This window comes from Echeneis naucrates, chromosome 7 (assembly GCF_900963305.1).
Source record: "Echeneis naucrates chromosome 7, fEcheNa1.1, whole genome shotgun sequence".
Lineage (NCBI taxonomy): Eukaryota > Metazoa > Chordata > Actinopteri > Carangiformes > Echeneidae > Echeneis > Echeneis naucrates.
In genome coordinates, this window is record NC_042517.1 from 10,555,544 (window position 1) to 10,699,722 (window position 144,179).

At 39.7% G+C, this 144,179-nt stretch overlaps 2 protein-coding genes across 3 annotated transcripts; one reads left to right on the top strand and one right to left on the bottom strand.

The window, feature by feature from the left end:
- The first annotated feature begins 4,663 nt into the window (after positions 1-4,663).
- Positions 4,664-29,736, top strand: LOC115045641 (band 4.1-like protein 1). Its single transcript, XM_029505415.1, has 23 exons — positions 4,664-4,693; positions 5,018-5,167; positions 11,900-12,004; positions 12,715-12,757; positions 12,844-12,919; positions 13,962-14,180; positions 14,279-14,366; positions 14,486-14,638; positions 15,755-15,852; positions 16,835-17,010; positions 19,562-19,797; positions 20,288-20,325; positions 21,451-21,490; positions 23,212-23,367; positions 23,626-24,747; positions 25,888-25,935; positions 26,443-26,844; positions 28,007-28,219; positions 28,321-28,401; positions 28,570-28,659; positions 29,092-29,172; positions 29,504-29,620; positions 29,728-29,736. The coding sequence occupies exons 1-23, from the start codon at positions 4,664-4,666 to the stop codon at positions 29,734-29,736; spliced, it is 3,771 nt and encodes a 1,256-aa protein (XP_029361275.1).
- A 4,627-nt stretch (positions 29,737-34,363) lies between these two features.
- On the bottom strand, positions 34,364-92,191 carry cntn3a.1 (contactin 3a, tandem duplicate 1). 2 transcript variants are annotated; one of them, XM_029506130.1, is made up of 22 exons: positions 92,056-92,191; positions 84,792-84,924; positions 81,810-81,985; positions 73,839-73,934; positions 64,959-65,162; positions 64,030-64,132; positions 63,551-63,735; positions 60,880-61,019; positions 55,525-55,654; positions 53,276-53,426; positions 47,413-47,540; positions 45,138-45,313; positions 42,569-42,686; positions 40,736-40,894; positions 40,407-40,556; positions 40,065-40,135; positions 39,443-39,677; positions 38,847-38,962; positions 38,475-38,661; positions 37,134-37,246; positions 36,128-36,296; positions 34,364-35,353 (listed from the first exon to the last, which is right to left on the bottom strand). In XM_029506130.1, exons 1-22 carry the CDS (start codon positions 92,108-92,110, stop codon positions 35,262-35,264), a joined length of 3,087 nt encoding a protein of 1,028 aa, XP_029361990.1. In that variant the 5' UTR covers positions 92,111-92,191; the 3' UTR covers positions 34,364-35,261. The 2 variants fall into 2 exon arrangements, with proteins under 2 accessions (XP_029361990.1, XP_029361989.1); XM_029506129.1 differs by having other exon boundaries at positions 55,525-55,657.
- Between the last annotated feature and the right edge of the window lie 51,988 nt (positions 92,192-144,179).

The window sequence follows — 144,179 nt, forward strand, 5'->3', positions numbered from 1 at the left end:
TTTTCCTTAAATTTTTTTGAGAGCCTTTGACAGTCGGTGTTCATTTAGCAGGTCTCTATTTGAAAACCTTGCTTCATACAACTTCATTTTGGGCGTGTCTATCACTCATGAGAAAATTGTTCTTCAAAAGGTATGTCTAAGCCTCTTAATTTTTTTGGGTAGTGTTTTTGGCTCAGTTTGCTTTAACAGACAGACTGCCATGGTGCATTGCCTTTAGCAGCCAGGCATGCTTGCACGTTGCTGTTATAGCGTTGCAGTGTTTCACACAGAATTTAATTGGATTTGTGGTGAGTTGATCACATATCAGGACTGACCGGTGAGTCCGATCCTAACACACATGCAGCAGCTGTGAGCTGCGCACAGCTCTTAAAAGAGTCAACACCAGAAATCTCAGCATTGGGCGGCTTCTTTGTTCTATGACGATAAGTGTGAAGAAATCATCAGTTCGCTATGAAAATTTGGAAAAAATTACAGGGTGCCCAAGACATGCATGGCAATGTGGCAAACCCAAAATGAGAGACCAAAAAAAAAAAAAAAAGCTCTGACCTTCTGAGGCTGTATTGTTGTGTCACACTTGACTTATCCAAATCAGCATGCATTGTCAGCACACTCCACTCATGTGTAGCAGCTGCTCTGTGTTCCTGCCTATGAAAGCACTCATTGCTCTCCTGAGTCCTTGGGTTAACAGTGAAACACTGCACTACTGACTTAAAAATTTCAATTTCACAATCACCTTCTAAGGTCTCAAGGTAAAGCATAAACAATCAACAGGACAACACCTAATCAAAACCTAATTTTAATGCCAGCACACCCTTAGGTGCTCAGACGGGAAGAAGTGTGTTTGAAAGGTGAACACCAAGGGGATGAAGAGGACAAATGTGATGGTCTGAAATGAGCACACTTGAGTCTAAAATATCACCCTGTGAGTGACCTTCAAAGCTCGATGTGTTTGTATGCTGTATATCAATGAAATCTAGCTACCTGCTAGATTTCATCGAGACATTAAATACTAATGGACGCACAAGCACCACACTTCCCAAAATGTTTGGTCCAGAGTGGAGGTGGGAGCTGTCTGGGACTACCTTTGTTGTTTATGACTCAACCAAATGTTAAAACCTGTTGTGCATTATTCGCAGTGCTCTCTGACAGTTATGGGATATAGTTAGATAACATCCTAAATCTAGAACAAGACTGTTTAAATTTGGTCCATAAACTTGTGACGTATAAAGGAAAAATATTTGTCCTTTTCAAACAAAGAAAAGTTGACTCACCTAATGCAACTATTTTTAGAGGCCTTGTGTGGGACACATTGTTTTCAGAGCTTCACCTGCTGCAGTTATTGCGTGATAGTTCAGACTTTCCTTGATTCTTGTTCTTTGAAATCCAAGGAAGAAAGCACGATCATCAATGAAAGTCTTTTTGAAGACTGATTGTCATCATAGGACTTTTGAGTCAGAACTGCTGTGTCACCACATTTTCCCCGACTTCCATCATCTCTCTCAGACAGATGATTAGGTGTGTGGAGGCCATGTGAAACTGGAGAATGAAATCTCAAATGACAGAGTTGATTGTCCTCATGATCAGGTCTGTGTGTTTTTAGCGCCCCGAATTAGACCATCATTTCTGAAATATTTTTTATATATTTTGGATCCACCAAAAACATTTAGCAAAACATTGCTGCCCCAACAGTTTCTTTGCAGCTCCTACACAAAACTAAACAGCAAGACATTTTAGGGATTATTAACGACATTTTTCCTCAGCATTGGAACTAAATTAGCCTTGAGAGTCAACACAAGCCATTTCGATTTCTAGCTCTGGTTTAATATGAACAAACCACCCCTGTGTGTACAAAGGCAGCTTTGGAAAACTGCGCTACTGCACCCTTGGATGCATTATTAGGGGAACACTGTACCACAGGAAGTAGCACCTCAAGCTGTCAGAATGGTGAGAAAAAAAAAAAACAAGAAGTAACTTAGGAAGAGAGAGTGGTTGGTCAGGATATCCTCCTACAGCAGGATAATGAGCTAAAACGTGAGAAGAAAAGAAGCCAACAGCGACTTTTGGGTAGAGCAGCACATTCTCCAAATTGAAACCCCACCGAGCTGGTAAAGCATGAACTGAGCCGAGGGTGAAAGCAAAGCAAGCTAAAAATGTTTTTGTGGGAATTTCTGCAACAGCGGATAAACTGTCTGAAGAACATTTCATTTTTGAAAGTTTGTTCAGCTGCAGTATTGAATTTAGATTAAATGCCACTAATAGATTCCATGACATCTTTCTTTTACGCTTCTCCAGCTGTTTCCCAATTAATCAGTCAGGCGCTGAAGTTTAGGTTCAACCTTCACAACTGTGACAACTTCTCATCGTGACTCATTCATTTGGAAATACTAACTGAAATTTTCTCATTAACAACATTGCATGATCATATTATAATTAGACCACTAGACAGTCAGTAACTGGTAATACTGGATGATCTCCTGACCCAAATCCATTGTGCGTTAATTGACTGTTGTTAATATTGAACTTGTGAACCTACGCAGTGTCTTGATACAGTGACACATTTTTGTTTGGCAGAAATTTGTGTGGAATAAATCAAATCATCAATCTAGAAATTTAAATCAGTTAGCTCAATGCAATAGTACAATTTTTTTTTCTTTTAAAACAGACATACGGCCTCTCCACACAGTACGGTGTGCATACATGCAGCAATATAAATTGGCTGCTTCCCCTTTCTGACTTTGACATAGTCTCATTGAATAAACATGAATAAGACAAATTTGCACATGGAAATGTTTTGGAAAACATGTTTTTGACTTTTTAACGAAAACCAGTGTCATTACTGTCTTTAACACAGCGTTATAATGAGATTATCTTCTGTAATAAATGTTTGTAATAGTTTTCGTTCATTAATTAGATTAATGAAACACCTCACAGCTTCTTCAGACTTGTGATGGAAGCGGCACAGTGTGAGAGTGTGACATCTGCAGCATGTCAGAGTCAGAGCACACTCCTCTTTGATCGGGTTTCATTATGCAGAGGCAGTCTGACCTATTCTGAAAAAACCAAAAGAGGCTCGTTCCAGCCTCTAAAGCTGTAAACACAGAGATGTCGTCCGACAACTGGTTGGGGTACAACAGTTAATTATGGCCTCTTTTTTAAAATGCTATTACTCATTTCCCAGTTTACAAACACTTTCATTGGTTTTTCTAAAAAGCTAATTAGCAAATGTTTGGCTCGTTCCTAATGACAGCTTTTCCCCAGAAGCTTTGTTGTTTTGTTTTGGTTTTTTTTTTAATCATAGCTTTCCATATCTCCTTGTTACAAATCCTTTCCTCTCATTAATATTGTGTCTTATTTTATATGTCTCACTTTCGTTCACATGCACTACTTATTGACACTACTTATAAGCACATCCTCTTTATAATAGTTTTGCACTTTACTGGTAATCATTTATGAAGTTCTCTTCAGTTCTTACGTAATATTACACACGCCACAGGCCAACACATTTTATGAAGAGGAGCGGGAATATTTTAAGATAAACAGTGTATTTCGAGGACGGGCGGCAGCTGATGATTTAGCATTTTTACCACACTGGAAGGAAGGAAGAACCCACATTAAATTTTAATACCACTCTGTGACAATCCAATATTAAGTAGCAGTAAAGAAAGTAGGAGAGGAGTACTGAAGGAATTTCAGCATTGCTTCATTCAGAAGAAAATTATCTATCTTCTTTTAATTTTAGCTGACATCAGGAGTGCTAAAACTGTGACCTCATGCTCCATTTTCAGAGTAAAGCTCCACATTGACTCAGGGCTTTATCTCGGGCAGTTCACTTCTCAACTAACCTCTCATATGAATATCAACTACTTCACTGTAGGTCACGATGCAAAGGTCTGGCTTGGTTAAGGAAATGGTCACCTTCAAATTATAAGCCTCATCTTTCTCCAGCTCACCTTAATGGTGTATTAAGAGAGCTGTGAATCTCACTCTCCACTCCATCCCTGTTTTCTCTCCCTGGTGTCTTTCTCCTCATAACCTCTGCTTTTTACTTTGTGCTACTTTTTCCATCCTCCTGTCTCATCCTGAGATGGTTGTCACGTTCCTGGTGCCCTCTCTCTCCTTGCCGCCTTTCTCCCTCCCTCTCTCATCTTCTATCTCGGTGTGTCTGCTGTCCTGTGCTATGCCGCAGGGCTCTCTGGCTGATGTAATTTATGCTATCTCCTTTGCTAGTGTGAGTTGCGAACGTCCTGAAGCCAACACTCTTCATGCAGAGTGCTCCTGTGGGAGGCTGCAAGCCAGCACCGCCTGAGCCACTCTCTTCCTCCTTTTCACCATCCGCCTATACACTGACCAGTCTGCATAGTGGTAGAGGATGATTAAACATACCATAGTTGCTATCAGCTGCAAAGGAAATTGGATGCAATGTCACCGTAGGTATCAGCGGTGCGGCAGGTCATTACAGCGCTGTGCCAGTTTAAGTGATGATGTGGTATGCTGAGTATAAATGGAGAGGCAGATTGGGCTCTTAGTCTCGTAAACACTTCACACTGGTTCTTGGAGCTAGAAAAGATTTGATGTTGACTAAATATGTTTATGTGCGGTTGCAGGACTGTGATCCATTTCTATGACAACAGAGAAGGCTTTGGCTGGGGAAATGAAGAGCGCAATGGAGGGTGACGCCAGGAGGACCAATCAGGTGGGAGCTCTGTGGAAGTCTCAGCAGCTGTAGATCATTTAACTTAGGCCTTTCAATCACTCTGATGCCTTCCAGTTTTCTGCTTGATATGCATGGCAAATAGCTGCCTCTGGCTCTGCCAGCAACTTAACGTCTTAGCGCGGCAGCTCGCACTACATCATGCATTTGATGATTGTTTTACGTGATCAAGGATTTTGGATTTAAATCACTTAGCAAGACAAGTGCATAAGGCCTCTTGTGACTAAGAATTCACTGTTTAAATGGAGGACAAAGCACAGTGATTTGATGCTCAGTCACTCACCAGAAGGATTTTCTCTTTCACAGGTCCCTGAGGACCACGGGGATATGGATGATAGCTCTGAGAAGACCCCCAGCAAAGCCTCCAAATCCCCCCAGAAAAGCTCCAAGCGGCCCAAGACTGTCCCTGTCAAAGTCACTCTGCTCGACGGCTCCGACTATGAGACTGCAGTTGAGGTAAACTGCTCACTGTTTGTTATGAAACGTACAAACAATACTAAATATTAACTGGCAAATCTTTTAGTAATCTCTGGGAGACTAACGAGAAACCCAACATAAATACTGCACATGGTCACATAGATTTAAAACAAAACAACAGTTTAGTCGAAGATTTTCATTGGCGAAGGTTTAAGGTAAATAATCTTTACCCCAACTGACCATCTCAGTTTCTCACCGTAGTTGCAGTTGGGCTCTTGTGGAAGTGACATGAAGATCAATAAAAAGCATACAAACCAATTTATTCCAGTCCCCAAAACAGAGAACAAAAAAGTGAACAAGAGTTAAATAAACATCACCTGTTAGTGTGCTTGGATACAGTGCAAACCAGAGAACATACATTGGCTGAACTGACTGTTTTCTCTCAGTTACCAAAACCTGTCGGGTGAATGCTTCTCACTCTGCCAGTCTGATGTGAAGATGACTGTGATCCCAGATATCAGCTGAGTGGTTACAAAGTTCTTACTGATAGGAATTATAGCCAGAAATGCAAAAGCCTGAGCTTCCAACTCCACAGCTAACACACACAGCACCCTAATCCCTGGGTAATTGTTTCACCATTTGTTTCTAAAATTTAGACATACATCATGGCTGTTTCTCCAATACAGCATTCCACCATGCTGAAAATGACAATTTCACTATACACGGGACAAAAAAATGCAGCATTTTGAGAATCTGGTGCATATTTCCCCAGTTTGAATTGAGCTCTTGACTCAGCACGGTCTACCTCAGTACACCTCAGTAGGATTTTGTCAACCTCAGTAATTCGTGAGTCAGGAGATGCAGCTGTGTTGCTGTTCTCATGGAGAGGGAGTTCGGGTGGAGACAAGCCCCGCATTGTGGGGGATGGAAGGCTCCCCATCTTTTTTGAGTCGTGATTGTACAATCTCCAGTTTTTTGTTTTTTTTTTTTAAACACACAGGTGTAGTTTGGTGAATTCCCCCTGCTCTTTATTTGAATATCTTAGTAGCCTAAATGTGCATGATGATTGAGTATGTCGACAAATTAATTTGCTCCTAGACATGAAACGACTTCTGAGAAAGAGTGAGGGGTATTGCTGTTGCTGTGTGTGTGGGGGAGGGGGGCGGGGGGCAGCAGCTCCATTGGGTGCTGGTGATGATGGAAAATGATCATAATGATCATGTTGGCTGCTCAACCACATTTCTGTCAGCACAAGTGTTTTATGACATACAGCCTCTTTCCACATGACTTCACATATCTCCCTGTGAAGAAGCAGCAGCAGGAATATGTCAGGGGTCACACATGCTCACCTTTAATACCATCCCCTGTCTTGGTCATGTGCATACCCACACGTGTGAACACATTTCTTCTTGTCACCTGGGTTATGACAGAAGAGATATTGGACTGTGACAGAAAATCCATACAACTGACAGCTGCTCTTATGTTTGACTGTGGAGAAAATAGAACGGGCGAAGGAAGGAGGAGGCAAGAAAGATTAAAAGAGCAGAGGAGGAGGTGAGGAGCTCTTGCATGCAGACCTGACTGCACACAAGGGTGTGCATATCACTGTGACTAAAAATGAGAAAAGCAAGTGGAGTCCAAAAGATGAATGCAGTGAAATTGTCTCTAATTACAGTCATGATGTCCACTGAACAAACAAGCTCTACTGATAAAAACACAGGGAGCTTAAGTGTCTTATTGATGTTTGGCTCAACGCATCATAGATATCGACTGAGCTCAGTGCATTTAAATTGCGTTGTTGCCACAATTGAGCAGTTAAACACTGGTATTGCTCTAAGGTTTTAAAGGGCATATGGCTAATATGCTTGCATGGGTTCTTCCTGTCATTATTTGTCCTATTGCATTCATGTCAATGTCCAGGTTAAAGATGCTGTTAAAAAGTCTGAAAGTTATTCGCTCCTCCATTGGAAACATTCATTTACCCCAAATGGATAAATTTGTTACACATCTGCTTTCAATATTAGCTGTTAATCAAGAGTTTTTCAGCATTTGGCTTTTCTTATTGGTAATTTGCATTTTGATGTCTGCCAATTTGCCGCTTGTTTTGCCCTTTATACAAAATATTTTTGTGTTTTTTTCTGCTATACGCCCCAAATAAACTTAGATACCACAGACAATCTTTTAGTTTTAAAAGTCTAGTCAGCACTAGGTGACTCAAACAGCAAAAGTACCTCTGACAATTTTTTTGCAACTTTTAGTTATTGTCACAATTACATCTGATGGTTGAGAGTCAGCTGGACAGCATCAGTCTCCTCTAAAAGCCCCACATTAAGCGCTGTAATTAAATGCTATCTTTTATCGGCTTGCCAGAGACACAGGCAGATAATCCAGCCTCCTCACAACTACCTGCAGAGAAGAGGTCTAATGACTCTGCCATGGGCATCAGATTTCATCACTGAGAAAGACCATCAGACCTATTTCATTCACCTATTTCACTAAGATCATCAGAATACATCAGCAGCAGTAGTATCTTATCTTATATTCTAGTTCTAGAGTCGTACTTCAACATTGCAGTCATTGCACTCTACAAGCCATACAACTGATTGGAGTTTTGACCACTTGCTAATATTTCTTCAAGCCTTCAAGCTGAGAGGGGAAAAAAATGGGGTTTTGAATGAAATATCAGGCTTTTTAAAGAGGTGAACATTGTAGCCATGTTGTAAACACCGCTAATGTTCACTTTCAGGGTTTTTCAGGGAGCACTGGAACCATGCATGTGATTATTTAACTATTATAAAAATGTTTACTGAAACTTCATTAAAAAAGGAGAAATACAAATTCATCAATACAATATCTTCACTGTATTATTAGCCCATTAGTGTTTCATCTAGAATGAGTAGTCAATGTAAAGTTGTCAGGTTGGTCAATGGACAAAAAGGCCATTGTCAGAGATTTCCCACCTATCCAGTTTCAGTGGTGAAGACTGTACAAGAAGCAGCATAAGCATGACTGGTGGAAGGAAAATAACATTTTTAGAAAATCCCTGCTACAATTCTGCATTGAGACATCAGGCGGTCTTACTTCATGTTGAAGCACAGACAGATTGAACAGCAAATGCAACTTCAAGTCCACCAAAAGGAAAATTGGGCCAAAGCATTCAAAGCCAGAGTGAAACTTAAACTGTTGTGACCCTGTGACCTCCTCGGGTTTAGGAACCAGGAGCTGAAGCAGGAGGTGTGGAGACAATTCATACATGCCACTGAGGATGGCAGCGATTCACTCCTGAGTTTTACAGTTAAATCTAATAAGGACAATCAATGAAAGAGGGACACCAGTCTGCTGTCATCAGCTTGGAAAAGGGACTCTGCTTCAATCTGAAGAAGACTTCAGAGACAGTTGTGATTCTTGATCCGAGCCTGAAAACTGAAAATAAAGGCAGAACAGAAGATTCGAAAAATAACTGAGTTGTCCTCTCATATGTCATATTTTAGGCCTAATTTAATAAGTCTGCAGCTGTGCCTGAAGGGGTCCCGTTTGTTTCCTTCCACAGGATTTAGTACAATAACTGGTCCACTGTGGCCCAGGACCTTATTCCGACCTTTCACCTGGTCTTACTTTCAGTGGAGAATAAAAACTCCTGGACAAAGTCCACAGTGCTCGACATTCTTCTATTCTAAGAGAAAACCTCCAGCATGTTAACACACTGTGACCAAGCCTTTTTTTTTTTTTTAAAAAAAAGCTTAAAGGATGATGAATTCAGCTTATCTTTATTCACTACTGTTCCCTCTCATCCTGAAAACACCAAACTGCATAGTCTGCTGCACAGTGTTCAAAATTTAGCTCTGAAGAACCTTAGATTACACATTTGCCAACAATAAACCAACCTATCTGATCCAAGGGCAGTTTTTTATAGTCTACACCGCTCAACATTTTCACATCCAGCTTCTCCACACTACCAGTGCATGTTTGTCCAGGGCATCTCCAAATGTCAAAAATGATTTTACCGGTACTAAATGTGTTGACAAAATGAAACAAATTGCAAATATATATTACAAAGCTGTGGTTCCGGAGGTAGAGCAGTTCATAAAGGGGCGAATCAGAGAGAAAATATGAACCGATTTGGATACAAACACCATATTTTGCGCAGCCATTTAGTATTCCCCCACCAAGTGTTCATGAATCAAGCCTGGCGAACTGAAGTTGTTACTAAAATGACTGAAACCAGAGGAGAGTGATGATTATCATATTTACATGTCTTCCCACCATATGGAGACCCTGAATACGATACTGCTTAATGCACCCAGTGTGAAATATAACACTCCATTTACATCAGCTGAACTGCGAGGAAAGAAAATGAGTCTTGATTGCTTCCTGATTCAAAGTATGAAGTCTTTTGTTGCTCTGAAAAGAACTCTTTGGTCACCCTAAAAAAATAAATGAATGAAAATAACATTGCTGATTTATCAATCATTTCAGTATGAAAGGCCACTTAGCGGTAGGCTGTCGACCAGAACCTAAACCAGATGCTGTTCTTTTTGGCCTTGAACCTAGCTAGCTATGAATTACTGGTGGAGGATGCAGACATCAAAATAAAACAGGAAATGGCAAGACAGCACAAAATCCTAATTAGATCTTGCCAACAGACATTAGTGACTGGTTCTGACACCTACTCTAAATTTTATGGAAATGCAATATTAAAAATTCCTTCAAATGCAAAAGATGTTCTGTGGTGGGATTGCTTGTAAAATTTTGTAAATAGACATAGTTCTGATATTAATTAGGTGTGGGTATCTGTTTTTGTCTTTCACACAAGAATGAAAAGGCCACTGAGCACAAATTCCCTCTTCATTCCCCCTGTGGCAATCCAAGCTTACTATTTTAGGGCACTATCTGGTGGAAACACCTGTAGCTTATACAGGATTTACTCTGACTTGCAAGCTGAAGGACAATATCAACACCTGTATATATATATTCTATCATACAGGATTTACACCACGTCACTGTAACAGTACTTTCCTGCACAGGCAGCAGCAATGTCAACACATTAAGCTACAGTGTAGATTCTTCCAACACACACACACACACACACACTGTATTCTCTCCTGACTGTCAGGCAGGTCACCATGTGTGGTGCAGTCAATCACATTAATGCATGACCTGCATTAATGTCTGTTTTCCTCTAAATGGGAACATGGCTTGGACAAAATTAAATTATTGAGCAGAAAAAAAAAAATAAATCAAGTCAGAAGTAAAACCGACTTCTGTAAAAATCAGATTTTTTTTTTTACAAGTGGAGTCGCCCCCTGATGGTCATTACCTTGAATGCAGGCTTCAGGATTTGCATCTATTTTTTTATGTACAGTGTACACACACACACACACAATTTTTAAATTGTATCACTGCAAACTCATGTCTGCACAGTGCAGCTGTTTCATTCCACAGTGCAATTTTTCCACATCAATTAGTTAAAGCAACTTAGTTCAGGAGATTCACTTCCCCCTCAGCCGGCCAGTAACCCGTTCACAAACACGCTGTCTCCCCCCACCTTGTTTGCTCGGGTGAGGCTATCAGCAGAATCCATTTCTCCGATTACACCAAATGGCTGCTGACACAATCAGACCACAGAACTAGTTATAGAAATGTGATTGGAGCCAGTTGGAGCGACAACAGCATCTCATCAGCAGCTCCTGAATTGGTTGCCATGCTTGGGGGACCACCTGTGATGTGTGTTGCAATTTCATTTTCTTGTAAAATTGAATAAATGTGCCGCTCCCTGAAAAATTTCAGCCTGGTTATTACTCAGCAATATTCTGTGACTCCTTTGCCCATAGCAGCCTCAGTGTACCAGGGTATAAATTTTTATTGATTGAGATGACTTTGTGATGGTTAATTCATCAGCCCATCCTTAATTTTTCAAAAGGTGTGCTGTCTTTACTGCCAGCTTTGCTTACGAGTGCTGAGCAAAGCCGTGCAATGGCCTTGTAGTAACCAGAGATAGAGAAGTGAGATGGGACATGCACGCACAGAAGGGACCTATTACTTCTGTTGCCATGGTAACTGTTGCTTGGTTGCTTTGTCGCTATAGGAGGAAGGTTTCCCTTGGAGATGGAGCTGGCATGTGTGTGCCTGAGCATGCGTGAGCATGCGTGTGTGTGTGTGTGTGTGTGTGTGTGTGTGTGTGTGTGTGTGTGCGCGCGTGGAAACAGGATTTTGCCAAGGCCGTCTGTGCAGCCCACAGAGACCCGTTTTCAGCCCCGAAGGGCAGGAGAGAAAATGGGTGTGGCCTGCTAAGCACCGCTGATGCGAAATGCAATTGATCCCCTTATATGGGCAAGCGGGGGGATGTTCCTCCTACTCACCAGGGGAGAGAACAGACATGAAGCATCTCTGCACTCACCCTTGGGTTGGATTTTTGTGTGTCACTGATATTTTTGTCTCCTTTGTCTTTTAGAAATACTAAGAAAAAAAGAAAAGATATTATTGTCCTATAAAACAATACTAAGCTGATTTTACTAGACAACCAATCAATCAATTAATTATACCATGGATGCAATATCTTTTCATTTTTACAAAATTAAGTTTTCTGGCTTTGCAGTCAAATGATTTGGCTCTTACCTATTAGGTCAGCATTTGCTGAACGCTATTGAACTTATCACTTTCGTTTGTCATTTACGGTACTTTTTACAACCTGATCCATCACTGTGTCACCTGCCCACTGGCTGTGTTCTTATGGTGCATATTTACATGTGCGGCTCTGTGTGTGTGCCACAGAAATTTGCCAAGGGCCAGACCCTGCTGGACATGGTGTGTGGCCATCTGAACCTGCTGGAGAGGGACTACTTTGGCCTGACTTTCCAGGACACGGACACCACCAAGGTCAGACACACAGAACATAAAACATTAAATTTACCTCAATAATTTCTTTGCCAAAATGCAGCTATAATTAAATGTAAGATAGGAAACCAATTAAAAACTGTCCAAGATGGTCATTCCTTTACATTTATATTTTTGATTAACAAGCTATTACCCAAAGAAAAGTATTCATGCCAAATAAATCTTGGCAATAAATTTATGCATGTATTTATTCATAACTGCTAATAAATAGATAATTTTGATTTCAGGTAGATCATATCAGTAATTTCAGAGCAAATGTCACGCCACAGTTTTTCTTGTTATAAAGCTGTGATTCCCTAGTCGCCCTTCAGACTGTCCTCCACCACTTACGGCTTGGGACTGGCATACATGGCCTTTACCCTTTTAAAATGTGATTAGACAGTTTGGCCTTTTAAAAATGGCGCACAGACTCCACGGTGCACCATGAAAGCTTTGGTGGCATTAGGCCGAGGGTGTTGGATCCATCTGGCATTTATAAGTTCAATGTTGATGGTTTCAGTATTTGTAAAAGCTTTCATGTTGTATGAATATATTTGGCTGTCCATTTGGGACTACTTTTATTTAAAAAAAAAAAAAGAAAAGGCAGGGGGCAGCCGGTGAGGTACAGCACTTAAAAAGAGGTTGTTGAAAAAATTGATGATTCGACTGAGTTTCAATTTCTCAAAAGGCTTGTCTCCTCCTTTCTTTATCAGAATTGGTTGGATCCCTCCAAAGAGATCAAGAAGCAAATTCGAGGTAAGTGCACACTTGCGTGCACACACATACACACAGTCTGCAATACTTTCCTTGACTAAACAACCTTGCTGGTGGTTTGTCCACAGTTGGCGCCTGGATTTTTGGATTCTCTGTCAAGTTTTACCCCCCAGACCCATCTGTGCTCATTGAGGACATCACAAGGTGAGTCCGATTGCAACAACCTGGTTAAAGAAGTCCAAATTATTTTAGTTGCTTGAAAACTAATATACAGAGTTCTTCATTTATAGTAATAAAGATTTATCATATAGATTTATACTAAGTATCTCGTGGTTTAGACCAGAACCAAGAAGAACACACTTGCAGTTGATTTTAGTAGGTTTTGGAGGCGACATTGCAACTCAGATCAGAACAGCAAAATAATAGTAGTAGTGTGTGATTACAGCCTCAAAGTGGTTAGTGCTCATTGAATCAAATGAAATGAAACTCTGAAACTGCAGAATGACATTAAAACATGTCCGTATTGCCATAAATTATGAAGTATCACTATGCCTGAATGCTAAGGTTACAAGATTTATGACATTAAAATCTGGGACATTTTCAGCATGATGCTCAAATATCAAATGTTATAATTATGAAATAAATAACAGTGAAAATTACATGATCATGTATTTTAACAATGCATATTAAAGCAAATGAGTAGCCAATAATAAGTTTGAAAACTGGTAGTCCCAGTTTAAATTACTTCCAACCTCTCACAATTAATTCTGTCTGGGGGGAAAAAAAAATCTACAACAGAGCAAAATAAAAAAATATGATTGTTATCTCCTGGTTAGCTAAATATCATCATCATTATCTTCACCGTCACCGACAACAGTGACCGTTTGGTGTTAGCATTGCGGCTTCAGCTCAGGTCTTCAATTCAGATAAACAGACGGACTGTGTTTGCAGTCACCTCTCTCACACACAAACAGCCAAGTCTGGGGCAAGCTGACAAACGAAAAAGGTTCATACACAACTCACCCTGAGGCGGTCCACATGGCGTCCGTGCCAGCAACTACGCTGCGCAATCTGTTTGCGGGTGAGCGCATGCGCTTTCTGAAAGTAACTGCGGCGCATTCGCTCAACAGTTACCGTAATAACTGAAGTTTGAGGTCTGCTCACTGTGCAGAACGCACTCTGGTGAAGCTGCTAGAATAGGTTCTGATCTGATGTGTTTTTTAGCAGCATTTCTGTTTGTCCTCAGGTATTACCTGTGCCTGCAGCTGAGGGACGACATCCTGTCCGGCCGCCTTCCCTGCTCCTTCGTCACACACGCCCTGTTGGGCTCCTACACCGTCCAGGCCGAGCTGGGGGACTATGAGCCGGAGGAACATGGCCCCGACTATGTTAGTGACTTCCGCTTTGCCCCCAATCAGACACGTGAGCTGGAGGAGAGAGTGATGGAGCTCCACAGGAACTACAGGTTGGAGGAAATGCAGCTCTGTTCATTTAAGTCAATTGTTTTATTTGTGGGATGAATATGAAAGAAGCGATGAATTATGTGTAACATTTGTGTCATAGGGGAATGAGTCCGGCGGAGGCCGAGGTGAACTTTCTAGAAAATGCAAAGAAGCTGTCAATGTATGGAGTGGACCTGCATCACGCTAAGGTACAGAGACAACAGAGCCGGACTTCATCTGTCCACACACTTTGGTATGAGGTTTGTTTTTTTTGTTTGTTTTGTTCATTTTTTGGTTTGTTTGATGCTCTTTGTTTTTCAATCACCAGGATTCAGAAGGAATTGACATAATGCTGGGAGTGAGTGCCAACGGTCTGCTCATCTACAGAGACCGACTCAGGATAAACCGGTTTGCCTGGCCAAAAATCCTCAAGATCTCATATAAAAGGAGCAACTTCTACATCAAGATCCGCCCAGGAGAGGTAAACAAAAGTTACACTGACCTTGTCTGTTGCATCTTGCTTGATTTAGCGGTGTTTCACTGCACACACACCCCCACTAAAACAACTCTTGGCTGTCATCTGCCTCAAAGCAGTGGAAACTGGAGTCATCATTTGGTAAAGCACCAACTGCACATTTCTATTTCATGGTTTCACACTTGTGAAAATTACATCATTGTCTCTCTTGACTTGTCCCAAGCAGCATAAATAGTAATTTCATGGGTTAATAAAAAAATGTATCTCCTGTGCCTCCATGTGACAACGTGATGGAGTATTTTTTTATTTATTTAGACATGAATTACATTCCCTAGGAGATACTGTTCATAAATATCATGCTGCTGATAGGTTATGTTTTTATTGTTCTCCTGCTTCTCTCAGCCTCTGTGGTGACTTTAAAGCCTGACTAGCCACTCTTGAGGATTTGTACTTTTCATCAGGAATTTTACATAAAGTGATTGGGTCACATTACCCTCAGTCTGGTTTTCATCCCCCCTAAAATTATTACATTTTGCTACCTTTTTCAGTCATTCTTTGGCCTTCAGGCTATGTGGAGATGGCTTTACTGCCACCGACATCTTAATTGCGAATGCCAAGGCCATGCAAACATTTGTTTCTGCCGCTCTATCCTCTTAAGTCAGCTGTCACTTCAAATTTGCCCTGAGCATCTTCACCGGTGTTAAAGCTGTTTTATTCTTAGCTAAATTTGAGCGGACCAAAAGTTGGCTCCTCCTTGTCATTGGACTCCCTCCACTCCCCTATTTTAAGACCTGTTATGTTGCTGATGAGCTATTGATCAGTATACTAATTCTTCTGTTCACACCACTGAACATCTGATGGGATGTGTGCAAGAACAGATAATTTGTAGGTTGGTTAGAGACAGAAAACGTGCCTGATATGGCAAATCCGGGGAATTTACTTCTAGTACAAGTAAACAGAAAAACAACATTGATTTTTTTCATTTCTGCCAAGTAAACACAATTCACACAGCCACCATCCCTCCGTCTTTCCCCACTGCTCACTCCCGACATCCTCCGCTTCTTCTCCACCTCCCTTCCCCCTACTGCTCCATCACTTCCACCTATTTCCCTCAACTCTCAGTATGAACAGTTTGAGAGCACCATAGGCTTCAAGCTGCCGAACCATCGGGCCTCAAAGCGATTGTGGAAGGTCTGCATTGAGCACCACACCTTCTTCAGGTAGGACTTTAACCTACAGGTGCAGAGAGACACACTTTTTTTGCACTATAGGTGTTAATAAACCCAGCATGAGTTGCAATGCTAGCCGTCATGAAAAACTCACTATACAGATGCGTTAATTACTTAACCCTGCCTCACCTTTCCTGTCACTTCTTTATTTTTACTAATCACGTCCGTCTTTGTTACTTCTTTGACAGAAACTGATATATAAATGCCAATTCATAGTGAGGTTGCTGAAGAGGACGAGGACATTTGCTTCTAATTATTTTAAAAATGGAGCAACTAATCAGACTAATTGATGTATTCCAATTAATTTCGGCTTGTGAAACTTGGCCAAGAGCAAACACACAATTAACTCCAAAAAATAAATATAAAAAAATATTTCTTTGGCTTTGAAGGACCTCTCAATTTTGTGATTCGAGTCAGTTTGCTAGAGCTTGGCCTTCACCATAGGTAACGAAATATGAATGTGCGTTCATATTTCATGAGTCGGTGTAAAAATCCAAGTGCACAAATGACATGGTTTTATGGACGGCCAGAGTATTTCTTGGCAAGGCACAGACACTTCCTGTTGTCTCTGCCAACTGCCTGGCACCGCCTCACAGTGACAAGACTTTAGGAGAAGATGGGGTTGTTAACATTGTACAGTCAGACAGGCTGTCTTTCCCTTCTTCCACTCCTTAGGGTGGACTGAAATATTGATAAAATCTTGTTCAAAAAAAAAAATCTGTTTTCTCTGGGAAAAAAAGAAATCTATGTTAGTTCATCTGGAAATCAACACCTGCTTAGAAGGTGAGGGGTGAAATATAGCATGTGCATTAGACTTTACTTTTTATTTTACCTGTAGTTGGGACCAAGAAATGCCACAAGGTTATTAGGAAACTAAACACTGGGAAAATTAGGCTTTTCTCTTCTCTACCAAAGCATAAACTGTGTAGTTCATATCAGATTCTGCGTACTCAACAAACAAATAAACCTGCAGGTTGGTTTCCCCTGAGCCTCCTCCCAAGGGCTTCCTGGTGATTGGCTCCAAGTTCCGATACAGTGGTCGAACCCAAGCCCAGACCAGACAGGCCAGCGCTCTGATTGACAGACCAGCCCCACAGTTCGATCGCTCTGTTAGCAAGAGATACATGCTGCCTCGAAGCATCGACGGAGGTGAGTAACCTCACTGTGTTTATTCTGAAGTTCATCCAGGTTTATAAAAAAGGTCGATGGACGGTGCGGATACAAATACAGTACAGAACATCATCTTCCACACTCAGATGGTGTAAATATTTCAGCAACAGGAGCTATTCATTTGTTGAACATGCACACTAAAAACTGTTGGGTTAAAAATAACCCAATTTGAGCTGTTTTATAACTCAACTGCTGGGCTATTGTAGCAGCAGCCCAGCAGTAGTTAATTTGATCCAGCAAGATGGGTTGGTCCATTTTAATCCAGCAGCTGAGTTAAATATACCCAAATGTTGGGTCAAATTAACCAATATACCAGATTATTTTTTATACATTACAGTACAATTTCTAAGAAAATAAATTGCAATAGATTACCCATATCTATAACACTGTTCAACTACAAATCTATAACAAAATACGTTACATTTAGTTATGCAAAGAATATATTATGCAATAAACACTTGAACAATACGGGAATCTTTGAAAAAAATGATTAATACAGCATATCCATAATATAAAATGTTCTATCCATCATGTAACGAACCAGAACAGTTCAAATCAGCGTAAGTAAAATTTTGTGCAAAACAACTGACAATATGGCCTTCATAGACTACGCTCTGTAGGAATTCCCACACATTTTCAGATTGCTTTGGGTATTTAAGACATGAAGCAGCGTGCAATGACAAAGGCCTGAGATGCATTCTGATGGTCATTTCCCAGTGTCAAGACATAGGGTATGGTCTCGATGCATTGGCCTGCTGGAGGTATTCCACCAGGCTTGTTCCAGGCTGAAAAACAAATAAGGAAAGAATGCAAGCGAGCAAGTGAGAAAGTATAAGTGAACAAGGACCAAATGTCTCCCAACTAGTATCATAGAATTAAAAAAAGTGGACAATGTGAGGACCATTTTCCTGTTCCTCACAAGAAAAATGTTTGTTTTAAAGGCTAGTTAGGTTTACAATTTGGAAAAGTTTAAGTGCATCTCTAATTCAAAAAGTTGAACTTAAATAGTCTTTCACTGCACCTAAAAAATTTTCCCAACCTTTTTTTGATAGTTACCTACCCTAACCCATATAAACTCAAATTACAGAAAACAATTTAAAAAATGATTCAGATCTGAACTGACCTAAGAAGCCACAAATCGATTGATGGTTTATCATCATTAGCATGCTCTGAAAATGTGTGGAGCCCACCGATCTGGCCGATAGGCAGCCAGGTTAGGTGGTCAGATAAGTGGGCCACACATGATTTGTAGATTTAGAAGATCTCTTTTGAGTCATCCTAATAGAGTCAAGTCAAAATGGGTTAACCCTAACCCTAACCCTAACCCCTAACCCCCCCCCCCCCAAAAAAAAAGTTTCAACCTTCATATAAATATGTCAATTTCTGCACTCAGTACTTTGTTGGGGCCCCTTTTAGAACAAAAGTGTGGTACGGAGGTGATCAACCTGTGGCACTGCTGAGGTGTTCTTTAAAAAAAAAAACAAAAAAAAAAAAACTTTGATGTATGTATATGTGTGTGTGTGTGTGTGTGTGTGTGTGCACATTAATGAGCCCAAGCATAACAGGTAACACAATGAATAAAGTTCCCCTTCAGATGTGCTGGACGACTTACAGACTTATGTTCATTTAAAGCCAAGATGCACTCTTCAATGGTGTGGCGAACCGTTTTGCACCGCGGCCGACTGTGTCAGCTGGCAGCTGCCTCAGGGCGAGGATGGCATTATCGGTATCAATACGATGTGGAGTGTCATAGATGTGATTTTCTCATTCAGTATCCAACTAAAATAAAACCCATGCTGTTGCATGCGGCTAATTCCCGCCCTGGCGGATTTCCTTGCTAAGTTAGCCAGTGAATTAGCCGGCTAACTAGCGAGCCAGCAGGAAATCTCAAAATAGTAAATATACAAAGTACATATAGTAAATATAATAGTAGTTTATTTACTACTAACGTTATTTTCACCAATTTATTCAGTAACGTTAAATGGCCGAGACCAAACAGAAAAGCTGTATCCGTGTGTGCTTCCATGATAACGGCTAAATGGCTAGCTACGTAGAGTAATGCTATCTTTGCTGTGTAAAGATACTACTTTAATAGGTAACGCAACACAGACAATGTGGATTAGATGCTAATATGCGTGAAAGAGTTCTTCTTCTTCTTCTTCGGCAGACTAGACGCATCAACGGCGGATTGCTGCTCTTTACTGTTCAGGCACAAACAACCAGCTGTCGACTCAGTACCTGGTTGATGTATTTTGACCCAGCGCATGACTTGCACAAGAGTAACCTAACATAACCCAAATCCCATATAAATAAACCATAATGGGTAAAACATTTCATCACCCCACGGTTGGGTAGATTAAATGACCCAGCAGTTTTTATTGTGTGTGTGTGTTATGTCTTTGAGGCAAAGCGTAAAGGCAGTTTTTAAGTTGACTCATAATATAACCTGAACTTACTGAGATACTGTCTAATGTTTTACAGCAAATCCTGTCATGGTTGATTTTTATCTTCCTCGATATCACTTTGCCAGCCTCCGCTCTCGGTGACAGCATGGACCAGCTCTCTCAGCGAAGCTCCAGTGAACGCACTCAGTTCATATCTAGGGAAGACCTGGACCAAGAGGGTAGTCTGGATCTGGATCATGATAATTACTATCAGGACCAAGACCAGGACCAGTACACAGATCAAGAGCTGGAGCAATATGAAGATCGGAAGCAGACACGGGGTGACCACTTCTTCACACCCACCAAGACTTTAGAGCTCAAGGTACAAGATAAGAGGACACAGTATAATAGCAGAACAATGCAAATGAAATCAACAAATAAAATGTGTGTGTGTGGGGGTGGAGCTGTGGCTGTGCACGTGTGTGTGTTAATATTGACAACAGTACAGAGGAACAAGCAAAATAAGTTTTCTTTCACTCGGCTGAATAAATCCACAGCACTTGCTGCACTCGAGACAGAAAAATCCCTCCTGAACTAACATTACTCATCATTCTCCCCCACTTTCCTTTTCATTTAAAACTGTGATCAGCATTCACACTCTTATCTACTTGGCTTAATTTCCCCTGTTATCTGCCCCTCTTCAGGCTTAAAAAAGTGTGTTAAAATCCATTTTGACCTCTGCTGCAGTTCTGTTTTGTTAACCCAGCATCCTGCCTCTAACGGCTCTTTTCTTCTTGCTGCTCTAGTGTTAACTCTCCTTGCTAATCTCTTTCATCTGGTCTCTCTGTCCTTCACTTCATCCTCTCCTACAGAGCGAAGAGGCAGGCTCGCCTGTAGACTCAAAGCCAGAGGTATTTTGGCCGTTGTCCTCAGATTTTGTCTGTGTGGTTTTGGTTGTGACAGGTCATGCACCCGTACTCTGTGTTTGTTAAGCACGGCATGTCCATCTTTTTGATTGGTTGTCTCCTGAGGGAATGTTACTTGGCTTTGTCTGATTTCCAGGATTCTGCTGAGTATAATCCATGGAAAGTGCATGCACTTATATTCAGATGAATGGAAACAAATGTTTAAATATACATTTATTAAGGTGCATCTTTTTTATTTATTGGTTTTTTTTCACATCTGTCCACTGGGAAATTATACTAGATCTTCATCGTAGGCTTTTGGCTATTATTTAGAGTGACTTAAACAGTTTAACTCTACTCTCTCAATGCTCGTTTTTTTAGCCTCCAACACATGTTCAAGAGTGTTCATCTTAATGGGTGTCCCTGTGTGAAATTAAAGGCTTGATTGCTATTAGCAGAATGAGCAGATGGCCTTTAAGCATTGGGATTGATTCAGTGATGTTAAAAATCTGTTTGTATTCCTGGCAATTATTCCATAATTGTTTGATTTAATTTGAAATATTTTTATTATTTGTTGGTTGCTATAAAGATGCACATATTGGTGTTGTTTTTTATTCATATGTTAAATATAATTCCAGCATACATTGTTGTGGAAATGCATGTATTATTAAATACTGTAGGAAATATTGCAGTTGCATTAGCCATGAAGGGATCTGTTCATTTGTGGTTTCATAATGTCCTCTCACCAAATCTCTGGATGAAGTAGTATTGGAATAATCTCCCTGCCCAAGCACTTAAGTTCAATCAATACATGACTGCATTAATTATGGCCGGCACTAAGATGGATCATCTCTGTGTGTGTTTGTGGCAGAGCATTAAATGGCTTATCAGTCTTAGTCCAAAGCTCCGATGGTGTCTACTGTTTCTATTTGTCTGTCTGTCCGTCCGTCTGGGGCCGCCTGCCTTTTTGACTCACCTGCAGCACTTTGCCTCTTTGTCTCTGCACGCATCTGTTCTCCAACCGCCCTTCCTCCTCTTGACCTCCCCCCCGTCCCCAATCCTTCAAACTTCTGCTTTGCTCAAAAACCCTGCACTTCATCTCACTTACCCCACCTTGGTCTTCTTCATCTGTTGGACAAGGATGTGGCCACCCCTCGGCCCAAACAGGAGGTACTGCTAGTCCTCTCTTTTTGCAACATGCTGTGTTTGACCTCCACCAGGCGTGCTGTGTTTTCTTATTCATACCTGTGCTCATGGAATAACTTCTAGAGCACAGTGACAGGGTTTGTGTTTAAACCTTCAGGTTATGATTTCTGCAGCACAAATAAGAGTTGGTGCATTGCTGTATTTGAATTTCTGTAGTTCCATATCTGTGCATGTGACTATTTTACTATTTGAGCATCATCGTCAGTTAAAAACACTTATGTGCAGTATTTCCATAAAAAAATATGGTTAGGGGTTAGTAAATGAGTAACAGGATTATAAAAGTAACTAGTTGACAGTTGGTAGTGATTGCATTACCTTTTTTATGTATAAATATAGAAATCAGATTTTTTTCCCCTCTTTTATGGAACTTTAAATGCAACAGTTTATTTATAGCATTAAATATTATATATTTTTAGATGAATGAAATGGACACCTAATACAATAAATTATTAACTGAAAACATTGTACTGTAATTGACGCATTCTGGGAGAATGTGAGGCATAACAATGTTCAAATGTCATGTCGTAGTTAGTATTACTATGTTGATACAGTAAGTAGTGGAACAATAAAACATAATACATGTTTTAGAGCTGTTGATAGTTATTTTAGCCTCAACAGGCCCCCATTGGCCATCAAATAACAAGGGTAAGATTCAATAATTACAGTAAGCTCCTTAAACAATGTACCATAAATAAAATACAAAACATACATTCTTTGTAGTGCAAATTAAATCAACTGTAGTACAATTTCACACAACTGTTGGACATCAAGTATTTTCTTACTTACAAAAGTAAATAGTTCAACAATTATTTGTCATATCAACCTTTGAATTGTCTTGACTTGCCATTATTGCATGTGCCCTGGTTATTTCTGTGTGTGTGTGTGTGCACGTGTACATCGGTTTGTGGTTTGTGTGTTCACTCACTTCCAGTTCTGGTTAGCTTACCATGAAATTTAACTTCACCTTAGCCAATGACCATCACCCATCGTGCAACATGAGGTTGTCCCCCCTTCAAAAAAACAAACAAACAAACAAACGAACAATAAAAAAAAAAACCAAGAAAAAAAAACCAAAAAACTTTTTATTTTCCCTCAGGCTGCGGGAGCCGATGGTGACACTCAACACACCCCATGCAATTGTCCGTAATGATAATGTCATTAGCGTTGTAATGATGGAAGCAGTAATTAGTTAGATTACCCATTACTGAAAATAGTAACACTGTCAATAACAGCATTTATTTTAACGTTGTTGTTCCACCTACTGGTTGTCTGTCTATTACTTCATTAGTGAACAAATACAAACCTAAATCAGTCTGCTTAATTGGCTATTTATAATAATGTTAAAGAGGATTTTAGGCGCAGCAACACTGAAGTGGAATAATTTCCTCCTGTCATTTTCAAACTTCATTTTAACCAGATCTCTTCTGGATTAAAATGCAAATCAAAAGAAAGTGTTGATCGCTGCAACCCCTACAGAAATGTGTCATCATGAACATCTCTAAAGTGCAACCATTTATAGCAGACAACAACGGATCATTCGCGAAACCCTAAACCTAGAACATCTGTGATGAAAATCTGAAAACTCTGTATTCATTATTTTCAGTTGTAGAATTAGAAATAGACTTAGAGATGGGCCTTTAATGTGTTAACATGTGTCTTTGGTCTGCCCTTCACTTTGTGAGCAGCAGTTCTTGGACAAACCAGAAGATGTTCTCCAAAAGCACCAGGCCAGCATCAATGAGCTGAAGAGGGCCCTGAGGCAGCCTAACAGCAAGATGGCCCAGAGGGAGAAACGCCTCTCCTCAGCGACTCCCCCTGGAGGAACCCCTGAACGCAAATCAGTAAGAACAACTTCTGTTCCCAAGTCATTGCACTTAATGACCTGTCATTAGTCAGCTGGGTTTTTTTTTTTTTTTTTATAATGTTGGATTGATCAACCCACTCCCATCCTGTCTTCTTTTAACTTTTCTCTAATCCCACTGAGCCAAAATACAGAAAAGTACCATTTTAGTTTTTATGTGGAGTCACTTTGATTCCACAAATGGTAGAGCAGTGTATCCGGCTAGGCTAATGCAACTGTCTACTCTATGTCAACTCAGGCGACCGGTGATGGCAAAATGATTGACAAGCAGGATGCTCTTGAAGGAGCACTGGATGCTTCCTCTAAAATGGAAAAGAGCAAGACCTCTTCTATGGGTACAAATGCATTTGCGATGACATCTTGGACTGAAGCTAATATGAAAAATTGTCAAACACCCTGGGAGTCTTTGAGAACTAGACCTGGAACACCTCCGAAAGAGGAGACAGATTTTACAGCAACAGCACCAACAGATGGGAACCTCAAGGATAATGCAGCAGCTAACAGGCATCATGATTCTCTATTAGCGAGGACTGCCATTCAAGAAAATGGATATGAATCTCCAGTGGACAAACAGAGCAATACAACGGACAACAGAGATGTGAGGCGTGGTCAGTATGAGCGCAGCAGCATTTATCGAGAGCGACCAAAAAACTTTGAAACTTCGGTGGCTGTGGATTTTCTCCTCAAGACCAACGGGGCTACAGCTGAAAATGACACAAGACATGGTGAGAGCCGGAAGATAAAAGACCCCAGTCCCATGGGAGAGAAAGTCTGCAACAAAACTAGGAGCTCAGAAGTCACTAAAATAGTTCCTCTCAAGCCACAGCGATCAAAGAAGTCTTTGAATAAAGAGAACAAAGGTGACGTAAACCCTCAAACTCAAAGCCAGTCTGAGCGGGGCGTCTTTGCCGCATATGAGGACGTACATACGACTAAATCCAAAGATGGATCCTGTGATGCAGCATATACTAACATACTAAATGACGTGCTTCAATCTGCCGCAGATGTTGTGAAGGAAAGCACAATAGCCACCAAATATCACAGTGAAAGTACATTTTCATATCAGCAGCAAGCTCAGCCACATCAACATATGTTGTCTGGACAGCAGGAGCTCAGGGACTGCAGACATGTGACAGGGCAAGGTCGGTGGACGAGAGGAGGGGGGCCGCTACACGAAGATCACTCACAGAACAGCTCAGAGTTTAAAGAGAATCTCTTTCCCAACGGCAAGTTTCAAACAGCTCCTCCTCGGACTCTACCTCTGAAAACGCAGTGGTCCCGAGAAAGGCCAGGCAACGCGGACAACAGCGGCATCCACTCCAGGACGCCGAGCCAAGAAGCAGCCAAGTGGAAGCAAGCGGTAAACTGTCTGACCCCTAACCTGTTTGTCAAACATCGGAAAGTAAAACATTGCATGAGCTTCAGGCGATGATGCTGCGCAAATCTTGTTTTTTACCCATCAACAGAGAAACAAACAAAAACAAAAATCATACACATACTTAAGACCTCATGTGGCTGTGTATGAGACAGCAAACGTCCACGTTCCTCCACATCGCATCATTGACCGACTCAGTTCACGTCCATGGCCCAGGGAGCTTGCTTTCCTTCGTTCCTCCCCACCGCAAAGCTTGACATCTGCTTGGCCATTTCAGAACCCTGTGGGCCTATAAGCAAAATTGCCATTGCTTAAGCTTCAGATGTCCTTTTTATCCCACCTCAACTTGTCACGTTAACACCTGGTCTCTCCTTCCAACATCCTCACAGAATAAAGGTGGCCGCTGTTGCAAGGAGTGCAAGACCTTTTCACCATTTTTCTCTTTTTTTTTTTTTTTCTTTTAAATCCTTTTCTATAAATGGCTGAGAAGGGCATTTGAGCCAAATGTTCTGCCCTGGCAACTCTGTAGCTCTCAGAAAAAGGAAAAAAAAAAAAAAAAAGGTGATTAGATGTAATCACAGGCTGCAGAGCTGCCAAACCTCTTCAGGGCTAAGGCATTCATATGCCACATTCCAAATATGAATACCTCTTCCCTGAAAGGCATTTTGAAGAAGCTAACCTTTCAGTGCATGGCATCACCATTGCACTTGCAGCCATTTTTAATGATACCAGCCTGTGAAGTATACCCTATGTGCATGGTTCTGACAGTTTCCCTAAGCCTTAGAGTTTCTGGGAATTCTCTGGTGTTTATTTCACAAGTTTAACGTAACCCCCAAAGCTGAGAGGTGAATGAAGTGTGAACATTTTAGAAATAACGATGCAGCGAAGGCTATTAGCTCCAAAACTGAGAGGGGTGCATGGGAAATGTGTTTTCTTTAAATATAACAATGCTTTGATAAAGAATAAAGAACGTCTCTGCTTGAGTATTCTGCTCCTTTTCTGAAGCAGTTACACGCCTTAGTCTTTGTACAAATAGGTGTTGCAATTTGTGGCTGTCATTTCTAGTAAATGATACTTGCTTGATTAGATTAGTGTATGAACCTTTTGTTTTTTTTCTTTCTATAGGAGACACCTCCCACACCTGCTATTCATGAAGAGCCTCTCAGTGAAGCTGTGAGTCATCATTCAGCTCCACCAACCTCTTGTTTGTTATTTTCTTTTTTTTTTTCTTTTTTTTTTTAGATGCTAGTTTGGAAGCCGGTGAAAAATACAATGTGCTCTGCTATGCAAAGTTGTTCAACACATTCTTCATCAAGTTTTTTTCTTTTGCGTGCTTTCTACTAAATCCTGAATATGTGAATGAGCTGTTTTCTTAAATGTGTATTTTGTAAATTCAGCACCAAACCCAAACTCCAAATGGAAGGTTTGAAACAGCTGACATAAGATGATGGCCAAATCAGATTTATAATCAGATTATGTCTAATGATTGGAAAACAGAGCTACAGTTTTAATTCAGGTCAGCAGAGAGACACAAAAATGCATTTTTTTTTTTTTTTTTAGTGGCTTCTGTCCCATGATCGTTATTATTATTATTGTGATGGCAGTAAATCTCCCTGATGTATTGACTCCTGAAAGGATATTGATGTTTTTACAATAATGCATTATTTTCCTTTTCTGCAGAGAGAACCATGGGAGAGACGTCTGGGCTCTGTGTCAGAGGATGACCAGGACCATGAGATCCTGTACCTGAAGGAGACCCACCTGGGTATTGAGCGCAAATGCTCCAGTATCACGGTCAGCTCCACATCCAGCCTGGAGGCTGAAGTAGACTTCACCGTCCTCACAGATCTGCAGACGGGCATGGAGGAGTTCTCCAGAGGCATGTCAGAGCTGGGGGAACGGGATCTGTCCCCTGATGGGGGCCTGTGTCTTGGTATTGACTTACTTCAGCAGCAGGGCCCTTCTGAACCGTCTCCTCCATTAGTACCTGTTCCTTTGCCCAGAGGAGCCAGCAGCAGCCCACCGACCAGACACACCCCGGCTGACGACGTCCGGCCAGAGGTCAAACGGCCCGACGTTCAGGTACCCAGAGTTAATAACAAGCTGCTTCTCTTCGATTTTTTCAGACAGTTAGAAAAACATCAACATTTTTAGGCACACGAGAAAGGCAGCTCCAAGTACGACTGTACCACACACTTTTGTTTCATACCCACCTCTCTGCATTTCTTGAAACAGAAGAGAAATAACACAAGAAAAAAAAAAAAAGAATAGTGCAGATAAGTGTTTAACAAAAACAAAACAAAGTGGAATTGGATTTCCATCTTCCTCAGACGTCCCTCTGTGACACCATCATATCACCCTTTTAGTGCTTACAGAGCTTCACGCAGTGTGATGACAGGCCACGGGAGCGAGATGATGATTTGAAGTTATATTTACAAGGCGAAGTTCGCCTGTGTTGCTTTTGGTAAAATTCAATGAAAACTGCAAAAATGGAGCAATGCCACCGTGACTGATGGGAAAAAAACAACCAAAAAAGAAAGAAACAAAAAACCAATCAACTTGTAATCTCACCTGAGGTGTTTGTTGTAGATTTCACAGAAAATGCAATTTTGTCTGTCTGTCTCAGCTTATGATTTGAATTGCCAAAAAGCTGCACAATGCAAAGGTTCAGAGCTAAAGAAATAAATGCAGAAACACAGAATATGATGTTTCTTGATGAACTGATTAAAAGACAGGACTGATGACAGAGTCACTGGCTCTAATGAAGCAAATTGACAGGCAGCATGTTTGAAGTTTAATAATCTTGATAAAGCAGCACTAAAGTGTAATGAACAAAGAGCCCTCAATCTTTTCTTTCCCTTTCATTTCCTCAGTCGACGCTCTCACTTGTGAAAAACTAAACTGACGTGCACCAAAGATTGTGGAGGGCCATGGAAAAACACTGCATTTAGGGCAGATGTGGATGATTTCCCGTGAATTTTTTCTTGTGTGTCTCGTCTGAGTAGTTTGACACTGGCCTTAGTAAAAGCACTGAAAGAATGCCCTTCAGCTTTATTCTTTTCTATACTGCTATGATAAAACAATTATGTTTCTCTGGTGCTTTGTTGTTTATTCTTATTCATCATTTACTTCACTGAACATTCTGCTTTTTACCAGCCTTTTCAAAGCCTTGCTTGATAGTAAATAACAGATGTGGCTTTTTTTTTTTTCTTCTTCTTCTTCTTCTTTTTTGCCTTCTCTTTAGCCTATCGTTCCCAAAAAACCAAAAAGGTCAGTTCCAGTGTCATCGTCAGTGGACAGAGAGCCTTCACACAGAGACATGTGTCGCCCTACACCTTTGAGCCGGGAAGCCAGTGATGTCACGCCCACGCCGGCAGTTAGGAAAACAGATGTCAGAACTGAGACTCAGCCCAATGGGTCGGAGGTCACCACAACCATCGTGGAGTTCGCAGATCAGGTTAATGACATAATTAGCACAAAGAAATGTCATCTTGCTGAGAAACTTCATGTGAGTTGCTCCGAATAAAAGAGATGACATCATGAATTTGTCTGTTTCAGGATCACGGCATCACCGGCCTCAGTGAGGTTTCTTACTCTACGAGACAGAGTGTCTCCCCTGTGAGTGCAAACAGAAGGACCGCTCTAATTTTATCTTGACCTGCAGCCCGCTCAGTCCTGCTCTCCAGGGTTTAAACCTAATTACAGGCCAAAGACATGCATTCATTAACACTTGTATAACAGAATGCTCTAAAATATAAAAGTATCGACAGCGTTTGTACTTATTGCTGCTTGTTGTTGCTTTCTCAGGTGCACATGGGCAGCCTTGGAAGAGAGACATCAGGGTCACCCATCCTGGTCACTGAAAATGTTACCTCAGCAACCACTCATGTCACCAAGGTAGAGCAGCACCTTGTATGGGTGGATACAGGCACATGGTGGCCTTCTGAAATAAGCTACGTGTGGGACTGTATTGTCTTGAGGTCTGAACTGGACTCACACAATGATGGTTTGATGGTCAGAGTGCTGCCACAGCTGCTGACACAGAATTGGTTCAGATATGTTGGGAGGGCTGTACAGGGTTTTCAGTACAAATGCTACCAGTTCAAGCCTCGTGGTCCAATAGAACTGGCTCTGCACCCTCAGCAGCTTTATAGCTTTTTGGCTCTACAATTTCAAATGCTGCTGTTCAAATGACAACAGGGTTGTGACGGTAATGAAAAGGACTGAAGAACAGTAGCCTGTTTATTTTGAGTTTAAAATATTAATTTGATGCGCAAAAACTGGGATGTCTTGTACCTGGTTAAAAGAGAAGCCACTTGTGTGTTGCAGACGGTGAAGGGAGGATATTCAGAGACCAGGATCGAGAAAAGGATCATAATCACTGGAGATGATGATGTAGACCAAGAACAGGTGCGCTAAAGTGGACAAATAAAATGTAGCTCAAGTAATGTGTAATTAGCAACTGTTGGATTTGTTGTTTTTTTTCCTGTAAATTTTTCTAATGAATTCTTAGAATATGAAATAACCAAAGTGACACTGAAATGTCCCATTTATTTGACCAACAGTGCAAAGCCCAAAGATATTAAGTTATCCTTGCAATTGCCTATATATATATATATATATAAAAAGCTCTCTAATTTTAACTGAAGTCTGGAGCTAGAAAACACAGAAATCAGGAGAATTTCTGAGAAAAGCTGTGTGAAGTACTCGAGGTTAAGCACAGGTGGCTCTTTCCTTACAGGCTCTGGCTATTGCAATACAAGAGGCCAAGCAGCAGCATCCAGACATGCAGGTGACCAAGGCAGTTGTTGTCAGGGAAACAGAATCGTCCACTGAGGACCGGCACGGCGTATCAGAGGTACGTGTGCCACTTTGACTCCACAGCATAATGTCTACCGAGGATTTAACGTCTTAACCTCCTTTGAAGTCCAGGGATTTAAGCTTGACTGTCCCTTTCCTTATCAGCAGTCCTGATTCACTGAGATGAGAGTGCCCCCCTTTGGACCACAAGTGTCAATGCCCACCCATCATCAGACTACTGCCAGCGGTGCTCAAATGGAGGCTCTTGTACATGTTCACACAGTCTCTCTCACACTCACACTCACTCAGAGAGACACACACACTCTCACTCACTCACACACACACACACACACACACACACACACACACACACACAGACACATATATATATAATTGTCAACCCAGACTCCTTTCAAATCATTTGTTTGTTTTTAAACATTCCCCTGTTGAAATCGTTACTGCATAGCAGAGTAGTTTGGTGGTGATGCTGCCAGGAAAAAACAGACAAAGGAAAAATCATCCATGTTCTTTGAAAGGTTGACATTTACGCCATTAGATCAATTAAAGAGTAAATCCAACTAAATTCCCAGCAACGCTCTCAGGGCCTCAATAGTTCAACCACTTGCTTCAGTACTCAAAGGTCAAAGGGAATTTTTGTAGAAGGGGCTTGTTTGGAAAATCTGTGCACTCAGTCATGCTGTGGAATAATTATTTGCCATGGGTAATGCCACTATCTGCTACAGGCAAAAAGCATCACTTGGAAAATAAGGAATATGTGAGAAAAATAGCCAGGAGAAGTGTCCTCTACATATCTGTCCTGCTCTGCTTAGTAATAAGACTCAGACCCCTGCTGTGTGTGTGGAAGATTAAAAGAAAAAAAAAAAAAAGGTGTCTTGTTAACAAGTCAAAGAATTCATTAAATGTAGCTCAGACGCTGGTGAAGCATCGCAGAGGGCAGAAAAAAATTCAGTGCTGGAATTTCCTTCCTGCAAGGGTGTCAAATGAGCTCCGCCCCACGCTCATTACACTGACTGATATTGAAGCACTGATTAGACGGATCACACTGTGACCAGACGGTCCGCAGAATAAAGTCGGAGCTGGTCCGATCAACACACTTCCCCCTCTGTGTCTCACTTGGAAGATGTGTAGGATGGGTGAGATGCAAGCTGCTGCATTGTGATGGATTTTGAGTGGACGTTTTTAGACGGTCTCCAGATTTTAGGAGCTGTTATGCACGCAGTGCTCCAGCTGTGCTGATGTTTCAGGGTGAGCCCAGTTTTTCTCCTCTTCCAGCCTTTAGAAGTGCTTTCAGAACTCAGCTGGATAGACCACCACTTTGGCTGTGTTGTTTAGCACTGTTAAGTACTAGAATAGGCTCATACCCTTGTTCAGGTCACAGAACAGGCTGCTGCAACAGTAAAAGTAGTATTTGAGATAATATTTGCATGATAATTTCTTGCGTTAATGAATTTTGATTGAGTAATATGGACATAAACTCATTGGAAGAATGAACGATGACATCCAAGATCATGAAGGAAACCCAGTGAAAACCAGTCACAAAGATAAAGACCAAATTATTCACAATCTGCAGTCAGAGCTGAGCTCTGGTGTGTAAAAAAAGGAAATTAAGCTCCCTGACAGGAAATGAAGCGAATTCATTGGCAGAAGTGGAAAATATCAAGCACAAAATGTGCTCCGTTGTTTGATAATCGCCACATCCAGCACCAGCAGCGTGGCATCCTTCATTTTCCAGTTTCACCTCATCTCCAGCCATGCACATTGTTTAATATGCATTTCATCATTACTTCAATTAAAAAAAAAATCCTTGTAGAGGAACATAAAATATATTCTTTGAGTTGGTGACTGATGGTTTTCACAGTTATTTATTCTCCAACAAATTGTCTTCTCTGCTGGAATGGCATCACTTATCAGAGCCCTTCCGATACTCCAGTGCAGTGTTAGAAGTAAATAAAATAAACAGTAGGGGCATCAACTTTGAACTTTAGTTGTGTGTGATTTGGTACATGAATGTTAGAGGGATGCCATAGACATGTAGTGTGCCAAGTGAGGTAGCAGTCATATTGTACAAGCTCTGATTTTATATAAAATAACTTTATATGAACAATCTACTTTTAATTACACAAGTGCCAGAAAGTCAAATGCATAAACTTGACATGACAAACTTTTCCTTTAATTACTGCGCCTTTACTATTACTTCCATACGAAAGGCTTTTTTTTTTTTTTTTTTTTTTAACACTTAAGTCTCATGTATGTTCAATAAATCAATACAAACAGCTGCAAAATAACCAACTAAGAAAAGACTTGTCAAAAACTGTCATGTCAGGTTTATGAAAGTATTACTGATGTGTAATTTTGGCTTTCAGACGCTGAACTTTGCAGTTAACATTTTACATGTGCGGTGTAACTCCTGTTGTGTTCCATATTTTGGTTCCAAATCCTTTAAAGTGATGGTGATCTCATGGATATGGATGTCAAACTGGAAGGTGAAAAAAGAAAAAGAGAGCGAGAGAGAAAACAAAAGAGGAAACAATGAAGCCATGCGTTATACCTTGTGGTGTATTTTTGGTGGCGTTTGGTGGATTGTGAAGATGTTAAGTAGTTAATGGCCATGGGTTCCTTGTACACTAGGGGGCACCAGTTACCTAAAAAGAACAGAGCTTTGCAATGAATAACATCAAGCGTACCCAACGGATCCCTCTCACTGTTCTTCACTAGAGGCAGAATTATTCAAGTCATCCTTGGATCAACCTGGCAGGTCACACGCACACACACACTTACCTGCTTAAGGACATCGGACAACTAATAAGCAGACTGTGATTAATGGCAGACACTTGGCTGTAGCTGAGACACTTTGTGCCAAAGTCTGATTGGACGACCTCTGGCTGACCTTTGAGCCTCGCCCTCTCCTCTCTCTGTACAGAGTCCTCCTCCTCTTCTTCCAGCTTCATCACCTCTGTCCCTCCTGCTAGCCTCCATTGCTTGGTGCTGTGTCTTTGCTGTACATTGTACTTGCATTCCTTCAAAATGAATAAAGAGGAGAGATTTAAAAAAAGAAAAAAGAAAAAGATGAGAGCAGAATCTCTCTGATCTCTACCACGTATTTGTGTCTCACTATAACGGGAATAAAACTGCTGTGTTTTTCAGTAAGGAAAGCTATGCAGTACAAATTTTGGTTTTAGGTTGCTTACATGTTAACAGTGCAGTTTATGTAAGATGACAGTGATTACTTAAATAAAAGGTTTCTTGTCAAATCAGAACTATACAAACTTAATCTCCGTTATCTATTTCCTAATCTATTTGGTGTGGTGATATTCAAATGTAGGTCATTGATGCCTTGCCCTTTCAAGCTTCTCCTCTTACTACAGATACTTGTTCACGAGATCGTTTTAGCTCACAGGCATGCAGACACATGGTAAGAAACAAATTGACGTTCTCCTCCCCGTGAACCCAGTGGATGGAAAAATTCACTGCGAAAGCACTAAACAAATCCCAAGAAGGTGACAAATCGGTATGGATCTGCAGATATTGATTGAACCTATGAGTATCTGTTTTCACAGTATTGATCAGAAGCATCCATGGGAGGATAACACTGTTTGCTCTCGAACCGACTCATATGATCTGAAACAGGAGAAAGGCCATACAATGCGACTGTGATGCCCAGCGCAGAAATAAAACTATAACAGAGGGGCTTAAAGAGATTAACATTCAAATAATTGAATTGGAAATTTGCATTCTGAAATTGCCAAGCTGAGCACTGATCTTTTAATTGAATGAAGCAGACTTCAAGCAAGAAAACCCAGAGTTAACAAGGAATTTCAAGTGTTCTTGTACAGAGAAATCGGCTGTAAGGCTTTAATCACAGCTACAGAAAATACTAAGCTCAGATCTAATGCAGAGTTCACTACAGTTTATCTTCCATAAAGGCATAAAGACAAATCTGCTTTTTCATCCTGCACTTATCTATCACAAAAGTTAAATGAAAAGTATACAATAACAGACCTTGATTTTAGACAGTGGGTCATGTTAGGTTTAGTCAATCATACAAACTCCAGCTGCTTATTTTTCAGTGTGATCTTGATGTAAAGTTAATGAAAAATCTAAGATTGAAATGTAGCATATCACGTTGGAAACAGTGCTTTTGCAAAGATTCAAAAAAAAAAAAAAAAGAGTCTTACCTCAAGCCCCTCATTTGAGCTTTTTCCACAACAAACTCCATCCTCTGACACGGCTCATACGCTCCTTGTGCTTGATTCTCTGGCCTGACGAGGAGGGAGCACTTACATTTAAAATACATGACCTTCTGGGTTTCTGACAGCAAAGAAGGAAATGAGGAAAATGGCATTATGTTTATTATAAGCAGCTTGATCCATTCAGACATCCTAAGCAACGTAGGTATGTACACTGACCAATCTCATGCCCATCAGCAGCTGACGGTAAAATACCAACCCTACTATACAAGCTGCCCCTTTTACTGTTTTACAGAGCACATCATGAAAGACAGAGGAGAAAGGCATGTTGTTTCTGAGCCCGAAGAGCCCAAAAATATGACCCACAAATTAACAAAAGTGAAAACATCTCAACATTCTCAACATACTCAGCATACGTTTAAGTCAGTTATTCATATATCATGGCATGAGCGAGTTGAAATACAGCGTGGAGGAACTGAAGGGGTAAAATAAATAAAAACATCTCCAATAACAACATGGATAATAACCATAAGACTTAAGGCTCATTTGGGACCTGAGGATTTCATATATACAGTGTACAACAATGCGGCTAACACAATGCTCAGCTTGCCTTTGTTAGACACTTATCATGGATGAGGGAGACATCGATTCATCAACACAAGTCTGCTTTTTATGATGGAAGCCATATTGGGAGGCGTACGCACAGTTTTTTCTCACAACAATACAGCAGGTGGAACTGATCCTTGTTGGCTCAATACCTTTGGTTCCAGTCAATTTCGTGGCAACTCTGAGGTTTCAATGTAATGTAGTATAATGTAAAAGCATGAATAAAATCCAGGCAAAGTTACAAAGGTCCAAAATTCTGGTTTCTCACAAAGTAATGAGGCCTTGGTCCCCTTTTTTTTTTGGAAGGGACGATTAACAGTTGGTTCAGAAGCACAGTCCGAAGAGCGGAGAGTGAAATTTTTTGCCTTAAGTCAAGCTGAAATATAACTTCACTCAGTTGAGAATGAGCTCTGCAGGTGGCTTGAATTTCTCCGTCCTCAGTTCAAGTTCAAGATATAATCCACACATCCAAGAAAAGTCCAGTGGTTCCTACATATCCATTTAACAAAAGCCCCACTGGTAATCATATACACATCGCATTGTTCATCACACATTGGGACTCAGAGGTCAAACCCACCCATTTGTTAGAAGAGAGCAGAGAGAAAAAACAAACATCTTCAAAGAAACCGAGGTCAAGCCCCAATGTCATTTTAGTTCCATAAACACACCTTCTCAAAGAGCCACTTCCATTCAAGAACTCCTTTAGAAAGGTAGAGAAAAAGAGGCTTCTTTCCAAAGAGATCTTTGTAGAAAGAAGAAGAAAGAAGACACAGTAGGGAAGAGTGGGGAGCAGGTGGAAATGCTGCTGTCAGTCTCTTCTTGTCTTAATTAAGAGGTGAAACAGCAGTTTAAACAGCTGTAGCACCTGGGTCCTGCAGATGTTTGTCATAACACAGTCCTGGCTGTGAGCATGAGCGCTGCATGGAGAACCAAGGGATACGCAGATGCCTCTGGAGCTGCTCCCGTGGCTGTGGAGCCTGAAAGGCACAAACAAACCTAACTCCAAAATCCAAAAGTTCTTGTATTCTTAATATCTGGTAGAATCTAAAAATGTATCAACCTCCTCAGTTGTGCTTGATTATGGTTGAAATATAAATCATCACAGCTCAAACAAAAGTGAAGTCTGCAGTGTGAGTGCATCGCTACAACAATAGATGGCACTAGTGCGCTAAGATCAATTCTGGGACAAGCTGACTTTCAAACAGCTACCTTCAACTGCGGACACAGCAACAGCCTTGATTAAAGCAAACAAAAAAAATCCTCTTTTAACCACCGACGTCTGGCATATTTCCAGTTTGTTGTTTTATGATATATACTTCTCAGTCTGTGGATAACAAACTGTGTTTTACTTCTGAAGATAAAAGGAAGAAATGGCTTACTTGAAGACTTGTATTTTGCACTTACATTTAATGGGGGAAAAAAAAAATACCTCATAAATATCAACAATAGCAACCTATTTGCAGACAGCAGCCTCAGAAGACCATAATACATGGCAACTATAGAATAGGCTGCGTTTAGAGCACTCAAGTATATTCTTACATTTGCACATTAGCTTTTCATAAATATCAACACTGTCTTATTCTTTCTTTGGGATTTAATGGAAATGATCTTTGATGAAAGAAAACAGATTAGGGTGACACGCAGTAATGCTTTGGTATCTAAGGACAGATTTTCTTGAAGTGTTTTCTTAGTGACATCTCTCAACTGCAGACTGACATCATTTCATGTTTCATGTGTCAGGACAGTCCCACCTGCTATCTTGGGGATGGTTATCTGGCGGCTGCTGATGCCTTCCCCACCCTCGCTGAAGGGTTTAATCTGGATGACATAGTCCTGGTTGACTGGCAGTGACAGCTCCAAGGAGGTGGTGTTGGTCTCCACCACATTGGGCCGGCTGTGCTTGTCCTGGCTGTACATCACCTACAGGAAGTGAGGGAAAGATGACAGCGAGGGGCGTGGGATGAAGGCCAAACACAACATATCCTGTGGGTGTTCTTGTGTTTCTCTCAGACTCCTTTACATGCCGATTTTGAAACTAACAAGAATAATTCAAATTGGTATCTGCATGTGCCTCTACTGAAGGGATAAGCCTAGAGTAAAGATGCATCTGTCCTGAGGTGTCAGCTGCAGCTTGACACTATGCTCTGGTCGCAGAGGAGCAAACATTCAGACAGCCTCCTTCCGTGCAGTAAAATTATCTGCACAGCTGCAGGTAGGACCCAGATCCAGAGTTTCACATGCTAAATGTAGGAAGCTATAGATCAACAGGACAATTATCTCTGCCAAAGGCACAAGCTGAAGTAGAAATGTTTATTAAAACATATTGTTTATATGAAACTCTTAGGAAAGGAAGTTATCTTTTGCAATGACCTTCAGCTACAATTTAAAAACTTATTTAGATATTGTGTATGGTTGAAATCATCCAGCTCAAAAGAAGGATGTTGACATTGTCATGGATTTGCGTTTTCTAAGGAAAGTAGACAATTTGAGGATGGTGATACATGCAGCTGTATATTTTACCAAAATAGCTTCAATATGAAATAGGACTCCCTGTAATTTCTGTAACAATGTGATGCTCAAATAAATGGAATCAGTGTATTCACAAGCCAATAATGGCACCAAAACCACTGTGCTCATGTGGAGTAAATGGACCAGGTGACAGTCTGTCATTAAATCATTCATTCATTCATCAGAGCTACAGTCGGTTCAGTTGAAGCTCTCTCTGCTGGAGAAGTGTAAAACTTTTCACTTTTTCACCTTATATCCTGTGACTTCTGACTCATTCTCCAGAGCATGTACTTGGTCCCATCTCAGGATGACCTTGGAGTTGGAGGTGTCCCACATTATTTTGACTGGGGCTTGACTGGGTGCTGGAGGTTGACGACAAGAAGAAGGATAAGGTGGAGAAAAATACAACAGTAAACATAAAGTCGACTTGTCCTTCTCTGTTTTTCATACTGTGTTTGGGAAAACAATCAAATTGTGTAACAATGAGACTGAGTTCACATTGAGTGTAATTATCCTACATACTGAAATATGGGCCTGAAAGTGAATGGTTCCCTGATCTGTGGCTTCATGGAGGACCGCAGATGGCAGACACAAAGAGGGTGGTAAAGTGTGTAGTCATAGGAAAAGATGGAGAAGCAACTGGTGAAACAACATGGAGGAGAGCTGGCTGGTGTTTTTAGGGAATCCTGCCTCAGCTGGAAACGTCTCATCATTTGCCAGCTCAGCCCGTATGTCAAATCACCCATTGTGACCCTGTTCACATTGGTGCTTTGCCAAGAAACAAAGCAATGTGCTCAAAGATGGAAAAGGAGAGAAGCAGACATCTGCTAGCTGATGTAAACCAAGGAAAATATATAAACAAGAGCAGATATGTGGACTGCTTCTTCAAATCCTGATTCCCCGAAGCATGACAAAATCAACAAATACATAAATTAAAGACAAAGACTGTGCTGTGATTGCAGCTAGGCCTATATTTACTTGTAATCATCACTCAGATGGAAAACTAGAAGAGTCAGAATATCTTCCTACTTTTGAGATACTTTTTCAGTCATTTGCCTTCATTACAGTCATATTGAAAGAGTGAGGATAACTTGCTGCAAAGGATTCAAACTTTTGCCACCCAAGTGAGGACAAAACCCAAAGGGCATGCTCTATGAACTACCAGGACGCTCTGTCACTGATAATCAGTCCCTCACTCAGAGCACAGCCTTTTGTCAAGGATCCACAGTAGTTTAGCCTTTATTTCTTTCCAACTGCAAAACCTAACTTTTATTAGAGGCAGAGGCAGGAAGTTTGATATGTAGAACTGGTCACAGCAGTGAGCTGTTACTGACGGCTTCTCAGCCAGTGTGCTGAATTAACAAGACACATCCTGATAATTGAAGTCTTTTTCACCAGAAACTCCAACTCAATGAGTGCACGAGGTCTTTGGCTGAATTATGTTGGAAATATCAGTCAGTCGGTCAGTCGGTCAGTGACAGAGATTATAGGTCGGTTTAGAGGGACTAAATACATGAAATGCATTTCAGGGGTTGAACAAACATACAAACAAACAACAGCCAGTTCTCACAACATGTTGTAAGTCCTTACGTGGTTTCTTGGTTGTGACATTGACTATGATGCTCTGAGGGCCCACTCCAGCGCTGTTATAAGCTCGAAGGGACATGTAATAGGTACTACTGCCCTCCAGATCCCTGATGAGTAGAGACGTTTTATTCCCTACTGTTCTGACCACGTTGGCTGTGTCCTGCTTTTCTCTCTCACCCCAGTACTGCAACTACAAACATAGAAAACAAGACCCAAGTTACTCTTTGTCAGATAGTACGCCATGAATCGGTACAGTATATATTGCTCGTGTTCTGGGTTTTGCCTGATGAATGAATAATAATAGTGACACTAGTATAAAATGCTTGGCACTATCCACTCTGCTCATCCTGCTGTGTGGGCATGTGCTGGATTGACCTCATAGCCTAGGATTCGTCTGCGGCTGTTGCTCCAGGCCAGGGGCTTCCAGGTGACTTCTACCTCAGACGCTGATACACTCCTCGCCCGTAGCCTCCCTGGAGCTCTGCTGGGCTCTAAAAAAACCCATGATAGTAAGAAGACATGGATTCAGAACACCCACGTCCACAATACGACTTATTGAACGTACTGTGGCTTTATCAAATATGTCGGTATTAATGTGTTAAGTTGGATTTTGCTGGAAATTTTATCACTAATAAGTTGTAGCCATATGGTATACCTCTTTCTTTTGTTTTTTTTTTTTCTAGAGACAACAATGTATCTGCTGAGCAGTTAGCACAAACACACAGCAGACTGTATATTTATTGGTAAAGTGATTATGTTGTGCATGATAATCTTTTTAGATGAACATATGCTGATGAATAATTTGTAAAGAAATTATTTTGTCGCTTAAACAACTGGGCGTTTAAACACTTCTAAATTTACTGCGACATTGTTACAGTGTATAATATCTGACAAAGTTGTTCTACAATCTGCGTTGTTCTACATTCTGAGAAATTTAGACACACTTTTCTTATTGTTGTGATGGTACCCACCTTCCTCCGCTGAGTGGATGGTGGTCACTGGACTGAAAGGACCTTCTCCCTTGTTGTTATAAACTCCTACTTTCACTTGGTATGGGGAAAAAGGAGGGATGCTCTCATTCTTGAAAACATATCTAGATGCATCTGGGGATGTGACGGCAGCCTGCATCCAGCCTTGTGCCCCAAGTGGTCGGAAAGCTACCACGTAGCCGAAGCCTGGACCGCTCTGCAGCTCCTCAGGAACAGGCTAAGGAGGTGGGAGATGACTCAGAGGGATGACTCAAGATGAATGATATTATAGATATTAATACCAAAAAGTACTGCAGCTATGTGTGGATTAGGGCACTTAGGAGAAAAGTGCTGAGGATGGTACTGTACTTGCCAGCCTTGCATGAATTTATCTTTGTCTGGTTAAGTGGTTTTATTCTGGTGAAATTAAATAAAAAGTCCAAGAGAGTTAATTTTTTGTATTTTCCCTTTTCATATTAAAATAAGTGAATGAGGAAACTGTGCAAGAATGTTTACCCAACTATTTACCCAGGTCAGTATTTCAGGGTGTAATTAAATCACCTTTATACATGTATTTAAATGTAATACATAATTAAAACACTTGTTACACGCAAAACATTTTTACCTCCCAAGTGATGACCAGCTCTGAACGCCCACCACCGCCACCATTCGCCCTTCCTGGAGTCACCCTGGGAACTAACAGATTAACACAGTGTTAAAAGTATTATGCAGTTCATGTAACTATCTGTTACTTGAAATGAAAATAGGCCCATTTGTCATTTATAAACCTCTCTCAAATTCTCATGGGTTAAATGTTTCTGAAATTCACACTTAAATGTGCAGCTTATTGGGAAAAAATCCCAAAATCTACCACTTTTCTGTCTCTCTACCTATAATGTGGATAATTTTCAAGCAATCTGAGTCATTGTTGCTAACGGAAACGATGTAAGGAGTTTGTGCTACATACGCATTTCCTTGGTGCGGGCCTTCTTGGAGGGTTTGCTGGGCTCTCCTGTTCCAATGTGGTTGGTTGCCAGGACTCTGAATTCATACTCTACCCAGGGACTCAAGTCAGTGACAGTGGCGGACAGCTGCTTCCCTCCGAGCAACTCAGGAACTGAGAGACATCACAAAAATAACCTTTCATCAAAGCCCTGCAAGACCTTCCGCTGAAACTAAGCTGCCAAGCTGAAGATGTGTTGTTTACTGTCATTCTATGTGTGGTGCTTGAAAAGGATACCAGTGAATTTCACAGTCACATAACCAACAGCAGTCTGTCAGATGAAACCGGCCTACCAGTGGTGACTGCTTGCCAACCCAGAGAAAAGGGAGTTCTGGCCTGGATAGTGTAGCTGAGGACAGGGCTGTAATTGTCCATGCCCGGGCCCCAGGACAGCGAGGCGGTGGTCTCTGTCATCTCAGTCACCTGACAGTCTACCGGGGGGCCTGGGGGACCTGCAGGCATAATTTGCCACACTTCACACATGAAGGCTGATACATACTATAGAAATGAAGACAAGACACAGTGGGTAGATTACAGGTGGCATCACTTGCTGAAGCTAGAATGTTTTTAGACCGAACTAAAGCGTTCCAATGTGGGAGGTGAATCTCTCCAATTGTTTGCTTAGTTAATGACAGGGGTTGTGAGATGATTATCAGACAAGGGAAAAGAAATAACGATAATTTTCTGAAATCATATACATCTTTTTCTATTCTTTGCTCCTGGCAAAGACCAGATGGTTTGACCTTTTTTAAAGCTATTACAAAGAAAAATTGTTTCTTCTTTCAACCAATGATTGTACTGTCCTGGATACAAACTGTGTTCACACAAATGAACCTTTTTTTAAAAATCTCCTACGACCCTGCATCCTCAGATGAGGATGTTACATTTTGGGCTCTTTTCTCCATTCTACTTTTTTGCCGAATTTTGACCTGGGAGCATCTTTCATGGATACTTTCGTCTTGTGGTCCCCAAAGCACATTATAATAATCAGCATACAATAAAAATGGCAAAGACGCCCCATCAACATGCATACCAAATGAATGCTCAGGTCCCAGGAGATTAAAGGTCAGGAACCCCTGGCAATCAGACAAGGATGACAAGGTTGGCAATACATGTGCCTGTAACAGTGCTCGTTGCTCCCACACTATGTGCCTCCTTAATACAACTACATGACATCAGGTGTTTTTAATTATATACCTCACAGTAAATTTGTTCATATGCTTTCATTCACGTGTTTTACAGTGGTGATGCAAATGTTTCTTTTTTGAATGGCAGATTGTGTATATACAGTCAGCTATAGTTCCTTTATAGCACTTCATTTACATGCTGTCATTCACTTGGACAGATAATGAGATTATTATCTAGTAGGGATTTTGTTTTAGAAACAGCATTACTAAATGTGTTACAGCAATCTCTGTAGCTGCCAAAGCCCTGATGTGACAGCTTAGGTGCATGTCATCCACTGTGTAGCAACTTCACCATAATGTTGAGTGTAATGTAAGGCACGGAAAGAATATGTATCAAAAATGTCTGTGTTACATTACAGACATATTACACTGTGGTGTAAATAGTAATTAGGTTTCTGCTACCGTTCACACTCCTCACATGTCCTGTTAGGCACCTGACAAAATAACAGTAATCATGGTCCCTAACCTATCACATAAAATACAATTTGTAGTTTAACCCCAAAGTGTAAACAGTCCAAACAAGAGTAGTTCAGATTATACAGCTGGATCACCTTGGGCCGAATTCTGGTTTTATAATAACTATGCAAAATCATCTGAGAAAAAGACAAATTAAGCTGTTTAGTTATACCTCGGTCTCCATTAGAAATAGCATCTCCACAGTTCCTGAGCCGCCAGGAAACCAGATCAGCTCAGCAGCGGTCCAGCCATGCAACAGGTGCATACCCAACCTTGGTATGAAAAAAACTCTAAATCTAGCAAATACTTAAGATGGATAGACTGCATGCAACGCCCCAATAGTTGGAAATGAACACACAATACTCCAATATGACAACAATGCTAGGAATATGATCACTCAGTCAGTCAGGGATGTTCCAGGTTGTAGGGCTGATCCCAGCGGTCTTGTGCAGTCTAACACAGAAGTGTGACAGACATCCTTACCTCTGACAACCACATCAGTGGCAATAGAGACACTGTCCACCTTGGTCTGAACAGCACACGTGTATTTCCCAGCATGCTTCAGTTGAATGTTTCGGATCATGATGTCACCAGCTGAGCGCTGTTAGGGCAGGAGTTGTGGAAAAAAGTCAGTGAAGAAAGGCAAGGAAAAGGTAAAATCTTAAAATTTACTTTTGATAAGGTAAAAGGGACTGCTGAAAAAAGTGCAGTCACAGTGATTTCTTTTTGCATTTAGTTTATTTCATTGTGGAAGGAAAAGGTATAAGACAAATCCAGGGACGCACCAAATAACTGAGTGCAGATTTTCAAGATCATTTATGAGTGCAGTTCTTTGTAGAGTATTAAAAAGCTTCTTTCAGCTCCCTTTTATTCCCTCTGATTCCATTTACTTTGCCGACATCCATTCAATGCCAAATACATTATTAGCTTTTGACTTTAAAGTTAGTGCTAATGTTAAGTTGATGTCTTATCTGCAAAAATAAGAAACTGTGAAAGAGGATGAAACGCCGTAATTACTTTGATGTATAATCAGGGCCATTTTATGAATAAAAATTCAGTTGGTTCAAATAATTCACTCTTTGAAACTCGTTACCATCATTAAAATAATATAACACGGGATGGAATGGGTCACAGATTTTTCACTTTTTACAAATTTTATATACAGCAGGGAAAATGAACCTTCTGCATGGCTTATTAAATTAAGTGAAATATTCAAAAGTCGGACAAAATACAGTAATCTTGTTTTATATGCCTTTTAGACACAAAATAAATGGTAGATGACATTCTGTGTATCTACTAGATAATGCCATTACTTTATGCAAAGGCTGTACTGCCATGACTTTCTGACGCGTTACATGAACTACCCAGCACTGACTGAGGTATCAGATAAGAAAACGTACAAACTTATTGTGATGTTTGAATTTTCTTCAACCTATCTCTAAAAATGCTGACAGCGCTGGCTGTGTCACTGGGGTCTGGTAGTGCAACCTTCAGTCAGCCTTTTCATTTGCTTTTCATTTTAGTCAATACAGAACAAGCACGCTACATATTAAACCTTTGATCGGCACCTTTTTTTCCACATGAAAAGTTAGTTTCCTTTTCATTTTTTCACGGACTGAACACACTGAATACAAATCTGACAGTAAGAATTAGCCCTTTAAAGCGCAAAGAACGCGTTTTTATTTAGAGCTAGGCAAGAGAGAAGCGAGATGTATATATTCTTCAACATTTGCAGGAAACAATCTGTTCTCTAACAGCAGACTTAAACGATACTGCTGAAGGAGTTTTAACCACTTCTACCCCATGTCATCATTTTGATATTAAAACTAAAAATGATCCAAGCCTTAAATGAAAAATTGTCTGTTACGTTCCCTTTCTGAGCTGTTATTTAGCACTCAGAACTTGCTGCTTCAAGTTTATCCAAAGTACTAAATTATAACTTTAAGATATTACAGGCCTTATAACACTGGAATTCATATACAGTATCAGGGAATGTGTTGCTACCCTGATGATGCACACAGTATAAACCAAAGACTAACTGCTATTGTTAATTACAAGTTTTAATCTCCTTGAATTCACAGAGACTGTTGGTAGTTACAAGCAGGCAACAGTCTGCTAAAAGAAATAAATATTAAGAGCTTCAACCATGATTGCATTTCAATAACAAATGGTTATGATATGGCTTTTAAGCTTCGCTACTTTGTCGGGTCAGATTGGAGGTTACAGGGAGTTGCTCGAGCTGGTCCTGGTCAGCATGCCATGAGAAACAAATGTTAGGATTGCTGTTGCTCTCCACCAGTGAAGACAGATCCTGGCAGGTAAAGTAATTAAGTCTAATGGTGAACATACACTTCCTCTAGGCTGAAAAGTAAACAGCTTTTAATGCAAACATTTGCTATGTAGCAAGCACACTTGTCCATGATCATGTTGAATGGGTAGAGATGAAAAAAACCTAGCTGAAAAAGAAGCCAAGACCTCATTATTGCATTTCCTAATTAACAGAAAAATATATTTGCTCTTAGATGACCAAAAGTAATGCATGGATGAACATTGCATAATGAATTTCTTAGCTGCTGCTTTTGTCAGTGGAGGAGGTGTTATTAACAAGCATAACAAGCATAGAGGTCTCTTGGTGAAAAGAAAAAAAAATCTCATCTGTGTGATTTATTATGGGCAAGCATTCAAAATTTTGCTGCTTAAAAGATGAAGGTAAAATTAAGCTGTTATTTCCTCAGAGAAATTAGACAAATGGAATTTAATTTTAAGTCACAGTGAACTACTGCATGTCTGTAAAATCTGTAATCTATAGACATCTTGCAGATTCAAGGACATTATAGCCTAAAACTATTTACATATAGCCCTTGTTTGGCAGCAGTTACAGGGTTTCTTGTTATTTACCTCAGGAAAGCCAAGAATCTGGTGCTTCATACAATATACCTATATAAATACATATGTATATGTACATATATGTTGCGCAGATTTCTGCAAAGCAACACATGCCATTTCCTTCATGTGGTACACTGAAAAGATCCAATAATCCAGCTGCACTTACCCCACCAACTTTTTCAAAGTAGGCCCCATGGCTTCCAAAGTGGATGAGCTGCTCATTGAAGAACCAGGTGAACTTGAGGTCAAGTGTGGGGTCATGAGATACCTGACAGGGCAGGACGATGCTCTCACCTACGGTTACATCCAGATGACCAGCTGGACTGGTGATCACAGTTGGTTCTAGAAACAGGTTAAAAAGGACAACCTGAACTTAGTCAAAGAAGATATCCCGTTTTTAGTCTGTCTGCAATATGAACGGTTTCAACTGACTTGTTTTGGTTTCTTAATGTTCCTCATGTTACCAGAAATAATTGCAAAATATGTCAGCCTCGCATAAAAAAACTGATCCTGCTCCAGACATTAACCAAACAAGAGGAATTGCTTTTCAGTCTGCGAGTGTTCATATTGCAGCTCTTTGTTTGAGTTTCATAAAAACTGAGCATAGTCTGCCACTATACAACAACAGAGTGTGCTGGAGAAAAAAAAAAACAACAAAAAACTGGAAATATTCTGCCATTACGGCAGGTCAGATGTGAGGCTATAATTTGGGTTTGTTTGTGTGACATAAAGCTGTCCTATTTCATCCACAGTGTGGTGTGCATCACCATAATCTTTGGTCTGTCTCAGCTGGGTGTCTCATTCAACAGCAGTGCAGTGCACAGACTGAGCGACCCCTACACCAATCCATTGTGAATTATGCATGCATGTCATAAGCATCTCGAGGACAGGCAAACCGATGCAGCATGTCAGGGGGAGTAAAGGTCTATATTCAGCACTGTCAAAACAGGCCAGCTTGTTTATCTCATTTATCTCTAAAGAGACCCGAGTGGTCACGGTGGTGCATTCCAGGTGAGTCTCAGGGATGTTTGGATGCAGAAAGTTTTGTTCTTCCCATCTTACATCTGCCAAAGTTTTCGTGCTAAATACTGGTTTTCTGTTCAAGGCTCAAAGAAGAAATTCACAGACTGGCTTCCTGAACCCCCACTGTTTGTTCTACGCATGGCAATCCTCATTTTGGAAGCCCATAGACTAATGACAGTACATTCCAAACAACCATAATGAGCAATTTCATTGTATAGACTGGAACAGAATAGGCTAGATTTTAACGATTTCAAACTAATTAGCATAGGAATTGGTGGAATGCGTTGTTCTCTCTCAATAGCCTCAGTATTCCTGAGGTTAGGTCGACAGGCTAGAAGTACATGGATGAATCTGCTGACACCAACTGCTGGTAAAATATACGAAAGGAACCCTTAGATTACAGTGACAGACACATGAAGTCTTTACAAGTCTTTTTTGTAGCTTTCATTAACAGCAAAAATATTAGATGTATTTACCTTATGCATATAAATTGTTCAGTGCTTGTGTAGCTGAATTTTCACTTGGATATGTACTTCAATAAACCGTTCCACCTCAGACCAGCCTTCGAAACACACTCATAAAAGTGCACTATACACTGAATAATAGCTGCATCTTTACATGTAAAAAGGTTGTGGGAGAGAGAGAAAAAAGGAAAGCAAATTGGGCTTCTAGGCAAGCAATTTGAAATTCAAAAAACTTGTGAAAAGGAATCACCAAAAGGCATTTTAATAGAGCACCGTTGTTGACGCTGCTCTTTAGAAAGACCGAGAAAATTCAATGCACTGCAGTAGTGTGATTTAAATGGATTGAAATTTTAAACAAACCGGGCATGGCTATGAGCCAGCGTGACAAAAAAAAGTATGAATTAAACATTGTGGCGCATGAATGCAATAAGCCTCTCGTCTCACTTCCCCCAGCCAACGGCACTCAACCAGCTGGACTGCATACTGTATGTGTCAGTTAAGAAGACATTAGTGCTTATACCAACTGTTTGTGGTCAGGGTCGGGGTGGGTTAGTTCCATTTTCTTTTTCTTTGTATTTATCCCAAAGAGTGTCAACCATAAATGATGGGTTCATTTACTACCAAAGCCGGATAACAAGAACATGCAGGAGGCTGATTTTCAAATGGCTTTTTACAAATAATTCATGGAGCAAACCCAGTCCTACCATACATGAAAAAAGCTGCATGTCACATGTTTGGTGTTAATGCAGCACTGTGGTTTGGCATTATGGCGATATTGCCTTGTTAAGAAGAGATTATTGTGGTTCTGTAATGTGTCCTGTATAGCATAAAACCACCAGTTGCCAAGGAAACAGCTAATGGATATCTAATAAATAACAGACAAGCCACATTCAGTTAGATTAGGACATGAACATCGGATGTTTCACTTGTCCAGTCGAAAAAATAATGTCTTACCTTTAACCAAAAGGCTGCCAGCACTGCTCGCTACTCCAAACTGGTTTCTGGCCACGCATGTGTAGAGCCCAGCGTCCATTTTACTGACATTGGAAATCCGAAGGCTCCCATTATCCAACACAGCAACTCTGTGGAGAGAAAATGTATGTACATATATTGCCATCATATTCTGCTGGTTGACAGTGCATCAGAATTCAGTTCATAAAGCTCCGAGCAGTCCTTTTCATGGTAGCCTCGTGAAAGTAAATTTATATTCAAAGCGCATTAAAATATTTTCTAATTGAGGAAGTCCAGTGTCCTGCAGCATTTAACTTTAGCCTGAAATTTATCTCAGTCAGTTTTAATTGGCTTCGTGCTCTTCAGAGTGACACAAAGAGAAGCCCAATGTACGGACTTACAGATGGTTTCTTTGCACTCAATTGATAACAGTACAAGATCACTCTATGGGAAGAAGGCCTAATTTTAATTTCATTGTTTCATTTTACATCAACAATTAAATTTATCCACAAGCCGCATTTTCTTTAATTTTATTCACCTGCATCAATTTAATCTGCATTATCCGTTTAAATTATTAATACTATTATACCTGTACTTTTAATAATGAACCATAATTCATGAACTGCCTTTCTTCAACATTGTCTCCTAAAAATTATGCTCATTCACAAGTATGTGATGGAGACCAGATTATGTAATGCAACAATATTTTGCTACTTCTATGTCCAATACAGTCCAATACTTTCCTATTCATTTGAATGAGAAGGTGTGTCCAAACTTTTGGCCTGTACTGTAGTTAATAATGAAAATATAAGAAAAATTATGACAGACAACCAAACTCTCCTTAAAAAATAATAATAATAAAAAAAAATTATAAATAAAATAATATGTTTCAGTTAAGAGTGACACAACGCAAGTTCTTTTATTGCCTCGACCTAAACACGGGTGGGACTGTGAAACCTCGCCTGTCGTGTGACTGGGAAAGTGTTTTATTCACCCACCACCAGCTCAGACCACTCCCTGGGGGATAAGGGGGCAACACTAATGGGGACAGATATATATATATATATATTTCTGACCCAGTATAATGCAGCCTTGGGCTGACATTTCTTGGTTTCTCAACTGAGCGATACATCTATATATAGTTGTAATTGGACTTGAAGAAATATTTGTTTATTGTGCAAGCATAAATAATAACACGAGGACACAGATTTCCAAGCTGATAAAGAAAAGCTTTAGAAATACTGATGACCTCTCCAACAGCATTGAAAAGATTTGTGGGGGTTGGTGCTTAAAAGCATGCCAGTGTCAATAAAGCCTTGAATACAGTTTTTCCAGAAAAACTGTACGACTTATAAGGAATTATACATAATGCCATCCATTTTGCTTCATTTGGAGCAAAGTCAAGGATGCAGGAGGAAAGCAAGAATGCACTTAAAGTTGGAAAATTGTTTGGTGAGAGTCGCACATGTCTGAGACACCAAAATACTTTATGAAATTGAAATGAACTATAGGGCCATAGGAGATCCAGGATCATTAAGAAACATTATTGGTTCAATTAATTCTATTTAGCATGGAAAAGCATTGCTTCACTTAAAAAAAAAAAAAAGCCAACAGAAAAAACTGGAGACAAGCTGCACAGAGCACTGATATTGAAAGCTGAAAGGGATAATATTCGTGTTTTCAGCATGCAGACAGTGTAACAGAACCATTAATTTCAGACCATTATTTCATCAAAACATTATCAGATATCTCTGGCACCAGCTTGGTAAAATTACTAAATTATTCATTTTTAATACCTACTGTTCATGTTTGATCCCTTTGTCTTTCCTGTTAACAAGGCATTCAAGCTGATTCAGACAAAATCTGTTTTGTTGCTCTCTCTGCCTTCAACTCTGTATTTACTGGAGGTGATATATATATATTCTTGCGTTCGTTCCCTTAAATTCGTTGTGAAAGTAAAAGGTTTGAGATAAATACAATTTACTTATCCTAGTACACTATCAGCAATAAGTCGAAATTTGGCTGACTAAATATATTTTATGTGTTAATTTCATGAAATATACCACATTTGGTAAAGGAAGTTTTATAGACAGAACATAACAGAACAGAAAAGCTATTAAAACATGATGAAATCACTCAGACACCTTTATGTTATGCACTTATTATTTTGCAGATAAAATTGATAAAATTGCCATATAGCGAATTAGTGTACACATTTAAAAGGTCACGAAGATAAAGTGAGAACATATTTTTAGAGATTTCACTTATTTATTGAACACCAAAAAATTAAATGTGTAATTTTAAACTGCCGAGCCTTTATAATGCTGAATATAATTTTTTATTTTGCCACAGAAAGTTACAATAGATACACTCCTGCCTCTTGTCTCTCTTTATGGTTGTCACATTGGAGTCAAGAACCTGCATTGGTGAGATGTCCTTCAGCTACACTCAGCTCTGATTTCCCCACAAGGGGCACGCATGAAGAAAAAATCCCTATAGAGATCAATATGATATCACACTGTTAAAAATAAGTTCCCTTGAGCTAACAAGACAGGCACTGCTTGTTGAACTAATAATTAATTTGCCCTGGTTATTACGGAGTTATTACAGATCATTAAGCCTCATGAGCACAGATTAATATTTCATGACGTGAAACAGTTGTCAGACTTAGTCTCCGTTGGTGGGGCTTGACTGTCGGCAGGGAGATATTTCTGATCATTCCCATGTGCCTGGATTTTTTTCTTCAAAGAATAATGTGTCAAATAAGCAACTACGCACGGGGGAAACCTTTCATGTGTATGAGAGAAATGTGTTATTGACATTTTTGATGAATGCAAAGCAGAAAATATTACAGCTTCCCTTGTTTCACAAATTTGAGTTTCAGGGGAAAATTCAACTACAGTTCATCCTTTCAGTTTGAAAGGTCACACCAATTTCAATTTACATCGCACAAATTTTTGATACTTCTTTCCAGCCACGGTTGTAGGAAACTTTCCTGACTACATTTGGAATTAATTACCCCACTTACAAATGCCAAGCCCTGCAAATCTTCTCTGGAAGCTCTTATCTTATCTTCTAAATGGTATAATGGGGTTTAGCCAGTGTCTCGGAGAAGAACTTGATGATTCCTTTCTGAGCAATTCCTTGAAGGCAGCATGGACCTCCCAAAACGATCAAAAGTGACCTGTATCGCCTCAAAGGCTGGAAGAATTAAAATACATTAGCCTCCTCAACAGAGTCCATTTCCCATGGATACGGGGGCATATGCTCCTAACTGAACTGAGGCCTTCCTTTGTAATGGACTATAACAAAGAGTTATGGATATGAGATGTCATAGGGATAAGACTTGCTATTAAACTGTGCAGTAGCCTATGTCAGGCTTCCTCCTCACCAATGCCACAAAGGTCTGGTTCACGATAAAGATGTAGCTGCATTATCTGTCTGAAAAGCTTTCACTTCTCTCTGTCTGTTCCCTCAAATGTTGCCCTGGAGCAATTAAGGTCTGGGAGAAATTTGTGAGATACATAAAACGTTGAGCAGTGTGATGTAGTAAACAGGCACTTTCCCTCAACCTTATGAGTTGGTGCTAAAGTGAGCGACTGGCTGTAATCGAAAAGCCTGCCTTGTATCTCTCTTATGCAAAAAATACCCAAAAAAACAAAAAACTAAGAGACTGGAAACGAAAAACATGATTTTAACCACTTAAGTAGGATTATATAATTAACTCAGTACATTACTTGGAACTTGCAGTCTTATCAAGTTGTGCTTAATTAATTCACTAGCGATGCATATTATGTTCTGGCAACACATCAGGGAAGAACATGCTGTTTTAGAAGCAGAGCTATAAATGGATTCACATTACTTGATTACGCAATATATGTCATTTAGCATAACAATCTTAAACATGGCAGTTCAATCTAAAGGCAGTATTCCTAATAGCTGTTTCCTATATCCATTTCACAGTTGCTGGCAATGGTCAGTAGTGAAATTAAATTAGGGTAAACCCTTTATCGTTCACTGCGTAGCTTCCTTTGTAAGTGCACTCCAACCCTGTTATAAGGATATCTTGTTATACAAGCCAGGGATATGAGCTGGTGTAGGTATCACCACTGCATGATTTCATTAACTAATCAGATTCTGCCTCTGTTCTTAGTTGATTTGTTCTCCCCTGCACCAGATTCTTGAAAATTTTATCCCTGGAAGATTAGAAGGAATTATGGGTATTTTAGTTGAGCCAGTGGGATGGATTAGTGATATGCCACTGCCGTAATAGAACTGGTTGCTGCCCCATTTCGATATGGAGGAAAGTAAATGCTAACGAGCCAGGACTGGGGGAATAGGTTTGTGAGAGATGCTGCAATAATGTCAAAGCCTAACATCTTGTATGCAGTTCACCCACTTCGGGGTGAGGCTGTAACGTTAAATCTCAAATCGGAAGTCTTGCTTTTATGGGAGCGACTGATATTGCACATTGCAGTATGGATACGTTTGCCTTTCAGTACTTAAGAGGATGATAAATCTGCAAGCTGGGTCCAACATTTAGCATCCCTTTGCAACACATAAAGCCGGTGCCGAATCTGCTGCTCCTGCTCAAATAAAACATTTCTCCTGTAACAGAGACACAGCAGCTGGGTAGTATCATCTGTATTAACAAACAAACTTCAGTTTCCCAAGCATACTGTCTGACAAAGGCAACGTGAGACAAAACTAGCCGTGCTGCACTCCCACTGGGGTGAGGATGGAAATCCCAGAGGTTGGATGTGGAAAAGCTGCTGAGGCAGTTGAACAATTAATCCCATATCATGTGAAAAATCTGGACCCCTACTACGTCATTTAATGTGTCAGCAGGTGTGCTTTTCCTCCTGCTGGCACATGTCTGCCAGAAAATAAAGATGCTATCAAACTGAGTGGAAATGCACCAGTAAATCATTTGCGTATCTCAAATAATATGAGGTTTTCCTCTAAGAGTGACAATGGAAAGTGCAACAACACATCAGGGTGTCTTGGTTCAAGATTTAAAGGTTGTGAGACCTACAAGTAGTGCAAATATCACCGAACGGTGCCATTTGATAAAATGTATATATTTCCTGGGACTGCCTGTTTGTGCAGATGATTGTGTACACTTCACGACCAATGGCTATTTATTTTAAAGTTTCCTTTGTTAGAAATGGCAGCATAAAATCCCGATTAGTCTCTATCCTATAGGGGTGTATTTTTTCTCATCTGATAAACATTTGTTTTCTGTCTCCTTCTCTTTTGTGGCATCCACAAACATATTGCATTGATCTCCACTTAAGTTTCCCTTGTTTTCTTATTTGCTAAGAAAACAAGGTGTCCAGCTGTAGTTCTCCTTCTGTCGCAACCATTATTATCAGAGAAGAATATATGTTGATCAGCAGCTAGCCACTGATCAGTCCTTTTGGATATTTCATCTGCTTCCTGTGCGTCTCAGCAGTAGTCTGGATCATCCTCTGTCTTGTGCTTTAATGACCCTCCAAACCCAACATGCTGCTAATGAGCTGATGGATCAGCACATCGATCTGAGTGCCACAGTCGAGGAATGACCAATTACCTTAAGTAAACAGTGCAGAGACCAGCTCGGAGCGCAGCTGGGGGAGCACACTGAAATGGGATTCAGTGGAGAAATGTAGGTAGCAGGGAGAATTGGTGGACTACAGAATGTGTTATGCAGTTCAGATTGTATTGTGTCACACTGTGTGTTCTTTGCAGTTTGTCACCATGAATATCAAGTAGGGAAAAATAAAATAAGTCAATGAAATACTATGCTGCAGGTGAAGCAGGGAGCCTGAAAAACTGCAGCCCCATACACAATGCACTTACTACTCTTCAGAAAGAAACCTGGTACCTGTGGCTTTCTCTTAGGGCTTCCTTCCCTTTCCTCCATGAAATCACGCCACGGGGAGACATCCTGGGCTTACATTCGATGAGAATGTCGCCACCCTGTCGGGCCAGAGTTTGGGCTTTCAACAAGTTCTGGGAAAAGTCTGGCGCAATGGCTGGTGGAGGAAAGAAGACAAGGTAGTTTAACGTACTGTCAGCAAAAGAGGGAGAGAGAAAGAAGAGGGCGGCCAGGAAGGGGGGTGTGTGAGAGAGGAATGGAGCAAAGGAGGCAAAATAGAGGAAATGACAGTGGAGAAGCATCCTAAACCTCGCAGGTCACTCCCTCCATTAGGTAGGTCAGCCGCCTCATCCTGTCCTTTTCTAAATAAAATAAAGTAAAAGCAGCAGAGCAGACGTAGTACGTGCTTTTTAAGAAGACGTTTGATTTGAAAGAAAGTGGCTTTTCCAATTCCATGAATTTTCCTTAGAAGGATATTATGCGTTAGGAATTAAGCCGTGGGGCTCTGAAGCAAAAACGAGAGAATGTAAAACGAGAGGGAGGCTTTGTTGCTGCTCCTTTAGGCCTTAATTACTAAGGCGCCGTCGTCTGGAGCTGTTTTGTATGCACACCGACTCAGCAGAAAGCTCTTCAAAGTGAAAGCACAGCCTGGCGCCAGTGACATGGCTGAGCACCTGCCAACGCATGCCAGTGTGAGAGTATACACAGTAATATGCATATATTTATACACACACAGACACTCAGAATTATTTCTTTACACAAAATGTGAAATGCCAGCATCTCCTTCCACAACTGGATTCGTCATGATTGTCTTCTCTTGACACATGGGTGGAATTTATATGAAATCTTACTTTAAAACAAGGCTTGGAGGAAAAAAACGGTTTCATTAAATTTGTGTTACAAGAATTTAGCCCAGTATGACAAAATTTTAACAGCTCATCTTGTCTGTCGGGGGACAACGTCAAAAGAGTAACTATTTTTTACTAGAACCAGACAGACCTGTCAAACCATTCCAAATACATTTTGCAGGTGCAGTCATGTTAAAGAGACATACTTAAGTAAATCATGAGGAGCTGTGGGGCAATTTTGCAGGCAAGGTGGAGAACTGATTGTCATGTGCAGGACTTTAGTTACTGCACTCATTTAAACACGCTCGGAGCCTCTGTGCACTCTGCAGCTTCAATCCTTCACACAGAGTTATTTATATTTTAAAAATATAAGCACCTAAATCTGCTGTTTACGGTTAAGAGGCTTTGACACAGCCATGTGCTTTGAATGGATGCTATGATATGAAACAGTTTCTTCCTTTTTTCAATACATGCTTATGTCAAATACCTGACCAGTTTGCACTTCACTTCTACAGCAAAAGAGACATACAAGTCCTGCACAGACAGTTTTAGTATCTTTGCCTTTACCTGCAGCAACTAGCTATCTGTTTTTGAGTATGAAGGACCTTGATTGTATAAAGATTTTACCTTTAGCCATTGACTAACATGCAGTATACGGGCACACAGTGTGAATGTACCTAATGTGTGAGTTATATAAATGGTGAGATGAGGCTCATGTCCTATTACCAGACTGCCTCTACAGTGAGAAACTTAATAAATTAAATGAATTTTAATTTCTAGCCGACAGAAATTCACTTCAGCTGCAGATTTTCTGGTGTCCTCTATTGTGACCAAAACATTATAGATGGTATGGGTGGTATTGTACTCATTTCCCTGCTGCACATAGCTGTTCTTCCTTAAACAAACCAGTCTTCAACTCGTCCACCTGAGGGCAGACCAGCATCCTGTGTGGTTTCTGAATAATGAGAAAACTTGTGTGTATTTTTGGCTGGAACTGGGACACACACACACACCAAAAATCTGTTTTTCTGTGCTAAGCTTCAATTCAAATGCATGAATTTTCCCCACTCGATCTGCTACAGTTTTTTTTTTTTTTTGGGGGGGGGGGAAACATAAAAAAATTACATAAAAAGAAAAAGAGTTCAAAAGCCCTGAAAAAAAACTGTAGAATTACTTTGACGATCCAATTGGCAAAAGAAATTTACTACTGAGACATATGTAGTGAATATTTTGCCAATATGTAAGCGTGGGAGAGTGTGGCTTCAAATGTACACCTTTAATTATAGAGCTCCCAACCAGCTGACTAGTATCGTAGTTATTTTGGCACATTCATCATCTTGCCAAAAACAGTGTCCACCATATAAAAGTGAAGTGATGTATTTGGCATCTGGTGTGTTTGGATCTTACCTATAACTCGGAGCTCAGCGTTGGTGAAAATTCGCCCATGCTTGTTCTCCGCCACACACTGGTACATGGCAATGTCAGCCAGATTCAAGCTACTGATCGTCAGCATTCCATTATTCACCTGAACTCTGTCCTGCTAGAGAGACACACACACACACACACACATTAATTTAACACAATGTGACTTGAAATGGATGCTGCTATGCTAACAAGACAACAAACACTAAATAGGCTTCGACAAGCTGAACAGTCAGCAGAAGGATTTTGTGGTGCTGCCTTTGGCATATAAATAGGGCCCAGTATGATCCAACAGCCAATTACGTCCTCTTCCGTGCTGGTACTATTGTTTAGACCTTAGTAGAAGTACACTCAGTACTTCTACTAAGTATACCATACTTTTGATCACACAGCTTTCATCACATGTGTCTTTACTTTGTCCTATTGTGCTTCATTATGGTATGGTTGTTATAGTTATTTTCTTTGGTCTCCACCAGCTGAAAAATATCTTTGACTTCACAACAGTGGGATTTTGCTGTTGCTCGGAAGGTACAATGGTATGCAGCGTGTTACCATTCTCTGTGGTTGCGCCACCACATAAAGTCATTTCACATTAAACATGCAGGCATTTGATCCACCTATAAAAATATTTCAAGGGAGACAAAATCTTCAGAGCTTACCATAAACGTACCATAAATGACCTCAGATTTATACCATTCTGGTGCTTCAAATGTCGTGTGATACAACACTGTGGTTGAGCCGTTAACAAATCTGACATTGATCCCTCAGAACTCCTGACAACTGTTTAGATAAAACTGCCATTGCATAATCAGAACAAAAGAGTAAAAGCATAATAGACTCTTTCTGCTGACATATAAGCAGGTTCAGCTTGATTGTATAGCAAAATACTAGTGCCGAAAGCAATTCAAAATGCCATAGTAAAATAAAATAATAGAGGATGGGCCATAACGCACAGAGTGGAAACTAAAATTCAGTAGGGTTTCCACACTGGTGGTGCATGAACTAAAATCTTTGTTGCTATATTTTGAATGCTCTATTGAATCTTAGAGAAAATGGCTGCCCTATGACCTGAGAGAGCTGGTGAGTAGATTAACAGAGCCAGACTTCTCAGTGCCTTCTGGATTACGAGCAGACCTTCTAGCATGGGCGTAGCTAGCATTACATGAGGGTGGGACAGGTCAAACAAACACATGAGTGATTCTTGTTGTGGAAACACAGAAACAATTACCGGTTAGTTGAATCTGTCAGGACAAAATGACACTTTTTACTTACTGAAAATCAAAATGGCCTCACAGAAGTCCCAGTGCCTCTGGTGTTAAAAAGCACTAAGGCTACTTTTTTATTTCACGTGATTGCTACGGCAGCTTTGACTGGTCTGTTTTTTGGTTGGCAGGGTCTTTGTTTGACATCCCAGCTCCCCAAACAATATGGACGTAAGGAGGTTTCTTTAAAAGAAGAGGACAGGAAGTCATGTCATCCCTTAAAGTCAGTTAATCTCGCCTAAGAAATTTATTTTGAGATGGTTCTGAATTTGTTCCCTTGGACCCAATGCTGTAATGAACAGATAGTCAGGTCGGGATGTCACTGGTCAATTTTTTGGTCCTCATTAGGATTCTGGTAGCGACATTCTAAAGAGTTGACTTTGTCATGTGGTTTTTATACTGGAAGCCCAATGAAATAAGTGTCACTGTAACTTATTCTGCTATGCTATTCAGTTTTCTGTGTTTCCTTAAAACTTGTGTCCATTTAATGTAAATACAATGACCAAGCCATCCAGTCTTTAGTCTTTTGTGATCACAGTTTTAGTTTTTCATTACATAGTAACGGCAGCAGTGACACACATAAGGACTTGCCTTATGCTGACCTCTTCTAAAAAAATACTTTGATATTGCTTTGAATAAAAGCAATATCATGACCATTACATTTTTTAATTTTTTGCACACTTCTTTATTTTTTTTATTTCTATATCTGGCACAGTAAAGTGTCTTTACAACGTTTGTGTGAGGTTTACTGTATTTTAATAGGTTCCACAGTTTTATTGTTCTGTTGTTTGTTGGGGGTCAATAAATAAGTAATGAAAGGACCATTAAAGAAGCTGCACTATTCCCGTAGTGGTTTATATATGCCTTGTTTAGAGCAACATTTGGAGTATTTACCTTAATTTAGACTAACTTGCCATCAGTGGCCAGTGTGATAATCAAAAGGCAACAACCAATTAACCTGGCGTAAGTTTTTGTTGACTTCAAACTCCATGGTCAATACTAATGCAATACACAGTTTCAAGACTGACTGTTCACTTCTTTTAAGAAATCTGTTTGATCTTTTTAAGGAAGATTATAAACAGTCCAATTAGTGTAACAACATTGTGACATACCAGGAGTTAATATGACAGCGCAGATCCAAGAGCCTTTTCAGGTGGTCAATTAGGACTATATATGGGCACTTATGTGATGTGATCATTCTGGAGAATGTCCCGGTCTAATTCAAGCTTTGGCCACACTTTCTAATCTCCTTGGGGGGGTTGATAATTGTAACACAGCTAATTTTCTGTGATCTTAATTGGCTCGCAATGACTATGTAACCCCTCATTGCTTAACAAAGCACTTAGACATTATCAAACGATGGCAGAAATCAGACCTCTGAGGAATTAGTCAGGAATATATAGCCAGATGCGGGTGGTCTTGTTCGCCACTAAGCATCACAGAGAGAGTGTTAGGTGTCAGAGAAAAAAAAATGTGCAGCAGGCAATGCTGTTTGTTCCTATACACGCTTTAGACTGTAATAAGACTAGCTGATTTAACTGCTCCTTTTGACCTTTACAGGGTTTTACACAGCTTTCAGTACCCTTTTTATAGTTGTGTCAATTTAAGTGTGGCAGCACTAGTTGTTCTTGCCCTTGATCTTTCCCATTGAGTGAGGCTGGACCTTTTAATGTCACTGACAAAGTAATCCAGAGGGTCCTGCTGCCAGTCTGTCTGTTGTCGAGAATCATTACAGCACTGCCACTTGAAAAGACAAGGACTTTCCCCTAACACTAGTCAGTGACACCGCTGACGATCTTCAAATGGTGCTGTTTCCGAGGGCCCTGCACACAGCGGGCAAGCGGCTGACCTGGCGTTAAAGCCCCTGCCAGCGAAGATCCAAGAGGATGGATGCCGCAGAGTCCAAGTGGAACGCAAGTCCCTAGATTTTCAGCCAGGACTGGATGCTGATATGTGTGTTCAATGGAAAAAGGATGAGGGAGACGGAGACAAAGCGAGCCTTAGCAACTTTGAATAGATAATAGATGGTTCCTTTTAGGTTACACAGTGCAAAGGGGGTGGGGGTGAAAGAGATGAAAGAGATCTGTGTGAGTGCAGGGATAGCTGCCACGCTACGCTCTACCCATTGCCCTGATAGGAAATCCTCAGTGACTTAGCAGTGTCTCTATCACAATCTCTTTAGCACTGGAGACAAATGGTGGCATTGGCCTGTTTTATGGCCATCATTAATTATGCTTGACTCTTCTCTGATACCAGCACTGTTTCAAGTTGTGCTATAAAAAGACAGATCATGGACAGAGTAACTCCTCGGAAGCCAGGTCTCTGACTTTTGAGGTCAAAGGTACAAAAGTCTGAGAAACGCACACCCTCACATATCTGAGTAAAAGGGGAGATGGTGCTGAAGTGGAAAAATGCAATGAGTATGAGTAGGTCCTTGTTTCGCCGGGGTGACATTTTGAAGTGACAGCCCTCCTCTGCGCCATTTAATTCCCTTGGAAGGGCCCCAAAATGAGATAGAGAGAGGAAAATCTGGGAGGAACAAAGCTTAAAGGAGAGGGAGAGAGAGCACAGAGAAGCTGAGATGAAGAGTGAGGGAGAGGGTGAGGAGGAATGATCCATTCTAATGAGGAATAACAAATGGCCCCTTTGGCCTTCCTCTCCTTCTACCTCTCTCTCTAGATTGCTGACCTTTGGGTTTGGAAATTGATTTACTGTTGCCGCTGTTGATGGTGGCATTTTGAAAATGGTAACACCCCACCTCATTAATATAGCTACATGTACAGAGAAGAAGTTACCTTGGCCCGACACCAAATAATTTTTTTTATCATTGTTATTTACAAAGCAAGAGCGGAGATGCACAGGTGGAGTGATAAGTGTTTCCTTTGCTCAAGAATGTGTGACAAATAGAGGAACTGACCTTTGTCTGTCTAAATTAACAAAATAACAGAGCCACCTACAACAAATTAGCCTATGCCTATTTATACAGATTTAATTTTTATTTACTCAACATGTAGAAATTGCAGGTAACTACTTCTGTGTCATAATGACAGTCCATTAGGTGCAACACTCTGTAATCTTCTTCAGTGTGCGTGCATTGATATGCAGCACTTAAAGTACCCTGCTCTCAGTCTTAGTAAGGGAAAACCAAACCACCTGCCCTGTAGACACGTTCAACAACAACAAAAAAAAAAACAACAAACAACTGGCCATACTTGGGCTCATTACCCAACACAAACACTGACTATCAATGAATACGATTCACTGGAGCTCTTCTTTATAGGCAGAAAACACATCTGAGTGGCACAATAACACAAAATAAGGCAAATTGCCTAAATGTAAAATGCATTTTGGATGATAAGGCATTTTTCACTCTCCTCAGAGAGAAGAGAATCAATGACAAAATTGAGACTATGAGATAGGAGAGATTGAGCGATAGATTGTAGAGTCCCGTCTTGATGACAGGCAGAAAACGGCCTCACTTTGGCTTCTTTGCAAAACACATACAAACAGCCTCCCCCGACACACACGCATTCACTTCTGATGCCAAATTTAGTCAAAAGCAAATACAGCCATATCAAAGTGGCATGTTCTTGCCAAGTACAAACCTATGAGTTGGAAACGATGCGCTTCTGAGCAAAATGAATTCAACAAACTGTGCAGCCTTGTGGGGTTTTGAATACTATGATATTTTCAGCCTTCATCTTAACATTAAATTACTCATCTTAATGCACTCAACCGCTTAAAGGCTGTTGTAACAGCAAAAAGTATTGACACAATACCATTTAAAAACATGGTGGCAGAAATGAGCCTTGCGGCTTTCAGCAGACATAATGAGACTGCTGACAGAGGAGTGCTATACACTTTCATGAGAGGGGGGTTGATTAAAGGTGGATAGCACAAATTAGCAGTGCTCATCTGATGTACCAACTCTTTCAACCGATTCTGTTATTACAATTTATTTATTATTATTATTATTATTTATTATTTTATTCCTTTTTTTTCCTAGCTCTCTATATTATAGGGAAATTCAATTTTAGTTTTTATTCATAAAAGTATTAAGAAAAGAGAGATCCCTGACCTCCATGGGGTCCAAAGGCTCTCCGTTCTTCAGCCAGCGGTACGTAGGTTTTGGCTTGGCACTGGCTTTGCATTCCCAGACCAGAGTATCATCAATGGTCTTCTGAACATCCTGAGGCTTCTCGGTCAAGTGAGGTGGAGCTGAAAGGTCACAAAGCACATACTGTAAATTAACACCTACACAAATGCCTTCACATTGCCAGTATGCAGCTTTAAATCAATGAACCAACCAATCGAGCAATTAGTTCAGTAAAGAAGCAACCATGCGCACAAATCATAAATTCATTTCTAATTAACCCAAAGCTGACCTCGACTTGAAAAATATATAAATAAAAAGAACTGCATGAGCTGCAGATTCAGACAATTGAAAAGTTGCAACTATTCCCACATAAGGTAAAGAGTAAACTTTTGTTTCAATCAGCTATATCAAAGCAAATCCTTAACAAGAAATTTAATGACCATGTTGTGATGTTTAAAATGAACTGGTAATAATTATCTTTAGCAATACAATTGATCACAGACTATATTTATTTACAATAGTGCTCCAACTGTCATATAAATGACAAGCACCTTATATCTGGCAACAGTATACGGAGATTTACAGGTCTTGTGAGGCACCCATATAAATACATGATGCCCTTCCAGGGTACAGGCAATTTGGCTGTGATACCGCAAAAATTTTAATCATGAGAGTGGAATTTATTTTTGTTGATTCAGTCTGATCCTTTATTTCACTTTTTTTTTCTGGGAAAATAGGAGCAGCATCTCAGTTGGAACAGTAGCTACAATATAAATAAAAATACTCAATTACAGGAAGCTAAATCAAGAGTTTTCCAAACAAAATAGAGTGGATACAAGAATGTGCATATTTAAATTGCTAATTATGTGCTCGGTGGACCCAAAAAGGTTTGTTTTGAGTGAGTTCGCCTGTCACATTCAGGTCAGAACAGTTGGTGTTTTGAAACAATGTGCCCGACAACGTAAAAGGCAAAATCATGAAGACAGCAGAAGACAGAAACATTCCTGCTAATGTAAAGATGACAACAGTTGTTGCAAATTAATGAATGTCCTTATTATTATTCTTTGTATTTCCTATCTTTGCCACCAGTGCTGCATGCATTTACCCATAAAGCATTTTACTTGGTAAGAATAAATTCTAATTTATGTAAGATTTAAAAAGCCTAGAGAAAAAAGACAACAGCTCCATATGCTAATTAAGATAATATTTTGTTATCAGAATGCTCTCCTTATGTTCTTTTCACAAAAAGTAATAGCATATATTTGGAGATGGGCAAACATTACTGAATTGAATATGCACTGTACAGACACAAAAGGTGTATGTCTCCCTGCACACAGTATTACAAATCGAATCGGATAGATACATAACTGAAGTGAAGGCGTGATGAAGGCAGTTTTTATACAAAACCAATCTGATCGTCTGTGAGCCCATTCAAATGCAGTCAACTGTGATACCATGATCTACATAAATCCCCAGGAACTACAGAAGGACAACTAAGTGGGAAATCAAAAGCAAAGTCACCCCTTATTGTTCCAGTGCACACTTTGGTTGGGTGTTGCAAACACGACATCCCAGTATTGATTCTTCTATTCTTCTGTAGAACTGATGGATGTCCCACAAGCACCTGTCTATGGCATCTTAAAATGAGATTACAGATTTTTATCACCTGGCGGCCAGCCAGGCCAGGAGGCTTTGAGATAAGACGAGACTTAAATCTTACAAGTCGAGACACAATTTCCCCACCGCTACAGTAGAGAAAAGGTATAGTGCCATGCAACAATGGACCAAGACAGGGATTGCACTAAGTTGTTGAAACATGGTGTTGTTTACAAAATGACCAAAATTAGATCATACTGTTGGCCCTGTGTTTGGGACCGTGACCTTGTCAAGATCCACTTCTCACTGTGCTCTATGAACAGGTAAAGTAAGGCATGTTTAATCCCCAGTCTACCCCCAAATACTGTAAGCATTTCATCTTACCCACAGGTGCTGAAAAAAAACCCTTTATTATCATTTCAAAGGCATCCTGCCTCACAGGAAAGAAAAATCTGGATTTGATGATTTCAGTTGAGTATATCCCTACAGGGCCTTGTAGGAAGACATCATCAGTGCATAAACTGCAAACTAATGGGGAGAAAAACTATAAAAATCCTTCATCAAGGGGCATTAAAAGCTTTCTCGGAATAAGGGCCATAAGTCCAGTGTTGGTGAGGAGAACAAAAATCACCTCTCCCTGAAAGGTGGTATAAATCTGTGCGCACTCCAGCCCATGTTAGCCGCTGACACAATAAAGATCGTGTCAGAAATGAACTACTGGTAATAGGTCAATTTACTGCCACATTCCAGTATATGATGCAGTTATATATGAGTTCTAATAAAAGCTACAGATGTATGACAACAAATAAAACTTTTTTTGTTGGACTCACACCAAAGCTACCCTGGATTCTGCAACACATTCAATCAGACTTGGTATTAGTGAACTTTTAAGGCTATGAATCAATGGGTAGAAGATTTGGTGAGAGGCTATAAATGTACATATGTTAGCGAAATGGCTGACAGACTGAAGGCAGAACATATTTTCTGGTTCCCTTGCAAGAAGGGTGAACTAAGTTAAGTTTTAGATCAAAGTCAGCAAAACCATCCTCCTACTTACCATAGAAAGACAGCTTTCCTTTCACCGAATTTCTTCCTCTGCTGTTTTCAGCTACACATTCATATATCCCGACATCTTCCTGCTGGAAGTATGGGATCTCTAAAACTCCAATGGCTTTATTTATGTCCACCTTCCTGCCAAAAGAAGCGCCATCCACTCGTCTCCAGCTGATGCTTGGCACTGGGCTAAAGGTATGAAAACAAAACACACACAGCAAGGCCATGAAAAGCAAAGTGCTCCTCAGGGTTGATTTATCCAGAGATTTAGTTCGACTGAAGACATCATATGATAAGAATTAATGTTCCAAAACACTCTCATGTCAACATCAAATCCAAGAAAAAAAATGTACATGCGGAATCTGTTGTTCTCTAAATCATTTCACAAGGGTTTCCATGCATTACCATGCACCTTAGATTGGAGCAGCAAACAACAAATGGCATAGTTATGACTGTGGCACAATAATACACAGTGGGACGTACTTTCCAAGCGCAAAACATTCCAGTTTGACAGTTGAGCTCTTAGCGACAGGAACAATTTCAGGGAACTGAACTTCGATTTTTGGCTCATATTCACCCATCACACCTGGATTTACAAAGAGAAACACAAAATTGATGCCACGTACATCTGAAAGGATTGCTTTCAGTTTAAAGCCTGAAAAGGTCACAAAGAAACAGAACCAAAACAAAGTTTAGGCTATGTTTGTGTGAACGAAAAAGAAATTGTGATTTATTTTGGATTTATTTTAGACTCTGGGGTTTGGGGGCAAGACCTATTTGTAGCATTTCTGACCACCGATGGGACTGTTATCGAAAATACAAACTCGTATTACACTCATTTGTCATTCATCTAAATTTTCACCAAACATCTACGAAGCACAGTTGCAAGCCTATTTGGCAAAAAAAGAAAAATGTGAAATGTGCAGTTGGTCATTGCCTCATGAGGTCACACCAGTCCTCTCAGGTTTTCCTTTTTCAAACCGGTCTGCCAGATAAAAGAAAAAACTTTGATGGTCTGATTGGACCAGACTGTTTTACCAAGAGACTCATCGCTCTATTGGGCATACTGGGCAGCAAACACACGCAGGCTGTTTACATTGGGGAAATTTTGCTAACTGTCTAGCTTATCTTGTACTTGCTATAACAGAAAACTTCTTGTTTTAAGCCAAATCACAGACACAAACGGGGAACAGATGATTCTCTTGGCTGGCAGCATCTAACAGCAGCTGGCTGAACACTGATTTTGCCAGCTAAAAGTTTCACTTCTTAAAAAGTTATCTTTAAAGGCTATGGATAATTAAAGTCACTTTGTTTGCAATGTATCAAATTTTAATTACTCAAGTAAAAACTAATCATCTATCTGCCTTTGCTCAGTGCTCCCCCTATGGTACTGTAAGGGTGTGTTCTCATACCATCAACCCGCAGCACCAGTGGTGTTGGTGGCCCTTGCACACTGCGTTTAGTGACTGTATTGGTGACTACGCAAGTGTAGTTCCCCACATCAGAGGGTTCCACTTTAGCAATGTAGAGGTTGCCAGTCTTCTGGGACACAAATCTCCGTGTGTCCTGAGTGACAAATGATGGGTACTCATTGAAGATCCACGTGAAGGTGAGCTCTGTGAACAAAGTCAGGAAGAAAGGCAGTGAGAGTCGCAGGAGCCAAGTCAAAGAAACAAACTGCATTTATGCATCATCTTCAACCATATAAGGATCTTGTGCACTCCATCAGCAGTCTCCTGTTTGAGTGCATGCCTTAGATATAAAAGAATTAGTGGATGTCCCAGGTTGCCTTCCATTATTGAAAAAACTATTCATAATTGAATAACAATAGCTTACTCACTGTTGGATAGATGCAGGGTTCACTATCTTATGTGCTCATGCTTAGGCCATGATTGACTAGCTTTTCAGGGATTTACAGGCAAATATTTACAAGCTTGACTTGAAGGTCTGATGAAGATATGAGAAGTTGGTGTTTAAATAACTAAATATGGAGCAGCAGTAAGAGACCCTTTGAGGTGTTGGAGAAGCCTGCATGTGTGGGGACTCAGGTACCTCTGAGACCACCAAAAAAAAAAAAAAAACCACAATCAAGAGTGTACTTTGAGTTATCTGTGAATGTGAAGGTTTATCAAAAACAGCAACACTGCATTGCTGTTTATAGGATGATTTGACAGGAAACAGGAAAAGACCTGAATGAATCTAACTGGCAACCACAGAACTTTGCCAGATTAGATTGTAAAAAAACAATATTTGCTTTTCTTGCCAGAATCTTTTAACTTCTGTGTTCCTACACATTTTTAATACTTGTTTCTGCATAAGACCGTATTTTAAACACTGAGACAGTGATTGTTAAAAACAAACAAACAAGCAACTCCCTTTGTGGCTGCCATGTAGCAGCTAAGGACTGTAAATAGGCCCTGAAGCTGCATTTTATGCATAAAAAACCTGGTGTAATACCCAATAAAAGCTATATTTCACTGCTCAGGTTATTCAGTATGATAACATCGAGTCTACTATTCATCATCGATGATAACAAGTTTCTGTGAAAGACTCCCAGTACTATCAACCAAATGGAGTGTAGTCAGAGAAGCTTTGCACTAACAATCAGCGACATTATAAAAAACGAATGATGGTGTTTTGACATATTGACACAAAGATAGATTGCTCTGGACCATATTGCATCCCTGTCCCAAAAGCAATCTTGGCCGTTCGTAAAAACTTGTCTAAGCGATGACTCTGCACTACAGTACAGGGAATAACTGAGACATGAATCGGACACTCATCTACTGACTCAGTATTCTTCATTTCTGCTCAACGATGTATGACATTTGACATATTACTGCAAGCCTTGTAAAGACGACACACACAAATCTTGTTGTGAAGTACTGTACATGTGAGGATGTTTTTTTTTTTGCACCAAGTAAACACTGAGGGGTTTTTTCTTTTAATTGCCAATGATGCCCGTGTTTCCTACTTCCTAGCCATGATTACATTTTAAAGGTAATTATGTTTGAAACTTGATGACAATTAAATTAGTCTAAACACACTTACGTTTTATTTCATATGGCTGCTTAAAATCTGCATTTATTAATAGGTACACTTTAAAGCAATGACATTTGAAAACAACTTAATATTTTGTATGGTGGGCTTTTTCACTTTGTAGCAAAGATGTAAGTTAGAAGATGATTACCACCTCTGTTCGGAATTAGAGATATGAAATATACACGTTAATTAATGAGCTCCAGATAAGATGATATGTTAAATATTTTATCAACTTTTGTCAAAACCACTCCAGGTATTTTAAGTCTTTTACACAGAGACTTACTTTAAATATCTGTTGCTTTTGACTAACATTAAAAGGCCTGAGGGGAGAAATACTCATCGAATTCCCAACAGGGCAGACAAAAGGTGTCAGCTACTCCCAAAGTGTTGAACAAGAATTTTCCAAAACCGAATTGCACGGTGGATATTTCTTGCCGTTTCCCCTGCCAAGATCTGAGTGTCTGCAACTTCGATCAGCTCTGATTTCTTAGCTTGATCCATCAGACCCACGAACAGGAAGAGCTGTAATATCCTGCTCTCCGCTAAATAATACATCCCAGCTCTCATCCTTGCAAGGTTATTCATATTTAATGTCTGTTTTTGAAACAATACCTTCTAAAGCTGCAGGGCATGATGAACTGAAACAACAGCAAATAAAAGGTTACTAATTGGTTAGTTAGAGATTAATGGTGAGAAACGGGAAGCAGGAAATAGGAAGTGGAAAGCATCAGTGTTTGTACTTGATGATTTGACTTGAGAGCCTTCTGTGGATGGACAGTAATGGAATAATGCAATCGTGAGTGACAGTGAGTGGCAGATTTTCATTGTGGTTCCATTTAGCCCTTGTATAATGAACAGGCAGCATTGATTCCCCCTTAATGATCTGAGAGGAGAGAGAAGTGGAACATGACAGACCAAGGGCATATTGTATCCAGAGAGGGTTTTTGCACGAGTGTGTATTGTATCACGGAAAAGTCGACGCAGGACTTGTGTCCAAGTTTGTACTAACATGTCCATTCCCAGGACAGCAACAGCCATTAACCTATCTGTATTCATAACACACAACAAGTTCGCTCTATAAAATGGCTTAGGTCACAGCCACGGAAAAAATGCCTGCAGGCTGTGTGTGCTGTTTCTAGCCAGCGAGCAGCGTCTGTTTTGGGGCAGATGCACTTGATAAAGAGAACAAGAGATTTCAGACTTGAGTAAATCTAAAAGGCTTGTTTCCATTAGCGAAAGGAGGTCAGGTGCATTAGTTCCCAAGCTATAGTCATTCAGACCGTCTTGGAGCAAAAGAAAACACGTAGACTGACACTAATGCAAAATAAAACGCAGATCCACATCTGATGCAAATACAGTGAGGGAACACTGCTGGAACTCTTTCTGGATACTTGACAATATTTTGGTCTTTCTCTGGGTGAAACTTTCAAAGGTTTTAGATCGTCCTGGGCCACAGCAAACTACTTCCTGCAGGTGTATAGGGACTTTTCAGGTATTGTGAAAATAAAATGATGGCTTCTTGAATCATGTATGGGATATTGAAAGACTTAAAAGGGGAGATGAGGCAGATTCTTGTCCAAGACGCATTGTGCTGTGCATAATTTGTGTCCTGTCACCATTTATGGGAGCATCTTATATTAATGTCCATCTCTGCTTGAGATATTGTTTTGACACTAAAAATCCTTTTATTTTACTTTAACACAATTTCTCTTATATATATATATATATATAAATATAAATACTGTATTTGTTGTTGGGGCCAAATAAGGACAAAAAAAAGAAAGGGACTGTAACGTGTATGTGGGGGTGTGTGTGTTTCCTGCTAAACGGCATTTAACCAAAATCTAGATGAATGCAGCCTTACCAAAGCAGACCAGATTTTCAGCAAAGATGTCAGAAAATTGCATATGATTCATCCCAAAGCACATCTCAACCTCTTTACCATCTCCATCAATAAGCATAATCTACTATGGCAGTTTCTGAAAATATTGTGAGAAAATGGATCATTTTCGGCGATGTGCTCAGTCGCCAGAGAACAGACATGATCCATCACAATAAGAAGCAATGAAGAGGCTGCAAATAAAAGGAGCCTGTACGTTACTCAGCTGGACAAAAGCAAACCCTGTGTGCTGTGCGTATTTGATATGAGAAAAACAGCAGGGGACCAAACTGACCCACTTTCAATAAATTTTAACAAGATTAGTAATTATTCATCCTTTACTTAAATATCATCAACAGTTCCTGTAGAAAGCACAGAATATTCAAAGGGCCTGTATTCACAAAGTCACACTAAAAATAACACCTCAATCTGGGAGAAGTTAGGAGCAGTTGGGAAGATTTACTTGGACAGTATCACAAATATGAAAAAGGAAACTTTAAAAAATACAGAAAAACCAAAGATACGACTAAATAATGAAGGAATAATGATGTCGTAGAGCTTTCTGCTACAACGTCTGACCCACAATTATATAAGTAGTAGTATTGTTCTCTTGTATGGTTTTATTTCTCAGTGTTATAAACGTTATTATTGTTATTATTATCATTATTATTATTATTGCTTTTGTTGTTATTATGCCACAGCAGAATTTTGCACATGCATTTCATCCATGCAAAACAACCTTTCCTCAACCAATCAATTTGGCTCTCGCATGTTGGAGCTTCATTTTTTATTTTCCCGAATAAAAGGTGGTCTTTGTGGATAGGACTGAAGAGAAAACCTTTAGAAACAAACTTCATAATTGCACTGAATGGTAAGATAAAATGCACAGTGAATGCAGACACTGATGCATTACATCTGACTGTGAATCATCATCAACAACATTCATTTCTGCCTCATTGTCTCTCAGTTTTACTTCTTAGTGTCACCAAGTCATTTCAACAGTATGTTGAACAGCCTGTTGCAACAGCTAAGCAGGAAAAATATTGAAAAAAAAAAACAAACAAAAACCTGCAGCTGTCAGTCAATGGCTCACTGTCACAGATTGTGACATGCTCATTACACAACTGCCGTTATGAAAAATCATCTGTGTAATATGTGATATTAATCATCCAGACAACGTACACAGTACATATATCGTTCGGATTGCTTCCGCTCCAGCAAGAATATGGAAAAGTTTTCGTTTATTTCAAAATTGGTGGGGAACGTTTCATTCTTATTTAACCCAATAATGTTTACTGGTATAAGTGACTGTGACATTTAGCTGCCTGGCTCAGATTGAGATGACTGTGAGGGACTCTATGGTTCTGCCTAAACACATTGTTCCAAAGGGAGAGGAATGTGCAGGCCCAGAGGTCATGATTTGAGTTGTCCTCAATTATCCAAGTTCATTATTTGGCTATTTGTTGTTATTTAGTGTCAGTTTATACTTTGTATAGTAAACATCTACTCTGGACATGTCTGGACATGATTTATTTACAAGGTATATTCATGTTCACCTTGTAGATAAATAAAAATATAATGAAATACAAGTTAAAATGCGACAGTTTCGTGTCACATCACTTGTCATTAGCCCATTCATTTAATGTACTATGAGGAGTACACTAACATTAATGGGCATATATTTCTATGATCTATAAGAAAGTCAGACCAGAACTGTGGCTAATCAACTAATGGAACAAATGGGAGACACAGGAAACATTTCCTATCTGCACTAATCAAATCTAAAATAAAAAAACTATCTTCTATTTGATTAGAGGGGGGATTTACTCGAATGACATTGTGAGACAATGTGGCAGTGGCAACTATTCGGCATGTATTTCCTCCACATTTTAGATAGTTAAACAATGATTTGCCTTCATTTTATATGTGAATGCAGCTATCATTCTCTCTGTAATATCAGGTAGAGGCCTTGCATCAGACTGACAGATATGGGCCAGGTGTAATGCAACAGTGTGGGTTACTGACAGCAACCCCTCCAGGACTCCAGTCCAAAATCATCAGTGTCATGCCAGATGGGGGTCCAAAGGGAGTTTGGGGCCCATAGAAAAAGAACCGAGTTTTTGCAGCAAACAACAGACAAGATAAACATGAATTATTAAACAGAATTATAGAATGAATTAATTTACATTCCTGTAAAGAGAAAAACATCAAGACCCAGATATCATATCTCTAATGATTTATTCAAATCTTTACCCAAACACACTGCGGCATCTTTGTAAACATTTGTAATTTTGTCGAATATGCAAGAGAACTGTTACAACAAAGGAGCTGAATTTCTTGAACACAGTCCAGCATCAGATCAGGGGAATCTTCTCAATGTTATGAAAATGAGTTTATGTAGAGAGATTTGATTTTTATCCTAATCTACACTAATAGTGTCCTAAAATCCCCACATTGCACTGGAGCGCAAAGGACTTCTGTTAAAAGGGGAAAAAACAAAATTCATCACAGATTTTTACAAAAAGAATTTCAGAGAGGATCCACATAATTAGGAGATGAGTTACAAAACTTTTTAAATGGCACACACAGTCAAGTTTCTCACAGTGGTGAAACTCCCACCTGCTGATCATGTAAATAAACAAATAAATAAATAAATTAAAAATCATTCAACACCTTCTGTCATCTCCTGATCCAAGAAGCAGCAATCCTGATCAAATTCCTCTGTCCTTATTCTCCTGTAAAACTAATTTTCACAAATCTAAGAGCAAAACCTTCTTAACCTAACCTAATATCTGTCAAGAAAACAAGCTACTCATTATATATTTATCTGTTTGCCATTCTGTACCTGGTACATCTTGTTCATTTCACATTTTCATTAAGATTAAATCACATTTTAAGTCAATGTCTCAGTTTGCAAAAGAAGTATAAAGGTTGTTCTTATACATTAGGAATACAAAATAAACGAATGGATTCTCATAATAATGGCTCCTACCAAAATCTACTGAAATTCATCAGAGGTAGCAAAAGTACTCATATTCTGTACTTAAGTAGAAGTACAAATACCTGTGTAAAAAAAATACTCTGGTAAAAGTAGAAATACTAATTCAACTCCTTTACTCAAGTAAAGGAAAGAAAGTAAAGGCTCTGAAATGTACTTTCAAAGTAAAAATAAAAAGCAAAAATGAATTTTTGCCGTTAATGAAACACAATACATCCTCCTGGTAATTTCTGCTCCAGTACAAGTTCTCGGTTCTGTCTCTACCGTCCCCTCACTCACTCGACTTCTTCCCACAGTTACCTGCCCCCCCCCCCCTTCTTCTCCCTCTTTCCCTCTCAACTTGGTCACGTCTTTTACGTACGCTTTTACGTCATGTCGTCATCTGTGGAGGTTTAAAAAATAAATAAATAAATAAAAAGAAATAGCGAGCCTTTTTTTACAGTGCAAGGAGAAGAAGGTACGTAACGTAGGGAGTAAAAGTAAGAAGTGGTCAGAGAAATAAATACAGATACCAGATACCTGAAAAATCTAATTGAGCACAATCACGAAATATTTGTACTTCATTATTTGTCACCTCTGAAATTCATTATTTGTACACCTGCACCTCCACTATGAAAAACTAACTTGCTGACTAATGTATAGATAGTATATAAATCCCTTACAGCATACAACACTAAGCCATACATGTATGATTTAATTAATTATGTATAATCAACTTTGGTGCTCATTAAACATTAACCGATCAAGACTATTTTCTGGACTCAAAGATGATTAAAATGTGGCTGTCAACACATTTATAAGCAAATAAATAAGGGCTGGCAAGCCTGAATCCTCCTGGTCTCTGACAGGTTTACAAAAACTGTAGCCTGTTTGTGTGCTGACTTCAAGTCACCCCAAAAAATTTGGCATATATAATCATATATAAAAAAAAAGTGACTTGGCAGTGCTGCATGCTTCATCAATGCTTTCACCAAAAGGAAGTAATTTTTCTTTAGCTTGGTGCACAAGGGAAGGCCTTCACAGACCGTATCACATTTTAATTCAGCGCATTGCGATTCTAGAAACCACACTGAACTTGAGCTGGGACATCATCCTGGTGCTCTTTTGGTGGGAATAATAAATCAACTCATGCATTTAACTGGATGTGCCCAGGTTTTTCAAAATATTTTTGGACATTGTCATGACACTGCTACTGCAGCCAAACACTACTGACAATCCTGCTATTTTGTTTTCAGCTGGATAGAATGTGTTTTGGCGTTTGGATACTTTTCATCAGGGATTTGTCTTTATTTATTTATTTTTTTTTTAAGGAATTGTATTACATAAGTGCCAGAAGTAAGCATATGGCTCATTGTTCAAGCTTTTGTTCTCAAAGCAAGGTGAGTTGTCCCATTATAACATACACAGAACAGAGCATTGTTAGATCTGCAAGTTTGCAAGTGTATGATAAAACATCTCATAATACTTAGCTAAAGGTAACATGCTTTCACATGGCAGTAACACAACATCATATAATATGTAACAAAAATTTTCTTTTAAGGAATTGAATAGCAAACGTTTCCATAACATGGATATGTTGCTATTTTGCCGTTATGTTAAAAACAGAATCATGCACAGAACTAACATAAATTTGGACGTCATACCAAAAGGTACAATACGATTGAATTGCAATGAAATGTTTCCAAGGAGTGTTGAGAGATTTGTCCTTCCAGTCAACCAGGAAACAAATTGGCAACTTGTCTGCTGACAACTCTTGTGCCTACTTCGTATGTGCCTGGTTATCAGATTAACTCACTTTCATTATAATCTTTGAAACAGATCTTTAAAAGAAAAATCATGTCAGTATGTCACACTGGAGGATTACCTTTGGCCTTGCTGGCTTGTGGAGCAAAAGCCAATCCTCAGACCCTTTGGTTGAGGTTAATGCTAACTCCCACTGATAATGTAATGTTAGTGAAGGGCTGATGTGAAGCAAACAAAGCAACCTCAGAGAGAAGCCCCCTTTACTCAGCCTGGCAGAGCTTGAACCACAGACAGCCTCTCCAGTCTGCATGCCAAAGTCATTCCTCGCCCCCATTGAAATCAGGATTACAGGCCATAATGTTGCAAAGTAAAAATGCCTCACTTTTCTGATCTCAACAACATAAAAACAGCCAGGAGTTCTGAAGGGGTGAGCACAAACATGACTACCATTTTGTCGAGATAAATAGATGAGGAGTCAGAGAGGTTACACCACACAATGTCCACGTTTCTGAATGAACCCGATAGTGGTCCTGTTTGTGAGTGTTTGTGAGTGCAGCATCACAAAGGAGCGATTGGTACAGATGAAATACACATCTTCACATGAGAAAAAACTAAAGAACAAAAACATACCTCCAGAGTGGGGTGGTGGGCCACATAGCAAGACCACTCCTTGACCTTCACGAACCCTCACTGGACTTCTTCTCTGTGTCTTGAAGTTCTCCATATCTATTTACCAAAACACAAAAGCAATAAAGCAAAGACCATCAAATCATTCTGGGGTCATAAGCCATAAGGAAGCGAAGAGGACCTGCCTCACTGTTTACAGAGATAAAATGCCATACAAGCCATATCACTGGGTACCCAATAATTCATATCTGGTAAGAACACAGCTACTCACCAGAACTTAACAATGAAATGTGATGCAGAACTGTTGCATAGTTTATTGAAACCCCCCGTGTCTGTATGCTATGTTTGCATAAACACAGTCATGGTAATGTAAAGTACTGAACACTTTTGGCTAGAACAGAAAGCAATTCCTCAAGTACAAGTCACACATGAGTGAATTTAATTGGAATGCCATATTGTTATCACTTTCTATGTTTCATCCACTGCACATGGACCAGCAACAATTAAATGACTAAGACTGAACAGAATTCGTAGGGAGACCGATTACTTGTTGACAAGCTGCTGAGAGAAAGCATGCAGACACTGCAATCCTTGAACACTTTGCCTTTGCATGCCTGCTGTGGCTCTTGCAGCATACTTAGCAGCGGAAAGTGTTGCCATATAATAAGACAGTAAAGACTGAATCCGACAACATAGAGAAAGAATTTGAAAATGGCACATCGGATTTACAAGCACAGTAGAGTGACCCTCTGCGTAGAAAATAAAGTACATGATCTTGCAGATTTTTGGAATAATGGAAATTACATCCAGCAGAAATGTTTTACATTATCGTGACTCAAAGCAAATTTTTCTCTTGTTTGCAAATGATTAACTCTAAAGTTCCTGTATGATTCCACTAATTAATTAGTAGCTCAACAACGTGGGTGGTTGAGTGGTCAGCACTTACACAATATTATGGCCTGTGGCCTGTGTTCGGTTATGGCCTGAGGTGTATGTTGCTGATCGTTCCCTTCTCCCAAGTGAGCAAGAGGTGAGGTCTCTCTGCTACTTACTTAGTAAAAATAAAGGCATAAAAGCCCCCAAAAATAATAATATAAAAATACAACAACTAATGAGTAATTAATCAAGTTCTTTTCATACTTGGGTGCATACAGATTGAGTGGATGCTTCAGTGGACAATTTTTAAGCTACAGTTCATATGAGTATTGCTAAATTACACACAGCTTGTCGGTGCATTAAAAGATTCAGTTAAGATCCCCGTGATGTAGCAAGTGATCCGTTGATCCCTGCAGATCAAATGAACCTAAGAGAGGAATGTTTTATATTTACTGTCATCTGTTTTTCATCATTACAAGCCCAACTTCAATTAACAGTAGATGTCGAGGCTGCTGAATACTGTATGCATAAATGCATTAAAAACTGATAACAGATGTTAGCAGTTTTGTTTGAATGTGCTTGTGTTTTACCTTACAAATTTAACTAAATTTGAGGCTTGGGCACTGTGCCAAGTTTGAACACGAAAAACTTTTCTCATAAAAACTCATAAAAACAGTAACCTTTGTTTCTTATGCTGGCTACATAGCAGAGGCAAAAGGAATAGCTCCTTTAAATAAATTGAGGTTTCCCAAAAGATCAGAAAATGTAGAAAATGTCCCAGTGAGCCGTGACAATGTGACAGTGAGGCAGCTGACAGTAAAGTTGCTTCATTTTCCACTTACCTCAACATACAGCAAAGGCTTAGTGAGGAGAATAACCAGCTCTTTGATAACATATTAGCCAAAGCTGCTCTGACAGGGCCACTAACTGCTGAGTCAGACAGTATATCCCTGTTACTGCAGTGGCAAGGATTTCCAGTGGTTGGATGCTGTGAAGTGTTTTGTCTCAGAAAGCATTCATCTGTTATCATCCAAAGGCTTCAATGTAATGAAGTGCTATATTCAGCGGGTTGTTCTTTGTTTCAGGGCTGGGGCAGAAAATATTTGCAGAAACTGTTGGACAACCAACATTTTGGTACTGTATTCAGTATGAATGAATGACAAAAAAATAGGTCTGCAGTGTTCTGAGTCCTTCAGCTTTTCCTTGACACCTTCAGAGTCTGACATTAACATGGCTTTAGTCTTTGGCTCACCGTTGCATTATCATTTCTGAACAAGTGAAAGAAAGATCACATTGAATTTCAAAATGCTGACTATACTATGTACCCAATTATGGATGAATTAAATTATCATCTGTGTTAGAAATCAATTTCCATTACATTTTCATTACAATCATAAACAAATATAAAATGAGTTTACCATTAACCTAGTGTTTGATTTGATTAGCTCCTTACTTGCTAAACAAGGATCTCCAGTTTAAATCACTGTAAAACAACTCATCCTCTCACATTACAAATAAGTGATGCAGTTTATATGAAACAATTGCCATAAATAAGCATTCATAGGTGGGCTGCACACAGCTGTCCCTCCAACAGAGAAGTCAAATCACATATTTTACTGTAATGAGAAAGAAATATAGGGTCAGACAGCCTTTCTTAATTGTTACCATTTCTGTCAAGAAGTACCATTAGCACTATAAAGGACCACAACTGACTCTTTTCAACCGAACCAGGCTCATAAAGTACATTAGAGAATACCAAAGTTACTCAACTCAAACCAAAAGTGAAGCCCTCCTGATCAATATTCCTTTGCAGTATGGTGGGGTGTAAATGAGCTAGACACACTAAAAGCCAACAATGCCTGACAAGCCAAGCTGTTCTGCACGCTGTGGATCATCTTATCAAGCCTATCATGGCTCTGCACCCCCATGTGCTTTTCCATGGCTGGGTTCAGGCTATTCTCAGTGTTTTCAGATCCATGAAATTGGATGTGAATTTGCATTTTTGGGCTTGCTCCTCCAATGTGACCCATTGTAATGAGAAAACGAAGAAGTGAAGCCATAGCATTGGAAGTGTGAGCTCAAGGACGATGCTATTACATTTGGCACCTGACCATTGTACAAGAGGATAAAAAAGACTTTGATATTAAAGAAGGCCTTTTTTTAAGCTCTTTATTTCCTTCCATTAATCTTCTGTTTTTTTATTGTAACAAGAAAAGGTCAAAACTTTATACACGTATGGACCAAGTAAAACGTCATGTAGACAGTTTAAGTTTTTACATACTGACTTATCCACCCTGATTTTATATGTACAGTGCTGTCTGACAAAATCACTATGTACAAAAGTTAAAAACTAATTTTGGATATGGGTTTCAGTGCACAAGAAAATGTAACTGATGAGTTGCCAAAGTTTTGGGTTCGACAATAGTTATTGAAAACTAGCTTTTCATGGTCAATAATAACAAAAGAAATTTATAAAAAAAAGTAATATTACGTCCAACATAAAATAAAATGTTGGAAAAGATACTTCAATAAAAATCTGATACACCTAAACAAATGACAGATGGCGTCTCCGCATAATACCACACAATGTAAACTGGGTGGCAGGTAGTTTTTAGCATTATGTGATAAATTCCTGTAGAAGCATAACTTTTAACCAGTTCAAGTTGAAACCCCTGGGGTATGATGAAGGGGTATTAAAATTAATAGTATTCATTATTTTGGGGCCATGAATGTCTGCACCAAATGCTATGCCAATTCAACAGTTGGAGAGTGAGTGGTACTGGGAGGCTGGCAATGTCATCCTGAGAGTAAGAAATAAAAAGAAACTGCACTAAATATTGAAAGGTCATAAACATTTAGTAGAGACTTCAAATTTATCTGTTCTCTTTTCTTGCTTGACCAAAATCATCTCTTTTTTTAGAGCTCAAAGTTGAAACAGCTGAGCCCATTGATTAATTGGTATTGAGTCAAAACAGCAAACAGGAAGAATCTTGGAAACAGTTTTGATGTGATGAGATTCACCGATTTTGGCTAGACCTCAGTAACTGGCACAGCCTCATTACCTGAAATGTCACCAACAGAGAGACTGACCAGTATCATGTCACTGAGTTGGAGTTTCTGGAGCAAATGGGTGTTGACACCCTCCAGTCTTGCCAACTAAATTTAGAAGCTTCATGGCTGAGCTGTGAACTGCATTCATTATGGCAAATTCTCCAATTCCGTTACATGTACCAATACGACTTTAAAGAGGCTGAGGAATAACAACACATAAAGATACACATGACTGATAGCAGGAAAGTGGGAGGAAGAGGAAGGAAGAATCAGAAACTCAAAGATCTGAACATGCAATCAACAGAAATGCCAGCAACCGCAAATGAAACAGAAGGTTTACTCCAGCACAGCCACAAAAGCCATGTTAAGAAATCTAAGGTCATGGGGTAACAATTTCTCAAACTATTAATTTATATTCCTGTGATCCAAATACATTAATAGGCATTCAATTAGTTGCACTTCACAGAGGACATACTGATTTCAAAGTCAGTTTGCCAGGTAAACAATAAATTCTATTGATAAGGATTTGCAGATTGCAACAAATGTTTATTTTCATTTTAATTTTTTTGGTAAAGAAATGTTAAATCTTACTCCAATACGCTCGCCCTATATGTGATACTGTGGACAGTTGCCTTTGACCCAAAAAATAAATAAATAAGTAAAAGAATAATAATAATAATAATAACAATATATATAAAGAAAATCTACACAAACTCTCAGAAGTTAAAATGTTATAAAAAAGAATGTGCAATAAACATTATAAATGAATTACTTGAACAAACATTGATGACAGATGATGAAAACCGTGATCTCTGCTTCTCGTCTTCTCTCCCCTCTCTTCACTATTCACAGGAAAGCATCATGTGATGAACCCCTAACAATGAGTGACACAAGACATTTGAGGAGTAATAAACATCAAAGGGGTCTAATTCTTACAGGGCGTTACTGCCGTAGTCTCCTGTCAAATACAACACCGTAGTGAAATGCACCTGTCATACAGTACCACTACTCTCCACAATAAAAGATGATTTGAAACCCAGACTGAGCACTTACAATCACAGGGCTGATGAGAACGATTATTGTCCCTTCCTCAGGATCTCTCCAGCTGAAAAACAGGCTTAATTTTCACCTGAGGCACCAGAACTGAATAAAAAAAAATAGAGGGCTAATGAAAACAAGAGAAGAAGAAAAAAAAAAAAAGATACAAATCTTGCAAAGTAATTCTACAAGTAAGATAGTTAAAAATTTTTAATGAAGCACAATTACGGGACTGCATTTAATAGAAAGAAGTCATAAAAAGCAAAATGCATAGGTTGCATCCTGCATTTCTTCCATGAATACAACGATTTCACCCTTCATTAAACACTGTGTTACACCTGAGCCCCTATAAGCAGCAGTGCACACCATCCAGGTTGGAGCATGTTCTCCAGGACAGGCATCCAATACACTTTGCTTATATTGCACGCCTTGCAATCTGTTGTATTCTTTTGCATCTTGCACCAGTGAAAATCCTTTCACTTACACCAAAAATATCCCTTAGAGATTAGGAAACTCAATCTGGTTTGATAACCAAATAGATTATTCCTTCCCACACTCCCAGCAGGCGAACAGAACCTTTTAAACATTTAAGTCTGTATTGTCAACAGGATGAAGGGCTGTTATACTTTTAGAGGTTTAAGCCCCTAACAGATGGCAGCAACTGTTACATCATCCATCATTCGGAGGATTAAAAAAAAATGTAGGTTATCTTGACTCTTATAAATGCACTGCACGTTCATTCAAATCATGCATGCACAAAGCAACGTTATATGGCATCAATCGGCACAAATCAGAGACACTGCTGTTCAGTCTTTCGCCAGCATACAGTTTACTACATTTGTTTTTGTCAACGAAAACTAAAATTATAGAGTTATTACAAGACAGAGGGAAGGACTGTCCCCTCGGTGATCCAAAGAGCATACTGAAATGACATGATAGGACTCATAACAGGCTGCTCCTCCAATGAATTATTCCCTTGACCTGAGACCTACTCAATCACACAGCACATTTAATTAAGTTAAACCAAGAGCAATAAAAATGATGTATGGCACATCAGCACTGATGCTTGTCCTCATCCTCTGACAAAAGCGGAAGGTTCCAGGTCAGACCCAGGCAATGGATGAGACCAATAACAGAGATATACGGCGCCGGTCCGGACTCAAAAACCGGTAGGAAATGCAGATATGATCAACAACCTGCTCAGGACACAAATTTGGCCTACATGCTGAAGATCCAATGCTGCTTTATGGCAAGGAAGCACCAAACAATATTGAGATGGATACCTCTCGTGCCTTCCCTGCAAAGGATGTGTCTACTACAGCAGAGAAACAGACATCAGAATTTAATCAAGCTGCACCTCACAGATATAGGGCTGTCACTTGATATGGGCTGCCCATCAAGAGTAGAGGCCCCAAGTTCACCTTGCTATCAGAGATGCTTTTGACTCTGGTCTTATAAAATGTGATGGATGAAGGCTGTAAAGCATCAAGTTGGGGGGGGGGGGGGGGGGGGGTGTCAAGGCCCACCACACAATCACAGAATCTTCATCATGGTGATGTGAGGAATTTAGAACCACCAGAACATTTTAAGTGGACCTTCCACCTCTTAAGACCAGATTTTAAGGGCAAGCAGCTCCCAAGATATCATAATATGATGATTTTGATGGTTAATTAATTTCTAATTCATTACCTTAAAGGGAACAAGGCAAAAAAAAAAAAAAAAAAGTGTCCATCTGCCAGACTGGCATGGCGGACTGTCAAAGTTTCAACCAGTGCAATGAGATAATATTAGTATGAATAAATCTAACCTCAGCCTTGAGCAGTTGTTTACATGTTGACAAATCTGCATAGATTTCGGATTATTGTTTTCCACAGAGGTTTACCTAGAAATCTGATTATGTAACTGAAAAGCCAATTTCATTGTTTGGTAGCCAGACCTAGGCAGAGACACAGGGAAGATGTAGTGGGCGTAGAGGAGAAGCTACTATAGGTCAAAGATCACAGGTGAGGAAGAGAAGCTAGAGATTGAAGAGGTGGAAGAATGTCACTGATGGAAGACATCTGCAGATTTGTGTCATGCTGGATTGAGGGCAGACTGGATTATACAGTGGCTCATTTCCTCTTGAGGTACTTAGACTATGGGCTGGGAATAAATGTTTTACATGCTAACTTCAGTGAATATCACCAAAACCAAATACATCGATGTGTTTGGCTTTTATTCTTCAAGTTTTGCTGAATCTTACTTCATTTTTGAGTTGTTGAAAATAAAATATGATGTTTTTGTTGAAGAATCAGGTCATAAAGAAAAACAAGTTACAGAGCATCCTAAAAATCATAGTTTCAGTGAACCACAATTTCTGATGGTTATGAATAAAATACTGAACTGGATTGCAAAGAAGTCAACTGGGAGCCAATAGAGATTTTTATGGAATGGTGTAACATTTTATTTTATTTTGTTTTGGGTCAGTACTCTTGCAAGAGCATTTTGGATTAATTGAAGTTTATTTTTTTAGGAAGACGAGCATAGACAGATTTACAATAGTCTAATCTACTGGAGATAAATGCGTGCATTGTTTTTTTTTAATCAGATTGGTATATAAAAAATACCTAAATTTTTAAGAAGGTTAAAAAAACACAACTAAAAAAAAAAACAAAAAAAACTAATAACACCAATGTTTTGGGGGCCCACTATCAGAAAAAAGTTGTTGGACATCCACTGGCTGATTTTGTGCACACATCTTACAAGGTCACGTACAGGACTGAGATTTTCTGGGGAAAGAGAGACATACATCCGAGTGCTATCGGTACAGGAGTGATAACAGATATTGTGTTCTGTCTGATGGAACCAAGAGGGAGCGTGTAAAGACTGAATGGACCTAGTACAGGACTTAGTGGTACTCCACAATGAATACTAAAGAGGTTGTATATGTAGTTGCCATGGGAAACAGGGAAAATTATGTCTTAAAAATAACTTGAAGCAAATTCTACAATAAACATAGCATGCACTTACATGCAATGTGCAGACTGGCTTCTCTGCTGACGATGGTGCCAAAAGAATTTGATGCCAGGCACTGATAGACGCCAACATCTTCCTCCTTATTCAGATGGCTGATGTGCAAGTTTCCTCCCATGAGAGCATAACGTGATCCTGGTCTAGGCAGGATGAAAGAGTCATTTAGCTTCCACCTGTGAATGCAAGTAACAACAAAAGGTCCTCAATAGAGAAAGATGGCACAAAACACTCAGATGACAAAGCTGCTAAGTGGCCTAAACTATGGCTTACCAGACTTTATTCATGGTAAAGTCGGCATCAACAGAGATGACGGATGACAACCGACATGAGAATCAATCAGCAACAGACAATTCACAACAGACCTTTATTTAATTCAAACACCTGAAAACTGTAGATTCCTCTGACAATTGCTTTTCCTTCCTTTTCAGTTTGTCCATCAATTAAACCCCATGTGGATCGCCTTTTCATCGAGAATCACTTCAATCATAGCAACTTTCACATGGGAGGACAGAGAACAAGCACTGCTTAAAATACATACAGACAATGCAATGGATAATGTAGCTTTTTGATTAAAGCTCACCATAGACCAGCAAGTGCATGTGTGTGTATGTGAGAGAGAGAGAGAGAGAGAGAGAGAGAGAGAGAAGAAAGCAGTTGCCAGTAATCAGCTTGTAACTGTACAAGATGTCTGTGTGGCTGGGCTTGGGTAGGCTTATCGTTGTTCTCTCTGCATAATTAAAGTTCATGTTCCAAGAAAACATGCTGTGTTGATGATGTCAGCTCAACCAAATTTAGCATGTGACCAGTAACACCCAAAAAAAATTAGTTAAGACCAAAAGAGTTTGGGTTTGATTGCGTGTGAACACTAAATAGTTTAAGATCATATAAAAACTGTTAAACTCATCCATTTTGTTCAGTATAAACATTTCCAAATGTATTCAGATATATTGAATCAATTAAGTAGGTTCTTGAAAATGTCTGCATTACACTCTGCAGAGAGCAAATAACATTTGCACTCTCGAACCATATTACAGTGAAAAAAGAAGAAAATGAGGAGAGAGAAGCACTTATAAACACAGGAAAACAAGAAAAGTGAAAGGAGACCTTCAAGAAATAGCTTTTCAGTACCAAAAAAAAAAAGAAAATGAAAAAAAAAAAAAACGCTAACTACAATTAGGCAGAAAGTTAGCTCTTGGTGTTAATTAGATTTTCACACTTCTCTGACAAAAAGGAAGCTTAATAATTATCCTTCACCTTTCTTCCTCTTTGCATGGGAAATGTTTAGAGAAAAGCAGCAGTAGGCAGGGATGGAAAAAGGGAAGGAGATGGGCGGAAAAATGCAGTGGAGTGGTGCTCAATGGCAGATTGGCTGATTAGATTGATTTAGTGATTCATTCTTGCAGCTGGAACTGGCCCAAAAGCTCCAGATGAGACAAATCAAGGAGCCAGGGTGACAACTAGGAGTGGGAGAGCAATGTGGCAGCAATCGTTGGGTAGACTTGGGCAAATTAATTTGCCCTTGGTGACCCTGAAACAGAGCTGCCAACATTCACAGCAGTGAAGAGCCACTCAGCATATGGTGTCCTTCTACTGAACCTCACAAGGACTGAAAACCCTTTCAAAACTCATTTCCAACTCTGGCACAATTGACCTGTTACAAAAGGAAACAGTCAAGTATGTGACAACCTGTGATGGGTGCTGATTGAACTTGCACCACGACAATATATCCATCTAAATATTGGTGTTTTCATTAAACATGATAAAAGAATTATATCGCAACAGCTTGTGATCAATCTGAAAATCACTTCTTAATGTGGTATATAAACTGACTCAGTTGGTGGCACTTGCTGTAATTAAGGAGCTAATTAGAGCAAAATTTGATTTGATATGGATCTGTGCACACTCAGAACTCAACTTAAAAGGGCAAAAAAATGTGCATATTTGAACTCATGAATAGGTTTTCATTTGAAACAGTAGGACTATGTAGACAGTGAATTAGTGACTGATTGCTTGATAAGTATTCAAGTTGATCCAAGTGATAAGATCTTAAACATTAATTTCAATTTGTGCCCATTGTGCATAACACCAAGGATCTTTAAGCTACATTAACAGCTATATATGCTGATGTTATGAGATCGTTTCAACCTATTACACAATAAATGCTTGGCTTTGCAATTTGTGCTTAATTACATTGACAGAAGTACAACAGCTATGATGCCCGATTTGATGGATTGTGAATTAACAGTGTATGTACTGAATTTGATGTACTTTAAAGCAAATCATTGTTTGTCATCAGTTTTCACTTGTCATCATTTTAGCAGCAGCATTTGATTCTTACACAGCCCCTGGGGGACCACTCTACCACACAGCTCATGTGCTGAACATGAACAGCCACTGTTTTTCTGCACCTCAGTCCATCAAGTTTTCTATCATGTAAAGATTACTTCCAAATCAGATGGGTCTTTGGAAGTGGTTCTGTAAATAAAAAATTAACTATAGAAGGCCTGAGGGAGAAATACAGAACAACATATATTTCCATCATATTATTTCTGGTATGTAACACATAAGCCACTCAAGGTTTTTCACTCAATTTCTGTCCTACTAGCAGCCAAGTGTGGGTGCGCATTTTTTTTATTTTATTTTTTTCATCTTTTCAACGTCTCTGACACAGATGACAGGAAGCTCCCAAAGTTAATTCTGCTGCAGATTCGTGCTCATCTAACAATACAATAGACCAGCAACTAAGGACAATGAATTCATCGTTCTCAAATTAAGTATGACTGACAGTAAAGCTAAACACTGCAGGCAGCAAGTAACAATGAGCCATAAGGCTGAAAAAAACATTTCCCCAAGGCAATAAATCCACTCCCACTTGGTTATTAGTGCAAATGCTGCCCTTGAAATCTCTGGGGAATTGGAGAAGGTAATGCATAACAAAGACTGAACAGCATGCATGAAAGGTATGCCTGCAAGTATTACCTGTAGATGGGTGGCGGGTGTCCCTGCGCCTCACAGCTAAACACCACCTCTCTCTGATTCTCACCAGCCTGAAGGGGAAACACCACACTGCCAGGTTGTTTGGTGAACATGGGCCTCAGCAGGACTCCACTTCCTGTGTAGGGAACCAACAAAAGCACATCACCGTTGATGTCCAGGCAACCATGAAAAAATTTTCAACATTTCTACGAAGCAAGCAGTAAGTGCCGCACAAGAGGTTCAGGCTGACTCACTGTATATCTACGTTTGAAATGGACCTGCCTTTCTTATATAAGTAATAATAATAAAAAAAAAAAAAAAGCCTTGATAGATCCCCAAGGTACTGCATAATCAGCTGGTAACCTTCATAAAACTTTAACGCAAACATCTGAATGCCCAGACTTGTCAGAGGCCACCGTGCTTTAGCACAATTTCATATATACCCTTCAAGCCAATCACCACCGTACCGAGGGATGTCATCTCATAAGAAATGTGAAAAACAAATTCTGTGAGTAATACAGCCTCATTTTATATCAGCCCTCATTTGAACCATCAAAATGGTCCCCTGGAGAAATAGACAAAGAAAAAAGGCTACAATTTTCTAAGCAATTTTCAAAATACTTGAGAGAGGGGTTGTTTTGTGTTTTATGTGTTGTGCTCTTCCAACACAGTTTGGTTTTTGTTCAGAGGAAGTGGAACAAAAATTGCTTTTATTCCAAATTTCCCCCAAACTACCCATTATTACTTATAATGCAATCTTGCCATGATACAACAAATCACCACTGCTTGAAGATCACTTTGAATTATACTTTAACAGTGTAGTTCACAGTGCATATATGCAGCATGGTCACTGAGTTATTATTCATCATGTGGTGTTCTGCAAGAAAAAAAGTGATAGTGCAATATATGCGGCAAAGAACATATATTTGTATATAACGTTAGCTTTCCAGGGTGACATGACAGCATTGTTGATTCATTGTCTTTGTAAGAACAAAGACACAGACAGCAGTGCGTCATGTAGGGAAAACCCATAGTGACCCATGGGGTAGTCAGCACTTCAATAGAATAAACTTTTTCTTTTTTTTTTTGTGATGGAAGGAGAATTTTTTCAGACTTGTCAGAATTTATTTGCATATTGGTATTGACACAGAATTGGGAATATCCCATAGGCAGGCTAAATAACTTGGAGGAGAAACAGCCTTTAAGTCTCCAACGCCCAGGGAAGACAGGTTTATCCTCAAGACTCCAAGGTAACACTCAGAGGGCGAAAATGTTTGACAAGGGACCTTGTACACTGATTGGTCCTTTCCACAAGGAAAGTTACAAAGAATAAAAGGCTTCCTAATTATAATCTTGGTTAGATGAAGCATGTCCTTCACAGCTGCACTGAGAGATGATTAATTACCAGAAGACGCTTCCTGTACGGCACATATTCAGACACGAATCCTCAAACTTGTTGTACACAAACAAACTGCAGTAAATTATGAGATGAATCCATCTCTATATTAAATTGATAAGTGATTTAAGTTAAGTAAAAAAAATTCACATTGTGTAATTTTTGAAAAATGCTATTTAACAGCAGCTCTGAAAGTCTACATAAACACTTTGATTCAAAGCAGTTTCTGAAGTCTTTCAACAAGTAACAAAGCATTAGATGATTACCCACACAAACACGCCTTTACATTCATTCATCTATAATAACTGTGGAACGTAATTCATTCATAATGTATGCCATAGCTGACCACAAAGAATGATGATGGCGCAACAAAAACTATTCCAGACAATGTGGTTAAGGCTTTAACATTTATTGACATGTTGCATTGTATATATGAGACACTTTTACTTATATGCACCCTGTTCTGGAAAATCTTGCATGACCCAATTCTGTAACTGGAAGCAAACACCCCGAACACACTGAATCTTGAATGTCAGTACATTTTTTGCAGAGCTTTGGTGTGTATTGCACAAATCAATCTCTAAGTGGACCGACGTACACAAAAGTAACTCAATATTCAATTAATGGTAAATTAATCAACATAGATATTTGGTTGCAGCCCGTACTCTGGATTATGGCAGTGCTAAGGTGACCCGATCTTTGGCAGCACCATGGCAGCTGTTATAATTGTGAGTAAGTGCCAGAATAATGAAATAGATGGAGCTCCGGGGGCTGTGCCTGGGGGGTTCAGTTCAAACTGATGCAAACTCTCTGAAACTCTTTCGTTGCTCAGACAGCAATGAATGTAAGATGTGGTTGGAAACGTGGAATATTTTTTGGGTTTGCTTTCTGGCAATCAAACACTGAGCTGCTACACAGAACCAGCCCACAACAGGTCCCCTCAGACTGAGCTCCGCAGACAGTGAGGGATTTAATATTTTTCCCAGGAAGATCTCATTTTGGTGGCATTCTGACAGGCTTGACCAGTGGGTGCATACGGAAAATACATCTGGTAAGTAAAGAAAGTTTAAGAGCTATACACCAGCAACTCATAATAACAAATTATGTTTGTTTTAAGATGTTTAATGTTTTAAGATCAGAGTGAAGAAACCAAGTTAAAACCAAAGTGTTGAAACCTGACTGCAGGTGCAACCCTGAGCACACAGAGCAGAATGATGAAAAAGTGCTCCATCACAGAGGGGCACTGATCCAGAATCCCAACAGGAAGTTGGCTGCACAATGCTGCAGGGCAGAGATGGAGGTCATTATGAAAGGATCTTAAAAAAAAATAGGCTGCCTCCATTCATATCTGTCACCTGCTGCTAGATGGTGATATGTGCAGCCATTTTCAAAGGCTCCTCAGACAACACAAGACTCAGCATCGAGGCACAAGTGGAAGGCAGAGGGAGCTGTTTTGGAGGCTGAAATAAAAACTAATCTCAAATTCAATACTAGCTGACAGCAAATGAATTCCTCCAGCTTACCTCAGCATGAATAAACAGGCACATGGGGAGTCGGCTATGGGGGAGGTACTGGTCGTTTGTGAGGTCCCAAATCCATTCGTTTCAGCTCAGGGTTTTATGCATCAAATAAAAAAAGCCAATCTTGCTTTGTAAAGCATCTTTTCCCTCTGTTCAGACTGATAAGGTATACCTTTAAGGTCTCTCATTCAGGGGCAGCAAATGTTACTCTGGACCAGCAGGAAGGTGTGAGGTGTTTCAACCAACATATCGATTCAAATCTCGTCTTAGCCAATAGTTTGAAATGTCAGTTGCACTTATTGCTTCTGGTCCTTGAAAAACAAACTGTGCATAATAAAGAAATTTTGAATTTCACCCTCCACCTATTAAAATTCTGAAACAACAGAAAAAGTGTGAGTGGACTTCGTCATGTTCACATTATTTGAGCACAATATACCAAGAGAGTCATACATGTGCAATATTTTAGTGCTATGACTATACGCTGTATGCTGCACTGCACTGTACAGCAGACTGTCCCTTAATTAAACTAATTACCAGTTCGGTGGCATCGTCTGTAAGGAGAGGAATGTGGCCAACACATTCCCAACCAATAACCAACAATGTCACACTATTCTCTGCTTAATCAAAGCTAGTGCAACAGAAATCCAATCCCCTTGTATCAACAGTATCCAATGCCATGTTCACTGGGGGAAACACAGAAATTGATTATGCCATGTGAGGGAAAGGCAAATTAAAGCAATTTTTTTGTTGTTGCTTCATCTATTGAATGTCTACATAAACCCAGGAACATACTGCTTTTGTGAAGGCCATTTGTCATATAATTGCAGCAATATCCCTTCCTATTCCTCCTCAAGATTGGCTAGAAGGTTATTTGTCACTTATGAGCTGCTGTGGTACACTCTAATGGAAACATTGATCATGTTATGAAACTGTAGTAAATTTACAGATTTTTTCTTTTTTATTTTGGAGATTGGTGGCTTTAATTTTATGTTGTAAATAAACATTTCTTACATAATGTGACTTAAACCTATAATGTTTGCAATATGTAAATAAATTGAAAGACAAACAACTGGGACATGTTTACACTGTGGTGTTAAACTAATCTGTGTATGTTAGAGATTAGTGCTGACTAGTGCTGGAAATTATGGCCATATTTTTCCTACTATGTACGGCAATGCAGGCAAAATCAGCCGATTAACATAATACCAAATATATAACTTAATCATCAGACACTGACACATATAATAAAAAGCAGGCTGCTTGATGTATCCTGTCAAAACACATTGCTGTTTGATTGATGACCAATGTATTCATAATAAAACAACGCAAATTAATTATTGTAGGTCTAAAACTAACCCTACACCATAAATACATTTAGATTGAATGCTTTTCTCATTGCTGGATGAAATTAATATACCACCTGCTATGAGAGGAAGCGTCACTGGGGTATATTCCACATCTCCACATATACTGAGCTTCAAAAATGCAATAAAATCCTTCTTTAAGGATTCCTAAAATGCTTTGCCATGTTTCTGATGAATCGATGAATTCAGTCAATATTTGAAACTCCACTGATCCCTGGGATGCACACAGGGATACAGAGCAAAGTAAAAGTACTTTTTGAAGATTATTAAGCTGGCCAAAAGCAGCCCTTCATTTACACCTTTGAATAAACGGGAGTTGGTTTTTTGGGGAGCCAATGGTCTAATGTAGTGTTTCAGTTTAAGAGGAAATGCATTTTTGCATATAATTTGAACTGGAAAAAATAAAAAAACAACAACTTAAAAATAGATCATGTTTTTTTTTTTTTTTGCTTTCTTTTTTTTTGGATCGTGCACTTGGTTATATTGTGATTTTGATCATATTCTGAGTAATTGTGCAGCAAAAACTATGATTGCACTGCAATTATAGAAAGTCTGATTTGCCCAACGGCAAAAGCCTCATACTACTTAGAGGATTTTGTCCTTGATCAGTGGAACACTGAAATAGCACCAGGAGCTGATCCCATGATGACCAGCATGCACAGGAACAACAATTACAGCAACCAATAATGCCCTTATCAGTCCTTTTATTTTATTTTATTATTTTTTTTAACTGGATATATCCTTTTATCTTTTACAGGTCTATGGTAGCACAACCACAGCAAAGCCTCCTGTTATTTAATAGAACTGTTGGACTGCTGTGCCACAGCACATCAGTGGCTGAATGAAAACTCAATGTTAAATGCTTTGTTCTGAAATTAGTGATTTCTGAACATGAGACATTTAATCATATCACTCCACTTTCAGAATGTCCTGGAGATTCTGTTGATGTTTCATCTAATTAAAAATAAACGCTGTGCGCCAAAATTGCATGACTTCTATAAAACTGTACAGACCCACTGATCTTGCAATAGGTTTTTCTGGTTTTGATTCTGAATTATTGTAAGAATACAAAGCATTTGATTACTGGTTGGAGCCTCTACACTTTTCCTGGGTATGTTCATATTTCTGTTTCCAGTGGTCCTAAATTGCAGCCTTCAAATGCCAACTACAAACATTTCTCTGATTGGGCTGCGGCCTCTTATTATTATTTTTCAGTTTGTAGTGAAATTGTAGGATATTACTAGTTAGTGCATGAAATATTATGTATATGTATATGATTTGGCAAGAGATTCTGTAGTAGGAGGAAACAGCAGCATTCACAGCTGGGTCTTTATTTTCCTTCCGTTGCTTATTTTTCCCTCATAACTAGACAAAGTAGATTGCTATACCCTTTGATATGTGTCAGCATTTTGAATATTATATATTTCAAACTTAATAGATAATCAGTTTCCTCTTACTTGAATAACTGGACCTGTCTTGGTAATGCATCTTGATGCTGTGCAGGACGTGGCTTGTAGTGTAAAGGTTAGCTGTATCCATGTGGGACAAACCACATCCAGCTTTTACTCAACAGTTCTTTTCTTGCTTCCTTGCTCACTCGCTCTCATTCACACAAACACATATACTGTACAGGACACACCCCTGCCTGAGGCCATTCAGACCCCCTGGGGTGAGGCTGGTTAACTCCGGATGAACTCACTGTGGGAATCCCTTCGCCTTGGCCCCATTGCTCTCCCACACAGCCAATGCCTACTGTTTACAAAAAACAAACAAACTTCCAAGTCTGAAGAAATAACCTACCTACCACCACCTATTGAACAACCTCATACTGGGCTGTTTCAATCCAGTATTGGGGCCGCATATTAGAATGTTCATCATGTCTTTCTCAGAAGGCAAAGAGGCTGCGTGCTCACAGGTCTATGATTATATTGTGCCATACTTGTCTTGCAAGCAGAGCATATGTAATGCGAGCCCATACTGAATATTAATGCTCAGTTACTTTCTGTTACCAAATGTGAGCGGGAGCCTCAAGAGTGAGGCAAGGGCTCTGCAACACAATGCTTCTTAGAAACAATTGGCCCTCTGCTCCTTTGTTACTGAGCACTAATTTGCCTTGAACGGATGACTCTGCACCTCATCATTGAAAGAGTAAAGTTTGTAGCTGGGATCAAGTTCAGACCACCAACTTGAATAGTCTCTTTAAAGCTGTTTATCTGACATCCAATGGCTTATGGCAGGATTCCCTCAAATGGAAAAGACATTCACTCCTCTGTATATTTAACAGAATGCCTAAGTAGGACATAATATGTGATCCAGACTTGTGGTGTAGATCCTAATCCCATAGTGAGTCACAGTTCCTTGAGGAAAGCCTCATTAGACATCCACTGATGTGTATTGGATTTAGTGATAAGTGGTGCTAATTGCCATGTAAACAAATTTAGGTGCAGATGTGATGATGTGCTTTTGAAAAGAGACGTGCACACACACACAAATACATACAGTGACATTCATAAGCACGCACACACACACTAATTATTTTAGCTCCCAGCAGCAAGGAGGGGCTTTTGATATAGAGCAAAGCAAAATGAAAGATTACTTATTCCTCAAGATGCTGTGCTCATGAAACAAAACCCTGATACATCTTGTCCTCAGCTCCAGATTTACTTTCTGAAGAAAACGTTTGACCCTGAACATTTTATAAGAGAGGACATTTAGGTCTCTCAAAGGCAAGATCAATGACAAGATTTCTGTCCGACAACCAGTGCAATCTCTATTGGAAAGTAACTACTGGGGTGCTCTTTAAACTGAATGACTGCACATTCCATAGGCAGATGGGGCTTGTCTTTCAGAGACAGAGACCGGACTTTTCCTTTTCTGCCAAGGTTCACTGCCTGGAAAAACAACCTTTAACTGCCTATAAAAACTAAATAATATGAATCTTTCACAACATTTATAAATTTGGCGAAAAGGTACTTTAGGAGTCTTACCTGTCAGACAGTCCACCAATGACAGCAGTAGTATAACTTTCCATAGCAACTCCATTTCAGTGGTCTCAGGTCAACACAAGCTCACATCCAATCACAGGTGTGTAGAATCCCGGCTTTGTCCTTTGCAGCACTTTCACCATTTGTCTGACAAATGAAAAGAAAAGGAGGGGTAAATCCATTAGAAGTTCGCATCCAGCACTCAACCAGTCCATGTTGGCTGGGAAATGATTTCAACAGCATAAAACACAAGACCATGATAATTATGAATAATGTCCTGTAAACCAAGAAAATCTAAGCTAATAACAGTTAATTTCTGCAAATCCTTTTCAAGTTTACATGACATTTAATAGCTGCTCTATTTTGAATTGCTGTTACTGTGGCAGCCCGGGTTTATTAATCAAGACGCTGCTCCATCGTGTGCAAACTCTGTGAGTGCTTTGGTTGGACAAATAATTTTCAAAGCACTGGCGCACACTTGTACTATGCAGTTCACTTCAGTGTTCTTAACATTGCATAATAGGGATTTTGTCTGCAAGAAAAAAACGTAAAGGGATTGCTTGCTTGTACTCAAACCTGCTGAGACTAAACAAAAAGCAAGCTGGTTGTCAAACACATCCCTGGCAAGTTGTAAAGCACTGTCCTGGCTCCTCGAATTCGTTTGAGCTGGAGGGATTATATATTTCTGACATAGAGAGCTGACTGTACGCAGTGCAAAACCATTTTCCATCCCCATGGGAGACTCACACAATTGATTTTCTCAAGGACTAAACTGTAATTTATCCCTGCTTAGACTCAAATGAGGTCTCAAAAAAAGTTGTGACATCATAATGAAAGGTTTTCTCCCGTCACTGATAAACAGCAATGTATTTATTTGTCCAAATATGGCCCCAACATATTGATAGCCAGACACCTTCTGATAAAGCACCAGATAACTGTTATAAACTGGTCCGCAGAGTGGAAAAGGGATGAAGAAAGGAAATTAGCCATTGTCTTTGCTCATACTGACTCCCCCTGGTACATTTAACTGACTGATGGTGCAGTTTCCTCTGACTACACTCCACTAGCATGCTGAAATAAATGAGAGGAAAAATTAATAACATACAGTATAGTCTATCAGGAAGAAAGGGCCAAAAAAAGCAGAGACAACTGAATGATTACGGTTTCATAGTTTCTCAGTTATCTGTATGCCTCTTATCTTTGCAGCACTGGAAGGCATGACAGAGCATACTGATGCTTATATGAATATATCAAATGCAGTCCTGACATATTCGCCTACACCTCTCTTCTTTCTGCACGTACTAAACCATTAAAGGCAACACTTTTCCCCTATAAATCTCATTATGGAGATTGGGTTTAGTGTGTCATTTTAGTTCCAACTTATCTTGCACTTATTAGGATGCAAATGTCATGAGTAAATGTTGGCTTTTAATAATAAAACAGAAAGACTTCAAATCCCCTCTTGTGCTCCTGGATATTTTTGGAGTGCTCCTCCTTTGAGGGAATAATTGTGAGGGATGTGCTGAATAAATTACTCGACACAATGTCTTTAAAAGACTGAAAAGGAGGCCAGAAATTCATCAGCAAAACCTATATATTGTAACTTCACGTTACATATATTTCGACAACTTCTGTATATGTAGACTAAATTAAACAAATGATCAACTTTTATTTATATCAATTTAACACTCATACACTTGTGACAAATGCCTGTCTTCAACTCTCGAGGTATTCGTTTTGGCAGCCTTCTAAGTGATCGAGACTCTGTTCATATAAAATTAATTAATCTTTTCACGACAGCAGCACAAGCCAACATGACCCAAGGCGTGTGAACTCTGGAGATAACCCATTCATAAAAGCAGCTATCAGCTGCCCTCGAACCGCTGTCTCTTGATCTCTATTACTAGCAAGCACTTAGACAGGAGACATCAGACAACCAGGTTAGGGAGGGATAAAAGACAGCCTTTTGATCCAAAGAAGATCAGAGCAAAGATGAGGGGAGCTTGGGGAGTTGGGACTGTCCACGGCAGTATTTGACTTCCTCTTCAGTACAAAATCATTACCCTCATGACCTTAAAGGTTAGTGACAAGGCCATCGACTCACTTTGATTGCAAGCCAAATCTCTCATGTTTGCTGTATGAAATGAAAGCTAGGGATAAGAAAACCTTTCAGATGTTTCATATCAAGTTCCACCCTCTTTCATGCTGGCAGTTGGAAAGCGGGGTATGGCCAAGGCTGAAATGACAGTCATGACCTAAACATTTCCTGACCCAGTCTCATCATCACTGCATATAAATGGAACATGACAGTGACAACTTCAGCCATTTCACAAATTCAGATGACATGGAGGATAAGATAAAGGAACTGTGCAATAGATAACACAGATTTATGTATTTTCTTTAAGTCTGACCAGTAATTCAGCCACTGCTGACCTTGTGATTGAGTTGCTACACGCAGCCTTATCCCTAAGGTGTCTCAGATTTCTCGCTCCGAAACTGGCATTTCTTCCATGAGTACAACTCATCTTAAGTACTGAGACAGTACATTAATACAATTCACCTAAAGAAAATAAGTCATGCTTTTACATCAACCCCCCTCCCCCACCAAAAAAAAGGCAGACAGTAGTGTTTAGCAAATGTCATATGATCATAATAACCAGCATCCCGTATGATGCCTAGACTTGAAAAAAGACATGAATATCGCATTGCATCAATTTTTTATCAAACACAAATAGACAGTTGTAAAAAGGCCAACCATCTGCTAATTCAGGCTTTGTTATTTTTCTCTGTTTAGATTTTGCTGATTGATAGTCAGTGACATCAAATGAAGCCAGACTACACGCATGAAATCCGATCAGGTAATGAAATACTCAAGGTCAATCCCTCACTGCGGTAGTACTCAAACAACTAATCACATAGAATTAATGATATGTACTGCAGCAGAAAGCAGCAGAAACTTTGGCTGCAAATATGAGCACTTTTGTTATGTTTGAGAAAATGCAGCTGCTTTGAGGCAGGTTTCAGATTTGTGGAGACAAAGCACTCCTCCAAATTTCAGTGTTGTCAAAGTGACACCTCTGTTCCTCCTCTCCTCTGACAGCACCAGCTGGAGTTGATAAACCACAGATTTCAGTTCAGTCAGTCGCAGAAGATGACAGTGATGGCAGATGATTCCACCCTCTCCACTACATCCGATCTCTGCGCCATTATCAATTTTTCAGGACTCAAAAATGTATTATTAGAAGGGTACTCCAGGTCCCTTTGGTTGAAGAGTAGAAACTAAGATAAGATTCACACTAAAATGCATGAGCAGCCCACACACACACACTCACACCCACCAGGCCTCCCTACTCAAGCTCTGAATCATGAATGAGACCAGACTCCTACATGCTGCAGGAATGAGACAAGACCCGGAAAAAAATGGCATACAATGCTGCATCTTTAATCACTTGAGCTGTGACTTCACTTGATCTCCAGACACCAGTTTGATCAGTGTTTTCCTGCATGTGAGGCTCATTTCACAGTTCTGAGTGCCTCCAGTCATCTAAAATTCATTTTCTGGTGGTGCTCGTGTTGAAACTAGTAGTAGTAGTAAGTAACGTGAAATTTCTCCTTAACTGCTTTTTTTTTTCTCCTCACCTCACATGAACTAAAGATTTACCAAGTGGCTCTGTGGACAAGTGATAGTGACATTAAGACCTTATCAGATTATATCATTTTACAGATAGAGCTCCTTCATTCATTCATCCATTCATCCATCCATCCATCTTCTACCACTTATCCATTTCCAGGTCACAGGTGAGCCAATCTCAGCTCACATTGGGTGAGGGTGGGTTCACCATGAACTGGTTGCCAGTCCATCACAGGGCCAACAGAGAGAGAGAGAGACAGACCAACAACCACTCACACTTACAGACAATTTAGGGTCACCAGTTAACCCAAGTATGTACCCATGTATGCCATTGTATGGTGGGAAACCCGTGCAAACATGGGGAGAACATGCCTATACAACAACTCCGCACAGAAAGGCCCCAGGCCTGAGAGCTGAACCTGCAACCTTGTTGTGAGGCGACAGCGCTAACCACTACCACTAGCTACCACAGCTTCTTTCATACAAAAATAAACCATATACTGTACACAGCGATTAACATTTTCTCATTTAGCTTTTTTCCACAGTCGTGTCTGGTTACATACTTGACCAAGACCAAACTTTTGCTCTTTAATGGCTTACAGATTGTGCAGAGATATCTCTTTCATCATAGAACTGACATGGTCTTTGCTACAGGTTAAGTAAGTATCATATCTGTTGGATCCATAAAACATGTTTGTAGCCTCCTGTACAATTTTAACATGAAAGGATTGAGTGTACTTTCAAGTACTTTCAAAAGGTGTTTTGAAGGTGCTTTTGCTTGTAGTGACTCCCACAGAGGTCTTCAAGTTCCACAAGTTCCACAGAGATTTAAAAAAAAAAAAAAAAAAAAAACTCTTAAAACTTCCCCCTGCCAATCTTGTAGCGACCAATTTTGAGTTGATGTTTTTATATGTGCCAGACCTTTTTTTTCTCCCCTTCCTCACAAATGGCATACCACGGGAGTTACGGATGTGCCAACACAATCCCCAGCCAAGATTCTACCTCAAACAGTGGCACAAGACAAAGAGACTAATGGTGTTTTGATCTAAGCACACAAGCCGCAGGCATGACATAACACATGCCAGCTTCTTCATTTCTCTCGACCGCACCAGGGGCACTCCACGAAACGCTCATCTCATTCTCCCCTGTGACAAGACCAACTGCGTGCATTGAAAGGTTCCTCCTGCTTGCACGGATGCTCCTAGCCCAAGTAAAACAACCATGAGATATAGTAATAAATTACACACCATTACAGGCGTGTTGAAACTTTGTTCTTTAAAATCCCTCATCAATTTTCTTTAAAACATAAGTGCAATAAAAAAAATAAATGTCAATTCTTAATGTGACTGGAGAGACCTAGATTTGTAATACTCTAATTAGGCACCTGCAGCAAACATTGCATCTATTTGTCTTACAACTAATGCTAGCTCTGACCAGTTCCTCACTTTTATTTATTTATTTTTGTCTAAGGCGCATGTGCTTGACAATGCCAGTGCACCTGCCTAGTAATTAAGGATCCCATTAGGATTTAAGAGCCTGGCAGTTAATAGTTCTTTAAATACACGAATTTAGGTCTTTGGTGGAGCACTTGTAGCAGTTATCATGGGAGGTGATTTGAAGCCAATGCAAGAAAAATGCAAACTGCTATTATTGTTACCGATTTAAAAAACACTGTTACAAACAAAAATCCTGACAGTGAATGAGGGAAGTGTGACATCTACAGACTGGCATCCTGTTGATTTCAACAAATCTGAGGGGCAGAGTAGTAAAAAGGTATAAATTTAGGCCAGTACACACAGAGTATATGGTGTAATGTCCCACTACATTGTACTTTCACTTTAGATATGAACTTTAACATAGCAAGATGTGTTTTTCCCACCTTATTTCATGCTTTTTTTAAGCTGTCTTTGGAGAAATTCAGCTATATCCACATTTCAAAATTTAGAGATCTTGTCTACATGATTCCTTTTCTATGTATAACAGTAAATTTATTGTATTGTATGGTTAAAATATGAGCCTTACGGAAAAATTTATCTAAAACTGAAAAAAATTGGCACGGTAGTGTCAACAATATACATGTCAGACAGTTTGTGAGCAAAGAGATTCATTTTTACCGATATATCTCTGTTAATGGATGGACACGTCCCGGAGGATGCTACTAACACAAAGAGGAGGGGGGGTTGCAACAAGAACTTTCGAGTTCCCCACTAAGCTGCGCCTGGTGTGCATGACAGAATGTAAAAAACAACAAATGTAAATACTACGGATCAATAATACGAATTAAGGCTGCGCCTAGCGTAAGCATATGGTTTCACTGCTGTTCAGATAACAGATTGCTGGATTACACAGACAGACCTTAGCTGTATCGCAGAAATAAGAAGGTGCCTTGAAACTATAGCTGTTAGTGTTCCAATTACCTCTGCTGTCCCCTGTCTCAGGGCTTGTTAGCAATTGAACTGAATAAAAGATGATAGGCAAAACCTTTACTCTGAAATTCAAATTGGTGGAGAGCTGCATTCCTTTGTTTTTGAAAATAAAGGGTGGAAAGAAATCATGTGGATCACCCTTATGTTCGCCTGTGGTGACAAAACAATCATGACAAACATGACAATCGCTACTTGAACACATCATAATGCTTTTTTTTTTTTTTTTTTCCCTGCATCTGCCTTCTTCAGTGAAAGCGCATGTGCTTTCTTCCACTTCTCAGGCACACCAGGCTCCACTTGGTGGGGTGCTATGAACTTCATCTTTCACCCTCTGAGCCAGTGACATCACCACAAAGGTGTCCTGCCATAAACACACACACTTCCCCAAGGGGATGTGTAGCAGCTGTACTATTCCAGTCACTTGAATACAGAAAGGAAAGAGGAGTAACTGCGCTCCACAGCAGTTGTGTTTACTGGAAGAAACTAAACCTTACATTGGGGCAGAAAGTGCTTTGCCTAAAGAATGTCCAGCTGGCACCCTGTCAGCATGAAAGTACAGTAAAGGCAGAGCTACAACACAGATTTTGCTGCACACAAGGACATGCTTTTTTTTTTTGTCACCATAGTTAACCATAGAGAGTAGCATGTTGAATTTCTGGGCCAAAAATAATTCACTTAACAGCAGAATCATAATGTGCAAACCTCGCTCCCTGCAGACACATGAGAACAACCATATCCAACCGAGTCCCACGCTGAAGGGCTTTAGACAATCTGAACTGCAATCAAACTCTGTGTTTGGCGCAATCCAAGATAGTGAGAGATAATGTGACTGGGCTGAGTCCAATCCCCTGTTGATCACTGAGGACAAATGAGGTCTGCCAGAGGTTTTAAATGAGCATGAATTGTCAGGTGGATGCTTATCCTCTTAAAGCAATGATACATGGAATAATTGATGGTCGTGGCCATTGGAGGACACAGAGGATGAGATTATCTCTGATGCAGAAACTGTACAACTCAAGTGACATGGGACAGCTGGGCTTTCTAACTGATGTCCGGTGATACAGTCATGGACACAAATAAGACATGCTGTCAGATATGCGTGCTGCCTACTAATGCCTGAGAGAGATGAAAACCACAATTAGAGTCTAATAATCCCTCATTTAAAAAAAAAAAAAAAAAAACGACAGCTTGCATGCTGATGTATTCGTCCATGTGTATGAAATATAAGGTTTCTCACTGTAATTATCTTAAGTGGAAGTTTGTGTTGACTGGCAGCCTGAACACTGACAGAGAAAAAGACGATAAGAAGGTTTTTTTGTTTGTTTGTTTGTTTGATTGTTTGTTTTGTTTTTTTTCCCACAGACAACAGGAGCAATCAGACAGCTGTAGCCGGTTATTTACCTGACAGAGTCCCCCGGGTGGCCCGCTGATCTTTACCCCTCCTCGGATATCCATGTTACGCCGCGCAGCTGCTCGCTCCTCCCGGTCAAGCCCGCCGGCTGCCAGCGACGGAGACACTTAACTTTGTCTCCCCTGTAGAAATGAAGCCCAAATCCATTCGCCCGCCTCCCCCGCTCCCGGCCCACCAGCCCTCCCCCCCAACGACTTCCCTGCTAAACCCTTCACGGCAGCGTCCACTCTTCCTCCCCGGCCGTCGTGGCTCGGACTCCGGGGCTCCTCTTTCTGTCCGCGGTCCGCTGAAGTGTGTGTGTGTTTGGGGGGGGGGGCAGCTTGTGCTGCCGGGCTCTCCTCAGACAGCCAGATCAAACTCAATGTTGCTTTGTTTCAATCTTTTTTGTTTAGAGCGAGAATATATATTATATAATCTTTATTTTAAAACTGTTTTTTTTTTTTTTTTAAGAAAGTGTTCACGGTCTGGTTAAATGTCCGCGTTCAGGCTGAGCCCGGCTCGTGCACAGGAGGAGGACCGTGGCTGGCTGCGCGCGGCGGCACATGGGAGCCGAGAGGAGACGGAGCCCAGCTGGATCTCATCTATTTATTTAAATATTTATCTATCTATCTATATTCACGCTGCCGGCTCCCTCCACCTTCTCCTCCTCGCCCTGTCCTCAAACTCTACAGCCTGCGAGCCTGTAAACGTTGTAAACGGTTTATTTATTCAGGCGTTCTCCTGAGCAGGGAAACACTGACAGGCAAATTAAAGGCGATTCGTTAATTGTCGCCGTTGGCTCTGGACAGAAGACAGAAGCGTCTAAATAACTGCAAAATGCAGAGTGGACCTTCACGTAACGCTGCTGATGCACAGACAGACAGCTCTGTCATGGGAGGTGACGGCACAGCAAATTCGGTCTACTTTCTATACACTTTGACTGCTTCATATTTTATACATGATCATGTATTTTGTATAAACCCCCTAGCCTCCCCCACACCTATAGTTCACAAACACAATGTTCTCACTCAGCCCTCCTTTGTGTAGACATATCCAACCTCTAGTTGGCCATCTTCTCCCTCACCAATCTGTTTTTCCTATTCGGCTTTTGGTATCGCCACATAATTAGCAGTAACACTATCCAACGCTGGACTAGGACCTGACCAGAAAAACTGAAAAGTATTGGAAAACTATAGCTATCAGATAATTGCAGCCTGTGGTGGTGTGGGCACAATTATTCCCTCTGAAATGAAGCAGCAGCGTTAACTACCAAAGCGTGGAAATTATTTAAGACATTCAAACTATAATAACTTGAGAGCATGCTTTGGTCACGGTCTCTGTTGGATTGTGTTCACCTGAACTCACAGCCACTCCCGCCTCATCAGGACTTTTCTCACTCAGCTGTCAGTCAGTCGGTATATAAGCCTCTCCTGCTCATTTCCATCTCGCCTGATTGTTTTTCGCCCTTATGCATGCCTGTCCAGTTCTCTTCACTGGACCGCTCTCCTGGTTACTGGCTGTGCCTTTCTCTGACCCGTCTCCCTTGTCTCTACACCAGAAAACGGATGAGCCTGTCCTGCCTGCCCCAGGCCAGCCTGGTCTCCCTGGAGGGCCCGGCCTGTTCAGAGCCTCGAAGTCAGCAATTGCACGAGATCAGTGGCATCCAGTTTTTGGGTGCTAACCCTCACACAGTTTTATTGTCCAGTGCCGCTGTCATCTATTGGCTTCATAAATATTCATGTGTAAATAATACTAACCCAATATGGTGATTTCACTTATCTAAATCTCAAGAAGATACATTTCAGTTCTCAAAAGCATTCTGCATAGCAACCCGAGTTAATGGTTTAATTACTTAATTTTTCTTTTAATGCTTACTTACAAAACTACTTCCTTTTTATTTGGAATGTATATTCTAATATAGTGCCTCATATATTAAAGGATAGGAGTCGTTTTCTTCTTCCAAAAGTCCTTCATCAGGCTCAAATTAGGTCCATCTTTTTGCTTATTTGGCATCTCACACAACTACCAATTGATGATGTTGCTTGTCAAGGATGTCTATGCTGTTTCTGTCATTAAAAACAAGCTGGATTGCCAAAGAATACATTTAAATAATTAAAAAAAGCATTGGCTCTAACTGTTTCATAGTTGTATAAATTTTAAAATAATTTTTTTCTGAAATATATATGCAAAATTAACACAAAATTAAAATAAGAGATCAAAGAAACAGAGCTGTGCCCAGAATTCCACATTTTGTCTGTAATTATCTGATCATGCACTTTTTTTCTTATCATTACTTCCAGAGAAAAAAGGAAAGACTGCCAACTTGTGAAACTTAAACAGAACTTGTTTTTCTCATGGTTCAAAATCCACGAGTGGGATTTAAGAGAATCTACTTCTATTTAAACCAATGGAAGAGTGATAATTACAGATGAAATTAGTGAATGCCCTGCTGAGCCTTGGAAAGGCAAAAAGGAAAAAAAATATTTGAATTAACCTATTGAATGAACATTTAGTATTCCTTAGCCACCCTTGCATTCAGCTAATAATGGCACATAAAAACCTCCAAGGAACATTTGATAGTATAACCGACCTAAACACAAATATCCCCGAATAGGATTGAATATTTAATGAATTCTTCCAACCAGGGGAAAATTTTCCTTATCATTTCACTCTGATTTCTTCAAAAGAAAAACTAACTGAATTTCACATCCTGCAGCTTTACTAATTTCTCTCTGCTCTCCATGGAGACAAACGTCGCATGTGATCAGGCCTGTGTGACACTGAGCTTTTCATTGTCATTTGGAAGATATCATTTAAAACGCACAAATTACATTTGTCCTGTGGCAGTAAATGAGTTGCTGTAATGAGCAACTTAGAGTTTCCAGGGGTCAAAGAGACAAGCTGTCTCTGTGCGAACAAGAAAAGGCGAATCTGTCATATGCTCACAAAGACACATGTTCTTCAATAAATAGTTTCTATTATTACAAACATTTTCAGTGACGTGTACTTGTCATATCATTGCATGTGAGGCTGCCCTTATACCTTATCACACATTCCCCACTTAGGAATATCTATATCTTCTAAATTGCTTTCTCAATTTAACTTGATGAAATGACTCTATGGATGAAATGACTCTATGGATGAAATGACTCTATGGAAAAATTCAACTCAAACACCGCTGCAGCTGAAAAAGTAAGGTTTTGATTTTGCTGTATCGCCACAGCATGAACAAAGCATGCCTTTGTTCTTGGCACCTTCTTTGTGTAGGCTATTTTAGAGACTAATCATAATCAAAGGGCCAGCTACAAAGAGTTTGCTACAGCAACAGCATCACTAGCTTGTAAAGGACCACTTCTTGACTCATTAATTTGTTGCAGACACAGACTGTATATGAAAAGATTGTAGCTAAATCAAATCAACAATGTTCTTCTTGAAAGATTACACTCTTTGCTCTTGGCATACAGTTAACCACAAGCTTTTACTGGGTTTTGTGTGTGTGTGTGTGTGTGTGTGTGTGTGTGTGTGTTGCTCCTCAGCCTGCTTCTCAGGTTAAACTGGTTTACTCTGTGTTAGGAAGAAGCAACTAAGTTTAAGGGGGATTTTATAATCAACCTCCGCTGTCTGTCTGAGTACAGACTGCCACAGGTGGGCCGGGTGTGCACTGACTGAGTTGGGGCAATCACCCCTGTCTCTGCGTGATGCCATTTACTTCTAATTAAATGAAGCACAGTCAGCAGATCAGTCACCTACTCAATGTTGCAGACAACATACTGGAGTTTATCCTCAGGTCAGAAAGATGTGGACTGAAACTCAACACTTACGCCTGGCATGAGAATACTCACTGATCTGCTAAACTGGTCCAGGAAAGACTGTGCAGTCAGAGTTTTTCATATGTTTTGCTCATTTAATGCTGCTGATGACAAGTGAACATTCAATCTTGGCATTCAATGGACCGACTGTATCGTCATATTAGGATGGAAAGTGTTTGATAACAGCAATGCCATAATTGATTCTGTTTGTAATTTGTTTAATGAGCCCGAAACAATTTTCTGCGTGATGGAAAAAATTTGATTACCAGACTTTTACCACTGACTCACTTTGGCTATATAAACATCAGCCAATGGGCTTTGTCTGTCGCTTTATCAATAATTTCATCAGCTGCTTCGGAGCTCACAAGACTTTTGCTTTTTGGTTGTTTTTTTTTTTATTATTTTTTTTTTATTTAAAATGGTTATATTTCACTTTAAAGTCATGGAGCAGCACTGATGGACTTTATTTTGGCAATCGTGCACAACCATTTTGACGAACATTCCTCAAAAATGATGGTATATTATGAAGATGTTTAAACTTTTGTCAGGACTGACATTTTACACATTGTTAGCTCAAAGTTTAAATATTCAGTTTACCAACATCATAAACCAGAAAGGCATCAAAATGGTGGTGACTGCTTATTTTAGAAAGAGATCAGAATCCTTGTTGTCTGCATATTGCTCAATTATTTATATTCCTCAAGTTTGTAAGAGTCCACAGATTAAAAAGCAGTCATGTTAAGCCTGTTGAGCAACCACTTTTTCCTCACTGGTGTTAAAAGGTAGCCAAAAAGTTGCACTCTCCAATCCGTCACCTCCTATACTATCTGGTATACTTTGTTTAATATCAGTAATGGTTCTTTTATCCATATCCTCCATATCCTCCAACATATATATACATATATATTGGAGGATATGGATAATATATATATATATATATATATATATGGATGGATGGTTCTGGCTGACTGTTTTAACTCATAAAGGAACCAGCTTAAGTACAGGAAGTAGAGCTAAAGCTTAAAGAAATCATTGCTGGATAATTTAATAGTGAATTTTATGTCCTAGAGTAAAACTGTGAGAATGGCCTTAACAGACAGCAGTTCAGTGAATAATCCCACGGACTTTGAGATGAGGGAACCTCACATCCTAACCCACTTGATGGGTTTTAGGGCTCGTTCCTGTAGTAAGCGACAGAAGTGAGCCAAAAAGCTGTAAAACAATAAAGTGAATTGCTAAACTCAGGGTGCTTGATAAGATGCTATCTTTCATGATTCCCATACATAAACACACACAGAGTAAACATATTGTAGTCTATCATACTTGATTCCTGACGTTAATATTTACATATAGATTGTTACATGTAAACTGAGTGGATAGTGATGGATTTCTGTCTACCAGTGAGAACAATGTACATGTGTAATGTAGGTGTTTACAGTACAGAGTAAGGTGGGGAGAGGTTTATCTTCAAAACAAAAGAAAAAAACTTTTTAAGTTGATATGGTGAACTAATTGGCATATCCAACACAACGGGAATCTTCCCAGTCTTTTTTTTTTTTTTTTTAAGTCTGTTTTGGCATTTGACACTGCAAATCCTGAATGGAAAACAAGCCTTTTAACTACCAAATGCTTCTCTGTACTCGTCAGCTAGTCATAGATTTTGCCTGTCGTTAGGAATCATGCAACAGATGAAACGAGTGTAGAATGTGATTCAAAACACCAAAGTTGCCAGCCATTAGCTGAACGTCTCTGAAAACTGAGTGGAGCTGAGAGGCACTACAGAAAATGATAATTATCACTACAAGCAAACCCTTTCCATTTTTGTACTGTTAGTGGTAACACATAGAAATATGAATACATGTAATCTGAGAGGCAAGAAATAAAGCAATGAAAATTCGGAGACCATTAGTTGTAGCCTGGTTCTTCATAAGTGAATTCTCATCTTAACCATTTCACCTCACCGTCGATCAGACAGTATGAAGCAAGAATGTCCACCTCTCTCCTCAGCCGTTTAGGCTCAAACTTAGCCTTAGAGCTGGAGCTTCCACTTACTCATTTCACAGGACGAGTGTTGCACATAAACAGGACAAAAGCTTGATGGACATATGAGGACATACAGACACAGATTCACAGTGAGAGGCTAGATATACACACAACCCTACAGTACATCCCTTCTTCTAGCCTGATGTTTGACAAGAAGATCTTCGATTTGTCAGGAAGTCTGATATCTGCTCACTCAGTGAGTGAGTTATGTATAACTGCAACTCTTTGCTGTGCAGCCAGCCAGGCCAGGATAGTAATGTTGAGAGCAAAAGTAAAGTCCACAAATGGCATCCTGGAGGACACACAAAGAGCAATCGGACTTGTGTTGACTTAATAATTTATTACGTACTGAAGTAGTTTGAAAGAGCAGCTCTGTATCAGTCTTCCCTCTGATTGAAGCGAAAAGAATTCATAAAACAATAATTAAAAGTACGTATATCGATTAAGCCGCCACCAAATGCTTTTGGAAGCGAGAGGAAGCACAAATGCTGCATGATTAACGTTCACTAGCTTCTGCTTTGAAAATACAGTTTTCAGAGAGGATTGGAAATATGGTCGGTTTACATTCTCACTTCACTAGCTAACAGATGATTAAAAAACAACAGGGCTAAGATGGTGTGTGCGTGTGTGCTCATATTATTTTTGTTCTTCAATTTGTAATCTACTTGAGTTATTTCAAGTTTGCTATTGAACCATCTTTACATAACATTAAATTGGGACTGAGTATCTTTTGCTAATTAGCCATGTTAGTCTGAAATACTGTAAGTTTAGGGATTTGATATTGATTCTTGGCTTCAGGAGCCCAAATTGTCTGGGTGAGAGATATCTTTCAGAAAATCAAGAGGTTGAGGTTTTCAGCCTTCACTTGCTGCACACAAATGACTGCCTTGGCAAAGCATTTAACCTTGAGTTAATCTGTCTTCTCACTTAGAAAAGCAGAGTTCTTGAACCATGAAATAGAGGTAGTTGTCCCACTGAAAGGAGGTTACAACCCACAGTACTTCAAGATTAATCAATTACTGGCATTTCAAATGTCATGAAGCCACTGGCTGGAATTATTAACAGTAGCTCCTTATTTTGGCCTGTTTTTTTTTGTTGTTGTTGTTGTTGTTGTTGTTGTTATGTTTACTCTCACAATCACTTCCTCTTGAATAAGAAAACTCAAAGGTCTATAAATAAAGCTTAGGAAGTATGTCAGAGGGGATGAAAGATTGTAGTAAATCACACAGTGAAAGCAAAACCTGCAGAAAACATAAATTTGTGTGTGTGTGTGTGTGTGTGTGTGTGTCGGGGGGGACTGAAAAATAAATAAAAGTTAGTAAATCCATCCGCGATGACCGATGAATGATCGCGGGTGTATAGGATCTGTTGGCCATAGCTGCTTTGTGCTGTACGGGGAGAAAAGCTTCTCCTTCAGGTCCTTGACACCCTGCAGCATGTGAACGACTGCAGAGAGCATGGCTGTGTGCTGTGTTTACTTTTAGAGGACACCAGGCCTGTGGCACAACCATACAGACCTCTACATATTTTTTAGCTGGAACTATATTTTCTTTATTATCTGCTATGGCCTTAATGTCCTTAGTTACTTATTTTGTGTCTTCCAGTGGTGGTAATGGTATCCAGATTCTTTACATGTGTAAAAGTACCAAAGTATCTCCCAGTGAAGGGCTGATTAAGTAACCTGATCAATTACAGAGGTAAACCAACAGTCCTGAGTCTGCTAGGTTAAAATATTTATTTTCTTCAAAGAAGTTTAACAGCAGTGAATATAGTGATACAACAGCTGGAGTTCACACTTTAATAAAAGGTCCTCCTCTGTAGGATTCTTATCCAATAATGTTTCCAGATACCAGGTTATAACCATATGAAGCGTATGAACCATGAAGTGAGTGTCAAATCTAGCATCTTTGTACAAACAGTACAGTAACAGCACATCTTTGTGTGTCAGGAGTCGCACACGTGCACACATGTGGCGGAGTTGTTTTAATCACAGACACAGGACATCCTTTCTCACCTCCATAATATGTGTGTGTGTGTGTGTTTGTGTTTGCATTTGCAAATACTTGTGGAAATTAAAAAATTTATCAGACATTTCAAAAGAGAAATGCACCAAAGAGGATTTTTGTGATACCCATTCCCTTGAGCTTATCAAGGGAAATATCCTGGATTTGAAATGGCAGCTACCTCTTCAAAGCACAAAGTGACAAAATGACAGCTTCAACCTTTGTCGAACATTAAAATTGGAAAGTTAAAAGATTCTTTCTCTCTCTCTCAGTCAAAACACACATTTTTATGTCTGGTCCCACTGTAGAGTTTGAGCCAACATGGATGTGTATGTGTTGTAGGGTGACTGTTGATGTGAAATTACTGCCCTTGAGGTGTTTCATTCATTTCTATGTGTTCCGTTCAGTTCCAGCCAAAATTTGAAAACACCCCTAATGAAAGCTAAGCCATTCAACTCAGCTGAAAAGGTAAGTGGTTAGCTTCCCAAAATACAACCCAAGGTAAACAACAACAAACAAACACAAAGGTCACCAAAAAACTGAAAATGCACGCTTATTACAGTGTTTAAGTATTTGAGGTTTAAACTTGAGGTTTTCTAGACTTGAGTAGTACAAATCATTCCAAAACTTTTGTTGAATACTAGCTCAATTCTTGTCTGTACAAAGGTGGAATCTGCGTATTGTTTCCTCAAATGATGCCCTATTAGTGTCCTGCACTGTATATTTCTATGGAATATCCAGGCCAACAGTTGAATCGAATGCAACTGGACTTAGGACTTAGATTTGTCAGAGGCGTTTCGCCTCCTTATCCCAGGGCCTTCATCTGCTTGGAACACATCGGTCTAACTAGTCCTCACTAGTCAGGAGTGAGGCGTGGGAGTGTTGCATTCAATTCAATTGTTGGCTGGCTATAACTATGACCTGGATGAATGAGAATATGCACAAAGAATGGTGAGGAGAAGACAAGTAAGAAAGAGGACAGGCTGTCACGGGTACACACAACAACTCAATAAAGAGCCAAAACATTAGAAGCAAAGAAGCAGTTAGTTCACATGATGGAAGAGCAGCATATTCTCCAGACTTAAACCCCGTGGAGCTGGCTTTGGATGGAGTGAACAGAAGGGGAAATCAAATCAAACTGCAAGTGCAATACAGCGGTTTGGACTTCTGCAACATGTTCGGGATGAACTTTCTGAAGAAAGAGTGATTTCCATTGAGGGAAGAATGTCTCAAGTCAAGCGAATTCAGCTGCAGGATGAATAACAAATTTAGATACATTTAAGAATTCTGTTTGCGTATTTAATATAATGCAATCAATTTATTATTTCAGGTCTGAAACAGTGACAGATTGAATTATGTATATTTGTATATATGTATATACGTATATATTTTATGTATATTTAAATAATAGCTGATCAAAAGTGTATATTGGAGATTTATATATTTGCTGTCCTAGTTTTTTTCTTGAAATTTTACATGCATGACACTGTCACATTAATATTAATATTAACTGATTAACAGTATTGATACAGTATTAGAGCATTCTTTATTTCTTTGGTAATTCTCTATTTGAAATGACTGACACTAGCAATGTCAACAAGCTATTTCTCTGTATTATACCAAGGATCCATATGCAAACTAATATTGCCATTGTACTTATAAGCTTGTGGTAATGAAAGAGTTGGTTGGTTGCCCAATGTCCCCTTCCAATGAATTTCAATTGTTTGTTTGTTTATTATAATAACACAGTACACATCAGTTTTATCCTAAAACCCTACAGGCCCACAGAGAAGGCCTTGCCCTTGTTTCCACTTCATATGGGTTTGCACCATCTTCACAAGCTGTGTTGTAGCTGCCCATTCAGTGCAGGAGCAGGAGAGAGCTATACAGCAGGAACGGCAGTTCTTCTGCTCTGAGATTTAGGGAGTGATATGGTGTATCTTTCATATTCTTTTCCTCTCGTACACCTCCGCAGGGGCAGCAATTGTGACTGTGTGTCTCTCCTGTCTAATGAATAATGCACACTAAGACACCCAGAGTTATCCAAACCCAAGTCTCTCTTATCCCTCTTTGAGAGGATTGATTTCCTAGCTCTCATCAGCAACTGCAGAGGCTCAAAGGCAGCTGTGTGCGGAATAGAAGGATAAAAGAACAACAACAAGGCGCGCATATAGCTTGTAGTGCACTTGTGGATACTTGTGGAGTTCACTACCTGGTCCTCCGATAAGAGGCCTCATCATCACAGTCTTTATGATATCTGCAATTTGAAAATCAGTTGAACAGATCTGTGGTTTCTGTGTGTCGAATTTGTTATGATAATCTTCAAAACAGGTAACTGACATTTGGCACTGATGAGACTTGCTGCGTTTCAAGCTGAGGGCCTGCAGCCTCTGCTCCACCGCTGAAACCGATTCTCATTTTTCAGTAACAGAGAAATGATCATATGCACCATCTATAGTAACCATAGCGTATTGGGATGATGAGAGCTAAGGCAGTTTATTAATTTTTAAAACATTATATGGAGGAAAGCAATGTGCATTTAACCTCACAGTCATCTGGGATAATTCAGTCAAACTGTTTCTTCTTATTCTTTCTTTCTTTCTTTCTTTATTCCTTTATTTATTTATTGCTGTAGTTCTCTCAGTGCCAGCCTTTTAATTAGTTTGTTGTGAATTGATTCGAATACATTTCTAAAATATTTTTTACACGAGAGGCCAATGGGTCCTAAATATTTAAGTAAGTTAATATGTCATTGAATGTTGCATGAGAGGTTTATGGCCTCCAGTCCCCAGAAATGAATACCATTGGCTATTTATCAGTGAAGTGTTGCTCTGTCCCCTGAAGATGAAGAACACTTTAATAGTCTGATGCTTTATCATTATGCAGAAAAGAAGACAGACACCAAGAGAACATGGTGTATGATAGACAACCTTTTCAGAATTCAAAGTCTTGCTACAGTATTAATCTTCAGCAGACCAAAAGGGACTTCACCCCAATTCAAATAAACCAATCCAATTTGATAAGGAGCCAGGCTATTTGGATAACAGTGGCGAGCAAATCAGCATCAGCATGACATACTCCATTGGAGATTGTCTATATTCTCCCCATCTTTGATTGCTTTAAAGACTTAGCACACTGCAAAGTAAATTTAGTGGATTTTGATCACTGCCAAGGAAAAGTTGGTTGAGAAATTCTCGCTGAGTACTCAAATATTGAGAGGCCACAAGAGCAAAGTAATTAATACAGTCTCACCTCGCAAGTGAAATAATTGGAATCAGGAAAATGAGTGTCCTACAGTAACGCCCCATATAATCCAACTCAAAGGAACATTTTTCATTGTGTACCAAAATGTATAAAAATCAATATTTAATCTGCACCAAATATTGGACAATGCACAAAAGAGTTTGAGATACTAAATGCAAGATATATACAGTACTTAGCTGTCAGTGGAATGACTAAGCATTTGGAAAGGTGAGAGGTAAACGTGGAAAAGCATCATTGTTGCATTAAGTGCATTTTAATACCATACCTTGTGTTTGCAGTAGCTCAGAACCCAACAAACTCTGTAGGCCACAGACCAATAAGTTTACCCTTGGCAGTCATTGAATTCCTCGCAGTCAATTGATGAATACGTATTTGCAGGGTGTGAGAAATACATTTTGTGGCTAGAACGAGGCATCATTGCTGCAGACAGCATAATGCCACACTGAGACTTGCTGCCTAGTTGAAGGTCACCTTGGCATTAGAACAATAAGTCTGCATGACATCGCGACTGCTGTGGGTGTGATCAAGATGGTAATTCATGCATGCTCTAAAGTAGCTACCTGGAATGGGCGTGTGCGCGCTCGTGTGCCGGATTGGAGAGGTCTGATAGCTTTGTGGGGACAAACATTCTGGACCCCACAAGTTGAAGCAACAGTTGGAGGGTTAAGACTGAGTTAAAGGATAAGGGTTATGCCTTGAAAGTTTGAGATGGGTAAAATTAGCTTCTGGTAAATATGTTACATCAAAGTCCCCACAAGGGGAAGTGTTCTCAGGTGTGTGTGTGTGTGTGTGTGTGTCTTCACAGTTCACAGTCTGAGGGATATGTCTTATGCTTGTTCTAATAGGCTTTGCTCCAGTGACTGCAGGGCTTACAAGTATACCACTCCTCACTCACATGCGCACACACACACACGCGCACACACACACACACACACACACACACACACACACACACACACACACACACACACACACACACACACACACACACACTTCTGTCTTTGTGAGGACAATTGTTGACACAGTGCCTCTTAACTTAACCTCAAGTGTCACAAATAAAGGCCTAACTCGAGCCTTGGCCTATATTTAATTTGACCTTATCCCAGCTGCAAACCCCTAACTACCCTCACAATCAAGGTTTATAAGTCATAGCAGTCCTCAAAGAGCCAGAAGTGTAAATACACACATACACATTCAAAGTCACATTCAATTTCAGCAGTCCCCTCATGGTTCTACTTTGCATTCCACTTCGTTTTCCCCTGTCTCTCAAGAGAAGCTTACTAATAAGACTACACTGTACTTAGTAATGCAGGAACTTTTCGGGAACCACAGAAACATGTATATCATTGTTTGATATTACGCCAAAGAGATGAATGTCATCACGTTTCATGTGTTTCGCGAGTATTACCAGTTTGGGAGGTTTTGATGCGTATGAATCTGTGGTGGTTCACGTGTGAATCGGCAGGAAGACTCTCCTGAAAATGCTTGATGTGGCATCTCGGCCTGAGAAGATGAAAGTCTGACCACCAGCTTGGACACCTGGCAATCCACCTGTCACCAACGTGCAATGCACTTCTTGGAGTCTGTAAAGGGTTTGGACTCATGATCTCAGAGCACAAGGCAATCTGCACCTTGTGGGGGCTGCCGTATCTGACAACACGTGCATCTGTTCCTTAGGATTTGTTCCATGAGGAAGCAGCATAAGCACATTCACTGGCACAAGCAAGGTGTGGGGTACCAACAGCAAGCAGTGTCAGCACAAAGAGGATTATGTTTCCATTCCAAATATTCTGATCAACACAACTGCCTTTCCGTACACACATATTCATAGTTATGGAATATTGTAGTTACTGAATTGTGAATCACTTTTAAAGGCACAAATAGAAAAATGTATGTGTATGGAAACATTTCCAAGCCTATCACCTAAAGAAAAGAGCCCAGTGAGAGACAGACAGCCGGTCTCACAGTTGGCCACTGCAACATCTTGCCAAGGTTAGGAAAGGTCAAAGTCACCACATGCCTCCTACACAGAGCCATGTTACTGCTACCTCAAAGACCCACATCATCAAAAAGAAGCAGGATCTTCTGTGTTGTTTGTTTTTCAGAACCAATTGGGATCTTTAATATGTTTTCAATTTTAAAATAATAATTGCAACGCATAAAAAAACAAAAAATAAAAAAAACTGAATAGGAAAATGCTTTACCTCATTTGAGAGGAGCCAAAGTGTTAATACTTGAAACAGTCTGCAGCAGCTGGTCTCAAGCACGGCTTTGTCATAATGAATACTTAAGCCCCCAACAGTGTCTGTGACAGTATGTCTTTAATAGTCCAAGGATTAATACTTCAGGCATATTAGGATCCCTCAGTTATGAAACAACTGTAATTCAAATTAAACAGGAATCTAGTAGACAGTTAAGTGTTATTTTATTTAACTGGGCCATAGAGGTCATAATAACATGCTCAAGACCCAAGTCTTGGAACATATTTTGTTTTATTTGAATAATGGAAAGCCAGTCGTTAATCCGCCAGTTAATCATATCCCAACATGCTGCAGCCCTTTTTGAAGTTCCAACGTATCACTTACTCTCTTCTCTTTTCTCCTCGCATTATCTGGCATACATAATTCTCAAAGCATGCCAGCCAACATAATAACCTGTGATGATATATCATATTATTCAAAGTTTACACCACATCATATTTAATTTTCGTGTGTTTTGAGAGAAAATGTTCATTACTGTATTCACTAATGTAGAAATTGCTTTACTTGAGAGTGAGCAAGCAAAAGTTGTGTACTCCCCTGATCCAGATTCATCTGGATTTCTCTGGCACTCGTTCTGACATCACTGCATAGCAAAATAAATAAATAAATAAAAAAAATAGATGGTTACTGAAAAGCCATCTATTTCTCGTTCGGTATTCTAAATTACATTTTCATTGCTTGAGTCACTCTTGAAAAAGAGCCTTTCCCAAAATTGAAAAGAAAAGAACCAGTATTATTCTGATGTGCTAAACTTTTTTGTAGATATTTCAAATATTTTGGAAGTATATATATATATATATATATATATATATATATATGTTTCTTTAGTCAGTCATGTACCAAGAGTAACATGTTCACTGTCTCCCAAAGAAAAGGCTCTATTATGTCAGTCCTCTGACCCCCTAAAGTCTTTCAACTAATGCACAACATCCTGGAAGCAAAAGAGGACAGGAGAGTGACTTTGGTCTATGATTCACTGGAGTGGACAGTCGAACTGCAAGCATGCAAACACGGGTCAGCACATAGATCCCGCACAGGAGAAGAGCCCCCCGCAGGCTACAACATGCAGCTAAAGGTGGAGTGCTCATTGAGGAACATTATAATGATGTTTGTCACTGCAAATGATTCTGCTTGAGCAGAGAACAAGAGGGGTACGAGTGGCTCTGCACTCAATGGAGCATAAGAATGGCTAAGAGAGATGGTAGTGGTGGCGGAGGGGGAGGTGGGGCTGATCATAAAGGACTGGCTGAGCAGTCAGCCGGCGTGGCAGGAAAAGGTGTGTATTGGGCAGTAGCATCTCTGCTGACCACCTCATTATACGAGCATCAGTTAATGAGCTCATCACTTATAATTATACAGATTTTGTTAATGATAAAGTGCACTCCGTAGTACTTATATTGAGCTGTGGTGGAGTTGCGGTATACAGACTTGTATGATCTTTGCCTAACCATTGGAAATGTCAAATGCATTTTTCCTGTTCACTTTCTGTCACCAAGTTCCCATCGGCCATGTTGCAACACAGACAAAAGACTTGAATTTAATTTGGCGTTTATTCCGATAACTTGACCCCATTCAGTCCTATCAACTGTTTACTAACCTACACTTGAGGATGGCCAGCCCCAAGGCACTGGTTTGTGATCAGTCAACTAAGGGAACAATACTTTTTCTGAGCCCATAAATCCTTTGACTACATATTACAATTCAATGTAATGAAAAATGTTTTTTTTTTGTGCCAAGCCAGGATATGTAAATGCTGAATTTGACATTCTATCACTTTAAGCTCTGTTGCATATATGTTCTGTCCTTGATGTTTAATTATTTATTGATTTATTCCAGTTTCATGATTTCAACAAATAAATAATTTATTTCTATCTAAAGTTGGTGGTTCAAGTATGTGATTACATAATTCGCACAAGGTCCTGGCATTCAAAATAATTGGCATCTGAAGGCCAATTAGACAGTCAATGATATTCTCAAAAGACTTTGAGGGTCTCAATAACCAGTTATTTTGCTCTACTTGTAGAATCTCACCACATGACAAAGTGGTGGATACATTAGAGAAACAAGTCATGCCCTCGAGGAAGCTATTATGTAGTGTGGAAACTTGAACTGCCTCCCCCAAGTCAACTCACAGCTCCGAGTCAGATGAAGAGGTGTGCAGCCCGGCTGCTAATCTTGGCTGAGACGAAATGTATCACTGAAAAAAGGCAAACTCCCCCTTGTAGCATTCCCAGTTGAATGATGGCGTGGCTCTTGGACAAATGTTTCAGAAGGACCAAGCAAAATGAACACACCTCAAATGTGCATTCAACTCATCATACAAGCTGACGAAAAGGCAAAATGAAACAAATACTTTTCTCACGTAATATCAATAAAGTGTTTTCTTTAAACATCCCATTAATTCTGTTACTGAAATAATTTAAGAGAATTTGGCCTAGAATTCTAAATGAACATTTAATCAACATATATGATTAAAAGGATATGTTCTGAAATGTTACATAAAATAAAAATAGAACATTTTAAATAACCTTATTTATCTTTTTAATCTCATTTACCTGAAAGGCCAGAGGAATGCATTACAGATCATTTTGCATTTTGAATAGGGGTGGGAATATTTTGCTATCTCACGATTCAATTCGATTACGATTTTTAGGGCTACAATTTGATTTAAAATCGATTTTCAATTCAAAATGATTTGATTAATAATGATTTCTGCTTCAGTCTATAGGTTTGCAAAGGATCCTCATGATCCACCTCAGTCTGCTTTTTGCAAGACAGAATGACAAATGGAGACATTAAAGTGTCTTTTTCACATTTATTAAGTTTTAAACTTTTATCCATGCTTAGATGGAATTGTTGCATAAAAGCAATATCACATATTGCTGAAATAACAGAAATAAAAGTGTCTCTTTATATAAAAAAAATAATGCAGTTGAACATAGGTTCCCAAAGTGCTTCATTTTGCAAACCTTGCACACTGTGAAGCTCATGTCAAGTTTGGTCTTCCCGGGCCCTATAAAATCTGCAATCACCAAAAAACGGAATTCATTATAAACACGGAATAACGCGCAACTCTCAACATTTGACTTTTTTTTTTCTCTCCCTGGAATAAAAAGGAACGTGGGGGGAATGTCGGGAAAATGCTCAGAGGAGAGTCACGAATAATGCATGCCCTCCTAACCATGAATGAATGAATGGATGAATGAATGAATAAATGAATGTGGGGACTTGAGCTTCTAGGGTGCGGTTCAATTCCCAGTAGGGGCATCTGAACATGTCTAAGTTAACTGATATAAATGTACCTGTGGCCTGGGCAGCACGGTGGAACAGTGGTTAACACTCTCGGACCACAATAAGAAGGGTGCAGTCCGATTCCCGGTGTGGGCACCTGAACAGACCCCTCCAGAGAGTAGAGACTAGACCAGAGATGGGACCTCCCCAGAGACTAGACCAGACCAGTCCGCATACAAAATGGAGACAGAAAGTCTGTGGATTTGTTTTATTGTTATTATTAATTATTATTTTAATTGATATTGGGACGTTTTAAATTGATTGTGAATCGTAGTAAATAAGGATCGCAATTCTTATATGAATCGATTTTTTGGCACACCTGTAATTTTGAACTCAAAATCCTTTTTGAAAGCAATGAATTATGACTATTACTTTTTAACTACCTTACAGTGAACCTGGAAGCTCTAACATATCATTTTAAGTGTTTTTTAATTTACATCTTTCACATTGCATGCATTCAGAATGACATTTTTGTGACCATTACATGGACGGCCCTGCCCCATTTACCAACAGACTTAAATACCATGTTGATAAATCCTAGACTTCAACATATTGGGTACACCAGAGTTGTCTACTAAGGTCCAGGTCTTAAGATCTTTGTTGGTTGCTTGGATTGACTGGTCAAAGACTCTGGGCATGGACAAAGAGTCAAAATAATCTCCTTTACAAACAACTTTTCCTTGACCTTGACGGGAAATGTCACAAGGTCAAGAAGAGATATGAAGGAGACAGTTCATAGGATATATAAAGAGAAGAGGAAGAGAATTTAACAACACATTAAACTAGGATTTTCTTTATACCACCACTTTATTCTTTATAAACTTACATCATAAATACTTATTTCCTAACCACAGAAAACAGGACCGGAGTGTTGAAGTAAGATAACATGAACATGAAATGCAAGCAAATAAATTGGCGCCATTAAAAATAATCAAATGTTATTAAGAAAGGAACAAGAGATCAGAATAAGTTATACTCAGACATAAGTATATGTTGTTTTTCCACATGGATGCGTTGACATTTATGCTTTATATAAAAGTGAATATCGACTCAGTAGCTGAAAAGTGAAGCCAAAGCAGAAATGCCTTTCCCTTTCCTTATGAGTTTATATTCGCAGTCTCCAGTTTCAAGTCGCCTTCTATACATAATGATATTCAGTTTTTAAATTATGTTCCCACGGAATCAGGGTATGGAAATAGTCTACAGGTCCTCCGTAATTAACATGCTGTACCAAAATCTGCAGTGCCGATCTCTCTCTCGTCTCATCTAAGTATTCTTTCTCAAAATACAAAAGGGGCAAGTGAAGACATCGAAACAGCCGTTTACCAACCAGTCGGTGATATTATGGTGAGTTGAATGTGATTACCAGCGTTTTCTGCTGCCCTTGTGTATTTAAAAGCCGCCCCCTTTGTGCTCGTCAGTTTCCCTGTCGTGATCCTTTCCATTTTGCCTGTGATCTCTGCTCCTTAGTTTGGATTTGACTGGCTCCTTTGTGGATTCTTCTTTTCTAAGTTTTCCTTTATTTTTTCCATCCTCTTGCCTTTTCGTTGTCTGCCTTTGGGTCTTCCATTCAACAAAGCAGAACAGCTCTCCACATTTATTTGGTTCTGCATGGTGAAATTACCATTGCACATGACTTGTAAACAGTGTTATTATAATCACTAGTTACTTTGCTCAAAAAGCATTATAAAAGTAACTACTTACCAGGGAAAGTAAATATTAAATGTTAATTTTCTTCTTTCCCTTTAATAGAACTTTAAATTCTACATTTATTCAGTTATTTCGAATATAAACTAAACATAACACATAAAGCAGTAATTATTTACAGGAAACTTAATGTGTGTTCTACCCATTTGTAAACTCTGTTCTATCCATTTGTAAACTATGAAATTGAGTAGTCTTGAATTGCCATAGCTACGTGTCCTAGTAATTTCTGTGTGTGTGTGTACATGTGTGGGGTTTGTGGGTCATTTGACCCATGTCTGCCACTGACTGGCTTGAAGAGGCCTCTGCCCTGATTTCACCTGCCTTCACCACCAGATTCATGCAAGGAGGAAAACTCAGACAGTATGCTTTGTTTTTAATTACTTTTCAAATTGATGTGAGTCTGATGGGTCCCCAGAAATAACTGAGTCTGGAATATACTGTAATAGTTAATTTGCTGATAGCGAAGCAATACATCAGTGAAAATGTTTGACAAAGGAAGCAAGAAGAACAGATTTTCAACAGGTCTCATAAATCTAAATTGGATGGCTGATGTATGTACGTTTGTGTTTTCAGTCCTGGAGGGTGACAAAGCAAAATAATTTGTGACGGATGACTATGTGATGAGGAGCATACAGTGACTGGAGGGCTGCTGTGCTCGGTATTCTGAAGAGGCTGCACCTGGCCACTTGAATTGGCTAGACTGGAGGGTAGACACACAGAAAAGGAGAGTAGGATCAAATACTGAATGATAAAAACAAGAGAAGATTGCAGGGGTGGTCTCTCGTGAAGATGGAGCCACTTGCATGTGTGTAAGCATCTGTGAAAGTGTGTGGATCCTCCATGCACTTCTATCTGCGCACTTGAATGCACGTTGTGCGGATCTTGTATTCTATAACTGGCAGAGCAGAAGTTAATCATCATCACACCTTACCAACTGTTTCAGTGTCATTTTGGTTTGCTTGTTTGAAACATCTCAATGCGGCAGCTCCATTAGTTTCCAAATGGAAAGCTGTTGGACACATGTTGTTTTGCTGTTCAACAGAGATTGACCAGAATTTCTCTGGAAAATTGCTTTTGCAGCAGTTGTGGCAGTTCAATTCGATGTGGCCTCCGCTTTCCGTCTGTTCCTCGGAGTAGTTAAAATCAGTAAAGCATGGCTAATACAGAGTTTGACTGTAATTTACATTCATCATTCTGCCAGCAGTAATTGGGGGTGTTAACATTGACTAAATGAGGTGAAGCTCACTTGTTAAGGTGAAATGAGTTATTCAGTGGATTTAGCTTTGTCTGTCTCCACCATCAGCCTAATCAAGAATAATTTAGCAGAACAATTCCCACTGTTTACGCTGATGAATACATTAAATACATTCTACTGTATTCGGCTGGAGATAAATGAAATTGCTTCTTTTTAACAACAGTCTGGGACTGAGTGGTTGCAAAAGGAAATTTATTTGACTCCTCTTGACCAGAATGCCCCTTGCTCTGGAACACAATCTAGGACTGGAGGCGGCAGCGAATGTATCAGACTTTCAGGCTGTGTCGCTGTATTTTACATCACTGATTCCTTCAGCTGTACGACACTTCTGCATGAAAGCCATGCAATGAAAACAGATATTTATTCAGAGCCCAAGACTAAGAAATACCATAGTGTCTGTCTTAACTATTAATTACTCTAAAATAAGCAGAATTTTATTTCTTCTTCTCTGAAGAAAAACAGTTTCAGACACAGAAACACAAAAGTTCCGACAACTGGACAATCTGGTAATTCACACACACACACACACACACACACACACACACACACACCTCTGCAAAATTCTAACATAAACGCAAAAGCAAGATAATATCCTTTTTTTTTTTTTTTTTTGTAAGTGTGATGGTTTTTGAAGATGCCCGAGCACAAACTTGTGTATGTTGAGCAGCTCAGTGGTACTGGCTCCGTTTCCCATAGGGCCTCAGTGTGGCTGTCATTTCCCTTACGTCTGCCTCCACAGCAAACAACAATCTACAGCTCTGTCCTACCACTAAGTGTTAATGTGTTGTTTATGTACTATTGCTGAATAAAATACAAAAACATCCTAACACTCCAACTAGCAGCAGTAAATCTGCAGATAACAGGCACAAGTGTTCAAAGCCAGCCTTCCAGTCCGGTCCAATATTAACACCAGTCAAGCATAAGTGTTAGAGGACAACAAGAGGCCTGATTTCATCTGCATCATTAATTTACCCTCTGCTTGCTATGATTATTGGGAAGTGTGACACAGGCCGTATGTGATGATGTGTCTCCAGATGGGTTTTAGCAGGCTAGTCATTGCTAAGTAATAAAAATGTCATCACTGATTGTGTTAATATAATATGAGACACACAAATGGGCTCCAAGTGTCGAAGGCAAATGTTTATCAGAGAATCCTTCATATACCAACTTTTTTGGCACTATGAACTTGGCAGCTGCCACTCAACATAAATAATTAATGCAGAATAGTTGTGTGTAATGGTGGATTCACATTGCACACTTGTCTCTGATTTTATTTTCTGACCTTTGAGGTGGACCCTTTTAACCAACTAGACAAGACCCATTCAATCATAGTTTCCATTTCAATAGCACTTTCAGTTTGTCATACTTTTGTGAGGAAAGAATTTAGGTTGTGGGGCATCTTGGTTATGGAGGGGAAATGAGATAACAGCAACTCCCCCTATTCTCTAGCAATTTCAAGCCATGTCCTGGAGATACTACGTGGAGCAAAACTGATGTGGAAGATGTTGGTTTGCAGGTCCAAAAACTGAAATGATGACAGAAGCGAACACTGGCATGCATAGACGATGAAAGAGACTCAGCATTGACTGTTCCAGCAGAGCTTGAAATTACAAAATTGTTGCAAACACAGTGGAGCTACCACTTTTCCACAGCTTCCCAAAATCATCTTGCCCAGTCAGTAAAAAACAGTCAAAACCTCAATAGAGCCATGTGGATCTACAATATTTCCCATAAGAGGCTGTTGAGAAGGTAGATAGTAGTATGAATCAACTGACAGAGAAAGAACAGAAACTATAAACATGGCTTCGTAAATTGGAAGACAAACATTCAACCAAAGGTAATGCAAATTTGGACCGATTTTCTATAAGATCTATGTTCCACAAAAATCACTCTAGACTACAATTATAGTAGTCTGGTGTAGAGGTAACAAATGCATGGACTAGTTTTTCTGCATCCTCTTGAGACAGGGTGTTTCTGATCTTCGCAATATTGTGTTGGTGAAAGAAGGCTGTCCTAAAGACTTGTTTTTTATGAGGGACAAAGGACATGTCCTGATTAAAAATGACAGTGGACAGTGGAACAGTGGAGCTGGAAGCCAAACTAATGTCATCCAGATTGATTAGGGGATCAAATAATACTTCTCTAGGGTGCTTAGGTCCAAGTACAATGACCTCAGTTTCATCTGAGATCAGAAGTAAGAAGTTACCGCTCATCCAGGTCTTTATATCTGTAAGGCATGCCTGAAGTGTGATTATCTGATTAGTTTCATTAGGCTTCAGTGACTGTATCATCTGCATAACAGTGAAAATTGCTTCCGGACAATATTGTCTTAGGGAAGCATATATAGGGTGAAAAAGGATTGGTCCATGGACAGAACCCTGTGGAACTCCAAGATAAACTAAAGTGTGTGAGGAAGAGTCAATGTTAACATCAATGAAGTGATATCTGTCTGATAAATATGATTTGAACCAACTTCATGCGGCTCCTTTGATCCCAATTTCATGTTTCAGCCTTTGTAATAGAACATTCTGGTCAATGGGGTCAAAAGCAGCACTAAGATCTAACAGGACAAGTATGGTGGCCAATCCGTTGTCTGAAATTATTAGTGTGTTGTCGGTAACTTTTACAAGAGTTGTTTCTGTGCTATGATGAACTCTAAATCCTGACAGAAACTCTTCAAACAAGCCTTTCCTATGCAGATGTTCACATAATTGGCTTGCAGCTGCTTTTTCAATAACTTTGGAAATGAAAGGGAGGTTAGATATGGATCTATAGCCAAACCATCTGGATCAACATTAGGTGCTTTGACGAGAGGTTTAATAACAGCAATCTGAAAGGCTGTGATACATAACCAAGAGATGAACTCACACTGATCAGATCGAGGACAGCCTGGTAGGTATCAGGTCTAAAAGACAAGTTGGTGACAAAGATTCCAAATACAAAGCAGGTGTTAGAGGTGATAGAGAAGCTGCTGCATTTGACAGTGGACTGCTGCCTATTGTAGGTAAAAGCTGTTGAATTTTGACTTATTAGGATTTTATTCGTAAAAATAAGCCCATTAAATTATCTCTGCTGAGAGCTAAAGGAATCAATGGTTCCACTGAGGTATGACTCTCTGACTCTCTGTCATCCTGTCAGCTTTTCTGTGGAAACACAGTAAGTAGCACTTTGGATTAAGACAATGTTGGTTTCAATGTTGTATTCTATAGGCTCTATTTGTGTAAAATAAAAGTTTTGCCCTATGTTTGAGCAGTCTTATGAAATGTGAATGACAGCTACATACAAACAAAATTGCAGTTTCAGCATTATTTTTTTCCCCCACTAAAAAAAGACAATAGATGCTTTACAGTTGTTTGTTCCTGTCACATCTACATATTCAAGTGTACCTTTTGGCTGTGTGTTATGAGGGCTCGGATTTCTTTGATCATTCACAAGAGCCCGCTTCACATATACTTCAGTGCCCTCCCTGCACAGCCTTGGCAGTGGCAAAGAAAAGGCTTGTGATGTGTGTGAGGTTTCTGACGTGTTGCTTTGATACAGATAAGCCCTCATGGGTGGCACCGAAGGAGTCCTCCTACAAACCAGAATAAACAAACCCGCAAAAGCATCGCAAATGTCAGAAGTGACATAATGAGGGCAATGAGAGTATTTCTCTTACAACTGAACTACTGAATGCTGTCTGCGGCTATGAGACATGGCTGGAGTGTTGAAATTTCCTCCCCTTACCTCAGTTAGTTTGTGGAAAAGGAATTAGAGCAAATAATAATAATAATAATAATAATAATAATAATAATAATAATGATAATCCGGATTGACAAAATCCTGCCTCAGATCTTGCTATAAAATGAAGTTTATTCAAGTATAAGTTGACCATCAGAAATAATTGGAGTTTAGCCTTCTCCGATACCTCATTGCCAACAAGGTCTTTGTTAAGGTGCTGGCTCTGTCTGCTGTTTTGATAGTTTTGACTTTGATATAAAAGCCCAAAACAATCCAAAGTCTACAAAGTCAGTCATTCCTTGTTGGGGGAGCAGCTCCAGTTTGTGCCAACCTGTTTGTCCTTTTTGATTCAAGCATCTGAGAAATATCTTCACTGTGCAAGTTTAAACTGAACGGTTCAAGTTAATAGTAACATTTCTTGTGAAAATTTTTAGATGTAAATTGTGGTGCGAAATCTTCACCTGCAATTTTGTGTGAAAGGAGGAATAACTGAAGCATAATTGCCTTATGCTCTAATGTGGATGTTTTTCCATTTTCCCTGCAAGTATCCAGAGAGGTTAATTGCCATGAGTCATATCATTATCGAGCCTATTTTTAATTATATTAAAAACCACACTAATGGATGTTAACTCTATTTCTCACTAAAAGTTTTTGATTAGGTGACAGTCTCTGCACAGCTTTCAGATTTCCCAACATATTTACGGATAAATCAAAGAACTAAGTCCTTATTAAGAGGTATGTTGTAAAAATAACTCTCAGTAACACTAAGTGAGGTCCTAACATAAGCAACTTCTCCAACACAGACACCAGAGAGTCTTCATGCCGGATTTCCTCAAATCAGAATCATATTAGATTGGGCAAGGAAGCAGAGAAGATCTAGTAGGAGTTGACAACAAAAACAATTTCACTCGTCAAAATTTGGCCATCATCAGAGTTGGTTATGCTAATATTATAGGCTACTCAGCAAAATGTCAATGCACTACATATCACTGGTGTGATGAGAAAACACACAGGGTGGGAACAAACCACCTGTTCAGCAAGATTTTCAAAATCACTTTGTTTGAAGCTAAACTGAAAGCGAACACACCCACAATGACTCCTCAATATCGATGTCCAGAGTGAAGAAAATTCTTTTAAACCCTAAGTTTGGCTGAACTTTTTTTTTTTTATTCGCAATATTTTGACCCACCCGTCACAGCAGTTAGTGAAGCAGTCAGAATTTAATCAAATCTAATCAGTTAATGTGTGTACATAATGTGTGGAGTGCTGCCTTGATTAGCAGCAAGAAGGTGGCTAGAATAGATGGTGGGATTACAAACCACTCAACCATCGCAACACGGACAAGGCTTTCAATCCAGAGTTCTGTCTCTTTGTCTGGCTTTTCTAAAGTCACTGTAAAATTCTGTATTAAATCAGACCACAGTCTCGCCTAATCTTAAACAAGTGCGCAAGCATAATCATAAATAAGTGGATTATCGATATTTAAATCTTTGGGGAAAAAAAGAAAATCACTTTTCAAATGTATAATGTTACAATGAAAAAAGATGATCATCTTTAAAGCTTTATTCATAAATTCTAGGATGAAGAGAATTTAATTTAGTCCATTTATTTATGGCACCTTGCATCGAAAATCAGCATGAAACTTTCTTCAAAACTGCTTTTCATGGGGAGCAAATGAATGCCAATAATGTGCTGAAATAAGTCAGAACAATTGCAAAAAAAAAAAGATGAGGCTGGAGTGCATGAATACAAAAATAAAACACTCATCCAACCGTGGCCATTTCCTTCCAAATTTATATCCCGGCTCTCAGATTGAATGTTCATGAGCTTTCAAATTGAGTGGATTTCACTAGGCAGAGTGGCAGATGAAAATGAGTTTGGTCTGAAGACTGTGTTGGTGTTTAGACTTGGAAAAGCAGCATTCCATCTGGGCTTATATGAGGTAGGATGCTTGAGCAGGAACGTGAAAGTTATGCTGTCAGGGAGGAGAACAATCGGAAAGGACAGTGAAGGTGCAGAAGATAACAAGCTCAACAAAAAGCATTGTCTGTTTGTCAGGATGCTTTGCTGTGATGCTCCACCAAAATGCATCGAAGTTTCATTTCTGCGGGCAGAAAGAAGGCAGGAGAGAGCGAGGGAAGAAAAATAGAGAGCGAGCGAACATGTTTATTGTGGTGCAGACGTCTACAAAGTCAACGTCTGTTTGTCTGTTTTGATATTTATCATCATCTCATTAACACTGCCAGAGGTGCAAGTAATGCGTAAACAACAACGTAGAATACATAACCCTATTATTTAGACTTTTAATCATGAATTCTCTCAGTATTAAAAATGTGTCCATACTTGTGCATATATCTGATTTAGAACCCATTTCAAGCAAACCTTTATTAACAGCTTTAATCATTACCAAGTCCACAAGAGACCACTTGATTGGATTGAAGTGGTGATGTCAGTTTTGGTTTCAAGGGAGGATGCCTTGACTTGGTGTTGGGCAAATTGATGTCATGAATGGTGGAAGTGGGTGGGATGGGGGACTGGGGCAGCAGTCTCCTGGTGCATGCTTAAGTGCCAGTGAGTGGACTGGCATCTATTATTTATCTCCCCTACCCACCATTAAGCCTGTAATGAGCTGGTTTAATTCACTGGGCAAACAGGCTTACAGCAGTCATGTATCAATAAATGTTAATTATCCTGGCTCCTGGATGTGTCTCCGAGTGCTCCCATCCTGCAGTCCAGGCCTGATTGTTCCAGCATGGAATCCAATATGGTATATGCCAATGCTGCATCAAATGAGAGATGTGGAACCTGCTGTTTAGACAATTAGGGCTGCCCTCTGCAGTCTTGGGTATACCATAAACGGAGAAAACCTTCTAGCTATGGAGCAACATTGGCTCGTCTAGATTCTCAGTCAGCTGATGGCTATTGATCCACCAGCGGATGAGTGTGAAATCATTGTCTTCCTCTTCTGAATTATGGCTCTGGTATTTCATACGATTAATTGGGGGAAATAACTGACAGACTGATAGAAAATTGACTGAGTATGAGTCCGACTTTCTAAAATCAGAAAATCATTTATATCATTTATTCCTTTATCACTGAAAACCTGAGCTGCTTATAGAGATGCCAGCACATCCTTTTCTTCCACAGTACACTGATTTGGGGAATAATACAGGGCAGGCTACAATAAACCAAAGCCTTTGTCAAACACTATGTGACCATCTTTAAACTCAATTGACTGCTGTGAATCAGCCAATGCCACAAAGCAAATTAGTAACCTTTAAGACTGCAAAAGCCATGAAAACAATCCCAGTTGTTCAACTGTTGTTGCTGACCTCATTATTTAAAGTAATAGGACTAATTCACTTTCTTGCTGAATGAGAAGACACCACTTCTGCTAAATATAAGGCTACAGGGGCTTGTTAGCTTAGTTTATCATAAAGATGACAGAAACTAACAAACACAAATCACCGAATTGTGTAACAACAAATTTACATTTACATTCTTTGTATACAAATAATTTGTGGGAATGAAATGAGTTATGTGTTTCAGTGACTGTGATCTGGGAGCTGTGAGTCTTTGTTCTGATGCAGACTGTGTTTTGAACTTCAATGTTCATTCCTCATCAGTTTTCACGCTCAGTTAATACTGAAGCAACGTGAGGACCAACAAAATTCTAATTGTATGTCAATGAAACTGATTAGTTGACCAATATTGACATAACAACCTAACTAAAGATCAACATGCTTCCATCGATATTTAAATTCATGTTAAACCACAATAATCACTGAATATGCCTCCTCATAAATTAACCCCAGCCCTGAGCAGACTTGTTCATGGGAGGACTGATCTACTTGCACAATCACTTTTTCCTGTTTGACCATTTCAGGTTCAACAATGGTGACGTTCTGCACCTGCTGTTTACAAGAGCTGCCGAAAATAAGCCTCCCCACTCCACTCTGTAGGGTCGGCCCTGGGTGCCACACTTCATTTTTTATGAATTATCAGGAAAAAATAAAACATATTTATACTTTACTTGTTATAGCAGAGAGAAAACATATGTATATATAAACAAATATGTCTGTGTATATTCTCATTCATCCAGGTCATAGTCATAGCTGGGAAACAAGCAACTGGACTTAGATTTGTTTAAGAACACGTTTGGCCTCTTATCCAAGGGGCTTCGTATGATCCGTCAGACGAGTGAGGACTAGTCAGACCGCTGCGATGAGAACTGATGTAGCCCCTGGGATAAGAAACAAAGTTACATTTTAAAAAACGAATAAATGAAAAGAAGAAAAAAATAATAATCACGCTGGTTGCATTTGCATACGCTCACATTTGCAGAGGGAACATGCTCTTTGGTCAGCGGTATGGCTCATGACCTGCTGGCTTGATCTGTCGCTGTCATTACATCAGCATACACTGAGTGGAAAGTTTGATTGGCAGTTGGTACGCATTTCAGTAAGAAAGAAAAGGCCCAGCTGAAGAACACGGTTGTTAGCAGCGACGTCCAAATACTAAATGTAGACAATACATTTAAAGTTTGATTGCTCAGGTGTCATAATTTAAAATGTTCAGTAATGTTTGTAGTCTATTTCTTGCTAATGCAAGCAGGGCAGAGCGGCAATAAACTAAACCAATAAACTCGCCTCAGCAGTCCAACGAGAGTCATTTCAGATGTACAGATTAGACGCCCACAGATCATATGTATCCGATTCATCCAGCATGTAATTCAGTTTAAAAAGAACAATGTCCTTTCCAATTCTTCTCACTTTTTGCAGGAGGACCTGCAAACCATCACTGAAACTGAATGTGATATATCTGTGTCCAACTTGCCTCTGTCAGGTTGACTCAGTGAGGGTGCTGGGAAAGAGATAAAAAAAAACAAAACAAAACAATGTTTTGGTTTAAAAAAAAAAGAAGAATACAGTTCAGGAGAAACGACATTACTCAAAGACAAGCATCCTTTTGGACAGTATTGCCGGGGAGCAGGCAGCACAGCACAGAGCAGCACTTTACTCTAATCGCGGTCTCTCTCTCTCACACATGCACATGATTTTCTTAAGACATGATTTGGTTCAGCTGCTGCAGCTGCTCTGGTGCATATTTTCCAGTTCAAGTGCTTTTCAGTCCTCTGATCCCTTCAGCCCTCCCCGGGGTTCAGCTCGTGAAAGACGCATGGCGTGACTAATGGCCAGAAAGAGGCGGCCGATGGGAGAAAAGGAGGACCGTTGGAAGCCGCAGATATCACATTAGTAGAAGTTACTAATGATGTAAGTACGCGCAGAGGAAGTCAGAACAGGTAAAAAACATCCCCGACCTGATACAACAATGTTTCACTGCGGTGTTTTACCTTTGCTGTCAGGAGTTGGAGCTAAAAACTGACCGTACAAGCAGACACTCAGTAATGGACAATTTAGAAAAAATCCTACCTGTAATATGTGCGCATGGCAACTGTGGTATGGTTAAGGTTGGTGAAATGTCATAGTTACAGTCAGTAAAATATGGCCGAGGATGGTTTTGCACATCAAAGGGAGGTCTTGGGAATGGTTACTGCAACTGTGATATAAGATGTGTAAAGGACTTTATGGTCTCGGTACAGCACAAAACGGGATGTGAGAGGCAAAAAAGTCAGTGGTGCTGAGTGAACACACAACACACCAGTGCATCTTCAAATTCTTCGTGTACACATAATTATCTCCTTCCAGTCTCCTCCTGAGACTGAATGCTGACATCCTGTGGAAGAAAAGACCTATTTGTGCAGAGATGGAGGCCCAGAGTGGAGGCTTTCTCTGTTGTTGAGAAGGTTCGGGGTTTTGTCAAGTTGTGTCCATTGCTGTCCATAGCCCTGTTTCTTCAAGAAGCAAAACATTTGCATTCATGCTACCTGATTAGTAGATATTATTTTCAAACCAAAAAGTAGCTAACACAACTGTTTGACATATGGATATGCTTTTAATGGCGGATCTGTCCACTTAGACATTTATTCATCTTCAACTGTTTATGCGTTTCTGGGTCGCAGGGGTGCCGGAGCCAATCCCTGGTCATATTGGGTGAGGGCGGGGTACACCCTGGACAGGTCGCCAGTCCATCACCGGGACAGACAGAGACTAACAACTCACAACTCACACTCACACTCAGACCTAGGGACCTAGGGACCTCTGAGACATCCAAGAAAAATCTTTCCAGTGTCTTCCATAAACAAGCTGAAGCAGACAACAACGAGCAGGTATAATTGTGGAACAGGAGTTGTAATTTCAGTACATTCCATCTGGATACAGGATGCTATTCACACTGACTTGTTACCATTGTGTGTGTGTGTGTGTGTGTGTGTGTGTGTGTGTGTGTGTGTGTGTGTGTTATATGACAGAGAGAAAGAGACAAGGGGAGACAAAATGTGCCCCTCCAGCCTTTGTAATTATGTGCCAATTTTCTCTCCGTCAGTTGCCTTTATCATCCCTTTCAGATCTCACCTAGAGGTCGGAGACTGTCACTCTGTGGCACCGCCATTTCTCAACCCATGCCGGATGAAATGTAGAAGTCCTCCCATTGACCTCTGTCTGCCAGCTCTCACTTCCCTCACCTCTTATTTGTTTCTCCAAAACAGGAGACATTTGGAGATAAGGATAATTATCAATCAGTAATCTCGGCAGCTATTGATGTAGCCACAGAAGATGAGACAGGGGACGGGTGTTATTTTCTGACACTGACTCAAGGTAGGATGGATCTCCCTCTCTCAGCTTTTTTTATTTTCGCTTTCATGTTGCAAATATCGTATTGGACTTTTTTGAAAAAAGGAATGAAAAGTCAAATGTGATAATATTTACTTTTGTCAATGGCATATCATAAAACAATATAAACATGAAAAAGACTGTGAAATTTGCACCTCTTCAATAAATTTTAGCACAGTTTCAAAGGTTTATTCTTGAAATCACTGAGAAACTTGACATTTAGCTGACAGACCCTTGGGTTAAACTGATGTCAGTGGCCTCACACTCATGTGAGATGCTTTCATTCCAGCATTTTCTGACAAAAAAAAAAAAAATAAATCCCCATCTGATGTGACATTTGGGCAGAAAAAAAGAGCGAGAGAGGAGAGAAAAAAGTGCACATGGCAAGAATTAAAGGTGTTATTGTGTTGAACATAGCTTTCCATCCCATCACGCATGTTAGAGTCAGACATGAGGAGGTAATCCCATTATAAGCTTGAAATGTCTGGCATTCCTGATTTCAAAAAGTCATAGCTTTATTTCCCACTGAACATTTATGTCAGCCAAAGGGGACAGGATGCAATTAGAAAATATGTTAAAGCTCAGGAAAACATGACGGATTTATGACGCTTCTCAAGGTTTTCAGAAAGCCTTGTTTTCCAGGACACATTCAACATGTTTTCAAGAACTCATTTCAGATAGAAGCTGCTGATTTGTTTTTTTTTTCTAAATGTCTTACTGTTTGTTTGTTGCTTGTTAGATCCTGTTTGAGCAGCGAGTGAGACAAAATTTCCTTGTCACATACATTGACATGCCACATAGGCCGGCCTCACTGCATGCTGTAGCTGAACAAATATTTTACATTGAAATATTTTCATAATTCATTATTTTGTGAACACTTTTAAAACAAGCCAATCTAAAAGTTACAAAATCTGCTATAAACTGCGTGAAAGAGTGGCGGTAGTGTTTTGTGACATGTATGAGAACTAAAGTGCTGAATTTAGATGGCTGAAAAACAGCTTTGATTAACGTTAATTTTGGCGGAGTTCCCCTCCTAATTTGCACACCCTGTGGATCGCTGCTGGGAAGACAGATTGTGAATGCCAACTGTGCTCCTTTTGCTGATTTACAGGTGTGTTATGATGTTCTCATGTTTACTGTGGCAGCTTTAAGCACTTTAAAAGTAGGACTGCACTTTATAAAATGGAATTGGTCAAGAAATAATCTCTCATTCAACCATATTTTATTTTATCCTGTGTAAACCTATGATGAATGGCACTTGAAACGATTACAAACTGTTTCATTTGGCACAGTTTACTTGAATTTATGCACTTTGGTTTTTGTAATTTTTTTTTACTTTTATGTTTATTTTCATTCATACTTATTTGTGTATGAACTGTCAGTAGAAATTTACTTTGCCAAGTTTAAATGGATACTCACTTTTGTATACAGTAAGTATGTTTTATTTAACACAGTATCATGATTAATAAATACTGGAACAAAGAATTAGAAAACAGGGCAGCTTGCCACTGACTGTGTGCGTATGCCGACTGTGCCCCTTTTGCTGATTTACAGAAAATAAATGTGCAGATCCTAACCCGTGTGGCTTCATTCCTGCTTGCTTGAATCCATCTTAAGTCTGCTACATGGTCAACCAAATGGACCCCAACTCCCTCCTGTTAAAACAGACTGATTCCTGCTTTGGCTGAGTAGAAAGAGCAGTTGAGTTTAACAGTTTATTGTTGTTGTTGGACTCCGAGCGCAGTGATCCAGGGCCTTATTTCTTCCTCCTTCTGTCTTTGGTCTCGGGGGAAATGTCATGTTTAATCAAATTGTTTTATATGGTTTCATGTTGACATAAAGTGAATACTAATATATTTGGAAAAGTGCTTTTTTCATTGATACTGACATCACGGTGAAAACTTATTAGTAGATATTGGTCATGTTCAAATATGTACCAAATTGTCTGGCTTGTCATCATCTAACTGGATGAATCGTTATAATCTTTCAATTTCATGCTACAAGTGGAATCTTAAAGTAGACCGGTTGCATTGGAATGGGCTTATTAAAAGGCTCGCTGCTTCTCAGGTAGAAATGCCTGCCTCGACACCGAGACACACCAGCAGGGGCTCTGACAGTTTGGATTGCACTAGGTAGGTGTAGTCTATGCAGAGAGGTGTTATTACAACCAGAGTTAGAGCCATATCCACCTACCCCATGTCAAGTCATGGTGTCAAGTCTTCATTGTCATTACACAGTGTGGAATGAGACAGTCTTTCTGAAATAGATAAAAGATAAAAATAAACGCATAAACGTAAAAAGTTACTTTTGCTGTAACCTCAAGTAAGCCATTTTGCACCATAAACCCAAATTTCTGCCTCTTTCTAATTTGTCCCTGTAACCCGTGGCACAGCTACTGTATGAAGCTCTCTGTCGACTCTGCATGTGTCAAAGCATCTGTTTTTACATCTGGAACCTCAGTTCCCCACAGAAAAGCTGTTGAGCCTGATCTCATCTATATTTCGAGACTGCAATATCAATTGCCGTTGACATTCTCTTCCCTTTCATTATACTGTTATCACAAGCATGCAACCTTTGAGTTAATTAGCTGCCGCAAGTCAATTAGTCCTTCAGCAAACACACCCTTCCTGTCAAAACACCCCTCAATCCTCAAAACTCCAGAAGCGTTGAAAAATAATTACTTCTGAGTTGAAGTTTTGGAACTGTTAGTTTTCCTCAACACGAGTACACCTTTGAAGCCTTGTCTACTTTACCCTTAAAACATCGACACAAAAATCAAATACTGTTCAATGATTTTGGATCGAGTTTAGAAAAGGTTGGAAAGCATTCTGTTCACTGTCAATTTTGCATGTACAAAGTCCTTCAAAATCTGAATTCATGGCCCCCCGCAGTGCGTCAAAGTACCAAGCTGAGAATGAGAAGAACTCTTGCCACTCTTACTAACAGTTGTGGTGGTGGTCTGCATGCTGATGTGTATTAGATACAGCCTCCTGTTTCGGTGGGTGCATGAGCTTTGAGAAAGCTCCTGCTGTGAGCTGCATCTCATCATGCTGCTTCTCCTGCAATGAACTTTCAGTCCAAGATCCAGATCTCGGAAGTCTAGCTGTGCGCTTAGACAGTCATATTAAAGATTGTGCACAAATATTATAATCTACTTAAGCAGAGGATTTTTTTTTTGCTATTCCATCCCTTGATGCTTTATATGTCCACTGGCTTCCAAAACACTCCGCACAACGCTTTGACACTGTTTTCACTGAGAGACAATCTGATTTATAACTATATATATATATATATATATATATATATATGTCAGGGACATGTTTCCTTTGTTGTTAACTCTAGCTTTCACTCTGTTTTTCATTCCAGTGTGTTATTTCTTTAATAACACACTCCAAATGGGTCATTCGTGAGACTCATGAGGTGACTTCAGTGCAGCGAACCCACTGGACTTTTATGTAACTGTGTATCTGATTTAAAAGACAGGTCCTGAGAATCCCGTGGAGAAAGGGAAAACATGCAGAGTGGTAGAAAACAGCAAAAGATAAACCCACACTGAGAGGCCAAACTCAAATAATAACGTCCAAAAACATGTGAAGTTACACCCAGATCTGCTCGACGATCCAAATGGCTGCTTCGGGTTTCAGGTCATGCTTGCAATGGATTTCTCTGGCTGTTACAGTCACTGACAACATGTTTCAACTGCCAAGAGGTGGATGAGAAATGGAGCTGTTAGACCTACAACAGCATAAAAGAGCTATTTATATCACCACCGGTTTCATGACTGGATTTATGATTCTTTTAACCTGTCTCTCCAAAAGGCAGTGCTGTCTGAAGCCCGGTTTTGTAAAAACACATTACACTCTGACAGATGCTCTATAGTCACGGCATGGACACAGATAAAAAGAATACATACTCAGACAGTTTTTATCAGTCTACAGTGCTGTGTGTCCACATGATCTAACTGCAGTGTTTGCTATCAGATTTCAATTTATCCAAAATATGCATGACTGTATTTTAATGCTAGTAAGAGGTTTTATTGCGTATTAGAATTATTTTATTGTGAATTGAAACAAGTAATTGTACTCGAGTTCTTTAGGTATGACTTGACGTATTTTGCTTGAGTAGTTAGTTTACATTCCCCTTCATGGGGAACTATTTTACAGATAGTAATTATATAAAGAGCTCCGAATATATGCAAACTACCCAACACTATATAGAGTAAACTATTATAACTGAGATAAATGTGCTACTTTGGCCTTGTTTCTCTGACATTTTACAATCAATAACAAAATCAACAAAAATCTAATTCAATAATAAATAAATAATCTGATCAATCTCAATCCATCAGAAAAAAGAATGTAATATAACCTGTAATATTAGTAAGAACAAGGTCATTTTTCTGTATTGTTTCCTTTGATAGAGTGAGTACAATTATGTCTAAGCATTTTCAGCTCTCTTTGTGCAAATTCTGATTTCACCAATATAAGGCTTATGTGTTATTATATTCATCAAGCTTTATAATCAGAATGCTGTTCCTTTAGAGGCGAAATAGAAAACATACAACACAATTTATTTCTCGACTGCCTGTCATTTCTTTTATAGAATTCACAGCAGTTATATTTAATTTATTGTAAAAGTACCATCAATGCATGAGTGCTTCATTTTAGTTGGTTTTGTTTTTTTTTTTTAGCTAATTGTATTTTGAAAAAAATCTTTTTTCACCTCAGGAAAAGCGATTAGTTTGAAATAGGCTGTAGAAAAGAAGCTGCCTTGCCATACAGCTAGTTTATCAGGTAGAGTCAGGTAAAATATAGTGTGCAAAGGAACGGAGGGAGTGAAAGACAGCCAGAGGTATTGATACAACTGCATGAAAAACTATAATAAATCTTGACCTCTGTACCTGTCAAAATAGTATCACTTTTGTCTCTGCTGCTGTTGTGGGGAATCAGATCTTTAGAAAAACTAAATTCAAACAAAACTGCAGGCCTTTTCTTTGAGCAAGTTCAATGTTATGTTTTGGTTTCCTGCAGTCAGTCTTCAGCTGCAGCTGGGGCGGACCGGCCTATGTGCACCGGTACATTTTTGTATACAGCCGTTTCTTGTGTTTGCACCCTCATGCTGCTTTTAATTGAATACATTGTCGTGTGAGATTCGACTCCATCCCTTTCCCACACTGCTTGGTGCCCTCTAAATGGTCCCTTTGTATAAACAGCAAGTCTTTATTCTGGAATATAGATCAAAACAGGGACAATGAAAAAGCATATTGATGAAAAAAAAAGGAAATGGAAAGGAGATGGATTTAGTCATGAATTTGAATAAGTGTGGAGGGAAATGGCACAGGTTAATAACTGGGATAAATCATATCTTTCTCGCAGCTTGAGGGTGCGGCTTGTCAATTCTGTGTCGTTAGTCATCCAGTCTCAAAGACCTGACAAAAATACAAACGCATAAATAGAGTAGACTGAAATCTCTGGTAGCAATTCTGACCTTGCTTCTAAGAAAATCAAGTGGAAAAAAGTGACTTAGATTCAAAAGAAGAAAGAGCAAAGGAACTTTACTCACATCCTCGTACAAGCTTTGCCTGTTTTGTTTTTTTTTTTCAAACTCAAGAAAATGTTTTGTTATTTGAGAACTGCAGAGAAAAATGAGGCACTGCAAATGAAAGTGGAAGCAAATGCAGTAAATTTTGTCTTGGCGTATTCATGAGAGTATGCTATTTTTGTGGAAGAAAAACAACAAAGAAGCTCCTTTTTCCATTTGACAAATTCAGGACAAAATGAATAATGAGTCAGAAAAGGCATAGCTACTTAAGTACACATATAAATACATCTTAATGTCCGGTATGATTTCTTCAAGTTCCTGAGTCACTGCTGTCCAGGTCAATACTTGACACCTTTATGAATTTTGCATGACCAAAGTTTCACAGGTAGCAAATTTCACAGCTCATCATTACAAATATTGTGTTTCAGGCAGGAGTTGGCTGGAAACACAATAGCTGGGAGGAGACGTGATCTCCTCTGGGGTAAGCCGAGGTTAATAATGATGATATGTCGTGGCTTTCCTGGGTCTCGGGGTCAGCCTTTGTGTTCTCACAGTGGTAAGGATGCACTAAACAGATTCATTGGCCAGATGAGAATTGAGTGATTTATGCAGGCATATAGCCAATAATCCTATCACTACCAAGGATCATGCAGTAGGCTGATTCAGATATGCTGATACATCACAGGATCCCAGCAACACGAGGACAATATACACGACTTCTGTGAGATTTTTTTTTTCTTGCACACTGAACTCAAAAGACGCTTCCAGCTTGATTCACAGGCAAGACAAAAATCCTAGCACTAAGACAGTCACAGTTTCCTCTGTGAGGTTTGCGGTGAGGAGAGGACCTGCCTGCATTGCATGTCATTGGGATAACATGTCACTGAGGTGGTATGTGGCGATGGAGCTGGTGACAAGCCAGTAACAGCAGAGCTTGTTAACTTCAGCTCACTCTGCATCATGTCAAGATGAGATGCTATGAAACATCAACATTAATACAAGAGTTAGAGACGCAATTAATAGTTACGGCTTGATGAATGCAGATACAGCGAGTTAACCTGAGCAGTGGAGACAACTTATCTGCCATTGAAACTTAGCGCAGCACATTGTAAACACTATAAAATACATGTGAAAACAACAAGTGCAGTATCATTAATCCCATTTTAGATTACAAAGCAACCGCATGTGTTGCGTTTGTAATAGCGCAATTTTTCAAGACATTTTCAAAAGTGTATGGCTCTATGGCAGATCCACACAGGCTAAAAAGAAATGTCAAGCACACTGACTGGATGTGACGGGTAGAATGGAGGCCAGTCGCAAAAAAAAAAAAAAAAAAAAAAAAAAAAAAAAAAAGTAGCACAAACTTTTAACAAGCCAGGAGTGTGATAAGATGTGGCTCCAGAATGATGTTTGAGCCATTGTGCCTGCCAGACAGACTTTTAGTCACACACACACACACACACACACACACACACACACACACACACAGAGAGAGATATTCACAGTTTCCATAGTAACACATCTTTGATTTTTGTGGTGGAAACTTTTTTCTTTTTTTTTTTTGTCAGATAAAATAAAACAACATTCATATTTCGGTCAATATGAACGGTTATGCTGCGTTGAATGTGTCAATGTTTAAAAAAAAGGAAGTCCTCTATTGTTCATTTTTTTTCCCCCATTCAGAAATTTATAAGAAACTTCAAATGGCTTCTTCAAATGGCTTCACAAGACCTGTTACTTCTGTGGTTTGATTTATTTGCTTTGAGTACACACTGCACTGTAGGACCTAACTTGCATAACATTACGCCATATAGTAAAAATGAAGGAGGTAAAATCATTCAGCTTGTCAGGTCTCTAAAGGTTGACAGTTAACAGCTGTTGCATAGCTGCAATTAATGTATGCACCATTAGGGAGATTATGATGAATTATGAATGGATGCATATAAGTCTCCTTTCAGCTCCCTTTAATAAACCACAAACTAAGAGTGGGACTTCTTTTCTTTACACTGTGGCCCAAAGCTCTGATCTCTGATTTTGACACTATGTTGTGCACAAATATTCCAACCAGCACAGAGCGCAGCTTGCCAGATGTTCCCCCTGCGCTAGATTACTTGCTTGCATAACACAAATATATATTGCGTTAAGGTTACCAGATAGTGTCAACATAAGTGTTTGACTATAATTGGATGCTATTTAAGAGTAATAACAGATCGACTGCAGCGCGTTCAAGCAGCAGCACCTGCTCCTTATCTTGTTTGACAATAAGCCTTTTACTTCAGGCTTCCCTTCGCTGTGGTTTACACCAGTGTTTCCACAAACTGTGTATTCCTTGTTTGCATACATACATATTCAATATAGAACCTGTTGTTTGCAGAGAACAGTGTCTACAAATATTTAGCATTGGTTTCATGGGAGTTCCAGTGTTTTTCATGCAACTGCACAAAGACAGTTTGCTACAGCACAAGTTACAGAAGTTAAAAGAAATACTGTTTTCTCACCAGTGTAAAGATAAGTTCATAAACGTTAATTTATTATTAAATCAATAATGGAGTGTAGCATTATCTCATTCGAGGATCTATTTATCACTTCCATCATAGTCTTGTTTTGGTATGTGGCCAATATCAGTATGAAACACAAGATAGATATTTCCATCTAACTGATTAAAGTCATTCACTCTGCTGGCCGGGCTGAAGGTTTTGGTTTCTCCCTGTGCCTCTGTGGGTTCTCTCCAGGTCCTCAGGCTTCTTCCCACAGCCTAGAGACATGTACATTATTATTAATTGGTCACTCTGAATTGCCCGTAGGTGGGAGTGTGAGTACGAATGGTTGTTTGTCCGCTGTCAGCTGTGCTTGGCTCCAGAAAGAGCCACTTTGACCAGTGATAAGAAAGCAAGCGGGAATGAATTGACGGGCTCTAAGCTTGACTCTCAGTCTTGGACCAGCGTCTCACAATAAAAGCAAAGAGTGTAAGCCAGGTAGCTCAACACCTACACGCACAGTTGGATGTCACGCACAGGGGAGCTGTTTTCCCCTATTTCCTATCCTGAGGCTAAGCCAAGTTATCCAGCTTCAGGCTGTAACCTCATTTACAGAACAGACATGACGGTGGTATCGATGTTCTCATCTAACTCTTGGCAGGAAAGCAAATACTTGTATTTCCCAACCCAACAGATTATTTCGTTATCTTTAGATTTCAGTCCTCATGTGCTCACACTCATAAGACGGTGTGGAAAAAGTCAACAGGTGCTGCTCACGTTGTACATATGATCACACGAATAACGTCGTATGGTGCAGGGACTGGTAGAGTGACAGAGTGTAATGAATTTAATGCAGTGATGCTTGATTAAACAAATGAGATGAATAAGACAGCAAACAGTGCCCCTGTTTATTTCTGAGCTGCTATTTCAGCCCATGAATGTCAATGAGGAGGTGGGGGGAGTATTTATAGTCATAGATTGAATGCTGGGTCTCCCTCTGCCTGATAATACCCCCCTGTTTGTCTTCATGTGTAGATGGAGAGATATTTACGCTTACAGCCACAGAGCTCAAGTACTGCACACAGACCGCAGCAGAAAGGATAAAGAGAGCACGAGGAAAACTTCAAAACAGAAAGACAGGGAGCTTGAGTTATATTTGTAGGGAATGCCTGTAGCAGGGGCATGCAGTTAGTAATAAGCACAGGCGGGAACACACTCAGTAAAACGAGGTGCACAGTAATGCATGCTGGCCGCAGCGCGTGGACCACGGCCTCTGTGTGACGCCAGCTCAGTGGACACACAGCATGCTGGAGTCATCGCCGGCTGCCATGGACAATCATCATAATGAATGTAAAAGCCCAGACACACACACACACTGAAGCAAAAAATAGCTCGCGAGCTCATACAGAGAGTTGACTGCTGTCCTCTCTGAATAAACATTTGATAAGTCTGCCTTCAGTTTCACTTTTGATTCTTTCTCAATCATTCTGCCATCAGCATTTTGTGCATTATTAATGCTCAGCAGTTAAAACTAATGATGGCTATCCCCAAGAATATAAAATATGTTGCACATTCCCCAAATTTTCACAACTTCTACCTCTCTGTTCTCTCAAATGTTGAGATATTACCTCTGAGCTCTATAGGACATGCCTGCAATTGCCCTGTCAGTACTTCTCAAACTGTAAATAATCCTGAAGCTTTGCAGATCTCACAGTGCCGTTGAATAATGCATGCTTGAAATTACAGTTGCTCTGATAGCCGCCGCTGTTGTATCAGGGCATCATCTTCTTTTCTCTCTCTCCCTCTCCAATTGATCACAGCCTATAATTCCCTCTGTCTAAAAAGTGGGATGTCATGGAGAAGACAGTGATAACAGATTCTGCTTTGTCACCCTTTGAAAAAGATCCCCTCTATCTACAGTCGTACAGCAGGCTGAAATTGCACACTTCGCTCATGTGAGCTTTAGAAATAATGCCCCTGGAAAAGCTTGAAATAACCACTCACAAAATGTTTCTGCAGGGCATTTCCTCTTTATTTAAGCAAGCTGTTTGTATTGTTTACTACACATTGATCAAGAGCAGACTCCCTGTTTTCCAGGTAACTCCACATCTTCCTGCAGGATACAGGCCATAAACAAACCTATAACTTTCAACTGACAGCTGCTCAGGGACATTTCAAATAAATAGGATGTTGGCAGCCAATTGTAGCTCTTCATTGTAAAAATTCTTCTGAAACAACTGTGAAAATGTGTAAATTGGCATTTTATCTTCATGTCCAAACAGGTTTTGTTACTTAATCTCTTCTAAAATGCCTAATTAACCCTTTCTTATAAATATATATATGATTTCCTGCACTTTGGATAAAAGCATCTTCCAAATGAACAAATGTAGCTGTGATCTTTCAGCCAGACCCCTGAAGTGAAGGGGGTGTAATTATTCATGTGCCAACCGATTTTCTCGAATAGAAGTATATTTAGCATTAATTGCTTTCCAAGTTGACTGGTTGAAAAGTCCTCCATTTTGATTTTTCACAAACAACAAAAATAAAATAGCATTTTTGGTGCCAATAATAATCAAAAAAAAAAAAAAGAAAGAAAGAAAGAAAAAGCATAGAGATGTATGTTTCGGATCCATGTCGCACAATAGAGTTAGCTATAACTATAAGCATTAAATAGAAGGACCCTTAGGTTCTAATCCTGTCCATTTTCATGAAAGCCATTTGTTGTCAACATGTTTTCAGAAATAGCTATTGAATGTATTGGCAACTTGTGTTCAGGTGTCTGGATTAAAACTCTTAAGATTCAAAATTCCTTACTGCAGGAAATATAATAGAAATAATGGAAATAATGGATTCATGTCAGTCAGGGTATAAGAGCTGTGATGGTGAAAACTGAACAACTGCTAGAAGCGTTAAACTCATTAAACAGAGGGTGGCTTTTATTGTGAAGGAATCACAGGAAGATCTGCCCCAGAGGTTGCTCCACTGCAGAAATGCATGTACAAGAAAAAAAAAGGTCCGTTCTGTCAGATCCTTTTTAAACGCTGTAGAGGGGGCACAGCAATCTCGTGCTGAAAACAAACCACATCATGCATATATTATCGACTGACCTCTTATCTAATCTAACTGTTGCTGCTGAAGAAAGACAACGACAAGGAGTGATCGAACACAACAGGACAGCAGACACGACTACAGTGGGACAAAACGACTTTTCCTTATTGTTCCTTAAAATATATTAATCAATATTTATATTTGAATGAATGACAGAGAAATTAACTATAAAAATGAAAAATGTGATCTTGTAACTTTATTACATCTATATTATTACATGCATCCCAAATTATAGTAATTTCCCATTTAGCAGCACTACACGACTCCCCTGCGCCCAAAACAGTGAGGAAGATCTGTAATTGTGATGAAGGCTCTAGAAAGTTTTCCCTTCATTTTGCAGAACACCAGAGAGCAGCAGCACGACACAGACAACACATTTTTCTGTGATAGTGATGTGGTTTTATGACCCCCTGTGCTATTTTCTGACTGTACTCCACTCATGGACGTCTTCCAAAAGCCATATATACACCGCTGAGCCGCCTACTGTCTGGGGGAAAAAGAAACACATGGCCCTTCAGTAAAAGATAATAGAAATGACAGTAAGATTTACCATCTTCATTCATCTTCTTCATTACCATCTTCCATATACTGGGAATAAGCCCAACCCGAAAACCTGACTAGTGCACCAGGTCTGCTGGAATACTGGTTATGTAAGGCAGCTGGTAATTCATTACATTTAATAGGATGCCACGCTGCAGTTGTGCTTCAGGGTGACTACTTATTCAGTCTTTGATAAGAGTTATAAAACCTACTCCTTATGAGTTCCTCTGTGAGAAAACCTTATAGAAGAAAGTCTCTGAAGACCTCCTCTGAAAAGAGCCTCTGCTATAACACACTACCTGCTGGAAGACAGATCTAATATTCTGCATGCTTACACAGTAAAAGAAAAATACACGCAGGTATCCCATAGCTTGCGAACTGAGCTCATTCTGGCCCTGCATGTGGTTTCAGAGAGCAATGCAGCCACAATAATCCTTATTCTTTGCTACAGCACTCAGCAGCAGACAATGGAAAATACGTCTCCGAGGACAAAAGCAGCAATAATGTACTGTAAGAGAAAAAAGGGTGTCAGGTACAGTAAAGTCATTTCCAAAGACGGGACCCTGTTAAGGTGCTCGTTACAACGACCTGATAATTGGCAAGCAAGCGCTTTCTCCTGAAGCTTTGAATGATATCTGAACATGCCACCTCCATCCAGGAGTCATCACACATTAATGACACCAGGAAAGTGTGAGAGTCGAGTCCTTTACTGCAGCATAGGGCTGGGCGATAAAAGGATAATGATAATTATCGTGAAATAACTTTTCCTCGATAGAAACATAAGACATGGTCGATAGAACTCATTCCATCCATGTTTTGACAGACAGCACCAACAGCCAATGATAATGAGAACAGCACTGTGCCGAGACAATCACGCAGCTGGAATAGAGTTACAGCCACATCAGGCTAGGCTGACACACACAGAGAGAGTAGGTGATGCAGCCGGCTTAAACGTGAGCACACATGATTATTGGGGGGGTCGCCGTATCTTGCTGTAGCCCAGTCCATTGCTCGTCACCAATTAACTTAGACATGTTCAGGTGTCCACACTGGGAATCGAACCACGTCCTTCCTACTGTGGGGCAGCATCACTAACCACCGTGCTGCTCAGGTCACCAGGCCACCAGGCCTCCATAGGCCTCAGGGGGCAAGAGGTCACTGATGCTAAAATTGTTCTTTCATATCTCCTTGATTTTGATGCTGCATTGTCTTGGCAGGCTCTCTTGGCTTGGTGTAAGGGCTGATGCATTTTATAACTGATGTAGAGGCAGCACAACAGCAAATTGTTCATTAAACATTTATGCACTTCCTATGTCAGTGTGCTTTCTTCTCTATGCCAATGGGTAAAAATGAATGACTGAAAAACGCTGTCTCGGCCGTGTAAAGCCACCCATCCACATACAGATGATGACATATAGAAAAGACTGAATTTCACACTCTGCCTTCTATATAGGGCAGAATTACGCTCCATCACAGCTGAATAAGTATGATGGGAAAGGACAGTGAGAGACTTTCTAGTAATCGTGCATGTCAGGGAAGAGTTCGCAGGGCTAAAGAGAAGAGTGAGGTATGAATATTATGTGAGGTAGGCATTACTTGATGGAGCCCAGAGGAGGATGACTGACCACTAATTGAGGAAGACGCATCCCTGTTGTGTCTCACTGCATGTTGCCAAGTGAGTGGAGGGAAAATTAGATTTTTTAAAGTCATATGGGGGATATATGGCATGATGGAGCATAATAGAGGCAAACGAAATGAGGTGATTTAGACTGAAAGATCTGAAGGACACAGCTCTTCATGAAGGCCTGCAACCACTTCAGTGTGAAAAGTTAGAAGAACTTGGGCATTATGAAACCAGACAAGTCAAACTCTGTCCTTAACTTCTTATCATGGACAATAACCGTCTCAAATCCAACGTTAAAGGAACACACAATATGAGTAAAGCAGAGTGAGCCGTGAATGAAGTCATTCATTCAAAAAAAAAAAAAAAAGAAAAAGTCGTCACATGTCAACATCAAAATGTTTCAAGATCAGATTCCAGAAAATGGGTCAGAGAACCTGAAGAGAAGTCAAAAAGTGTGTTGTAGTTGCGGAGCTGAGGGGTATTAGTGGGTGAGGGGTGGTTTTAAGAGCACGTCAAACTAAATCCATTGTCCAGAACTACACTGCAGAATGTATTTCATCACTGCCGAAAAAAATTGCCCGATTATGCTCTAAATCTTTGAGTCCATCAGAGATCTTCTCTGGGACCTTGTTACTTCTTTACCTAAATTCTTCCTTCAGGACATATTATTTTTTAAGATTTATCATAATGAGATTGTTACCTGTGAGTATCCTGAGAGTTGTAATCGTCCTCCCAAAACTTATTTTACTGAAGCCTCTGTTTCCATTTCTTGGCAACAATTACTTTGTGTGTTTTATTTAAGCAATGCTTTTGTATTTTGGGTCTCTGAAACAGTATCACATCATTAAAAGAGCAGGAGTAAAACAAGTTTCTTGGACAGCGTTCTTTCACCTACGCAATGCGAAGATCAGAAACATCCAGTCTCAGGCGGATGAAGATCAGGCCTAAAACCTTCTTTATTACAAAGCCTGTCGTTACAGATTTAAGGTTTAATTGCTCCTATTCTTTTAGTTGTGCTGCTATAGGCCTAGACTGCTGGGGGGTGCACTGGGCACCTCTCTCTCTCTCTTTCTTTCTTTCTGTCAACCCAACCAGTCGAGCAGCTGCCACCCTCGAGCCTGGTTCTGCCCGAGGTTTCTTCCTCTTAGAGAAAGTTTTTTTCCCTGCCACTGTTACCAAGTGCTTGCTCTTGCAGGGATATGTCAGGTCTCTTTGACAGCTCCAAAAAGAGTTTGGTCCAGACCTGCTCAATGTGTAAAGTGACTTGACTTCCAACTTTGCTAAAATTTGGTGCTATATAAATAAA

Excerpts from the sequence above, each read along its gene's own strand:
- LOC115045641 (XM_029505415.1), top strand. The coding sequence starts at position 4,664 with ATGGAGGGTGACGCCAGGAGGACCAATCAG. Across the intron at positions 4,694-5,017 it reads ACGCCAGGAGGACCAATCAG|GTCCCTGAGGACCACGGGGA; the intron begins GTGGGAGCTCTG and ends TCTCTTTCACAG. Across the intron at positions 21,491-23,211 it reads CCCCTCGGCCCAAACAGGAG|CAGTTCTTGGACAAACCAGA; the intron begins GTACTGCTAGTC and ends CTTTGTGAGCAG.
- cntn3a.1 (XM_029506129.1), bottom strand. The coding sequence starts at position 92,110 with ATGGAGTTGCTATGGAAAGTTATACTACTGCTGTCATTGGTGGACTGT. Across the intron at positions 61,020-63,550 it reads AGGAAAGCTGTCTTTCTATG|CTCCACCTCACTTGACCGAG; the intron begins GTAAGTAGGAGG and ends GTGACCTTTCAG. Across the intron at positions 36,297-37,133 it reads CAGAAGTCACAGGATATAAG|GTGATGTACAGCCAGGACAA; the intron begins GTGAAAAAGTGA and ends CACTTCCTGTAG.